The sequence below is a fragment of the Lipophrys pholis genome (assembly GCF_963383615.2).
Source record: "Lipophrys pholis genome assembly, chromosome: 15".
NCBI lineage: Eukaryota > Metazoa > Chordata > Actinopteri > Blenniiformes > Blenniidae > Lipophrys > Lipophrys pholis.
Window position 1 is genome coordinate 9,167,692 of NC_137642.1, and position 117,709 is coordinate 9,285,400.

General features: G+C 43.5%; 2 protein-coding genes across 8 annotated transcripts; one reads left to right on the forward strand and one right to left on the reverse strand.

Moving 5' to 3' along the window:
* The first annotated feature begins 9,845 nt into the window (after positions 1–9,845).
* Positions 9,846–30,381, forward strand: LOC308120901 (methylated-DNA--protein-cysteine methyltransferase-like). 2 transcript variants are annotated; one of them, XM_080481819.1, is made up of 5 exons: positions 9,846–9,941; positions 12,357–12,505; positions 21,552–21,712; positions 26,333–26,472; positions 29,496–30,381. In XM_080481819.1, exons 1-5 carry the CDS (start codon positions 9,930–9,932, stop codon positions 29,622–29,624), a joined length of 591 nt encoding a protein of 196 aa, XP_080337945.1. In that variant the 5' UTR covers positions 9,846–9,929; the 3' UTR covers positions 29,625–30,381. The 2 variants fall into 2 exon arrangements, with proteins under 2 accessions (XP_080337945.1, XP_080337946.1); XM_080481820.1 differs by having other exon boundaries at positions 9,851–9,941; positions 12,360–12,505; positions 29,496–30,379.
* A 9,264-nt stretch (positions 30,382–39,645) lies between these two features.
* Positions 39,646–108,455, reverse strand: LOC308120900 (transcription factor COE3). Of its 6 annotated transcripts, none has more exons than XM_080481817.1 (16): positions 108,032–108,455; positions 107,574–107,730; positions 107,139–107,202; positions 106,842–106,897; positions 104,820–104,893; positions 102,922–102,990; positions 67,385–67,466; positions 65,054–65,195; positions 59,917–60,050; positions 59,607–59,733; positions 48,575–48,663; positions 43,488–43,553; positions 43,065–43,236; positions 42,425–42,610; positions 41,900–41,989; positions 39,646–40,528 (listed from the first exon to the last, which is right to left on the reverse strand). In XM_080481817.1, the coding sequence occupies exons 1-16, from the start codon at positions 108,160–108,162 to the stop codon at positions 40,497–40,499; spliced, it is 1,671 nt and encodes a 556-aa protein (XP_080337943.1). In that variant the 5' UTR covers positions 108,163–108,455; the 3' UTR covers positions 39,646–40,496. The 6 variants fall into 6 exon arrangements, with proteins under 6 accessions (XP_080337943.1, XP_080337941.1, XP_080337944.1 ...); XM_080481815.1 differs by having other exon boundaries at positions 41,822–41,989; positions 59,917–60,047; positions 65,078–65,195; positions 108,032–108,452; XM_080481818.1 differs by having other exon boundaries at positions 65,078–65,195; positions 108,032–108,356.
* Positions 108,456–117,709: the final 9,254 nt, after the last annotated feature.

The window sequence follows — 117,709 nt, forward strand, 5'->3', positions numbered from 1 at the left end:
ATTTTGTTTGCGCGGAGGCCGGTTCCAGGCAGCGGGGGAAGTGGCCCCCGTGGTGCACGAATACGGCCTCGATGAGGGGATCATGCACGGACAGCTGGGCTTTGAACTTCTTACCCCGGCGCTCCTGGGGTCAACAGCTTGGTGGCCGCAAGGGTCATCCAGCAGTAAGAGGCCGTCTTCTAGTGAACTGCTGGACTTATTTTGACTGGGTCCCCGTGGCACGATTACCCCATTGTGACTGGAGGTGGTACTCTTCGGAGGGATCAGGTGAAGCAAAGTTTAGAAATAACATTTGGAGTGCGTGCGCGCCTTTTCTTTGTGAGTGTACGGGAACCAGGAATGCTACAAATGCCTTCTTAATTTGAAGTCTGTTCACTTTAAGACTTGAACAATTATAATAGAAAATAAAAAATAAATATGTGGGGTTTTGTCTGTACAAAACTTCAAACAAAATCATGGAGTTAAGCTCGCAAGAAGTACAGTAAATAACACTATAGATCTAAGATGGGACACAATAAAATGTGATTTGTTATGATCTTGGGAAATACATGGCTCAAAATCCAATCAAAGATATCACCAAAGTGTATTTGAGGAAGAATCATCCTTGTTGCGACTTGCTACAGACAATATTTACACACTCAAATCCCACGTCTAGTCAACGGATGCATAGTGGCTCGCTAAGATATATGGGTTACTTTATTCATAGCACTTCAATTACAAAATCATGTATTGGGGGAAGAATAAATTAATAATAAAACCCCCTATCTGAACTTCTAATATTTTGCTTGGCGAAGGGAAACGAATTACCCTTTTCAGAACTGATGATGTATTACTAGCGTTTGATCCTTGGAGGTTTCACCATGCTCACATTCATTACTTTCAAGTGCTGAGGTGTATCTGCAATTAGAAGCACCTTGCAGTGGATTTCTGACACTCCCGCAGACTTGAAACACCAGATCATAGAATCATCACAGCATTATACTGCAGGAGAGGGGACGGTGTCTCCTTCGAATGGAGGCAAGGATGGGCGGGTGGGGGTGGGGGGTGGGGAGGTGCTGCAGGTTCTTAATTTAACCATGTGCCCATAAGTGAAGAGAGCCGGTAAGCAAATGAGGACCTTTCATTAAATCAAAGGTGATTTTTGTTCTGCTAATGGGTGCCCCAAAAATCTAGTACAGCGGCAGAACATGTGATCATTCTCTGTGGAGCTCGCTATACTGCTACAGACCGGTCAGGGCTATTCTTATTACAGTATGCATAATGTAATGAGCATGCTTGTTTAATTTAATCACACTGAGTGGACTGTGTTAGTATTTCTTTGAAACGACAATGGCATACAAGCATGCGGTTTGATAAAAAAGGGAATAAATAATACAATCGCTCACCCAGCTTGCACAGTTAATGCACTTGCTATTTCACAAATGGCAGCCATTTACATGGTATAGTGAGTTCATGGTATGAAGAAGTCTCGTGGACCTCTGAGGTGTTGTTGTTTTTTCTTTTTTTTTTCCCACCATAAAGTTCAATTTGAAATTTGAACGCCGAATTCTCTAATGCATTTTGAATTAATGCCTTTAAGAATCGCTTTCATCCTCAAGTCCACCACTGATTGGTCCTGACAGGGGCCGAAACGGTCACTGTGGTGAAACACCTCAGAGATGCAAAGGAAGTTTAGCCAAAAAACACGCTGAGCCATTATGTTAAAGTAAACGACAGCACTTCCTAATGTCATTTGGCAGTGCTAGCACTCAGCAATTAGGGCCTCTCTTAATGCGACGCTGGGAGCATTTCTCCTCAAGGTTAGCGCCTCATTTCCCCACGATGGGTCTGCAGGGCCGCACCAGATGCATTGTGGGAGCTGGGGGGGCACGAGTTAGGACAGGTGTCCGCCACCTTGGATATCTCCCCTCGCAGCTGGCACCAGCTGGCACCCCCAGTGCCCCATCCGGACGGTCTGCTCGCTCTTCTCCACGGAGGAGGAGGAGGAGGAGGAGGAGGAGGAGGAGGAGACGGAGGAGGAGGAGTATGAGTTGGAGTGAGGCGGGGGAGGAGGGGGGGGGGGGGGGGGGGGGGGGCATGTCAAGGGCAGACCTGGTACAAGCTCACTCACAGGGCACCCATGCCATGACATGACCTGGCCACTAGGGGACCTGCCAGCAGTCAGGGGTAGGAGTAATGTGGTGCAGCCGTGCCCGTTTGGAGACCTGCTCCAGCATCCCTAATGGACCGGCAATGATGAGGCCCAGCAGTGCCAGAGGGTCAGAGGCAGCTTCTGTGGAGGACGCTGCTCTTCCCACTAGAGAGCGGAGGATGTCATGTCTGAAGGTGGTCTCTCTGGATGCACAGCAGCCATTTTGCCAGAAGGTAAATGGTAGAGGAGCCTTTAAAATGCTTAATTGCTCAGGAATATATATTAAGCATACATACATGTTTGAATTTTTTTTTTTTAATAAAATGATTATCTATATTGTAATTTTAAAATATGTTTATTATCAAATGCAACCTTTTTCTTATAATAATAATTCCTCACATGTTTGATACAGCATTATAGTTACATAATTCATTTGGGATAATAGTTTGTTTTGGAATGTTGTCAAAATAACAATATTGCATAAAAGGTCAGTTTTCTATGTAGAAATACATAATGTAAAAAAAAAAGTACTTTGACATACAGCAAACATGCAACATTTTTTAGATTTAAAAGCTCTCAAGAATAAGTCCTTCAAATAAAAACTAAAGTTCAAATATTGTGTATTCTTTCATAAATCTCTGAAAATTTTCAGAAAAAGGAAAAATTTCAAAATTATCAGCATTAATTTGTGTGTGAATGGTGGCGAGTTAAAGCAAATGACTATGAATGCAAACAGGCTGACTTGTCTCCAGTCAGGAGAAATCACTTCACATTATAAGCGCATTATGTTCCAGGCGATACCACACAGTGGTTTCCCATTCACGATGCAAGTTAATTCACTTAATATGTCTTTAATGGGGAGAGGCTTTTCTTAGTATAAAATGGTTTCCACACTGACCATTATCTGAAATCAAGCCTAATGATGGCTCTGGTTTATGATAATGACCATTATCACACAGACCACCGTCCTGTCTGCCAAATGATCAAATGATCTTGCATTTCTTACTTGCAGTCTGAATTTGTTAGTCATGTAAATTGAAGCCCTTGATGAAGCCTACCCCCATTTCTGCACACCCTCCTGTATAATATTAGACATCTGATGCTTGTGCTGCTGTTGTTCAGACCTTATACTGAACTAAGCCTGTTTGAAGTTCTTAACTGCATATAGCACATCATCTTTGCCCTCATCAACCCTTAATGGGCAGAAGGAAACACGCAGAGATCTCACAGTCTCCTTAGTTAACATAGTCATTGGCGTCAGTATATAAAGGTAACTGTGAGGCAATAATAATAATTTGTAATAACACACACTGGCTCTTGGTGTCTGATGCCACATGAATCCTTTGAAGTGCAGACTGTTGATTACTGTAAATGAGAGCTGTTTCAGGGTGGATTGTGGGTAATTATATGCAGTGCACCCCAGGGAGCAGTGCTAAGACCCAGGGGACAGCAGTTCCACAGGAGAGTGAAGCACAGACAGAGCAACACATGCTGGGCCACCGATTCCCAGCATGAAACAAGTCAACAGGCCTGTCTTTTATTTCTAATGTCTGTGATTTACATGAAAGAACCACTGTCACCCAACCGCAACAGTGTGTTGTATACTACAGTGTGATTGACAGGATTTCATATTTCACATGTCCCCCGCACCCCCCTCCCCTCCCCCTCCGTCAGCCACTCGATGATGATTGCAGCATCATAACATGAAGCATATTGCCAGTTTCGCTGCTGTGAAATTGAACTTATATGTGTTCACTAAGCAATGCAGATGGTTATTGAACTATGTTGAATATTAAATATAATGTATAAACTGTGAATTCTAACTACTAAAACGGGGAATTAAATATGAGATTTCTCTAACTGAACACTAATTAATTGAAGGGATGAATAGAAAGATAATTAACACAATAAAATGCAAAGACTTCATAAACACACACTATTATGTTGCTCTAAAGAGGAATCTTTAAAAACTGTAAATGCTAAATATAAGCCCTTTAAAAAACATATGCATTGCTATTCTTTATGTCCATTTTCATATTTTTCATTCCCACATTATAATAGTTTTTATTGACAGCAGTTGGGATCATTTTAAATACCTGGTGGTTTATGACATGCTGTAAAGTAGTTGTAGGTCTATATAAACATTTATTATTGTATATGTGACACATTTCTTTGGATGCCAGTCTATGGAAATAACAAGATAATACATGCCCGCAAAGAAATATAAAATGTGTTTCCACAAGTGAACTTAAAATTGTCAAGAACTATTAAAAGAAATGTTAAAAAAATTTTTTATGTCTGCTTACAACAACATTCATGTAACCGTGTGTTATAAGCCATCCATTAATGGTTCACATCGCGCTTACAAATGCTAAATAGGGGCAGTTAAAGTCACCAATTTTTCTAAGCACATATTTTCTAATTGTCCTTATCTATCAAATATACATTGAAAATTGAATTCAAATTAGGATGCAATGTGAGGCAAAGTTTCCAATCATGCTGGGAGCCCCGCAATCTCTTTCTCTTCACTTGAGCTCATTTCTCCACTAATGACTTTGCCCTCTGATGCAAGCCAAGGGATCATCAAAGGTCCTTGAAACAAAAAGGGAAATATAGCAATTACTGGGACTTTCATCGGCAAGAAAGAGATTAAAAACCTCGTGGTTGTATAAGCACCCCGAGAAGCAAACCGAGATCTGTTTTACTATTAAATGTATATTCAAGCACTTCACCGTGGACGTTATTCATCAACATGTTCTTCCTTTCACCACCTTCATTCTTTTTTCTCTTCTTTTTTTTCCCCTCTCTGCACATGTTAATAGAATCAAATGTATTATGTATTGCTAATCACATGATAAAAGCCTGTGGTGCTAGTAATGCATGTAGATTCCAAAATGCTGTGCATGTACAAGAAAAGTCATTGCCTTTTTAACAGTGGCCTGAGGGAATGGAGTTGTCCCTTAGCCTCCATAACCATTGACACAAAAGGTCCCCAAACAATTTCAAATTACTGCTTTATTTCTCTCTCTTATATAATCCACCCACATTATTAAATCTACCACCTTCTGGGACTTTAGTGATACAATAATATTACAGTGCTAAGATGTTTACATTCGAGACCGCCAGCTTTCCTTGTTATAAACATGTATGCCCTTAGGACTTCTGAAATACGTATGCATACTACTTGGCCTAAATGAGGCACAGGTCATTTTGTTTTTAAGAGGGGTCAATATTACCTCAAGCAAGGGGCCAAGGCCAACACCAGAACCTGACTGAGCAGAAAATGGCTCCTGATACTCACAGATGAGATCTATTATACATTAAACATGCTTGTAAATATTCACTAGTCAGACCATTCAAATGGAAAATATGGTTTAGGTCAAAGGTCTATGAAAATGTTGTCTCTAGAGGAAGTCCCCCTAGAATAGAGGCAATGATGATAACAGGGAGAAACACCCATAGGGGACTAGGGAGAACATTAAGAGTTGTTTTACATGTTTGACTGTGGTACAGGGATGATACCAGGGAGATAAATGATGGGCACTTATTAGACTGGACTGACCTAGAGTTATGTACCATGGCTAATGGAATGTAACACTCCCATCAATTATACACGGCCAGGCTGAATTACAATGAATTAATGTCCAATAAAGTTTTCTAAATAATTTTGTTCAAGCATTTTATTAGCATAAAAAATAAAAATTAGCAGACCACACACATAGACACAGCATTGCGAAGAAAAAAAAAAGAAAGAAAAAAAAAGCAGGTGTGGTATTTTGGACAGAAGAATGCTTATTGAAATCTATGAATAGGGAAGCGCGACAAGAGGTGGGGAATATTACGTGAACATCAGTTTTATTAGGGGTTTGTTTCACTGACAGGATCACATGGCTCGGAAATTATTTCATCATGTTCAAGTCCAACTGTGGGACTACAGCGTTATCTTCTATTTTTGTCTCTCTCAGCCATATATTTCAGAGGCCAGGAACAATGTAGTCTGACAGACATATTCTTTATGAGGGGCTCGTGGTCTCTCTAATTTGACACAGTTGTCAGAGATAAAGCTCCTTAGAGAGTGTGGCCATGCTCTGGGTAAGAATGGGGATTAAATTAACACCCCCACCTTCACATCCTCTGACCCCAATACTGGAGAATAAAACATACATGGTGACTCACTTCAACACCCCACATCTACCTTCCAACTTCATCTTGAATGTATTTTCATTATGTTGCTAAATTAAACAGAGATATGCTTCTCGGCTTCTTATTGCTCGGAACTTTTATTTTAATACGGCACTTTAAATTGACCAGCAATGTGAAATTGGTGTAATAAAAAAAATAAATCATTTGAGCCATAATATTCTAATATTATATGTAAAAAAAAAAAAAAAAGAAAAGAAAAGAAAGAAAGAAAGAAAAAAAAGTGTTGTTTATCAAGAAGCATATTTACAATAAATCTGGCTGAGAGGGGTTTCAGGAAACGCCTCACACACTGTAACAATACGCTCCCTCTCCTTGGTCGGTTCCTATCAAATGACCCGAGCACGTAAAATCAAATCAACACTGGAATGGATCATATCAAATTCTAATGAAAACATAATGTGCTCTTAAAATGTGTGTTGGCCCGGCAGCCAGTCATCCAGAGAGTCTCCCCCAGATGACGTGATGAATAGGGAACACCGATGGAATATGCATCAAAGTCGAGCTCATGATTTATGTAATAGCAGTCACTTGGACACTGATTAGCTGCTCTGTCAAGCGTGTAATACGAGAGGCACAACCCCTGGTTTATCAGTCATTTATCTGAAGTGCGTCCTGATATTATCACTGGATCCTAATGTCATCATTATGCCGCACAGCATGTGCGGGCCAGTGTGTCATGGTGCCGGCGACACTGCCTGTCAGGAGTTCAAGCCTCTTCATTTGCAAAATGCTCAGACATTCATAGCACTATGTCAACAGTAAAATAGAGAACCCACATCATATCAGAGATGGAGGGACAGAGGCACACAGGCACACTAAATAAGTGGGCACTGGAGGGTACAGAGAAATTTTGTCTCCTCTTTGTGGTGGTGGTCGAATTGCTTATATGATGATCAGGATTAATTCTTTTGAGAGGAGAGGAATAACAAAGTGTCAAAGTAGAAAGAACTAAATAACAGGTTGCTTTTTTTTTTTTTTTCCTGCTCCACGGTTTGATTTAGAGGAGCAGACATAACATGTACTGTACACTGGGTATACACAATGAGAACCCCCAGACCTCCTCAACGTGCAATGTGAGGCCCACAGAGCCGTTTCTCCTGATTAAAATGCACACTCACACACTCACACACACACACACACACACACACACACACACACACACACACACACACACACACACACACACACACACACACACACACACACACCACTGTGTGAGAGGATGGTGGTTGTTGAGACTGTCAGGACTTTTCCTGCTCTCCGAGAGAATATCTGATATCATAAATGACTTCAACTCCTCCCACGCCAACACGAGAGTGAGATTGTGAACACAGGAAAACGAGAGCGAGACACTGACAGGCCGTATGTGACTGAGCTGTGACAATCACGCATCAACCGGATGGACAAAACTGCTAATAAACAATTTCTGTCATTATGACAAAAGCAAAAAAGGTTAGAGTTGTTATTCTCACAAACATCTGGTGCCGTACACTAAAAGGAAGCGGTGCAACATATAAGTCCATCAACACCTCGCACAAACAAATATAGCGAGGGAAACTGTACAGGAAAAGGAGCTCTTTGAGTCCCAAACAAAAGATATCAGCCCGGCTGCCAACACAGACAGGGCACCACACCTTGGCAATGATAACGCTCACAATCAAAGGAACAGTCGTCATCAGTGGAGCCGTGTTTTTAAAGGATATCTTAAAAAGATTGAAAATATGTGTCATTATGGAAAACAATTGAGCCTGGAACCTTTAGTATACCGTGTTGTTAAGTCACTCACACGCACTTCAGGCTGTTTATTTCACCGGAGTGACTAAAACATTGCCTGTTTTCACAATAAATTATTCACGCCGTTCATGATAAATATATATGGCTTTACAAATAAAAATGATAAAGTGCAAAGCAACCTAAGTGTGCCAGGGGGTAATTAAAATGACCACACAATTAAAACTGCATCCCAAAAAAAGGGAAAATATCTCTTTGAAAAGATTTAAAATTGCATATTTGAGGATATTTTTATTCTTTAAATTAAGTGCAATGAAAACAACCGAAAATACCCAGCGTGACTGCCACATATGATAATTATCTGGCCATGGAATGCAGCATTAAAATGATTTCAAACAGTATGGCTCAGAAGATCCAGCAGAGGGGGCTGCTTACTGCAATCATATGCTGATTAATTGAGCTTGATTCTCCCCATGCTGCGAACATAAGTTGTTCCACACTGTAGGCTACATGTTGGTATGTGGGTAAAGGTTACAAGGCTTTATCGAAGTCACCTTTTACCACAGGTAGCCCTTCACATCATTTTTGATGAATATTAAGAAAACAGTGATTTTCTGATTATCCCTCATCAAGCCTATATCAAACTAGGCTATGTTCATTTTTATTAATTGTGCATGTTGCTCTCTAATTAGCTAATGAGAGACAAAAAGCAGGTTTAGAGCAGAAAAATGCAAATGACTCTTAGAAAATAGCACAAAAAAAGTAAATGGCAAGGCTGAGAATCATCCTTCATTGAAATGTCAGAGATAAATGGCTCAAATGTCACATCAATTAAAACGGGGGACAGTTAGTAGTTCATTAAAGAGAGAGCCATATTGCACCGTCGGGTACCGTTGCCAACCCTTACTATCTGGGGCAGACTGGCAGCGGGTCCAGATGGCACGGAAATCCTCACAGATTTCAAAATGGTCTCTGCAGGGGTGGCGTTTTCTCCCCCGCTCCCACCCTCACCGCTGAGATGGGGTGTGGGCCACAGGCCCAGGCCGGCCTACACATTCCAAACGGAGGCATGCAGAGAGCTGAAGGCTGCACAGAAATAAAAGTAAAGCTGCAGAGGACAACAGAAGACTTAAAAAGAAGAAGAAGAAGAGAAGAAAAAAAAAACATGACTGATGCCACACACTTGGTTGTAATGACTGAAATATATGCTTCAACTTAATCTGAGATTGCTCAAGGCAACATAAGGCAACTCCCTCTCCTTTAAAGTGCATAAAACTCTAATAAAAGGATTGAGTACTACCCCATGTGTTGTTCATAATAACATGCTGACTTTATTAGTTGGTAATGCCTAAGATGTTATTGGCTGCTGCAGCCACATAGGTGTCTTTTTTTATTTTTTTATTTTTTATCCACAAACATTATACCCGGGACCCCAAAGACCTCACTGAGAAGCTGTCACTGGAGATACAGAATTGGATAAATGTCTCAGATATAAGTGGAAAGATAACACTGTTTGGAATTAATGCTCAAAATATGCATTGCAATATTTTTTTTTCACGCTGTAAAGAATATCAAGCAAATCAAATATCTAAATCACTACTATTACTAGACTTCGGCGTGCAGGGGACCCCCTGAAGGACCCCAAATCCCACCTTGAGACCCAGGCTATTAGGGAAGCCGTCTCTGTCTGTCCCCGTTAGGGAGGCGGGGCATATACGATCCCCTGACCAATCAAAGGGCGGGAGCGGACTTTTACAGCCTGTGATTGGCCGCTCGGGCCACACTGCCTGGAGAAGCAGGAAGAGTCTGAAAGTGTGCCTTTCGTTCAGCAGCGGGACGAGGACTGAGCACCGTGCGGACGCAAATGTCACAAACTGTAAGATACGGGGCTAATTTACAATGTCAAACTGCCTCTATTTACCCTGACATCGTGTGCAGTTTTAGAAATCATCCGCGATCCTTTCATCAAGTTAGTGTAGGCCTTCACGTGCGAAACTCCGTTCGTCTTCTAGACGTTTTAAGTGCACGCACACAATTTAAAGTGTGCTTGTGCTCGATTGAAGAGACATTACCCATCCAACATGTGCGGCAGCCTCTCTCCTAGCGTCCGGCGCGCGTTTCATTAATCTAAAAAACCCGCACATGAAGACACATGTTGCATTTCCACACCTGCGCAGTCACGCTGCGCTCGCCTGCTCCATTAATCAGGCAGGTTTGACCAGGAACTAGTCTAATGAGAAACGAGTCGAATGATTGACGAGCGCGAGGACGCTGCCAGTGATTTTTAACAACACAAGCTGCTTATTGTTTGCTGTTCCTCACCGTGAAGAGAGCTGGGTAAACATCCACACGTTCAAGGCGAGCCACTAGTCTGCCGCGGCCAATAACCGGGCAGAACAAACATGATAGCATTATTTTTAATCAGCGCACACTATTAGCCAAGGCCATTATTGCCAAAGTCCATTATTCTATCTATGAGTCTATTACCAGCTTGCTAAATGGCAGACCGTGTGCGCAGCGCTTATCCAAAGTGCACTGTACCATTGTTTGGCTCAGAAAATTTCTCGCCTTTATTGTCAGTTCAGGCAAACCCCCGATGAATACAGTGAGAGCTGCAAGAGGAGAAACAAGAAAGTTGAAGCAGACGCATTTGTGATCACATACCATGACAGATGTGGTGGTGTTGGTGTGTGTGAACGGGGGTTAGGGAGGGGTTGGTGGTGAGTGTGTGAGAGGGGAGGGGGGGGTAATCTAAAAATAAAAGATATCCACTCTTAAATTAAAAGCGCCTTGTTCAATCTGCACTGAAGCATTAGTGTTTCTCATTGTTGGTGCTGCTGCAGCCTTGTGATTATTAATATTATTTTTAATATCGATGCAAAAAATGTCAGATGATTGTTTTAACAGCTTGTATTCTGTAAACCTGCATTTTTCTCTTTGTTTCCCCTTACTGCCGGGTAAGAAAAGAACAACATAATCAAACTGTACAAGATGGATTGAGTGTTTGTTTTTTGTTTTTTTGCAGAAAATGTTAATACATATTTTTTCCATCTCCTGCATGATAAAATAACTACCTTGAGAGACGGCGGGCAGTGAGAATTAAAAGTTAGTTTGTTTTTAAGAGGGAAAAAGAACACCTTTCTTTTTAGATTTGATGTGTCACTGTAACAGAAGAAATGTTCTTATTAGAAAATATATTAATCCTGCAATTATCAATCACATGTGGTATAATGGAAACTGTAACACACTGTCAATGACAAATTATGTGTTTGAGGTTCTTTTTCCCAGCAAGAACTCCAGTTATTCTCACATTGCAGCTTTTTAGATTTGACAGTTTGTAGCGGCTCCTCTTCTTTTTTTTTTGTTGTTGTTATATTTGTTTTGGAAACCTCACATCGGGACCATTTTGATGGACACTTGTCACTTTTGCATTATCTTCTGCTGTGAGCATTCTTTTTTCCCCCCCAGTCATCATGTTTGGCATGCACGCATTCAAATTGTAAACAATGATGCACTGTAACGACATAGATCACCACCACTGTACAAGCACAGCTTACTCCTGAATGCAAATGAAACATTTAATAAAAAGAAATTACAAAAAGAGAACGATATTGTGTTTGTACCCTTTACACTTTCTAGATCAAGGTTCCTGCAAAGGTTTCCTTGGTTGAAACTCTTACAATCAATGTGACCTTTATTTATTATAACCCCCATCTCTCAAAAACTCACATATAACATAGTCAATCATCTCTCCTTCCCTCAAAGTAAAAATAAAAAAGGAACTGCTGTCTGGTTATTGCCAGTATCCATCTCAGTCGTCAGAAAAGCTGCACGTTTTTGCTGTTGTTAAGGGCTGGAAACCAGAATCCCATCGGAGTTGCACCCTAAGGAACAAATTTAATGCTAGAAAAACATCCCGGCCATCAACCAAAAATGACGGATTGAAAATAATGTCGAGCTATCTTGGGAATCCCCCACCAGACAAGGGAACAGACTGCATTGTTTTTCTCATTTATGTGATATATAGAACAGAAAGAGGGGAAAAAATGGGCGATTTATTGGTTAGATAGGCGTATTCTTTTCCATGCACAAAAGAAATATTGGATAGTAATGTAGGGATCAAGTCACATCATGACATTGTTTGGAGGCTAGGTGTTCAAATATGTAAGTCATCTTTCGTTGGTGGCCCACTAGGTTTTCAATAGATCATTCAATGCAAATGTGTGTGGGAAATTGTGAAAGTTGCCACATGAATATGTCAATGAACGCCGCGTAATTTGTACTTCCGCAGCAGGGCAGCAAGATGAAGAAGCCGAGGGAGAGCCAGTGCACTCAGAAGACCATCTCATTGCTGAGCCCCCTGGGGACGATCCAAGTCAGTGGATGTGAGAATGGTGTGCACACCATCCAGATCCTAATGGATGTCGCACCTGCTGAAAGGTACTGTACAACAGCCGAGCCGGTGACGTGATAAACAAAGGTGTGAAATTTACAGGCAGACAGAATCCACTCCTGTGATGGAGTGCCACCATTCCTCATTGGAAGCAGGGCATTTTTGTAGATCCCACAAGAAATATCCTGGAGAAAGTTGGGCAAATATGAGCCGGCACTAGAAATATGAGGGGCACTAGAATACAGTTGGGCTTGAAATTAGATTTCTGATGGCATGTGGTTGTGATTCTTCCCGCAGTATATTTGAAATTTCAGAAAAATAACTTGTTTATTACCCACGGGGGAGTTGATTAGACCCGATGTCTGTAGGGTCAGCGAAGGCCACGGGGAGCACAGGACTGTTCGCTCTTGTTTATTTATGTTTCCTTCAAGTTGTATGCCGCGGTTTTGGGTGTCGACTGACACTCGGAAATGTAACGTGTGATTGCATTCCGTGGCCTCGCCATCCCTCAAAATTGTCAGAACGCTGACGGTCTTACTGAAGCGATTGAAACTGATTAAAGCCAGTGCTAATAAGTCCTTCTCCCTTATTTGTACAGGTCCACATCCTACAGCTCAGATTAGTTTTGATTAGATTGAAATTAAATATCCATGTATCGCAGATTCACATTTGATAAACTTGAATGGTTTGGGAAATTAAACCATTTCCAAATGCACCCAGATAGGAAGTTATCCTTTTGAAAATGTACGTTCAAATTCTAATTTATGGAAACCCATTAATGACCTTGTATATTATACCTCAACATGTGTTTCCTTCCTGACTGTCTGCCATTTCCTAAAATTCATCAAGCAGGAAAAACATTCCACTTGTTGTTAATGAGTTGAAGTCGGAAAATTAATAATATGGAATTTTGATTATGGAAGATGTCCTGTAACCATGCGCAAGCACCTTTCTCCCATCTCCTTGTGAACGGGGTTTAATTTGTGTGTTCAGGTTCAGTAGGAATATGCAAATGAATTTAATGATTCGCATCACTAGATCATTTCTCAGTTTAATATCATTTGCTATGTCGGTCATAAGCGACGCTTTGATTTCATCACTGTCTGTATGTTCTCGAAGGTGTGAGCAAGAAATCATCAGCGAGGATGTTTAGATTTTTATCAGGACCAGTTGAATATGTTGTTATTGTCACGGGGTGGGAGAACGAGAGCCGCCGCAGATATATGGAGTAACGCAATGTAAACAGGCATTAAGGGAGGCGAGATAAAGTGACAAAATACAAGCTTATCTTTGCAACCGGCTTTACATGTAGATCTCACAAAAGCCTGCCTGTAGCAGTAATAGTTCAGATCAGGCATTTCCATTGATTTATTTATGACATACTAAACAAGGCTCTTTTCAGCTTGGGATGTGGTGTGGCGGCGGCTTAGGAAGTCAGTGTGATAAATGATCTCTAAGAGTATATTTTGGATAAGGGAAATAGATAACGTCCATGCATAACCTAGAGAGAGAGAGACCTACAGCAGATATTTGTGAGTGTGCCAGAGCATCGGAGGCTTTATGTGGACCGCCTGTGCCCCCCCCGCCCCCCGCCCCCCCAGCCGCCCGTTTTTCACAATCACTATTGGTTGGTGTTGAACAGCTGGTGCAGCAACAAAAGCATTTGTGGCATTGATAGATAGTTATTGATAAATGCCATTATAGCTACATAAACGCCCTTGAAGTATTGCTTACCCACCATGACCGTCAGCTCTTTCTAATAGAAACGTCTCAAGCCCCTTTTGCTTCCTAACTGATCTTAGGAACATTTCCTGAAATCAACCTCCTCTGCCAGTCTAACGACAGCCCTGAAGGCACCATCAGATGAACAAATTCATTACATCTCAACAACCCCTGTTGGGGCCCAACGCACCAGCCTCCCTGTTAACCAGTTTTCCCCCCCTTTTTAGTTTTTTAGCATTGGCCCCGGCGTTCACAGAAAAATGATACACATTTTGTTTACAGGAGATTACTATTATCTGAAATATGATGCTTCTTGCCTCTTTCACACGGCGCACAGACACATAATACAGAGGAAATCATAGAGCACTTTTTTATTAGGGTGAAAAATGAAAAAAAAAAGGGCTGGACTCCTGCCCCGAGACATTTTGTGAGCATATTATTTTACAATGCTTTGATCAATTTGTCTGTCAAGCTGGCTGAGATGTGGGGGAGCAGGAAAAAAGCAATTTAGCTTGTGAGGTCCTCAATAGAAATGTACTACAGGAGCCTGTGCATGACATGTTGCATTAGAACCTGAGTAGCCTTTATTGCCTGATAATGTCGCAAGGCAATGCTGATATCAATCACCCTTTAACAGCCAGTGTGATGTGTTTTTATGAAGAGGAGGAAAAAAAAAAAGGAAAAAAGAATAATGCATGAAGCATTTCTTAGAAAATAATTGATTTAATTCGTAGCTGAGGGATTTCTACTTTTAACAACATAAAAATATTGTGTTGGGTGGGGGGGGGGGGGGGGGGGGGGTGAAGCACGCACAAAATGTGCTAGAAGCTAAAAATTGTTAAGAACAAGCTCTTTGCATACGCTCCTATAGAAAAGTGTAATTAATTTTACACGGATAAACATTCTGTCTCATTTGCATATAGATATAAACAATATATTTGTGCATCTGAATTCCCAGCACACTTGGGTCACGTGATCTGCCTAAAATCCTAAGTGGCTAAAACCAAAAATTATCATTACACTTCCCAGGCCATAAATCCCCCCTTTTTTTTTTTTTTTTTCTTTCTCTCTGACACAAAGCCTTATAAATCTGTGTCTGATTTTTCACATTGCACATTGTTTTTAGTTAATGATTTTCATCTGTTTGTTGTTGCTGTGATAGCGGGGAAATGTACCATATGCTCCGGCAAAAGACAAATGATTAGCAAATGAAATTCTGGACAGCTGTCTGACTGAAAGCGTTTGGTTGATAGCATTCTGCTACCATAATTAGCTTAAGCTTTGGGTTAATTAACTTTCTACCTGGATATGCATAATAATAGCATTCTGCGGAAAGCCAAGGAGCTTCCACTATATCAGCAGCAAAGGCTGGCGCTTTATTTTGTATTTCGGCTGCATATTTCAATTTCAAGAGGCGATTTAGCTCGGGAGCATCGTCAAATATTGTAGATTTTACTCCCCAAGCCAGATAATTCTGAAACAATAGGGGTGTATTATGTGGCAGAAATGCCATTTCTGAATGTAATTAAAGCGGATGAAAGCAATCACCGATTTTTAAACGCTTTTGTCTAGCACGAGGCCTACTTGTAAAAAAATACCCATCAAGAGGAGAAAAGAGGCAAGAGAACCCCCAAGTCCTTATATAAGAGGCCTTTGAGACTGAAGTGAAGTACAACAGTAATTAGTCTTTTGTATGAATTTGCCGGCCATGGTCATGATTAGTTAAGCATATGAGAGGACTGCAGGACTGTATTGCTCTTAAGGAGGAGGGTGTTAAAGTCTATTTATCACCAGTTATCCTCACAGCTTTCCATTATCACTGACAACACTGGATGGGGCCTGAGAACAGCCTAATTGTTCTGAGGTGGAGTGTTTTTGTGTCAAACCCGTCACCCCAGTCACATTGGCATTCATACGCAGCCAGACATTTTCCATCTATCTAGCCCTAATACCCAAGCTGTCACAACAGCTTTTACACACTACCAACGCTAGTGTGAAATATCTGAGGTGATGCATTTATCGTTTTTCTCACACTCGTGTAGTGTTGTGAATCAATGTCCTGGTTCACACTGAATAGCAGTATGGTAAAATGTGTTCCCGGTTTGGGGCCTGTTTACATGATGTGCTCACACACCGGGAACCATAACAGCAAGTTGTTGGGTTTTTTATTTTTTTGTTTTTGTTTTTTATTTTTTTTCTTCTTCTTTTTTTTCCCTTCCATTTGCCTACAATAATTTATCTGTTCTCCTCCTCTACCTTTCCTCTTCTGGCTCTGTCATATTTATTCCAACATGTAATTTTAGGCAAATGAAATTATCATTATGCTGCATGTGCATTGTTATATATAAACAGAAATTTGTGCAAAATAAACTGCTTACATTTGTAACTAAAATGCTTTGTCATACAAACAGTGCGATATTGAGTGAAATCATCAATAAAGCAACGGGGAGACTTTTGGACGCAGTCCCTTTAGAGATCATATGAATAATTCATTGGGTAATGATATTCAGATAATTTCTGTTCTATTTTTTACCGCAGCCTTAGAATATTGTTTTGCATGTTGTGAAGTGTAGTACTCAGCTGCGTATTCATTAAGGTGCTGCTCCCACTGGCCCCTGGACCCATCTGTGCTCTATGTTTATGCCTCCGCCTCCCGGGACCGTCCCAATCAGGCTGCATGTGCCATTTCCTGTGTAAACCAACACCTGTGTAACACGCTACCTGTAAACCGCCTCGCGCAGACGAGACGCCGACATTCACCGGGAGGGGGGAAATCTTGCGAATGTGGTGGTTTTTTTTTTTAAAGCAGAACCTCCGGGGTGAGGTCCGGGAGCCGAGCGAGAGTTACTGCTCACTGTAGAGATGCAGCTAAAAGCGGCTCCTCTGGTTTTGTTTTGTCCCTCTCCTCCTCCTCCTCCTCCTCCTCCACCCTTCTTCTCTGCCGTCGACTGGGAAGTTTTAAGTTTTTTCCGGCGCGCGGCTCGCACTAGTTTGTTTTCGAACTTGATTGGATTCTATATCTGCAACATGCAGAAGTGTACAGTGTGTGACATACTAAGGCAATATGCAGAGAGATGATTCCGCTCTGACATCTTGGAGAGGAGTACGAGTCAATTATGCCCAAGTGTTGTTCTTGCTTATCTTCCTGCGGCACCAAACAAGGATTTAGTCAAGGATTTAGGGGTGAGGGGGCGGTGGTGGGGATCATGGTAAGCGGTTCACAACAAAACACTCAAAACTCTTGGGAGAGGGCACTGATTTAAAAATAAATTACAGAAGACGAAGCGCTAACACTCAAGGGCCCTCAGCAGTGCTGGCGTACACAGGTGAAGATTAGCCTCCTCGCTAATCAGAGGAACAAGGCAGTAATTTGCTCTGAACACAGACAGTAATTAGGACTTGGTGACACTGGATTCCCATAATGCCTTTGTGCTTGACGTGGTCAAATTTTGACAGAGGCTATCCATGCAGGGTCACTGTCCCCCCAGTCTCTCGGCCCTCTTCAGTTGAGGCTCTAAAAGGTCCCTGCAGTTACAGGGGATCCCTAATGTACTTTGTGCCTCCCTCACTGGCTCCTTACCATTCGGGTAATTGGAATCTCTTACTGTGGCACTTGAGAATAGAGGCTAAAAACGCTATTTGAAACTGCTCAGTAGTCTGTTGTAGATAAACATTGCTGCGTTCGGGGTGTGGATACACTACATAATGGAGTAAGAGTTAAGGCTCTGGTAATACATGCCTCCACTGACTCCTGTGGCTAGCCAGTTGGGAGAAGACCTAATTGTTGTGTGCTTTGTTGCCTACGCCGCAGTATTTTACCACCACCTTTATGTATTGGATTGAGTGTTGCGGCCTCTTCGGTGGACATTCGCTAATAAGAGTTGCTGGATATCTAGAGAGCAGTTTATCCGGCCCAGTTGTTTTTATTTTTGAAACCGCGGCGCACAGAAACGTGCACCCCGCAACAGAATAGAAAGCGTTCCTCTGCAGCTTACCAGTCCAAAAGCTCCCGACTTTAGTGCTGCAGTAGCCAGATAGGCATCTGAATGATCTTCAAATGGTTGAACGAGCTGCATTGAGCAAGTGGCTTACAATTGTATCACAGCCTTTGGCTCGGAAACCATCAGGATCTTGACATTCATAGAGACATGCTGTATTTTTTTCCCCCTTTTTAGACAGTCATTTTAGGCTTTTTTCATGCTCTCTTGAGTCTTTGACGTCTCCGAGTTAAGTATCTGCAGCTATAAGGCTGAGGAAAATATTGGACTTCTCTTGGCCTTTTCTATTTCATCCTCTGACCCGCCATGTTACCCATGATCGGTGAAGGAGAACTCTGGCAGGCTGTGTCAAAAGTGACAGCCGATCGAGTCAGGATGAGCGCCATCACGCTTCACAGAATGGAGGCATGAGTTCTGAGTTTTTCCCCTTTTTGTGCAATATACCATTACACCCTTCGCCAGATCCCTTTCAATTAGATCTTGTGGTTAACCTGTTTCATTCTTGCGTCTGCGGCTGATAGAAAAAGTCCCACTGAAGTCTTGTGCAACTGGAGATACCGAATATGCCGAAGGAAATTGACAAATTTAATGCCGGCTACTCTTTTTCTTCCTTTGTCTCCTCTGATTGTTTCTCCCACCATGAATGAAATAACCTCCAACATTATATAAATGCTCAATTCATTCTTTATATTAGAGTTGGAAAATAGGTAGAACTCCAAATGACTCCCACTTTACGCAACAATGATTTATGGTAATTGGAAATTGATTGTGACAGGAGCACAATATTAGAAATTTTCTCAAATCACAATCTTCTATCAGGGGAAATATTCTTTTTAGTGCAGCAGATCCGTGGCTAGTTTGGAATTAGTTTCTTATTTCCTCACCTGTGATGAAATAGTAAATGGCTGAAGGACAGTGGAAAAATATGATTTATGTACTCCAAAGATAATAAGAGAACAATCCTGCCTTAACCTGATTTGAAATGTTTAGTCAAAGTTAAACACACTTGCTACACCCAGTTATTGAAAAAGGAAAAAAAAAAACCTCTTTAATATCACTACTAATTATAATTCTTGGTTTTTATACAGGGGATGGCAGTTACTTTAGGACAATATAAAGATTGTTCCTCCTTCGAGAGCGTCTTTGTAATTAGCCCGACATTTATTACACATCTCTAATCTCTCGTTTGAAGGGCACAGTTTCTAATGTGCCAGTCTGGACTCCATAAAGATCATATGATGCCGCTTGATTTCGGATTCACTGAAGCGACTGGAAATGTTGCCAGAGCAGGAGGTACATCTCCACTGCCCACATGCTCTTTAAAAACAATCCCCCACTGCACCTAGAGGTGACAGACTTCAGCCCGACTGATGTTGTTACCCCTTTTATTTATTTATTTTGCTGTTGTTTTCCAGCCATAACATGTACTGCATTGCATTAACTTTTACTACTGTCAGTGTTGTATCACTCCAACACCTTTAAAGCGGCGGGTGGGGGCGTGGGGGGGGGGGGCATCCATAAACTAAAGGGAGAGGAAAATTAGCCACGGTGACAAGTCTGAAGTGCAAGTTGGAGGTCAAAGGTGCCGAGCCTTAAGCAAAGGTGCACTAGCCTTTGTCCGGTAGATTGTAAGGGCCTGCGGGTCCAACAGGAACATTTCCACACACAATATCCCCGAGCTGTCAGTGTGCAGCGGCTGGAACATCCTCTCAGAGAGAAAGAGGGGGTGTGGAAGGGTAGAGGAGGCGGCAGTGGAGGTGGTGGGTGGATGCGTGTTGGATGGGGTGGGGGGGTGGGGGGGGTTGTAGAGAGGGAACAGTGGCCTGAAGATCCTTGCAGAGAGAAAGAGAGGTGGGGGGGAGGGGGGGGGGGGGGGGGTGTTGGGGTGTTGGTGGTGGGGAGCCAAAAGAGCTGGAGTGGGAGGATAGAGAAATAGAGAGGGGGGTGGGGGAGGAGGGTGAGGAGGGAGAGCTGTGGAGGTGGGGGGGGGGGGGGGGTAGAAAGGAGAGACAATGACAAGTAGGGGCTGGCTGGGCACTCACCCATGCCGACAGAGATTGCCATGAGCCATGGCCATTGTTTGAGCGGGTCTCAGCACAGAACCCGCTGGTGGGTTTCCGAGTTTTCAGCACTCAACTATAAACTGCTGTGCGGTTTATTTAGAAATGAGAGTATTTACACCTTTTACTGTATTTACACCCACTGTTAAACGGCACCCGGGAGATTTCCATCACACGGCCACAAACTAGCAGGCAGAGCAGTTCTCCGAAAACTGACCTGCTCAGTCATAACACTCCAGTAAACCTCAGCTTCACATGTCCAATATAAAACGTTGCTCAAACTGTGACCTGCAGAAGTGTAAAAACACTTTAGGGCCGTGTTGTTACAGCAGGCGGGAGAGAGATGGTCTGTGTGTTTAACAAAGTAAATGTCTATTATTAATACCATACAGGATAAGCCAATTTTGAAAAAAGGGGCACTTAAATGGTGATATTATTTATTTATAAGTCCTGTACACCAGTTAATGGAATTGGCGGCCTGCTTTAGATCCACAACACAGCTTGAGGTCCACTTTGGAGTAATGCACATGCTAAGAGAGGACCTTCCCAGTAGGGTCTTTAAGTGTCAAATATGGGTCAGTCTGCTTGCGTTGACCTAGGGGGTGGTCAGCAGCAGAGAGAAATTCAGCTGTTAAGTGATGCCAACTCAACCATCGGCAAATTCCTCCAAGCATCTACTCATGCTAAGATGCACGTCCAAGTGCAGTGCTTTGCTGGCCAGCGTTGCTCTGGCCAAAAAATCCATTTATTCTTGTCATGAACTATAAACTAGACCCAAGCAGAGTTGAAACTGTTGTTAACGCTGTGCTCTTAACTTTCTCTGACTACTTCTGAAAACTATTTTTTTTTCTTTTTTCCTTTTTTCCTTTTTTTTTTTTTTAGTAAGAGGCTTGTTTTGCTTCCCCCCCTAAGTTCTTTGAAATAAAGCATTAGTGCTGTTCCTCTTGACCTGACAGTGTTTTCTTTCATACTCCGTCATGCTGCACTCCATATAAACGTACATATATATACTGTAGCGAGCGTCCGGATTACAGTCTTTATGTTCTCCCCAACTTCCATTCAGTCTTTAACTACTCCGCGTGCCCGGGGTGTCGGGCTCGCCGGCTTAAATACATAAGTTTAAATTTTAAACACGTCTTTATTCACAACTTTACTTTCATTCTGCAAATTATGTCATCTTGCATCTGTGTCACTGGTGGCATGTTATTACACTCCCGTGACATATTTTAGCGCCGCTCAACCAAGAATTGGGTATTATGATTGCTCCTCTGATCCCCGCCTCACCTCCCCATCCTGCCTTATATCCCTCACAGGAGCGGCGAGGCCCCCCTGAGCTGTGTGGTCAACGATAGCCCGGCAGAAACGAGCCCCGAGTTGCAGCGCTGCGTTGAATGGCTCCAGGCGTACTTCAGTGAGCCGCAGACCACTGGGAGTCTCCCGCTCCCTGCCTTTCACCACCCCGCCCTGCAAGGAGGTCTGTCATGGATAAATATTTGCAGAGCCATGACTGGGATCAGGCTTTCACTCTTAATTGTCAGTTACATCACTTACACTCACTGGCTCACTGTGTTATAATGAAGTATTTTATGGCTGAGAGAGAGAGAGAGAGAGGGGAGAGAGAGAGAGAGAGAGAGAGAGAGAGAGAGAGAGAGAGAGGGCAAGCGAGCCAGAGCGGAGGAAAAGTGAGTGAGTGGGTGAGCGAAGGAGAGAGAACAGAACACAGAGCTGTAACTTGGTTCAGTAATCTGTGGCAGCTCTTACCACGCGTGTTAGTCTTGGCAAGCTTTTCCATGATTCTTGGCACATTCTTTGAAACTGATCGAATTCCACTCTTGACATTTTCAGACAGGAAGCTTTTTTTTTTTTTTTTTTTTTTTTTTTTAATGAGAACATGTGAATGGTGGTAAAGTTTGAATGAGCTTATTGTTGGCTTGACCAGTCACCTAGGGCGAGTAAAAATGAAAGCACCCCCAAAAAATGGACAATTAGTGCCCTTTCAACTGGTCGCTGTGGCTGCGGAGTGAATGATTGAGGGCACCGAGGAAAAGAAAAAAAAAAAAACGAGGAATTAATTATCCTTGGTGTTTTTGTTTCAAGGAAACAAACAACGCTGTAGCCTAACGGCTCCCCCCCTGCTGGTTTTTTTTAAATCATCAACATAAATTCCTGCCATTTTCAAAACAATTACAGACGATTTCTTTGTCACTCTGAGACGCACGTTGCATGTTAACTTAAAGATTTTTCAGAAGTGCTTATTTAGACCCAGAAGCACACCTACACAGGGATAAAGAAGAAGAAGAAAAAAAAAAAAAGTACCTCTAATATATGCATTTAACAATTGTGCCTCTCTTCCCCTGCAATCAGGCCTTAGTTGCTCTCTAATTTCATGCAGATCTGCAGTGCTTGAGTGATGGCATTTTCAATGAGCAGGTACTCCGTCGAGACCCTGTATACAGCTATGAGTCCCACGCTCCCGCAAAGGCAATGCAGAAATACATCAGGACCAATTACGATATCAACTTTCAGTGTGATTCCCTTCGCCACCAAGTGCTTGTGTACCAGCCCCGGGCTCTTTCAAATCGCATCTCATCTGAAGTCTTTGGGGTTTTAATTAAATTTCAGGATAGATGGAATTCTTCATTAGTACCTGATCTGAATAGGTGATTGTGCTGTGTTCCACCTCTCTCCCTCGCCTGTTGTTTTGGGGCTCAGTAAATACAGGGTTTAGGCTCGGATTGCTCTCAGTAGTCAGAACCATAGGCCATCCCAGTATAAAAATGTTAAATGTAGGCATCAAGAGTATTTGTCTTTTGAGGGAGAGAAGACGCAGGCTTTCTTTTTTTCTTCTTCTTCTTCTTTTTCTTGTTGATTCACAAATATTAAGAATTATTATTTCTTTTTGCCTTCCTGCCGTACAGAATCCTGCTCGATTCAGCCATGCAGCCTCTGCCTGTCTGTGGAAAGAAAGAGAAAAAAAAGAAAGAAAGAAAAATACAAGTTTAATCAGGTCATTACAATCTGTGACAACCAACTTTTGTTTGCACAGTTATCTTGTGGGAAAACCTGAACGCGACAGCGCTCTTGCAGCACTTGTCATGTAATATTGAGTTGTGACCTTCACTTGAAGTGTTGCCATGTTTATTTACACATTTCTGACAAAACAAGCCACTTTTCATATTAGCTGTCACGATATACCTGCGGAACAAGAGGTGACATGAAAGGAGATGCGAGGTGCAGCTTTCTATAGTGTCTTTTGACTGATTGTCACGCGCAACATCACACGCAAGTTTTTTTTTTTTTTGGTCGACAGGGGCGAGGGGATGGCGAGGGGATGGCGAGTGCGGCGCGCGCGTGTGTGTTCCGCTCCATTAGCGGGGCGCGTGTGTCGGTGCGCTCGTGCACTCTCGTTGGCTCCCTCGGAAAAAAACGCAGACGCCAACGTGGGTTCTTAAAACGATGCATATTCTTATCTCATTAATTATACATCCATATGTAACAGACGAGAGGATCTTAGTCTCGATAAGCGGCGCGGGGAATGTGCGGGGAGAGGGGGGGGGGGGCACGCGAGGCGGGGGAAGGGCGCTCTTCAAAGCCCCAATGACTGTGTTCCTGCAGGAGCTTGAACCTCCCCCTGTGCACAGCGCAGGGCGAGATGAGACACTCACCAGGACTCGCCCCTGTGATGTGGAGAGGAATTAGGGAAATGAACGTTTTCAGAATATCGAATAATCAGAGAATCATCAGCACCCCGTCAGCCTTCAAAAGTATGGATCCCTCAAGACTCAAGAGACACTTTGACTGGGAGTCAAAGTCTTTCCTCCCATTAGACACAAAGGATAATGAGGTAGCTGCATATCCACTATTGTCTTTTTATTCTCACAACCATGTACTGAGGTGACTGTCAGCTGGAAGTCCTCACCCCAAATCTATCATTAGCAGGACTGATGGAAATCAGTTTTATTTTCCTCCTGCACCCCCCCCCCCCCCCCCCCCCCCCCTATGAAATTGCTCTCATACACAAAATTATGAGCAAATCAATCACACATGTCAATATCCTCATAATCACTATATGCGATCGATTTCTCTCCGGCTCAATCTATCTCTGCCTCTGCAGTGGCCCTCTCACCTGGCCTCATGGTAGGTAATGACCTGTGACATAATTATGGGATGTCTGTAAACATGTAAGTGGTTCCTCTCAAGTTTTATTTAAACAATTGACACCACTGCACCCCGATCTAAAGAGGGTCCTGACCCCAGACACACCGTATTAGGCTCTTTATGAAGTATGGGGCTCGGGGACTGCTCTCCAAATCATTGCTGGTCGCCCCGAGTGACCCACATGAAGTCTCTGTCACTAACACTGATGAGGGCAAAGTTCTTTAACCTCTGCGCCGGCCAGATAAAAGCAAAGACACTTGTTTTTTTTGTCCAGAACTGCTGGAGACGCGACCGCTTCCAGGAGAAACAGCTGCTCAGGATTTGTAAAAGGTGTAAACAGCGCTGTGGCTTGTTGCGCTCGGTCTGTTTGTAGGCAAAAGTGCTCAGCGGCTCCTGCTGGTGCGACTACCGACTTTGGTTGTTTGTCAATAACGTGCGCATCAACCGGGATTTGTCCCAGCCACAGTCTGGGCAAGTTGTCACCGCACCCACCAGCGACAGAGCGATATCAATATGTATCGCGCACATCATGTGGCCAAATCCGCGCTTTATGAGGGGCGGTGGGGGGAGCGATGCATAAAAGAAATTCCTGGGGTGTATCTTATCTCCTCATAACATTAGGTCTGTCTGCGTAAGAGCCCGTCATCTCGTTGACAGCGTGATTATTACCTGAAAAATTATTAAACAGTACCTACGGGCCTTGTTCAAGACAAAGAACTCACATGGGTGCGCATCAATCAAATGTATCCCCTTTAGGTTTTACACTTATTCCCCCCAGTTTAGGCAAATTGCCTTGTTCGCGTGGCTTTGTGTAGCAGAGAGTGACTATAAGGTAGCGAGGGAGCCTGGGGAGCAAAGGATGTTCACTCTGTAGAAGAGAGACAGGGGTGTGACATGTTTTCACACAATGCCAATTTAGAGGGATTTCACATAGATCACTTGTCATGTGCTCTCTTAGACCATATAAATGAGAGAGAATGGGAGATCACTAATTGAATTTTCATGACTGAGTACATGTATATACTAGAAGAATTTCACCCCCTCTTGATAACGAGACTATTGTTCCCATTTTTGTTCTCCGTGCAAGAAAAGTGTTTTTTTCTCTCTCTCTCTCTCTCTCTCTCTCTCTCTCTTCTCTCTTTCTTTGCTACACAAGCTCAGTGCATCGGCGTCTTAAGGTTCCGAGATGCTTCAAATACTTTTCCTTAAGCAACCAGAAGCTCGACAAACATGCCTCTCACTCACTGCATGGTAATCCAGAAAAAAAGAAAAGAAAAGATAATGCTACTGCTAAAGTGCTAATGAAATCAAAGCCGTTAATGTGGTCGGTTAAGCTGTGGATGATTTGAAGAATTCCGCCATTTAAGTGAAGATGATATAATGAATCTACTCTGAATAGAAAGCAATTAAAAGGACAAATTGGTCTGATTAACCTCAAAGTCATCCCACTGCCACAAATGGTGTGCAACATTCAAATTATTATTATTAAAAATCTGGAGCAGATTTGCAGTCTTTTTGGCCTCTCTTAATCCTTTTAAATGAAGGAGCGAACTTTTTTAATTTTAGCTGTGACCTTTCAAAGCATAACCTAGATTTTTTTCCCCTGCCATAGGAATAATTTTCTCACGTCAGCTTCTGTAGCATGTTAATGTTAGTTCTAAGGTCAAATTGAGGGACTTCCATGTATTTAGTTGTTTAATGAGTATTGTAAGAAGAAGAAGAGAAAAAAAACGAGAGAGAGAGAGAGAGAGAGAGAGAGGATCACACAGAGCAGGATTATTCTGCACACACTGGTTTTCATGGTGAAACATGCTTTTTTCTTCCAAACTTGATCTTATTTCAAAACTCTCCTTCTGAAAGAGTACAATCCATGTTCAAAGTGTCATCAGACGGGGAACTCTCTCTGTTCTCCTCTTCCTCCCTGTCCCTCTCGCAGACGCGTTCACCAGCCACGTGCTGCAGGTACTTCTGAGGGACGTGAAGTTTGGAGACACCGTCTCGTACAGACGCCTCGCCGAGATGGCGGGAAACCCCAGAGCGGCGCGTGCGGTGGGAGGGGCCATGAGGAGGAACCCGGTGAGTGTGGCTGACATTGATTGACGGGCTTCTGTCTTACTTACTTGATGCAGTCACTCAGGGAAGGCGAGCGCTTTTGTCTCGGCGAAGACGAGGCTGGTCAAAAATTAATTATGGGTAATAGGTGGCGAGTTTCACGAATATTCCTGAAAACGCCACGACAGCAACAGTCGTATGTAGAGTTGTATTGATTTACTTATTGGGAAAACAAAACCTACATTGACTAATTAATTATCTGAATTGTTGTTTTGGGGGAAAAAAATATAAAAGTAAGGATTTGGACTTCTACTTGAAATGGAGCGATAAATGGTGTCTTCTAAATAATTTGTAAATCTGAAATGGTAAATGGATTTCACTTATATAGCGCTTTTCGACTGCTTAAGCGGTCCCAAAGCGCCTTACATCATTAATCACATTCACCCATTCACACACACACATTGACACACTGAACAAAAAAGAAAGTTTTTCATCATTTTAATTGTGAAATTAAATGATTTGATCAATGAATGCACAATATATCTGAATATAATATGTACGTTGTGTGGCTTTATATCATTGGGACATTTTTAAACGCGATAAAAGAGAATTATTTGATACTGAATATACGTTTAAAAAAAAAATAAAAAAATACACAGTGCTCATGTAGTAAATGATTTGTTCTGTTTCATTTTCTGGAGGACCTTGAAGAAGCAGCGCACACATGAAAAAACAATGTCCAGTAGTTCTTTTTTTTCTTCTTCTTTTTTATTATTATAAAGATAAATAAATTAAACCCACATTTAAAAAAAGTAAGTTCCCCTGACGCATGATATGTTATCTCGACTGTAGGTGTGTTCAGTGTTGGATGGTTGAAATGAACCCCCCCCCCCCCCCCCCCCCCCCCCCCCCCCCCGAGGAGCGCCGGTCTACCTACAGCAGGAGTTTTAAGCCCACACCTTTTGTTCCCGTCCTCTCAAGTCTTTGCTGTAGATGTTCACAGCAAATCTCCAATTCTTGTAGGAAACCTGGCCCGCATCATTTTGCCCATGAATCCGCTGTGTACAAAATGGAGGGCTAGAGGGCAAGTGGTGTGTCTTCTTTTGATCAAACCCTTTGATCAAAAGCCTGTTTAACTCTGCCCATGTAGTGCTGTGGGCACCACCGGTGTGTGCTCTGTGAGGCAGCGAGCACGTCTTGGTGTACAGCAAGTACAGCCAGCGAGACGCTCTCCACTCGCATGTGCGGTGAAACACTGTGCGTACATCCTCCTTTCCCACTTGTTTTCCACGCCGTATGTGGGGGAAAAGTGATTCATACGGGTCGTAATTGATTCGCAAAAACTGGGAAAATAATCGAGATAAATCACCGAAAATACTTTTTTTTTTTTTTCTTCAAATAAATGAGCACAACATCCTCCGTGTCGTTAAAATATCGCTTTAACCTATGGCGTCGCTGCTGGATGGCTGTAAAATACCTCTCAGTCTCGTGTTCTACAGACATTTCTTTGCGTTTGGTTGGCGAGGCTGGGAGCCCGAGCCCCCAGCCCCTGATACAGAGTCCGATTGTCAGTGTCAATTACTTGTCAGTAGCACTGCTCCACTCGGGCTTCAGCTGTGAAAAGCTCAGTGTGCTCAATCGATCCTCGCCTCTCTGTGGCACTTCTTCTTCACCAGGATTTGAGTATTGATAAGCCTGGTGTAGTGCTCTTCCCCCCCCCCCCCCCCCCCCCCCCCCCTCCCAAGTGAAGAAGCAGATCCGAAGGCCTTGAGGGTACCCTGCTCTCCCTCCAAACCCGGGGAACAGTATTGATCCGAATACTCGAGCAGTATTTCTCTGTCTGCAAGGTTAATCTGGGGCTCGGAAAGTTTTATTGCTGTTGATATGGGAGCGGGTTTAATGATGGATTTGAACCGAAACACGCCGCATGTCCAACTTTTCATATAAAAGGCTGGAGGCGCTGCCATCAAGTCGGGGGCAAGTCTTTCAAATTGGAGAAAATACAGTCGCAAACGCAGCTGTGATGCGTTCCCGTTTAGAATAAGCGGGAATAAAAAAACGAGGGCAACGTAAAAAAAAAAAAAAGAAAGAAAGAAATATTTGAAAAGGAATAATTGCTGTGATTCACTCCAACCGTTGCCACTCTTCTTGTTCTGAATTCACAATGATCGAAGTGTTTTAGGCTTGCTTGTTTAATCTTTCTCCAGCCATTTAGTTTACAAAGAACTCGGGACCCCCCTGGCAGTTGTCTGCAACAAGAGTAAACGCTCCACCGACTTCCTCTTTTTAATGATCACAGGGTTATCAGATCTTAATGTTGACACCCTCTCGATTGAATATTCATCCTGCTGGTGTTTTTGCCCATTAATTTTTGATTGCTTCTTTGCTTTTCACTATTAAAGAGTAAAAAACATTTATACCCAAAGACTGAAGCCATCACCCTGAATGTGGATTTGCGCAGGATCAAACCAGACACTTCTGGTGTGGCACTTTGTTTTCAAGCAGTGCACGAACAGGAAAAAATAAAAAAATAAATAATAAAAGTGCGACAAAAAGTGCAGTTCATATTTTCTGCACGTTTGTTCCTTTTAAGTCGCGCCGTTTAAGTGGTAAATCAGAGCTTCTTTCATACATAATACATATCTACTATCAACGCATTCCCAACTATTCTGTTGCTGTGACAGTAAATGTCGACCTGAGAATAAGAAAACAGCTGATTTTTTTTTTTTTTTTTTTTTAAAGCTCAAAACTGTACTTGTTTTACTCAAATATTAGTTGTTTTTTTTTCCTCTCGGGTTTTCGTGGGAATTTGAAATTTTAAAGTTTGAAAGTTGCACACTGAAAATCAGCTTTCGCACAGCACTCATACATGTGGAACATGTGTACGTGTTTGTTTGTTTTTTGTTGTTCTTTTTAAACGGACAACTTTGTGAAGCTTTAAAACGTGTGTTTGTGTGCACGAGGAGACGTTTGTGTAAGATTTGCAAAAAGAAGTGCAGATGTTTGTTTCCTCAGAAATTGAATTCTCCTCTACCCCCCCCCGCCAGGTTCCTCTCCTCATTCCCTGTCACCGAGTCATTTCGAGCTCTGGACAGAGCGGGCCGTACATGAGCGGCAAGGGCGACCACCTCAAACAATGGCTGCTCACCCATGAGAGGCAGAGAGGGGAAGGCTAAAGCATGACAGAGTCCAACTGTCCTTCATTCTGCGCGCACACGCACACACACACACACACACACACACACACACACACACACACACACACACACACACACACACCAACACACACACAAGGCCGTGATTTATTTATTTATTTTTTGGGGTGGGGAGGACATTTCTGAAGAACACAAAGCAGGGCCATAAAGTTTAGCGTGCTTGGCAAGACACTGTGGAACAACTGGAGTTACTTGTAAATATTCAATTTATACCCTTTTTTTTTTTTTTTTTTTTTTTTTTTTAAATCTAAGAATAGAGATGCTGCATAGTTAATGTGATACAGAGTTGTTGCAGAATTAGAATGTACAAAAATAACTTAAACAGAGAACAGTAGGAATTACAAACATATGCTCCCGTGGGTCTCCGTTGCGTTTGCCAGATAGTGCTGGAATGGTTTTTCTAAAGAATTATTATTCCCTTAAAAATATGTCTCTTGCATTGTTGTTGTTGTTGTTTTTTTCCTAAGCAGAATTAGTCTTTGTACCTCTCGTTGGTTTTTTAATTTCCTGCCAAGCGAATGCTTTGTTCAACATCCAGTGATAAAGGCTCTGAATTTTACGGCTACAAAGCTTTGTAGTGAAGCATTTGTTTTGTCTTCATTTAGATCTCATTGTTTGCTCTCGCCTTATAATCCACCTAGAGTGGAGATGTCTTATGTATTGTATACTGTACTTTTGTAGCATTCGACATGCCTAAATAAATACATCTCGAAATGACAAATCCTGGCTCTTCATCATTTTAATTGTATTTAATTTAGAAGCTGATTTTCCATGTTGCAGCCACTCAGTTCGGCTCACAATCAATTATGCTGTATGTCTCTTCCCTGCTTTGCAGCCCTGGATGTCAGAGCTCCTTCTTTTATTTCTGAGTGGTGTTTTCCATTAGAGGGCAGTACAGAACGGGAAACAAAAATCAACATTTCAACCTTGAATTCATCCTGCACATTTAATCTGTAATTTAAATGTTTATGCGTTGTTTTATTTTCATCACAGCCGCGTTTAGTCCCTTTGGGATAAATTATTATTCTTAAAAAGACCACATGAAGAGGGCAACAGGGGTGTGTTATTTATAAAATAAAAATAAAAATAAATAAAAAATCAGTTTTTGGTTTTTCCACATTTCTTTACAGTGATCTGTTGTAACAGTGACAGTTTAGTCTCCCCCTCTTAAATTCTTGATTCTCCTCACTGTCTAGTGCAGCTCCGGAGTGACCCTTACTTGCCCATAGTTATTCCTCTTCTGTTCAGCCCAGGTAGCTTAATAATCCACCCTCCAAAAATAACCCCGGCTCTAACCTTTTGCGGCAACCAATTCAAGTGGCCCACTCGCTGAATACATTTGAACTTTGCTACATTTTTGAATTTCTTATCCGGTCGGCTGTCTGCGCCGTGCTGCCGGACTCACTTACTCTGCCATTGGAGCCCCATCGCAGCGTAAATGTTGAGGCAGCAGACAGGCAGATGAAGAATGAGACTCAGTCTGTGGTTTCACAGAGGGCTAATGATGCCTGTGGTGACTACAGGCTACAGTCAGCCCCCTAACGAAGGGAGCTGTGACACAGCCACAAGGGGTCCCATTTAAGCCAGGCGTACTCTGAAGTGCACTGTAAGCACCCTCTTTTTTTTTTTTTTTCTTCTTTTTTTTTTTTTTGCTTGTGGCTAAGTAAATTCTATGGAATGCTACGAATTTAGCAACCAGAGATACTGATGTCTGTGGAGTTCTGCGGTTGATGTTAAAAAACAAGTCCGGCATCAAAGCCTTGAAGCCTTGCTGTGCCCTGTAATTGGCCCTGTAATCGTATGGTTACCTAAACAAGGACTAACCCTAAAATAAATTCACACCTCTTAAATTGAATTAAATTTGTCATTCTCTAATGTTGTTGAACTATTTACCAGCGTTCGTTACGTCTGTGTTATATCCTCGTTGTGTTTTCACTGTGCAGAGCACTTCCATATCATGCTGCCTCTGAGATAAAAAGGAATTAGATTAAAGAAGAAGAAAAAAAAAAAGAAAAAAAGGTTGAGACGATCTCATCATCCGCACTGTTAATCTCTGTGAAACCTTTAATTTTGGCCTAATATCAGCCTCCATTTCCGAGAGAGGGGAAGACTACGCGGGTGCACGTGCGCGCGTGTGCGCTTGAGCATGTGGCCATGCATGTTGGTGTGTGCACATGTGTATGTCCATATGTGTGTGGGTGAAGTGGATGATATTGAGTCTGACTTCATAAATCACCCAGACACTGATAAACTCCCCATGCACCCACACACCGCTAATGGGCAACCCTTAAGGAGTGTGAGTGTCTCGTGCGGCGTTTGATTCAACATTTATTAACCCCCTCACACTCACACACTTTCTCTCCCATACAACATACACACTCATTTGAGCCCCAGAATAAGCACGGATATAGTTGGTGGCATCGGTAGCTTTACAGCGGGGTTTTGACCCGGCCGGGCCATATTAATCATCGGGCGATAGTGGTAAGATACATTTTAGCTTATACAGCCGCAACAACAACAACAGCAGCCTCTGAATTTCCTAACATCAGTTTCCTTCTCATAACTTATATCCTGTCTCCAACTCCCTACTTCCCATCTCATATCCTGGCACCCCTCCTCATTATAGAACAATTTTCTGCCCCCACATCAAATACAAACACACTCTGTGCCTCCATCTCTCGCTCTTCATACATGTCGGCTCATAATTCTAATTTTATCACAACCTGCACCCCTTGGTACAAGTCTCAAGCTTAGTGGGGACCCTGCACGAGTTAATCCCGCAGCCACAGCCGCGATTCATAAATAGCTGCTTTTATTCTTCAGGAGAAGTTTGTAAACCCACCCCCCCCCCCAAAAAAAAAACAAGTGAGAGTCTTAACTTTTTGGAACGCATTAACTCGGCTGCAAGCGGCGCGCCGTTGCAGGGAAGCCAAAGGAGTATCCGGCATGCAGATAGGCAATGTCCAACAGTCAGTCAGACAGATAGACCCGGGGATAGATAGCTGGATAGGCAGACATTAGACTGGGGCTTGGCTGCGCTATCAGGTTTCCTCCCCCTCTGTCTGTCTGCCGGGACAGCCTGGCCTCCGAGGCCCTGACACCGAGGCACCACGCAGCCAGCCACGACAGCTGCCACAGCAGCATCTAATACCAACACACTCCATGCTATGCCACCACTACAAAGAGAAACATCATTTCAATCACGGCATACTTTGATGCTCTTGTAATGATCTTTGTGTTTTGAGAGACACAAAGCAGGAGGACTGAGGATTCGCGTGGTGCCTTTCTTTTCTTTCGTTTTTTTTTTTCTTTTTTTCTTCCCCCCCCCCTTATATTGTTTTTGTTTCTCTAGAACAAAGAGACTCCCTGTGACACCAACAAGTTTAGGACAGTGGTGATGAGACGGAGCAGGATTAAATGAGAAACTAAAAGAAACCCTTAGAGCTATCGGCATGTGTGTGTGTGTGTGTGTGTGTGTGTGTGTGTGTGTGTGTGTGTGTGTGTGTGTGTGTGTGTGTGTGTGTGTGTGTGTGTGTGTGTGTGTGTGTGTGTGTGTGTGTTTGTGTGTAACCTTGCGTCATTGTAACCCCGTGAACTCCAGCGCTGGTCCAGGGGTCTCTAATTAGGACCGGCTGATGAACGGCCATACATTACGTGAGAGCGGGGCGCCTGCGAGCGTGTATCCCTGCGTGTATCAATCTGTGACTGTGCAGCGCGCTTGTCAGCGTGGTAAGGAGAGCGTCTCGGCCCCGGAGAAAGTGCAGGTCTAGCCTTGGTCATGTTGACGGAGGGGCGGCACTTCAGAGGCTCCAGGACCCCATGGCACCAGTCTCCCCAGTCCCCCAGACAGACTGGGAGCATCTGGGCTCTGTCAGCGCCTCTGGCCCCTGCAGACTCCGATCTATATGTGATGGGGGAGAGGAGTGCATTGGATCAGGGAGAAGGAAAATATGAGCCAGATTCCTGAGCCCCCGTGCAAAATGCGGGCTCTGGCAGTTTGCATGTAACATGTGTACGTTCGCATTAAAGCCCGATAGCAGGTCATAGTGATTAATTTTGTATGATGTGAGATGGGAGTTATTGATTAGAGACTAATGCTGGAAAAGTCCTTTTTATTAACTGTCCAATTAAGTATTAATTAAAAGTGTGCTGCCGAAAATATGCAAAGCCTGTTCAGAGCAAAAACATCAAGATAAGACTGATAGATATCATTCCAGAGTTTCCTTATGAAAGTGAGCAATGATTTGATCAAGTGGATATAGCTCCTAAGCTCTGCCACATGGAAACTGATACACGCACTTGCCAAGACTAATTAATCCATACACTAAATTAGGAATATAAACTGTGGTCCCAATTTAACAAGGTCAGTTTTAACTTCTCCCTTTACACTTTATTTAACTGTGTAGGAAGAAGGAAGGAAAGGAAAAAAAAAAAAAAAAAAAGAAAGAATCCCTATCAATGTGCAACGCTTATTATGATTGACGATTGATGATTAAGTCCTCCAGCTGACACACACCACCAAAGCCGGTGAGTTGGAATTGGATGTGACACATACACAGTTCTGCGTGTTAGGTAATTCGTTGACGAGGGGCCAAATTCATTTATGGAACAGCGGTATTGGCAGGCATGGACACTCTCTGCAAAAACAACGATAATCACAGAGGTTTGGCGCGGCGTGACAAGGACTCTTCAGGGAAAGGCCCTTACACGCTGCTTTGTTGGCCGTTCCTCCCTAAGATGGAGGGAAACATCCGCCACTGTTCTTAAGATGAGAGTCGCTCCGAGCAGGAGAGAGAGGAGAGGGCTTTATGTAAGGTGCGGATGATGTTCGGAGGGCTTCATTAGCGTTTCCTTGCTTCTGTTTTATTGCCCGTTGCCTTATTACAAAAAAAAAAAGATCTCAATTCCGTTGAGTTTTCAAAATGCACATTTTTGTCATACTTTTCCTTTCCACGTTGATGCGGCGCGTTATTTCTTTTTCTCTCTTTGTTGAAATTGATGGAATAAGGGCTCTGATAAATCCTCTATAATGAAACATGAGGGGGGACCCAGTCTCAAGCCATTTAATCTCTTTTCGCATTCTCCATTTTTTCTGCTAATGAGCCTTATTGACAATCAAACAGAAGCTGTCATCCCCCAGGATGCAACACTCCCAGCCCCTGCGTGTTTGTCATAGTGTCCTGGCAATCAGAGCTGCCTGCAAGACCAGGCTGGCAGTTAGTGGTTCTCACAGCAGCGCTGCCTGAAAATGGCACACTTCCTGTAGAGTTGCAGCTGCCACCTCTGCTACTTCCATTACTTTCTATAGCATGCAGATGTTGTATCAACATTCCCTGCCAAGGGGACTGCAATAACTGTGAGATTCATGCCATGTTTCAGAGGCACGTCAATTTCTCAAGTGGCACAATTAAAGAGGGAAATACAGTACCAGGTTTTTCACAGGCGCTGAAATCGGAAAAGGGCTTTTTCACTTCTCCTTTTTTTTTTTTTTTTTTTTTTTCCCAAAGAGGGGGCCGTTTCATAAGGGTTCAGAAATCCACCCGATTTTTACTACCCTTTTCCTGAGTTGAGCTGTTCTGTGAGCCTTTGTGCGGCAGACCTGTTGTGACCCACAGCGGATATGGAAATGGGGCTAAGGTTTTATGGGCCAAACGGATTGGACACAGTCAAGCTCAGGGGGCATGAATATTGGATGTTATTTCTGCTCCCTTTTTATGTAATCCATTGCCAATACATTATTAATAGATGATATCATATCCAGAACTACTGGACAAAGCACTACAGAGGAGTTGTATGAAAGGAGCTCTATGTGGTGGAGACTGTGGCAGAAAATACAGTTGAAGTGATATTATTTGGTCACTGTGGACGAGGACAGCCTGACCAGGCAGTCTCCACAGTGTCATTTTTTTGGGGGGGCGAGGGGGGGGCAAAGTACAGCTCATAGTCGAAAGAAATATGGTGAACACGGTATTTTCTACCAGGAGCAAATCCTGCATTTGTGGGTTTCAAATGCACTGAAACATTGATGAAGTATCAAATGACACCCAAATACAAGTTTAATGGATTTTGAAGCACTGGGATACTTTGCTCATCCTTCTTGACTGCAGTGAGTGAAGTGGAAATCTTTTGCGAGGATCTGGAGTTTTCCTTGCAAAGCTGCCTCCCCAGTTTACAGTAGCAGGGGAGCAGTGTATCATCTGAGGTGCGGATCCACGGGCAAGGAGACGGCGCTAAATGTGGGACTGTTTAAAAAAATTTTTTAAAAAATGGAAGATTCCCCGTTTTGATTCAGACGTCGAATTCTTCCCCAAAAAAAAAAAAAAAAGGCCAGGGCTTCCAATTTTGATTCATTGTCATTTCAAAGTTCGGGGATCTCTGGCTGTGCAGTTTTTATGAGCCACAGAAGCGGTATCGTACTCGTGGTATAAACTTCACGAGAGTTGCAGCCACTTTTTTTTCTTCTCGAAAAAACACATCACTCAGCGGTTACACAAATCCTGCTTGTCCAAGAGCAAATCCTTAAAAAGTACTTCTCAGCACTGCCCATCGCGGAGAGGAGATAAACTATCGTCCACCTTTTAGTTTTTTACGGCCTGCCTTGATACTGTACATCAACCGGTGATAATGCCATTAAAAGTAAACGTATAAGCCTCTCAATAAGGCTTACATAGGGAGTGGACGCGTAAGGTAATATTCTCTTTTTAAGGTCAGTTTGAATTGTTTTTTCTCCTGGGAAACGGCAGATTGATAAAGAGCAAACAAAACCTCTTTTCTGAATGCTTGTCCTCCATGGCCTCAATGAAGGTTTCATTCCTTTATATCATCCAGCCCAATTCCCAGCATGCACGGCCATTGTGGCGCTTTCAACTGGAGCTCTCCATTGACTGGCTCATTGTCCGGCCACTCTTTTGTGCGCGCTATCACCGGAGCACAATCTTTCACCTGAACAGCACAGGAGCGGGGCCTGGATGTGGCCACGTTTAAAAGAGAGGAGCGAAGGAAAGAAAGAAAAAAAGAAAAGAAAAAAAAACACAGACGCCCGTGTAGATGCCAGGCTGCGCAATTAAGCCGCCTCTAATGAAGAAATATCCGGCACGTATATATATCAACTTTTAAAATTCTCCAGTGATGCTTGTTAATAACGCGGCCGTTAGTCATGGGCAGGCAGCCTGCGTCACACAGAGATGTTCAATATTAGCGCTCAGGCTTATATTATTGAGAGGAGGGTTGTTTTTTTTTTTTTCGTTTTTTTTCTTTCTGAAATATAACAATGCATGAGCAGATGTTTGAAGAGTGGCCCTCGGCAACACGAGGCTAGTTAAGATCGATATTGCTTTCAATATTTCTTTCCTTTGACAGATAACCAGTACTGAGGAAAGTCTTGATAAGAGTGGCAACATATGGATGTGGTGAGCCTCGCTCTCTTTTGATTGCGTGACCCCGTGACCTTTGCCTGTGTTTGAGAGGGAGGCAGCCACATGGTACGGTGGGGGTCTGTCAGGCTCTGGTTATAGGGCATTATTGACCCGGGATTTATAAATATTTAATGCACACATTAAGATCATGGTGGAGGGTGGCCATTAGAGTTCTCCAATAAAAGAGGCTCTCACGATGATTGAATGGTGTGGCAGAGCTCGTGGCTGATTGTTGGGTACAGAGAAACCTGCTGAGACAATATACTGCACCTCCAGCCTGCCCGCCAGGCTTCAGGGCTCTGAAAGCTGCCAACAACTGTGCAAACTTGTCTTTTTTGGGTGTTTTTTTTTATCCTCAGAAATGATCTTTCATTCTTGTTTCCCGCTCAGTTTGGGTTTGTTTTCAAAATTTTAATATTTACAGACTGTGCACCTTTTTTTGTTTTGTTTTGTTTTTATTGAGTGAAAAGAGACAGAACTGAACAAGGTGATAGACCCAAACCTGTGTATCTGAAACAGATAATGCAACGTCAGGAAGCAGATGCGTGGCTATTGTTATCAGACGCTCCTGGATTATCGAGGGAATGATTTGAGGCGCGGCGAGGCAGCTGAAAATTAAATGGCTCTTTTGAGTGTATCTGTCCTTTGCGCTATCAGCAGCTCCTGGACTATCACTGCACCGGGAGATCTTTGCATAGCCGCCTGACATAATAAGCTGTGATATGCTGATTGCCACTCAGGTTGCTGTCGTTTAATTGTGCATTAAAGGCTGAGGTGGCCTCTGACAATGTTGCCTTGATGAGAAATTGACATTTTGTGACCTGCACTCGGCTCCCACTCAGGATGCCAGATAAGATGCTCAGTTGTTTTTAAGGAGAACCACTATTCTTCCCTCAAACACTTCTATCCTTCTGTTTGACCCACTTGATGAGTATAGATTTCACCATGGCCCTCCTTTCAGCGCGCAAACTATAAGAGGTTCAAAACGATACCAGCCCTTATAGACAAAGGATAACCTTGCTCTTTCAATGTATCGATTCTTTATTAACTAGGAGGCTTAATGCAATGAAATGAGGGATTTGAATGAGCCCCATTTGGGGTGCTTTGAATAAAAAGCTTGCAGCTGTTTATGAATGACTACAATGAACCTTTGAAGCACCACATATGCAGAATATGCTGATACAAAGACCAGTAGGAATAATTCACAATGTCAAAGTGCTTTGCTGAAAGAATATGAGTTAAGAGCAGTTTTCATCTTTTTTTTTATAGCTGTTACACTTTTTCCACAGGTTTCAAACAATTATCTCTATAGCAATGTCTAAAACACTACATCTTACAGACGAATCACAGGTTTGTCCTCAGAGCTTTTCGACTGTCTTTTTCTTTTTTCTTTTTTTTCCTTTTTCCTTGCTCCTGATTGTCAGTTTGTCTGCCGGCCAAACTGTACTCAAAGCTGAAGAAGTCCACAGTTGAGGTGCTATTGTGTTTTTACTGAAAATTTTTAATAAAACATCACTTATTCATTTCTGTTTCCATTCCAAATGTTGACATTTTTAAATTTTCTTCCCTGTAAACACATGTAAGCTATGTGGCAGAGTCATAAGTGGTGAGTAAAAATGACTTCTATACAGTCTACAAAACAGAAAAAAATACAACCACAAATGGAGTGTTTTTTTTTATCTCCAAGGTTGTCCCTCATGCACATTAGTCTCTATTGGATCTTAACAACTATCATATGGGTCACAAACAATTTATTTGACAATACAACCAACAAAGTTTTTCTCCAAAATGGTCTGTATAGATAATTTAAAATCAATATAAAAATAAACAATGAAGTTTGACTTCCCCTTTAAAAAAAGAAAAAAAAAAAAAAAGAATGGACAGAGAGTCTTGACGGAGTAACACAAATTTTGGAGGATACACGTGAATTATATGCACATTGCATTTCATCAAATACAAAAAGAAAAACAAATGAAGGCAACAGTTCTTGGCTGAATTATCTGTGCTGCATCACTATATTAAGGGCATGACGATTAATACATACATAATGAAAAGCAATATACAAAATTTCAGAGATAAATACATTATTTATAGTTGATATGTTACAAAATTTCCCTCAGTGAGCGCAAGTGTGTGTTTGAACAGAAATATGAGGATGAACTACTATACTCCTACATTCTCAAATGGGTCTTTCATTTTGTTTTTTCAACATTTTCGTTGGTCTAAAAGAACATGAAAAAGACAGATGTATAAATATTTAGCACAAGTTTGGCAATATCACAATAGTCTACAATTTTTAACCACATATAAAACACATAAGGGAGTTTGGAGCTAGAAGGGGGAGACTGCTCCTCATCAACAAGAAACAGACTTCACAGTAGCCTAGGAATGCATTAATATACAGTGCTAGCAAAAAAGTTGAAAAACATGGCAAAACACACTTGCTTTAAAAGGAAGCTCTAGACATGGAAGTACATCATATTCATCAACAGAGCAGTGTTTTGTACACGTCAGTGTGCTTGTTGAATTAAAGAGGATTTTTTTTTTTTTTTGTTGTTTTGTTTTTTGTCGAACTTTTGAAGATGATTTCTAGCTACAATAAATTACAAAATTTAAGTTAAAATGCAGGAATGAAACATGACACAACCTTACCCCGCCCAGCCCCGCCCCGGTTTTTTTTTTAACTCGTATTTGTTGTACTTTGATGATCAATTTTTCTACATTATATATCTCATATATTTTTCCAGTTGAAATTCAAACTGTTCTTGGCCCCTGTGTATTTTTCTCACACATAAAAATACAAAAAAGTCACATTATAAAGACACACAACTGTTGTGAATCTATTAAAAGAGAGTTGAAACAGAAAAAACAATTTCTGAGGCAAACAAGTTCATTGGCAAATGTACTGTACATCAGTGTTTTTTACTTTACAACCAGATGGTGAGTCCACAGAGTCCCTTCCAGTATTGAATGTGTGGCTGATTGGACGTATCCGAGGCCGAAGCACAACCCGACAGGTATACAAAATAAACCCTTCATCATCCCGTGTCCTCTTCAAGGGTGATAAAATGGGGAAAAAATATACAGGAGGGGGGAAGAAGAAAAAAAAATAAAAATCCCACAGAAAAGAAATATTGTTCCTTGTGAAATCCTTGTCGTCTGCAGGTTTGTGAAAGTCATTAAAAAGAAAAAACCACGTCTTTCTTTTCTTTCTTTTTTTTTTTCCTTCTGTTTTGTCTTTAAAAACAGAACAAGCGGTTGACTATACATTACACCAGCATTTTTGCAGTGTGTTGAGGGGGGTTTGGGGGAGGGTGGGGGTAGGGTGGGTGGGTGGGTGGGGTGGGGTGGGGTTGGGTTGGGGGGGTCCTGTGAAGTGGTAGTGTGTAGACTGGTGCTTGAGAGGACGAAAGTGCATTTACATTGGAGGGACAACCAGGCCGGACATGGCTGAGGACGAAAAAAAAGGAGACAGAGACAAAACAGCGGTTATTTCATTAGGCCACAGCAGGTGTAGAAAAAAAATTTAAAAAGTAAAATGTTCTAAGTCATTGCATGCATGTTAGTGGATGTGCGTGCGTGTGTGCGTGTGCGTGAATGTGAACATGAATGTGTGTGGGAGTGCAGCCATCTGACGGGGCACGAGTGCGTGAATGTATGCCTTAATGGGCCTGTTTGCTTATGTGCTCGCGAGTGTTTGCCGTGTCGGCCAGCCTGCTGCCGCACGTCCTCCTCACGGGGCAGAGTTTGAAAACCTCCCTCCTGCTCTGACATTTCAGCCCCCAGCATGCCAGTCCTGCTATGTGTGATATTTCTCCTGGCGTTGGGGTAATGGCAAACAGTGGCCCAGACTCCCAGGAGATGCGGCCGTGGTGACGGCAGAGCAACAACACGGTCACTTCCCACAATGCCACGCCGCTACAGTACCAGACACTCCTCAGACTCCCCCTCAGATTCATTCCTCTCGCTTCCCTTTCCTCCACTTCGTCTCTTTATCCTTGACTCTCCAGCGCATGAACAGCGCATTAGTCCGACATTTCCACGTTCCCTAAGTTGCGCCTCTGCGTCATTATCCAAGAGAGATTAGGCAAGATCAAAGGTAGCTTCCGTTATTTTACCAACACCATCTGCTTAGGATATCATTAGCAACTGTACCTCACCCTGAGAGTTTATATATTCAGTATTTTCACACGTTTTAACAATTAGGCGACTAGTGAAGTGCTGGAATGATATATTATTATATTGCACTGAGTATATTTGTAGAGTCATGGTTGAAATGCTTTTAAGTTTGCCAGCGCAGATGATGGCAAGGCATTGCTCATTAATTTCTGCACAACATGTATTAATAAGTATGAACGTGTAGCAAGATGAACTTTAATTTCCCACTTCATTAAGCCCAATGTTATTAATCTTGGGGCACACACTACGGCTAAGCTTGTTTTCAAAGCAATCATGTTGGTCATGACACATGCACAAAACCTAATAAACATAATTACTAAAACAATTCTGGGAAGGTCTTTTCCTGCGACATCAGAGCGGATCATTTGTATGAAAGGGCAACAAGGATGTACTTTGTGTTTGCACAGACACCACAGCACTCGGCAACCCGACGGCAGTAATGCGTGTATGTATATGTGTGTGCGTGTGGGTGCGTGTGTGTGCGCGAGTGTGTATTTGAATGTGAAGTGAAAGGTGTAAATTGGCCTGTCAAAATGCATATATTTGTAATGATTAATCCCTCACCGAACCGGACAGAGGCCTGAGCAGCGGTATCTGACCAGTAGTCCGTGGGGAAGGGATGAGGGGGTGAGGGGGGCTCACCTTGCAGTCCGTTGCCGTTGGCGCTGGTGCAGGAGGGGGGTGGGGAGGCCTGGGGTCGGACCACAGGGGCGAAGGCGCTCTTTTGTTTAACTGCAGAGGCGATAGGAGAGAAGAGGGAAGGAGGGAGGGCGAGAGTGAGAACATGCTGTGAGTAGTGCTCGAGAGGGAGAGGGCAGTTAAGGTAAGGCTGGGATAGTATTACTGCCAGGGGGGATACATGATCAGTACTCACAGGCCCCTACCATCAACATCTTGTCCGGTTGAACAAACACAGGTGGCATATGGTTAAAAAAAAAATACACATAAAAATGGATACTTTGTTTAATTCCGGGCTACACGTGTGTCCTTAAAAGTGCCTCGGCGAAACAAGTACGTGCGAGTTGAAAAGCAATATATTATCACCGTCGATAATATTTTAACCCCCGTCAGAAATGATTCATTGGAGTGAAAACGAATGTGGGAGCTGGAATTAAATCAGCGGCGGCTTAGTGCTACTACAGCGTGCAATAGTGGCAAGCTACTCACTTCCATATGGGGAGTTGGCAGAGGATCCGTTGAGGAACCCAGGGGAGCTTGGCACTCCCAGGTTCATACCGGCATTGCCGTAGCCATTCATGCTGTTGCTGACGGTGTTGTAGCTCGACTGCTGTGGGGTGCTGCTGGAGATGTAGCCCCGGGGGGACACGCTGCTGGTGTTCCGGCTGTAGCCCACTGAATAGCACGGGTGGGAAATGGAAAAAGGATATTCATTCATTTCTTTCTTTTCTTCAGTGTTGTATTTACAAGGGGTGTTGGGAGAAAAAAAAAAAAAAAAAAGTCCATTGATTACAGTAAATGACACAGGAAAATTTACTGTTGCAATCAAGCACTTTTATACCAGCACACACTGCAGATGTCAGTTTAATAAGAGAAGAAGCTGGCACTTAATTGCCCCCCCCCCCCCCTTTAACTGCCTATGAGGACGTCGACAGCAAAATGTTCAAAAACATAATGTCTATCAATTTTCTCTTTTTTAATGAGTAAAAAAAAAAAAAAAGAGTGTGGAGTTTAACTATTTCTCATTTTGTTGCAACACCCCCGGAGTACCCTGAAGGACCCCTTGCAGGACCCTGCGCCATATGTTTGAGACGCCCCGAGTTATGGAGCCAGACCCTAAATCACATACCTTGGTCGTTCCCTTGTGACTCAGACACATTGACTGCTAGTTGGCTGCTGAAGGAGTTGACTCCCATCATGCCGTGGGAGGCTGTGTTAGCGAGAGAGGGGATCTGGTTGTGGTTGCGGGGAACGCTGTACAGGGCCTCGGCGATGTCAGCTGCCCTCTTCAGAATGATCTCCTGAGAAGCGCAGAGAAGGCAGAGGTTTTGTTATTTATGTTTTTTTTATTATTTTTTTTATATAGCAATGCTTTCTCTTTGATGCATGGTTCATGGCTATATGGTTAACTCAACAATACATGTAGCCTACATTGTTCCAGATATAGTGGTGGAAAATATACCCTTTGGTGATGCGATCAGTAAAATTTTCATTTGTTTTCCTCATTGAACGGAGCTATGCGCAACCTGAAAGCAGCTGCGCGAATGCTGACCTGATTGTTGTGGGGCATTCCATACAGGGCTTCGACGAGATCAGCCGCCCTCTTCAGTAGCACCTCCTGATGAGAAAAGCAGGGAGAGTAAATGTTAGGACCCGGAGAGGTTATGTCTGAGACCCCTGTCGTTCGTGCAGTAGCAAACAATATCTGCGGCAGCATTAACCAGCGGGAGGCTTTAGGGATGTTTACATATTCAGACGCCGAAATAAAAAGCCAACCTGATTTAAGAGGCACCAGAGCTGCGTTTATACGCCACTACCAGTTTGCTCATTCCTTCCATCCATGCAGAGCAGTGAATAATGTTTCCTATCTTAATTAAACTGGCATAGTCCTTTAAAAACAACACCTCACCCCTGATTCGAGGCTTCACGTTTGCTCCGGAGTTCAACGCTGAGTCCCCTCTCTTCAGAACAATAAAGTGAATTAGCTCTGGGTTAATCTAGTTCTGTTGTAATGACATTAAGGAATTTTTCAATTAACCTCTTTGACTGGCTGTTGCAAAGGACTTCACAAATGACTTCCCATCCAGCAAGAGCTGGGTGCTTGTGCCTTGGGGACACGGATGCTCAGGATGTGGTCTTATCCATGTCTGCATGCTTGCCCCCGCTTGACAATGCGGATTAGCTGTGTTGCTTTGGCTCTTAACACTGAAAATGAGTTGGCCCCAAATTCTGTTTCCCCCCCCACCCCACCCCACCCTGTTTCGGGCTTTCAGCTAGGTGGGGCTTGGCCCGTTTGTGTGTCTTTATCTGCTCTTTGAATTCAGCACTTACAATTAAATCCCTCTCAAGCAACCAGACTGCTCTCTTTGTTTTCTATAATACAGGAGGCAATATGCTCTATGAAAACCCTCTCCTCCTCTTAGAGTGCATTTAATCTGACAAAGGCAAGTTGCAGACATGGCGGTTGCGTGTGTTTTTTAAAATGCTCGCTTGTTGTCACCTGCTGTAGAGCAGAGATTTGTCGACTGCGCTGTTAGAACCCTGGTTAAAAGCAATGCAAATCTGTCACCAGAAACATCTCAGATGGCGCTTGTTTTCTTCCCACATTCGCTGTGTTTTCTTTTGCGGGCCTCGGTAATTTGTCTGAAGTGTTCCATCACTTGGCAATAGCAGTGTGGGATTAAGACGGCAGCTGCCGTAAATGAATGTAAACACAGCCTTCGCGCCTTCAAACAGCGGCCTCCAAGACTTGGCCTGCATTTCCAAGGCGCAGCGTATGTAGTGTGTACGGAGTGTGTGTATGGGCCCTTTCATCCTGAGGAGCATATCTACCACAGTCCTTGATTTATCAAGATGAATCACTGTAGAAGCCACTTCCAGCGTATGCCATGCTCTCTTATAGAAACATATCGCTTAATCCACCCCAAGTTACCGGATGGGTGGCTCTTAGAATGGGCATTTACCTCTGAAATTGGTGTGTATGCTCAACGTTGCATGCATCTAGTTTGCATACAAATAAAGAATTATGGTTGTCGTGAGGCAGGTAGACTAAATGAGAGGACCAGCTGTCTTGATGTGTTCTCATCAGGCAGAACAGATTTCTCTCTCTCTTGCTGAGTGAGATAAAGTGGTTTTCTTTCTTTTTGTCTGCAGTTAATAATTACCAATAATCTATTCTATCATATTTCAAGATCTCCTACATGGCTCTCAATTTTAAACAACAATTAAAGCAATTAAGACTGTCGCGCACGCAAGCCATGTTTCATTCTCTGTAAAACGTCCCCTCCCTCCTTGTCCATATGGTACTTTGCAGCAGTGACATAAGGACAGCTTGGAAAAAGGAGGAGAGAAAGCGATATTGCCTCTCATCCTTAATCTGTCGTTTACCGCGTGGTGTCTTAACTAACCAAGCTGACTCGCAGGGCTATGCTTAAGTGGCAACCTAGTCATATCCGCGGATGATGAGAAGTGCTGCACCCAATCAAGGCAGAAGTTTGTTTTCTTTCTGACGAGACGCTTTCATGCGTATCAGCTCACGCTGTGAATACGATTAACACGGAATAGTGTTCTGAGGGCATTTCCATGTAAATCTCAATACTGCTCCAGCATAAGTGTAATTGGCTTTCTTGTCATGGAGACATATCAGAACACACCATGTTAAATTGAAACAATTAAAGGCTTCAAATGATTTCTGTTGTTCTGTGACAAATGCGTGACAGATTCCCTTCCATTGTTTGCCGTGCTTTGCATAAAGGTCCCGTGTTCCGCAACTGTTTAAATGGAGCCGCTCACATGACAGATCACCTCAGATTTAGAGGCTGTTTTATGTTATTGCCACGAAGAAGAAAAAAAATAATAAGTGGGAAGTCATAACAAATGATGTGTTATAAAAAATATCTAACAATAAGGAGACGTGGTCCAGAAGAGCCCAAATGTGATTCTTCAAGCACTAGATTAACATGGATGTTGTATTTATATTATCACAGTTAATAAAAGAGGGCCTAGGTTATGTAGCTTGGAGTGCTAATGCCATTATAAAACTGTAAGGCAATTACTCTGTTAGCTCTAGCCTGAGGTAATGAATGCATTTAGAAGCATAGGGCCATTAGATGAAGGTACTTCAAAGAGCACAGGAAGAGAGATTCATTTAAATACATGGGTAATTGCTTGACATGAACACATTTGTAATATTTTCTCCTTGTGGATTACACAAAGAATTGGAAAAGAATGGGCTTATGCTCATTTTGGGAGGAAAGAAAAGAATCCAAAGCAATCAGCTTAATAATAAAACAATATTGAGTTTCCACTTTTAATTTCATAATGAATCTAATTTGTTACAGAAGAGAGAAATTGAGTGTGATATAATGTGATATCCAGTCTATTTGTCCATTACTGCCAGAGGGCACAAAATGGTATTATAAATTGTCTTTTTTATATTATGAATAGAAAATTGTTTTATAACAAGATCTTAAAAAGGAGGGTGAATTCCAAAGTCTCTCTTCACTTAACGCGATGCCCGCAAACCAATCTCCTTTCTCATCACTTGACTGCTCACACTTATTACTTTCATATTCACCCTGGACTTTGCATTGAATTTTTATATCTCCACTCCTCCCACAGGGTCAGACTGTCATCTACGATGTTGTCTTAGAATTACGAGGTAAACTTCAATCAGAGGCAGCTTCCCCCCTTTTTTTCTCTGTGTAGCAACAATATTAGCGTGCATCCCTTGCTATCCATGAGCACTCCCATATTGGCTTTCTGTCTCCTTACAATTACCACGTGTCTTACTGGTCCCAGGGAGAAGGCTGGTGGAAATCAATAGCGCAGTAATATTATCAACTGGAGGGTGAAGTCATGGGAGGGGGGGGGGGTGGAGGCGGTGAGTGAGCTTGGTGTCGATTTGCCTTTCTGCTAATGCACACCCCGCGTCCTCCAGCTTTATCTTCTTTTTATAGAGTCTCCCTACCTCACCTGCACCCTGTAATGGCTGTTCTCTATATGCCTTTTCTGTTCTCATTCCAAATGTACATGCCAGCTTCGGCCCGCCGCGGGCTGTTTTATTGGGAATGTGCTTTTGACCCCGAGAGCTGACCCTCAGATGGCAAGCTTAACAATGACGAATCACTTGGTGGGATCATTTACATGCCCCCTGAACCCCATATTTGGGTCCATTAGAGAGCAAATCAAATATTTATGTTGTTTATTGGAAGTGCAGGGTTTCATCTCACTGTGTGATTGTTTCATGCAAAGGCTGGGAGAGCGCGCTATATTAAGTATACACACACACCCAGGAAACTAATCTTAGGTTCAGTGTCAAAAATCTGTCTCCGAGCCAACGACGTTTTTGTATCCGAGGGGAGAAAAAAAGTGAGGTTTTTCTGTAATAAAGCCGGGTTTAACATTGTTGCTCTCTTTGTTTCGAGAGATGTGGTTTTCACAAAGACACTGCGTGACTTTATAAAATAGAAACAGTGGAGCTCGATTGACCGTTGATGCCTGCGGAGATGGAAGGAGTCATGTGGATATTAAAGGTAAAGTGTACTTTACCTTTTGGTCTACGTTTACAGTTGAAATTAGAGTAACATTTCATGTCTAGGTGTTGTTTCCTGTCTCCACAGGGACCGGGTCTAATTGAAACACTTCATATACTGAGCCAGGGACTAGCTGTGATGTTCTATTTCTCCACATCGCTTTGGTCAAACTTCTATAGCTACCACACGGTCTGTTCTTTATTAAATTGTCCGTTGGACATTAATGATATTGCTGTGTTGCATGCTGGGATTTAATAGATAAGGTCTTTAAAGGTTTTACAGTATTATTAAAACTCCGAGGTGGCCTCCACTTTACTACATGCCGAGGGGTTTTGAATGTACTAATCAGTCATATTATTACACTTGACACATCTGGAACGTCAGTCATCAAAATAGTTACTGGCAGGGTAGCAATTAGTGAAAACAGAGTGAGATTTTATCAATAGGAAAAAGAGTGAGGGAATCAAAGAGAGGGAAAGGAATAAAAGAATCAAAGAGATTTTTTTTTTTTTTTTTTTTTGGGAAATGTGTACAGGTTAGTTTTTCAGGCTCAGATCTTTCAATATGGCAGCCTATTTATGTGCCACAACAGTGTGTCTAAAACTGATGGGGCTTTCAACTCCTTCACCCGGGTTCAAAAGAAAACAATAAGAAAGCCAAAGCATAATAACATGCAGTCTTTGTCTATTAGCTGCAGTAAGACGAGGGGGTTTACGGCACAGGGTTCTGTAAACAAAAGATTAAACCAAATCGAGCTGCAGAAAATGAAAGGAAAACATGAGTGGGGTAATGAGGGTGCAGACGTCGTTTCTGACCAGATTACCATCTCCACAGACTACTGGAGAGGAAAACGCCTGATTGAGCTATTTTACCACACAGAGAGTTTACGCCTCTCTCCACACACAAAACCAATACCATTACCACACTGGTTAGTGGCTAAGCCACATATGCGAGGCGAAGCTGTTTAGGGTCACAGTGCTCTAAGTTGATGGTGATGTTGTTTTGTTTGTCACATTAAAGAGTATCAAGCCGTTTTTACCCCAAAACAGGACCGTGCCATCGCAGCTCAGAGTTTTCTAATGTGCAGCAGTGATGCCCGACTGACCTTTGGTAACCTCTCAGGATCACCGGGGTGTCTGGGGATGACCTTCTGCAGCCTCTGGAAACCATAGTCGATGGTTGGCTCATTGAGGGCTGCAAGAAAGAGAGGGAGGATAAAAAAAAAGGTTAAAAAAAAAAGGTTAATATTAAACAATTTCAGGGTTAATTTTGTCAAAGACGGAGGGAAACTAATTGAGAAATCTGTTAAGAGTTTACAGAACAAAAGTCATTTCGGAATGCCTAATTTTGTCAAAACCTCAGGGGTGAGACAATTTTTATGAAACATCAGTGGCTCTGGGGGGGCATGTGATGGAAAATGACACAGGTTCCTCTGACACTTGTGTCACCAAGTGCTATTCCATTAACAGCCGTGATGACCTACATCAGTGTGAGGATCCTTCACAGGAACCCTCCCCCTTTTTATCTGCCTGAGAATATTGACTACAGCAAACTACATAGCGAGGGTCTTTTAATCTAACAGAGCTTTAATAATCTGTGAAAGGCTGTCCACACATTGATCTAGTGTAAGTTGCTGTCATTTCAACCTTCTGCACCAACTGTACTGCAACACTGGGTCTGTGAAATACGGCAGCAGATCCCATGGAGCCATTAATCTCTCCCACCCCTCAAATAGTAATCTGGGGCATGAGGCATATTGGGCGATGAATCAGAGGCACAAAGTAAATGAATCATAACCCAGACTTTGGTGAGAGCAGGGCGTTTTATGTCTGACAGTCCTAATGGGTAATTGAAGGTTTCCTTACAGCTCCGCCTGATTCTAAACAATCATGTGTACACTCATAGGCAGGACAAGTGGAGGCTGGGAGGGCAGAGGAGAGAAGGAGGGGTGGAGGGGAAGGAAGGGGGTGAGCAGTGTAAAGGGGGAAGGAACGACTTAATAGAGAACATCACTTCTCAATGTAGATATCATTTTCAGGAGAGTAACTCCGCCGAGCAAGGCGCTTCATAAATCAATGGCTTTCTATGGAGACTAATAAGAGCTGCCTGCCTCTATTCATTGTTCACCCTGTAATTTGGCCCATCACTCATTACTCAGCATGTAATTTCAGCATTAACACCGCACAGCTCGCTGAACCTGCTGAACACCAGAGAATGTGAAAGCAAGCAAACGCTCCCCCTACCCCCCCAACACACACACACACACACACACACACACACTCGCGCAGGGAGGCAGGCAGGGCCACTGAAGCACGAGCCAAGGAGTCACGGCAGGGAAACGAACATTTATGTTTCTCATTCTTCCTTTTGTTTGCTCTCCTCTAAACAAGTCTTCACACACACACACACACAGTACCTGCTCATGCATACATACAGTAGTCATGTACTCTCACAGAAAACATACATACAATCGAACACATGCACCACTTGGGCCAAAACCTGAATACAGTAATTGCTAGTCCGACCGTGATCAGACGGAGCAATTATGTGTTCAAGCATGGACAATGCGGGGTGCTAATCGATAGCAGGGATCTAGCTTACAAATACACTGGTGTTCAACCCTATAGGCCAGATACACCTGAATAACCCCCACGCCACAGCAACATAAACTGCTGGAAATCTGATTTGACATGTCATCATGTATACCGAAACGACAAAGGCCTGTTTCGGAATGTGGTGGAAAGACATCTTCTCCTCAATAAAGGATTGATCTGCCGTATTGATCGCATATGACAAGGCTGGAGCCGGGAATTTGCCCCCTTTCTTTTGTTATTCCCACCCCCCTTCTTATCTATGCACTCTGGTAGTCCCACAGATGTGTATATGTGTTAAAACGAGTGTGAGTGTGAGTGCACGTGCCCGGCTGAGAGAGTGTATGCGCGGCAGCCCTTGCCAGACCCCGCTGCTCAGTGTGATGTAAATTGTGTATGTGTAAAAAGCACTCCATAATCAGGCCATCCATCATCAGAGGCTGTCAGTGGGCTCTCTCAGGGTGATACATCACGCTCTCCTGTCCTCTGCCTCAGCTGGGGCCTACACAACCCGCCAGGCATGCTGGGAACACAGCCGGAGAAACGTACAGTACAGGACGAGACCTGGGTTGGGAGAGGTTGTTCTGTTTGATGTGCCTTTCCAACGATAATGGCGCCCTACTGTAAATGCAGACCCAAGGATTACAATGAATGTGATTTGGAGGGTACGGTACCCCGAATTATTGCCTTATTCTACGACTGTGTCTATACAGAATATCATGGCTAGATACAGTTGAAGTTGCCTCCTCCGCCTTTTAAACACAGGCTCGCTGTTCTGCGGTGGCAGTCCGAGTGTCAGGCATGATCTCCACATGTCGACATGTCGCCATCTCATCTATCATGGAGATGATCTTTGTAACAACCCCAGCGTAATGAAATTGGTGACACAGACCGCCATCTGCTATTGATTTCATGCAAATGCTTTTGACAGCTGATGGAGACTTGCATTAGCACTAAACGGTGCTGTCAGTTGATGAGTTGACAGTTTTGTAGTCGTAGCATGTACACTGGTGCAGACAGACACAGACAATGTCAATAATCCTGTAAGAGCCGCTGATGATATATACTGAGCACTTATATTCAATCTCCACAATAAATGTGTTATGTGTGTAGTCATTGCGTTGCTCCGCACATTTTTCCTCCCGAGCAAAGATTTTCTTTCAGCTGCTGAGCTTTTACAAGACTCATCGGGACTCCTCTTCTTACTTTTTCTTATACCACACACATTGACGGCAGCCTTTCCCCCTGCTTTTGCCCCCACTTCTTTACCCCGTGTCTTTTTTTTTAATCCATGTAACGTCATTATGCTCCGACTTCACACTCTGTCATAAACTTAACTCTAATCTAAAGAGCAAATCTTGCTCCATTGGCGCTCCTGCGTGACTCCATGCGTGCCAAAATTTGTTGCGTCCTCTGTGTCCCTCCAACACAATAAGGTAAAAGAGAGGAGGTGGGGGGAGGAATGGGGGGGGGGGGGGGTAGTCGGCTGGAGCAATTGAGTGGGGGGTGTGGAGAAGCCATGCCATCCCTCCTTACCCCTCCTGTACAGCTTCTCAATCGCTGCAAGGAAACATGAAACCCTCCACACACATCCCATAAATCTTGCGCTGGGTGGGGAGTCTAGCCGAGGGGAGGAGGGACCAAGAAAGGTGGAGGGGTGGGGGCGACGCTGGGGGAGGTATGATAGGGGTGGGTGAGTGGTGGTGGAGAGGAGAGGGGGGGGGGGGGGGGGTCCCTGGCACGTTCCAGTCACGCCCGCTTCCCGGCCCGCGGCCAATCAATACCACTTTCCTGTTTTAGAGGCGGGTAATTATGAGGTGGAGAGATTGTGTGACCTCTCACCCCTGCTGCATTACTCGCCTGATATTAAGATAAATTGCCTGATTTTGGGTAAACATATGCTGCAATTCAAACTGTCAGCACTGGTTTGCTCAGGGATAATTTGTATTGATCTCCTGGCTTCTTCCCCATTTTGCTTACTGACCTCATGGATAATTAGAGAAAAAGAGACACGGGGAGGTAAGGCAGGGCTTGCATTTGAATACTTTTCAGGGGAGATGAAGAGCACATGGGGGTGGGGGGGAGACATTAGAGACTAATAGAATTTTCATTTTCTCTCATTTTCTGCTCAGATTTAGACAGCTTACTTGTATTGTTCAATTATATTGCTTACACCTTTTGCTTGTGTTACAAAAAGGAAGATGATTTAATTTCAGGCAGGATTCAGACGGTGCAAATATACTGAGACAAAATGACAACAAATATGTTCAAATTAAACAGCTGATAACTTAAAGAAATTATTGCCTCATGTGAGAAGAATTTGCATGATAAGTGGCAAAAAAAAAAATAGAAACAGACCTGCTGAAGAGTGTGCTTGTCCCTCATGAAGGTTTGGAGGAATATTTGTATGAATATTTTAGTGATTCTCTCTCCTGAGAGTGAATGATCATGTTTCAGAATATGAAGAAGTGGAATGCATGACTCGGTCTGCAGCTGTGACCATATCATTTCCAATTTTGAATACGGCGCATGCGCTCACGCGTCCGTGGCAGACCTTCAGTGGAATTCCTCTGCCTGGAATGTGCACTTCCCAATCTTATTTTGATCTGACGCCTTCATCTGCCGCCCCCCCTTTCATGCCACTAACACATTTTCTCTGAGAGCTCCTTCAGCCCGCCTCAGTCCAGCCACTTTACTTAAAATGTAGAGTGGATGGCGTGTACATGGCATCCGAGTGTGGTCTGCTGCTCCTTCCCCATGTTCCCAAGAAATGGGACATGAGTAACCGCTCTACAGGAACAGTGTAACATGGCCGATGCTGGCAGCCAGAAGTGCTTACATGGCAATACACCAGTGTGTGCCCTCGGTCTATATGAAAGTGGATTGAACACATGTATTGACTTACAGTATCGGGGTATAAACATGGGGAAATGTTTGAGGAAAGCAGTAAATTCAAGGGAAATTGTTCCTTGTTAAGTCTATGAGCCTGAATGGGAGCTTGTACAGAGTACTGGCATTCCTGCCAGCCATTACAGCTTATTACGATAACTCTATCTTTCCAGGAGATAAAAACCTAGCCTTGTTGCCATTTGCCAGCTATTACTTTCGCTAATTATACTTAACTGCTTCGAGCTTATCTCCACTCCTCCTACACCATTGAGCAGTTATTTTTTTCTTTCCCCTTAACACAAATTAGAGGTGGAGTGGGAGTTGGAAAGGGGGAGACAGATAAACAGCACAGGCAGAAGTTCATTCAAGTGTTATTGTATTTCTGACTTGTCAAACAGTCGACGTGAAGCCTTCTAGACACCAGCAGTCTGTTAGATGGATGCACTTCACAACAGCCTCGACAAACATAATGACCGCCTCTCGCTGCTGTTCGGCAGTTGACGAGAGAGCGAGAGAGAGAGACTAGAGAAAGAGTAAATCTCCTCTCTCTGTTACTGTAAGGAGTTAAAACCGAATAGGTGCATAGGAGGAAGGTGGAGTATTCAAAGTCATGCTGCCGCTGCACCGTGAATAAGATTGGTTCCAGTGTAAAGGGAACCGAAAACATGCATGCAGATGTAGACGCCATTGGAAAAAAAAAAGAAGATAAAAAAAAACTCAAACCAAGCCAAATTTGAGTTTTCACAGCAAACCCACGCAGAGCAAACCTCATCTGTTTCAACACTGACCATATCATCGCCATCCACTGCAGCCAGTTATCACTCAGTGATTCCATCTCCAGCAGTCTCAAGTTGAACAGGAAATTAAAATTTCAAAGATCTGCAGTTAAGATAAATCAATGGAGACAGATCAATGTTCATTGAAATTTCATGAACTTTGAGCCAATACAGATGGAAAAAAAAAGAAAAAAAACCTAGACAGTTACAGTCTCCTGCAGATATTGCTCCTGCAACAGATAAAATGTAATTAACACGGTTAAAAGGGAGCAATGTTACAGATTGCACATCCATAATTCCAGGCTCCCTTCATATCGGCTGTATTATTAGAAAGGGCCAAAGACACCTGTTCAATCCTCTTAGATGACATCTAAAGTATGTGTGCCACTTCTCTAAGGACGTCGGCGGACTTTCACACATTACCGGCCAGCAGAAATCAAATGGGTTCCCTTCACAGCTGATTGCAAGCGCAAATTAATATTGTAAAATGAAGATCAATACATGGACGGGGCACAGATCGATGACGGCTAAATTACGGCCGCATTTTCCCCCTCATTCAAGATGAGTTGTGTTTTCCTCTCAAAGTCAATACCGCGCTGCCTCCCTCATTCATTTCTCAATAAACTTGCCGATGAATTTCAATCAAAATGCGGCAGTGGAGGGGGCTTGAGGGGGCTGGAGTTCTTTTAAAGCCCGTTGGGTGTGGATCATACTGAAAATGGGGCAAGAAGAGGAGGAAGAGAAAAGAGGAGGAGGAGGGGAAAGATCCTCGTCTATCAAGAGCACCCCCCCCCCCCCCCGCCCCCCTTCCCTGCCTCCTCTGTCTCTCTTTCCTGTGGCAGAGGACTGATGCTGTGACTTAGTGAGGACAATCCATTTTAAGAGCCATTACAAAACAGACCTCTAACGATACAGTGGGACAAAAAGTGGGTCCAATTAAAATTAAATCAATGAATACTATCCTTACAGGGAGGGAAAAAACACACACCCATACTTTCATTTTTCTCTTGAAAGATAACCACAATACATTTCACGGAGAGATGTAATGGGGGGGAAATACATGCTCAACTGCAAGTACTTATTTCAATCAATTTCCCGGAGCTGGATTTCACAGGTCACTTGCTGATAACACGCTGTGGAATAATGCCACAGTGTGCTGCTCAAAGCCTACCTGACAAGCTGCCTGACAGTGGGGGAGTGCGAGCACGTGTCACGTCAGCCCTCTAATTGGACACAAGGACCTTCCTCCGTGGAACCTTGTCGCGCAGCACACAGGCTCACAAGGCCTTCAAACCAGGCCCATCTAACTTGGCAACGAGTGTCTGCTCCACTCCTGTGGAGCCGGTGCTAAATACCAGAGTTGTAATGAGACAGGCAGGTATGGGGATATGGCTAGTGGATAACATGCTTTGACACATGCTAAAACTGTTGTGCCAACTGGTTACAACCCACTTGACTGTGGCGCCGACATTTATGAAGGCCCGTGTCATCCCTTCTCGTTGTACTGTTTCGTACAGCAGCAAGATTTTCTTAATTAATTTTTTTCCAACGCGCTTTTTAAATGACTCTAAAATGATCTGTGAGGATGTTTTGAAGACTGTAAATATACATCCCCCATATGAAGTATTTGGTGCGTGCTTGCAATCCCTCCTCAAACGCTGATCTGTTTACATTCCTCCTTGAAGGTCTTTGATTAGAGCATATCTTTGCCGTTGGCCACACCCCGTCACTGACCAGCAACCAACCGAGTACCAAACCCAACCCTGCAGGACAGGAAATGAAAAGGGAAGCTCTCCATCTGATCAGCTTGTGAGCCTGAGACTTCAAAGTAACGGCAGGGTGGAGAGGAGACATAAGGATAGGCCCAATTCACAGGCTGGACAGCGCATGGCCCTATCTGATGTGCTCTGATAAAGACGTCTGTGTTTGTTTATTTAATGTCTTTTTTTTTTTTTTTTTTTGGTGGGGGAGGAGGGGACACGGTCCAAGACCACAAAACATTTTGTTCCTCTTTCGAAGAGTAGAACAGGATGTGAGTTTAATTTGGGACTTGAGGACAGGATAAAACTATTTCTATTTCTGGATTTCTCCACAGCAAGTTTGACTAAACATGTAAAACAAATATTCTTGCGGAAATTTGGATTATTATTTTTTTTTTTTTTAATTGACATGCATATGATAGGAAATAGTATTTGGAGTGTAGCTATAAAAGAGACCTTACTGCTGCACCATCAACACCTTCCTTTTCCATCCCTTACAGGGTTGACATTTCTTGATCTCCACCAGTATTGAGTGAAGCCCACATGACCCCTTTGTCCTTATGTTGATGAATGACTGCCTCATACCCATTTTGTCAGATTTTGGTGCAGTGGAGTCGATAGCGTCACCTTGACGAGGAAAGTTTGTGATCCATCAGCCCTCAAGGCTGTCTGGCCACAACTAAAGCCCGGCATGAGCAGCTCACTGTATGGGGCATCTGCTTCATCCAAAATCCTTCACCCAGTGTGCTGCAGCGTTGTGAGGTCGAGCGAAAGGCTCTTATTACTGCTGCTTTACAGTAAGGGGGGGGGGGGGGGGGGGGGGGGGGGGGGGGGAAAGAAAACCATGGAAAAAAAACACTTGACTTGTACTAATAGCTGAGAAGCCATGCTGGTCACCAAAGGTCTGAAGACGAAGCACCCTGTCAGTGCCCAGCTTGGGAAATTAGCAAATAATGTTCCCTTCCCCCTGACAAATGTGTGACAGCTCGCCTTCGCCAATCATTCTCTCCTAACGTTATGATGCATGTCCTGGATCCCCACTGGAGGATACAGGCGAAGTTTACTGACCCTCAATTTACCCATGACAAATGGGGTCCCGGTAAATGTGCGTTTTCTGGGGCGCGGAAGGGGTTCATTTTAAGCAATCCTGGTTATGTGGATGTCACTGATTAGGATAAATAGTGGCGGAGTGTGTTAGGACTGCTTGCAGAACCGTATTACCAAGGGCCTGCACCGTTGCCCCCGGAGGGGAGCGCTCACGGAAACTTGGCCAAGATAGAAAACCAAAAGCTCTGATGCAATTAGGAGCATAAATTGGATGAATTGTACGCTCGCGTTTTTATTTATGATTTACTCCTTCATAGACTCCTGTAACTACACAGTAAAAAGGTTAAGGTGCTGCAAATGAGGCTGAAAATGGAGACTTTTTGTTGAGAAATATCCCATCAAACCCAACTCGCACTGTCCTTAATAAAGTGTAAAGTATAATAAAGTATTGACTCGGGTACAGCCACGACTTTCTCCTTTTGATTTTCTACAACCTTGCTGACAGTTGGTTCTACCAGCCCTGTCCTGACCAATGGATAACCAATACATGGATTAGACAGAGGACAAGCTAGCAAGTTCCAAGGGAGGATGTTGTCCGAGAAGGTAAAAAGGTATAGACTGTAAAATAGAAAGAAATAGGCAGCATGTCATTTCTTTAAAAATGTGCCAATTAAAGAAGTTATAAGCTACTTGAAGCAGCCAGTAATCGACAGCATAGTAAAGTTTTATATAGCAGGGCATGTCTGTTTGTCTCATTAGTGTTTTAAACATTCGATAGTCAATGCCAACAGGATTATTTGACATATACTACAGGGTGCTCCCTTTCTGAGAATGGATTGTGAGTTTTGGACCGGTTCCAGGGTGCTAACCCGAGTGAGGACGTGTCCCTCTGCTGTTCGAGTCGACTGCAGTCTCCTCTGTGTTGACTCTTAGTAATTTGTGATAATTTCTTAAATTGAGCGAGTTAAATCTCCACAATTAGGGTGGTGGTGCAAGAAGAGTCAACATGAAAAAATGAAAAAAAAAAAAAAAAAAAGGGGGTCTAAAAAGGCCCTCCTCTCAAGCCGTGCTCTCAAGTCACGCTTGAAGCCATATGCTTTGATAACTAGACCTTTGATATGCACATGGTGCTCTCCAATATGACACCAGAACATTCAGTGCCTTTTAGACCGCGGTGTCACTGCATACCCTTTTCAGCCCATGTAATCCGCTATTGTAACTCTGGGTCATTTCAAATCTATTTGCTCATGTAGTCCCATTTGTTCAAGCGCCGTAGCACCGGCAGAGAAGATCTGCTTTGAAATGAGCTGTTTCATTCTTAAATACATGATCCACTCCCGTGCACTCGATGCATCAGCCAATTCACTTTTTAGTGCCGGAGAGAAGTAGCTAACATCCTTTCACCTAGCAATTACTGTACATATGAAATCAGCGGCACCTAATTCTAGCGTTATGCATTCTGCTCCCTTTAACGGTTTCATTCTTTAAAGCGTCAACCCTTGTACAATCAGGGTGAGCCACACAGGGAATAGCAGAGCGGAGGAGCCGGACTTGTCTATTGGTGACTTTCTCTTTTAATTCACCGCACTAATCAATTGTACCACCGTTGCCTCCAGGGGTAATTGTATCTTTATACTAACTGGAAGTGAGTAGGAACCCGGGGAAGACAGAGAGGAAGAATGGGGGGGGTGGGGGTGGGGGGATCAACAAAGATAGAGAGAAGGGGACACGTTTCCCCAGTAAAACCTGATGGTAATCATCCCAATCCGCTTAGCCTCTGTGACTAATGGGGTCTGTTCTTAAGGGACCTGGCACTTTCACTAGGGTGCTATAGAAGCCATTAATGTCTTAACTTATACACCTTCTCAGGGCTGTGCGGTAACACACACACACATACACACACGCACTACATCACTCACTCTCACACAAACAGACACACATACAGTTACGCAGCCACACTACACTCCTGTTTCATTATCCCGGTGCCTTGTTGGCCTCTGCTCTGCTCCTGCTAGGGAGGTTAAATGCAGGAGAGCTGGGCCAGACTGCACGGTTGGAAGAGAAGGGGACGGATGGCTGGGGGTGGTGGTGGTAGCGGTGGTGGTGCTAGAGGTTTGGGGGGCGAGAGAAAGGGGAGGGGGGGTTGATGAGAAACAGCTGCCCCAGGATGGAGGGGTCTGGATGGGGTTTCGGGGAGGTGGGGTTGTGTGTTGGGTGAGAGGTGGTGGGGGGGGGGGGGGGGGGGCAGCTCCAGCAGAGAGTGCTGGCCTTGCTCCGCTCAAGGCCAGGGCTGTGCTGAAGGCCTACGTGTGCTGGGGGAAGTGAGAGTGCTTGACGCACCCCCATTTTATTCTGCCCATCAGAGCTGGAACAGACAGAGGCTTCCAGGTCAGACAGGCTCTGACCCCCGCAACCTCTGTCTCCTCACCAATGATGACAGATAAGACCACCACTTCCTTCTGTTAGCCAAGATAATCAGATCCTTTACTTAGAGTGTGACACACACACACACACACACGCACACACACACACACACACACAGAGTCTCGCTAACACATAAGCACCTCCTTCATCTCGTAGTGCACTTTCTCTCCTATGAATTCATGTCGAGCACACGAGAATAACTTCAGACGTACTCATGCACTTAACCCAGATATTGCATTTCTAATCTGATTCATAAAAAAAAAAAAGTTAAGCCACATTTTGGCTTTCAGAATCAGCAAATTAGCAGAAAGCATTACCTGTATCACTAAAGGATAGACAGAGAGAACTGGCAGAATGACTTATCCTGACAGCTTGAGTTTAAGAGAGCTTGGCAACGCCCTCGTATGATGGCATGTCAGAGGGAGATGGAGTTGCACTTGTAGGAGCCCCTCTACGAGAACAACTTTTCACTAGCTTTCACGTTTAATATTCAGCGAACGGGGCCCTGGTTAGTTCATTATTAGTGCCTGGACTCAGGGCTGAGGGCTCCATCCAGAGAGAGAGGTGAGAAAGCGCAAGGTGGGTGGTTACAGCAGAAATCTGTAGAAAGAGAAACAGAGAAGGGAGAGAGTGAAAATGTTTTGACTCACCAGTATAGACGAATCTCCCAGGGGCACCTTTGCAGAACTGCTTGGACTTGTAGGACAGCGTGACTTCCACAACACCGGGGATGTGCCGAGGTGGAGTCTGGACGCGGATGGCGTGGGGAGTTATCAGCTGGGTTACAAAGGGGAAGCAAAGAAATAATGAGCCCTGTGCAATAACAAGCTACGGAGCGCGTATTGTTATGACCGCTGGCTGGACGCTTTCTCCAAACCGTTTTAAAGTTTCAAAATATTTCGAAGTGTACTATGTACATGTTAATTGAATTCTGGGCGTATCCGAAAATCTGCGTCATACCTCACTCCATACAAGCATGGTGCCGAACACAACTTGTAGGCCATCGAAGAAGTTGTCCCCAATGATGATGACAGTGGCTCCTCCAGTGGTCCATCCCTCACTTGGGCTGATAGCCTTGATGCATGGGGTGGCTGCTTATCCAACACAAAGAGAAGAGCAAATTCAGCACCTATGCTTCAACTCTCATGTCTCTTTCCACGCCGACACATAACTGCACCACCTCTACGTTCAGCTCTCCGTGTCTCGCTCACAAAGACATATCATGGAAATTGCCTCTGGAAAAAAAAAAAAAAAAAAAAAAAAAAAAAAATGATGGATTTGTCCTTTAAGGCATGAGAATCAAAATCATTTATCAGCGCGCTGGAGTGGTGTAGTTAAGCAGACCCTTCAAATGGTCCACTTCACAAAGGCTAAACGCCAGGCTCACCAGGAAAATGATTTGATGGAGCAAATTATGTGTCAGGGCAAATGTAGCTATCAGAATTGATTAAGCATGCACTCGCATGTACAGTAAGATTTCAAAGTTGAACACATCTTAAATGAGTCAAGAATACAGGCTGTTAAAGTGGAAATGACAAGCTAAAGCTTTGCTGGTTCATGTTATTTCATTACCTTTGTTCTGCATGTGCAGTACAGTGCCGGCACGCGGAGAGTAGTTTCAGGTTTCATAACGTGAAATGTACTCATGAATTATTCAGCTTGACTTTCTTTTTCTTTTTTTTTTCTTGCTTTTTGTGATCGATTCAATCCATTTCATATTGTTTATTACAATGCTTTTCATCTGGCATGACTTCTGCTACGTGGCTCTGCCATTCATCAACAGTCTGGGTTGTTATTATAATCTAATTTGAGTGATCTGGTGCCTTACATTCACTGTCATTTGATGCATTACCTTAATATGGTGTTCAGCACAACACCGTGTTTACAACAGAAATAGCATGACAGCTCGCCATAAAATAGCAATATCAAATTTAATCTATTTCCATCAATATCTTTTAATACTCTATGAATTGTGCATGTTTTCCTGTTCCTCAAAATGTGAGCAACTATTTCTGCAAGTTCCTTTCTTTCGTTTTACAAGCTCAGTTCTAAACCTCTATTATCCTTTCCATCCAGTAAGTAAATCACAGGCAGCCATTGTTGTATGGATCACCTCAGACAAGACATCTCCCTTTGTTTGCCTTGCTGTTGGGTCTGTTCAGGTCATGTTTGCTCTCTCTCCCTGCCCATAAAGTGCACACACACACATTGGTACTACAGGGAATCTGACTTTAACAGGCGCTGTTGACTTCATGCTAATCACCTCGTACAGATTTTCATTTGTGAGGCCTGGAGGAGTGACATTTGCTTTCCTTAATTGCGAAGCAGAGCGTCTGAAAGAGGACCAACCCTCCATGGGCATGCTGGGCCCCCTCTAAGGGCCTGACCTTCATCAGTGCGGACGATTACAGCAAATAATTCACCCTTCAAAATTACTGTAAACAAATTGACTTTGGGGATGAGAGAGAGGGGGGCAGAAAAGAGGAGGAGGAGGAGGAGGAGGAGGCAACAAGAGGGCCTGATGGTGACGGTGACTGTTGGGGGGCAGCTGCAGCTTGCAACCTACGAGAGGCATACACAATCACGCGTGCACGCTCAGTCTAACACACACAGACACACAAACACAGACGCACCACCTCGGAAATCCCAGTGCCCCCTCCCACATGCAGAAGGACCCATGGAGAGGCAGCGACCGAGGCCCTAAGCCGTCCACCCTTCTGCCTGGAAATTTGCATATGTCTCAATGCACAGACAGAGAGGGGAGCATGTGCTGAATGGGGACCGTGGCGAAGTGGATTACACAGTCAGCGCAGGCGATCTGATGACAGACACGCACAATGCCCCCTCAGCAGATGATAGGCATCACGAGGAGTGGACGGATGAGGATGCAAAGAGGCGGCCCGACTGTTGCATCACTAAGTCTTTGCAAACTTTGGATTACAGGAGAAGAAATTAACTTGATTTCAATTCACATGTCATGGCGTGTTTTCATTTTGGTTATTTTGTGTCTGAATTGTCGCCCTCCTCACTCTGTTGGTCTGCTTTAATTCACTTGGAGATCTCGCCCGCGCCGTGAATGGAACGCCTGCTGCCGATTTGTGATCTGTTTTAATCTTTCTCCACTCTAGTTAGGGTTAGCCGCGGAGGACGTCAAAACTGATCTGAGATCTGAGCAGAGGAGGTCTTAGCTCTAGTATTGTGACACTCAAACAGGTCTGATGTGGCCCCGTGAAGCTGTCCTTTGTTCTGCCTGCTGAAATGTGTTGTAATTGTGCTGTGGGATGTCCAGATGGTCGGTTGATAGTGCAGCTGATGGGATTATACCTTTTACCTCTCCCTGGGCCATCTGTTCCCTTTGACTCTCTCTCTCTCTCTCTCTCTCTCTCTCTCTCTCTCTCTCTATCTCTCTCTTTCCCTCTCTCTCTCTCCCTCTCTTACTCTCCTCTTCTCTTTCTCCTGTCCTCCTATCCTTCACCCCCCCCCCCCCCCCCCCCTTCTACTTTGCTCCTTCTCTTTCTTCCTCTTAGGCCCAGCAGTCTGGATTCACTTGTCTTTATTGCATAAACCCTAACAGCATTACAGCCACTTGGCATGCAAATGAGGCAGGCGCTGCAGGCTCTATGCTGAGTCTCCTATATTGTCTGGGGCTCTATAATGGTGGAACTGAGCTGAGGAACGTGTGTGTGTGTGTGTGTGTGTGTGTGTGTGTGTGTGTGTGTGTGTGTGTGTGTGTGTGTGTGTGTGTGTGTGTGTGTGTGTGTGTGTGTGTGTGTGTGTGTGTGTGTGTGTGTTAGTGTGTATGTGTGTGCGTGAGTGCGTGCGTGCGTGTGTGTGAATGAGAGATACATTCTGTTTGTCTGCATGTGAGTGGGGGGTGATGCTGTGTGTGTGAAAGACTCAGCTATTTGTGAGCGTGTTTATGCACCTTTGAGCCTGAATCTATACATGTTTGAGTGACAGGCAGCCACAAAGCACATCCGTGTCTGAATGCATAATATGCTTGTTGTGTGACAGTACACACAAGTGAACAAAAATGTCACACTGCGAGTTTCGGTCTGTCATCCTCCGGCTATGCCTCCCCTGCGCCAATAGGGGGCACCACTTCTTGATCAATGCCAGCCGGCACAAGTGCAGTGTGAGCTGTGAGAGGAAGGATGCCTCCGTGTTTCAGCCACACCGTCAGTCAGCCACATATATGAGGCTTCTCGCCCAGTGAACTCCTGAAGAAGAATGCGTTGCTAATTTAAAGCCCGCTGTCTGTCTGCCTGCGAGTTGTCAGAGCAGCGTGGAGGAGGACATGGCTGGAATTACATTTCATGACTGGGTCCCCTTTTCTCATGTGTCACATCTCTGTTTGTTAGAGGTGGGCCCAAACAAAGTGAGCGATCGCTGTTGATGCATGTTAAATTAGTTTGTTCTGGAGCTCGGGAAAAAAACAAAAAAACAATAGATCTTAAGTTGCGGGCACACACGCGGTTAAGCAGAGGGAAGCTGTATCAAAGTTATTAGACAAAGACATGTTCAACTGGGCGGTTGACAATAGCTTTTTTTTCTTGCTTTACGGGGCATCACCCTGCTGCTTTGAAGAGTGTGGTGAAGAGAGGAATAAAAGGATGGGTTGGGGTAACCTGTAAAGAACACAAGCGCGCGCGTCCACACACACACACACACACACACACACACACACACACACACACACACACACACACACACACACACACACACACACACACACACACACACACACACACACATACATGGATACACACAGAAAACACAGGGGATCCCAAGGGAGCGGGGGAACATGGAGGCAAGGGCTCAACCTCTTTAATTGCTCTCCTCATTAAGAAACTGGTTGCTAGGCGATCCACACCTATCGTGTCATAAACGTGAAACACACAAACAGAACGTCAGCGAACATAATGACTTTGGTGCTCCGGGCAGGACTTTAATTATTTGATTTTGTTCTCCAGTAGAGGAGTCATTAATAAAGACAAAAACAAATAGATTAGCTTTTCCCCCACTAGGACTGGAGAGCACTGAGATATATTAATTGTCTGCTTTTTTTTTTTTTTTGTATTAGTAGTTGTTGTATTAAACATTACATTTGCTTTTGGTGATAGAACCATTAATGCCCATTAATGTGTAGAGAAGCTGGTTTTAGTCAGTGGTGTATATAAACTGTTTGCCCAGCCATAATTGGCTCTTGAAATCTAAAGATAAGCAATTTGCACAATTGGCCTAAGTCGGTTCACTTTCTCTTTCTTTTCTTTTTTTTTTTTTTTTTTCTTACAATGTTTCAGCTGTGTGTGCTCCCATCTGCGAGTGGAGGCCATGAGGGTCAAAAGGTTATGTTTAGTGCGTTTTACTTTTTGGATTTCCCATGGTTTGGTGGTCCCTCTTTTCTTTCTTTTGGCTGAGAAGGCAATCAGTCTATCATATGGAATCAGTTGGAAGAAAAACAGTAAGTTCTGTTTTTCTCATAGGCAGACCCCCACTACCACCGCCCGGCCACACACACACACACACACACACACACACACACACACACACACACACACACACACACACACACACACACACACCAGTCACCACCCCCCTCCACTCCTCATTTCTGTCTTTCTCCTTCTTCCCCCTGTTTCAGCTCTCTCACAGTTAAATCTGCAGAACTCAATGGCAGGAAATTGACCTCACAGCCAAATTCTTCAGCAATTTGATCATGTTTCACATCGGCCTTTCAGGACAAATGTAGGTGCATGAGGAGACTGGAAGTAGTATAACATTTTAGAAAATCTTGAATCCGCTAATGTGTGATCATCATCAATAGTGATACTGAAATACTTAAACACACACAGAGTGGTGAACACTACTCCCAGTCAAGCCTTCAGCAGGAGGAATGAGAGAAGCAAAAAGCAACTGAAAAAGTTTTTTTTTTTTTTTTTTTTTTTTAAAATGAAGATGATGGAGGAACAAAAAATTTCAAAAGGAGCTAGAGGCAACTACGTTCGTGATCTGGAGGAAAAAAAATGGTAGGATGGCTGAAAGAACTAAGAGAAAAAAGAGCGGAGCAAATTATAAGATGTAAAAATGTGCCTACCATTCTCCAGATAAGGAGGCGTACCTTCTGAAGGGTCGAGTCTGCGAGCCCTTCGCCCATGCTTGGAATTGTTGTGTACGAACATGTTGTCAGAGACGGCCAAGACATGGCCATCCACATTGACGGTCGTCGATACGACAACCTGCAACAGGAGTAAAGTTAAAACATTTTAATACGCGGGCTGTAAGATCAAGGTTAATGCAGAGGAGGACAACATAGAGCTGAAGTGCTGATCTTACAAGAGATACATGAGTGCCTGATAATTCCTGTTGTGTCCCGGTTGGTCATTACTGTTAAACCTCTTGCAGCGGTTGTATTCTTTGGACATATCACATTACAATTACGCTCGCTTCTCGGCCATTTTGCTTTCGAGCGTTTATGTGCAGCTAATTGACTTTTCGATCACTAAAATACCATTTCCGTTTACCCACTCCGCCAACTGTCATCATAGCCGAAGCTGGGAATTATTGATCAGCTTGTCCATCTATTTGAGGATGGAAGGCCTCCCTTTTAAAATATTACTGGAGTCATTAGCAACTGAACCCGGACTCCCATCCCATCACTCAACAAACATTTTACTAGGATCAGATTCCAAGCCACACTCCATATTTCATAATGCTTATTTTTGTTGTTGTTTTTTGGCTACCACAGTCCAAACAGCGAGCCGCATGTGAATGGCCAAAGTGTTTCTGAGCCGGAAACAGAGAGCCCCTCTCAGGTTTGCTTCGCCGGTAAGTGACCTCGGTGTAGCAGTGGAATTTAGGGGGGGTGCTTTTTTTTTTTTTTTTCCGGGTTTGGTTTGGGAAGGGTGGGGAGGGGGTGTAAAAAAGGGGGGGGGGGGGGGGGGGGTAGAAAAGGGGGAGTGAAAGAGCTCCATTCTTGTGAGCAGGTTCAGAGCTGGGCCAAGCTGAGGATGATGGATTGGGCCCTTTCTGGCCTCCAGCTGGTTTTGGGGGGTAATAAGTAGAGTGGAAGGCATGCAGAATACACAACTTGGGCCAGAGAAACACCTATGGTAGAGCATCTGGAAATCTGCTTAGGGGGTAAAAATGGCAAACTGACTGTTGGATGATAATCTGCACTAATAGAAAAAAAATGAGAGATCTGTTTTTGCTTTTTTTTTTAGTTTCCCAAAAAGAGTGATGCAAAAAAAAACTTAGTTCTTGCATTCTTTTTGACACACAGAAGTGAGAGGTGAAAGCCCTTGGTGGCTGTCATGCATCAGTCCACATTCACCCTGAGGGAAGATTTGAGGAGGCAGGGGAGGTCTGATGGTGGTGACATCAGGAGGGGACACCCTGTCTCGTCTGTTTCATGTCGAGGGCTTCCTCCTGGAGGATGCTGGCTTCTGTGTCTGTCACAAAAGCAGCGCTGCCAGTTACGGACGCCCCCCTGCAGTTTGTCGTTACCGCGATCGGACAAATCACACTAAACACTGGCTGTCTCACCTTGACCTACTGGGCTGCTTGTGGTGAAAATGCCTGGACTGGACGGATGGATGGATGATAAATGGATCAGCAGGGGGTCAATAAATCTAAGCCTTGACTACTTTGACACATCAGATGTTAGTGGGTTAAAAAACAAACAAAAAAAAAAAAAAACAATAAAAGTCCTCTGTGGTCGTGTCCTGTTAGTGTAAATTGCTCAACTCTGTCAGCTTGCAGAAATGATGGTTTTCAGATGGCTCAAGGTGGTTTTCATTGGCTACATTAAGCAATGCATAAATGTGACATTAAATATATGCATTTGTGGGTAAGAAGGAGAGAGGGATGTAGAGAAAGCAAACATATGCTCTCTCAGTGTGTATGTTTATGCATCCATATGTGTGTGTGTGTGTGTGTGTGTGTGTGTGTGTGTGTGCGCGCGCCTCTCCGTGTCTGTGTGCGTGCTTGCGCATATGTGTGCACAAGAAGGTATGCGTTTCCGCTGCCAGACAGATCCTGAGTTAACACTGTTGTTACATGTGGTTGGATCGTCCTCCCCTCTGCGCCGGGGCTCAGAAAGCTGTCAGGAACACAATTGATGGCACTCTTAAATCCTGTATCCTTATTTGTGTCAGATGGTATTCTCTAATAAATATTCTGTCCAGAGCACACAGGACACAAAATCCTTCACTCTCTCTTTGCCTGGGTTTTGCCTCCTTCAGTGCCAATAATAAAAATGTATTCATATGTGAATCTGTGTCAGTGTGACTTAGTGCAACGCAGCAGCTGCAGCCGCCGCGTTTGCACACCTGTGTGTATGTATGTCTGGGGGAGGAAAAAAAAGCACGACAGTGAAAGACAGAGACAGAAATAGACAGAGCTCAAGTGCAAAATAGATTTCAGTCACCTGGAATCTGCGCATGTCTCGTGGATTCCCTGCATTCTTCAGACAGTTCTGATTGCACTTGAGGAAGAACTTTAGGAAGAATCTGAAAGAGAGCACAAAAGAACACACCGAAAACTATTATCACAGCTTTTAAAGGATGAGATGTTTACTTTCAAAGTGAGAGGACATTTCAACTGCATTCTGCAAACGCTGAAGTTCCACATTCACTCTTTCATCCACTCATTCATGGCGGCACTCAGCGGCCCGACGAGGCAGTTTGAGAAGTCGCTCCTGATTATTCTTTGAAAAATCAAGAGCATCAGTCTCTTTGTGATCTCATCCTCTCACCTGAGTTCATGGGTCTTTCCCAACACCCATCTGCCACTAACATACAGGAAGTCACTTGATATTCCACCCACCTCTTTAATCCCAGGACACCCCCTGTGCAATTAAAGTTCTCCTGTTCAATAGGGAAGCAAATGAGGCCCACCTGTGACCAGGTCTTGTTTGAAGAGCATCAGGGATAAAGGACCTAACAAGGTGAGAGCGCGCCACAAAACTTATAGTCCTGTCAGGCAATTAGGCGGACACTCCTGGGACCACCGTATGCCACACACACACACACACACACACAGACACACGCACATAACGCATACACACACACCCATGTACTTGTGGGTGGGTGAGGCAATTATGCCACAAATTACAACCTGGCTAATCGTCTCTGAACAAATGTCACGTCTGAGTGAGATCTGGGCTTGGTTAGTTTGTAAGCAGCCGTCTTCTCCGGCTTTCTCTCGGGGTCTTGCTGAATTTATTGATAAGGCCTCGTATTGAGAGCTGGATATCAGATGTGGCCTCCCAGACATATAACAGACGAAGTGAAGAAAATTAACAACAAGGCCAATAAGAAAAATTATCTCAGATATGGCCTATTGTGTGAACTCTTACATGACCACACAGAATAAACAATGAAATCGACTTGCTGTTTTTACAAATTCTCCCCACTGAATCGTGACTGATTGTGCCATCGCTTTCTCCAATTCATTATAAATACAGCGCTATGATATTTATTTTTCATCACATTGCACGAGCATTACTATATGCAATACCGTGGTTTCCATTGTAACACTAACTTGGCTCACGGAATCACAGCGGCTCATTGGATTACCATAGATTGCACCATAGATTTACCCTGCCATTTCATTCAGCTAAATACAGTGGCTTGTGTGGCCTGTGAGGACGCTTTCACAACACTTAAGACTTCTCGTTCGCCCAGTGGGATCCCGGCCAGGCCATAAATCAGAGTCTGAAATGACCCTCCTAACCCGGGCCACATTAACACATGCACTGGTCATTTAGAAGCGTTCTTCGATAGACTCCTATACCTTGTGCTTCACTGAGGGCCCGGGAGGGAGAGGAGAGGTGAGAAAATATTTTCACTCCACATCCAAGGAGCTTTGGCTCGGACATCAATAAAAGACGTTTTAACCCATGCCAGAATGCTGATTGCCTGTCGGTGTGTGGTGAGGCCATAAAAAACCTGACTTGTCATTAGTGCATTTCGCTTGATTGTGTTCACTGTGTTTTTGGGTTGCATCTGTTGGCTGATCATCAAAATGACCATTATGTACTCTAATTCCCTGACCCTGTTTTTATTTCCCCAAAGAGTCATAATGTAGAGCAGCAGACATCTGCGGAAAGCAGACCTGAAATACGACTTTTATTTGTCTGTCGCCTCTCATACAGATTGGGTAAGGCCAGTGGTGTTTGTTTGTGCACGCGTGTGTGCACATTTCCACACGTGGCTCTTTTTTTTTTTTTTCTGCGAGCGCGTACGCGTCCATGCCTCGCCCGTTGGTAGACAATTTATGTCAGCGCGAGAGATAGAATATATTTCCCCGGCAATGCACTGACTTCATAAAAGAAACACATTACTTTCAGAGTTAGTCTTGTCTCTTTTCTTGGATACTTTAATGCTTTTACATACTGTTTCTTCTGCAGCAAAACCAAAAGTTAAGAAACAATAAACACAAGATATTGAGTGCCCACGCTATCATAAAGTAGCTCCTTTATGTTTACTGTTATGAAGGCAATTAAGCACAATTTCTCTCCTAAAAAGATAAGCTTAATTTTCATAGTCCACAGCAGTGGCAGTGCTATAGCATCCATTACATTTGAGTTGGTTAAGATTCTCCATGAGCACAGTGCAAATTGGTCCTTGGTGAAAAGGAGAGCAATTAAGACAAGGCCCCTCTCTCTCTCTTTTACTTCTTAAATATCTACAGAAGTTTGTGCTGGTGTTTTGGCACGCACAGAGACAAAAGGAGGTTGTTTAATTGTTTTTTAATGGGATATCAAGTCGTCGCTGCCATTAGATGTTGGCAATGGAGGGCAAAGGGGGATAGAGAGAAAGAATGAACTGCAATTAGGTTTGATTAAAGCTATCCTTCTCAATAATCAGCTGTTCTGACAGGACAGGGGGACCCTGGTGGCCGCTGAGATGGAGGAAGGTGTTGAGTGATATTAAGGCCAATGAAGGGGATATTAACATGGCTAATTAAAGCTCTTCCAAAGCCGGGAGAGGAGGCTCTCAGTGGACCGCACTGGATGAAATAATCGGCCAAGGCAGCTATCAGTTGGAGGAGAGAGAGAGAGAGAGCGAGAGAGAGCGAGAGAGGGGTGGGGTGTAGTCCATCTGAGGGAAGGGGGGAGTAGAGGGAGGGAAAGTGGGAGGCGTAAAGGAAAACTATGAAGTGTGAAGAAAGACAAAGAGGAAGACATCGACAGGCATATAGAGAAAGACTTCCAGGGCAGCCGCAGAAGCTCATTTTGACATCAACCCTCTCTGTCTGCATGCCCGAAGTCTGCCAGTATAACTAAGACCTGACATCGGCTTTTATCTCCCGACAGCTCGTCATACAGGTCCACAAATCAACGTTAAAACAATCCCGCTCATGCCTTGGTCTGAGGCAATTAATACGATTCTCCTGTAGTACCTCCATGCTCGCCCACTGCCGAAGCTACTAATCATGCCATAATGATTTCTCTCCCTCTGGTCAAAGGGGAAATAGATTGTCTCTTTAGTAATGCAGCAGGCTCTGCGCCTTCCACTCCCTGGCTTCACAGACCCGGTAATTGAGGAGAAAAAGGCCGACTTTGGCACTTTGACTGATTTGAGGGCTGCTAGACCCTCTTATCTTTACTCTGATCATTTTAGGCTGACACTCAAAGGAAGACCCATCGCCCTAATTCTAGCTCACCCTCTCCTATCATCAAACAGAAGGGAAATAGAAGAAAAAAAAAGAAGCGAGTGGGGAAAAAAACAAACAGGCGAGGTGAGGAAGGCCTTCTCTCATTTAAATGGCCAACTTAATTGCCGGGTTGATGTCACTCATGCATAAATGTCCATCCCTTTGATTTGAGTGAAGAGGGCAAATAAGGATAATGTTGTATTATTAAGGAGGCACTATCGACAGTGGAGGCCAGCAGTCCTGTCAATTTCGCTCATTTTCTTTTTTTGTTCATTCTTTATTTAGATTTCTATTCTTTTTAATTATTTGTGAAAAATTCTAAGTTATGTCTGAGCTATTTGGAATTTATTTGACTCGCTGAATCACTTAAATTACTTACTCTGGAGTATTTTATTTTTCCCTCCAATAGTACACCTTGTTCTCATTGTTCAAAAGAGCTTTCCCGTATTTACTTCGGCCGTTACACAATACACTGACAGATGGCCGCAGTATCTGTAAGAGTCAGGTATTGACAACTCTAAGCTCCTGATTGGTGCCCCAGCACTAATGACTAGCATGCAGTGTCCACAGCCGGCAGCCATGACAGTGAGGTCATCCGTTGCGGGGCGGTGAGTATCGATCACCAACCAGCTCCAGCCCATCAGGCCCCAGCTGCCTCCCAGACTCAATGGGCCCCTGTTACAAGAGCCCTGTAAGAAACAGCTTCCAACACCAGACTACAATCTGCTGACACCAGATCTCTACGCTGAGATAGTAGTACACGGGTCAATAGCGTATCGGATTTCCAAAACGCCAGGGTCTTAATGTCAAGCCTCCTGCCTCCCCTACCTACTGCTCCAGTTATTAGGCACTTCAGTGAACTGCATTCAGATCCCTGTTGTGACAAGGCGGAGCAGGTAAAACGAGAAATAGAGACACTTATAGATCTTAATCTTCCCGAACACTTATTTATGCAACTGAGTGGGCTCGGATATATATGCCAGTTAAGTCCCTGGGAGGCCGAACTGAGCCGCCCGGCCATTTCCGCAGCGTTCTGGTTTGCCACTGTCTTCTCTCGTCAAGCGGAGCTGTTTTTCTCGCCTTAGCCGAAGTAAACCACAGCACATTAACAATATTTGCTCTACCCCTGTACAAGCGCCGAGGGACCAGACCCACAGATCCTATCACTTCTTTATCAGGGAACAAGTGCCTCGCTATCCAACCTTATTGGGTTTGGAAGATTAACCCCTTCCACTCGCAGGCTCTGCCCGTCTCCTCTGAGAGCAGCAAGGCAGATGTCACTGTGATTATTACGGTTCAACATCAAATATCCCAACTACACTTCACAGAGAATTTATTGAGTATTTCCGAGGCCTTTTTTGTTTTTATTTCTTTGTTTTTTTTTTCCAACTGCCATTGTGGGTTCATTTTGTTTGCTTCATATTTCATATTTTTGCTAGTGGTATACGTGTCGTGTGGGTGTCACAAATAATTTATGTGCTTCCTCTGCAACGTAAGATGTAACCGTGTCCCCCCATTCATCCCTCTTTACCCTCTCCTCCACCATCCCCCTTTCTCTCTAATGGGCAGAGTGGCATTGACATTATTTCACTTGAGGATCCCTCACTCTGTCAATCCCTCTTCATTTACTCCATGGCTACAGGACTCATTATGGTATCTCTTCCTCCTTCTCTCTCTCGCACTCTCACTCATTCTCCTCACCTCCTGTCTCGCCCGCTCCCCGGCCATCCCTCTCTCTCTGGACACTGTTAGTTTCTTACTTAAGAGAATCGCTCGTCTTCACAAATGGTTTCACGTCAAACCCACTCCTAGCTAGCCCCCACTGATTCCCTTCAGGCTTTGGCACAGGTTTACTGTAACAGATTAGACGAAGAATCGGAGCTCCTGCTAACTATCCATCACTTGCTAACAGTGGACTAAGGCTGTGTGCTTTATGCAGCTTTTAGCTCCAGCACGCCACATACTGCATGTTTAGCCCCAAGCTTTCTCTCTGCCTCTCCCTTCCCCTCACATCACGATACTGCTGAGGCTGTGTACTGTTGCACGCTGTTCTTTGTTTTACTCTGAATACAGCTTTTCTGTACCAGGACTTTGAACACAATATAATAAGACGCACAACATAAATAATTCCGCATTGTTTTGCGTTTCACGGTCCCGTTGTAAAAACCGAATCAAACACTGGTTGCCACGATAGAGACAACATCATCTACATTTGAAGCGGAATTCTTAAATATAACTGAATCATCACCCACACCATGAAAACCAGGTTATGAGGATGATTGCCGGTAATGACTCCTGTGACAGTCTGCCCGTTGTCGGTCAAAAGGTTGCTGACATTACAAGAAAATTCACACACGGTGACAAAGCAGCTCTCAGGAATATTTTATCGTTCCACCAGCTGGCCGCCATGGAGGTATCTCCAGGTTATTTTTGCGCAGAAGGAGGAATACAGTGCTTTGATTACTGGTCAGCGCTGCAGCTCAGGGCCTTGAGGAAATACCAGTCAGCACCTCCCTGCACTAGTGAGATGGAAGATAAGCATATGTTGGAGTGACTGGCCTGGGTGAATAGTAGTATTTAGGGTGTTGGACGTGGGGTTGTGGAAGGCCCCAGAGCTGGTTCACAATGAGAGCCATACAGCGCCGTCCCTCTCCAGTGTGCACCTTGGACTGATCAGACCCAGGCCAGGCTCACAGGAACACAGCTGTACAGGGAAGGTCGGCAGGGGGGCTTTGACCGTTTACAGACAGCGCTGCTGGACCCAGCAGGCCAGCGAGGCTGATTTGCATTTTGGTGTGTGTATCTGTGTGTGTGTGTGTTACATATAGGTCAGTGAGTCAGTGGTTTCTGTGCTGTCTGTCCATGCATGCTCAAATGTATGCTAGTGTATTTCTCCATCATATTATTACTTATGTATAATACATACATCCAAAGTGGCTGTCAGGAGTGGTCAGTCATCATGAAACATGAGGCAGCCACTCTGACAGCGTCACCACATTAACGTATTCTCTGAACAGTTAAAAAAAAAAAAAAAACACCCACTGTGGACTGTCATGTAGGTGGGGGGGATAGAACCAGAAAGACGAGAGCGGGTCGGTGCTTAAAGCTAACAGGTAACCTTTCTGTGCACCTAGGACAAAGGCAGGGGGAAAAAGAAAATGTCAAATTAAGAGAGGCCAGGCAGAGAGACGTGGCTGCCATATTTGTGTGAAAGCCCAGTGCTGTTGGCAGCAGAGATGGCTGCTTTCTGATTCATCTGGGGCCGTATGGCAAAGCTTTGTCAGTCTGTGCGAGGTATAAATAATTCAGGGTGAGAGATGGCAATTACAGGGCCCTGCACAACCAAAATGAATATTTTATAAGGACTAAAACTGCCCTGGAATGAATCACACACATGGAGTCACACACACATACACACTCGCACACACACATGCGCGCACACTCAGGAGTAAGTGAATGTGCGCACACGCATACATGAACCCAAACACAACACTCACACACACACACACACACACACACCCACACACACACACACACACACACACACACACACACACACACACACACACACACACACACACACACACACACACACACACACACACACACACACACACACACACACACACACAAAGGTAGCACATATGAACCTTTAGCATAGTTGTTGACAATAGTTGTTGACAATATAACTGTGATATAACTGTGATATTATATAAAGCTGTTCTTTGTTGGTTAATCATTTTTAATATCCTAGTGTGTTTGTATGATTTCTTGCTGTGTTTAGCCAACGGGTGTTGTAGTTTTTTTGTTTTTTTCTGTTTTCCTGTCCCACAAAAAAAACAAAGAACGTGTTCATCATCACAGAAGTATCAATTTATGATTTAATCAAATTGAATCAGCCGCTCATATGAAAAACATTCTAAGTACAGCATTATATCTGGAAAAGGGCTATAAATATATAGTAAAGATATAAACAAAAAGCGATCTCCAGGGAGTTTGAGTCTTTACTTTTGACCCTGTAAATATGGTCTTTGTGTGTGAGCAAGGGGAGGAGGGGGTGTATGGGGGGGGGGTGAAATGCTAATGGGAAAAGATTAAACCCAAAAGCCGCCTGAAGCATTTACCTCTAAAAGGTTTTGTCTGTCAGGTTTCCTGCAAAACTCTGTCTTTATAATTCTGAGACAAAAAATAACATTGTTCCCAAGTCCTGAGGAGCGCAGTGGCTTGGTTGAATGGCCATTGTGTGGGCCTAGCTAATGATACCTTAGCTTTTGTGAGAGGGAGGCCAGGTAGGTCTGTGACATCAGCGCCACACAAGTGCTTCTCTGTCCGGATGTTTAGGGAAGGATTTCGCCCATGGTGGGAAAAGGGTATAGAGAATAAACAGCTCCTGTTTTTGGTACCAGGATTTTGAACCCCACAGCTCAAGACAAGGGTATCAATGAAAAAAACAAAAAAAAAGCATTTAAATAAGTTCAATTTATTTGAAAATCCTTACTATTTTTTTTTTTTAATCCATATATGAAAAAGTATAAATATATGTGCAACGTTGTTTGTTTTTTTTGCAAAGACTGCTGCAGCAGTGAATGATGTAATTCCAGGAATGTCTTCTTCTTTTTTTTTTTCTTTTTTTTTTTATTTCTGTGTGAGTGTGGGCGTTTTGTCAGTCCAAAGGGAAGATGGCAACCCTCTGAGGGAGGAGAGACCCCAAGCATGAAGACACAGAACGCATGTGTTGGAAAAAGTGACAGCAAGGCAAATGCTAAGAGAAAGCTGCTTCCTAACCGAACCGCACACTGTTAGCGATACAGCTAGCTGTTGTGAAGGCAGCTGACAAACCCGTAGCGTGGCATGTCTCGCCCCGTTTGTGAATTTTCAAAGAGTGTGATTTGCAAATAACATGAGTCTCTGGGCATAGACTGGGCATGTAAGTACGGTGAATAAAGCCCCCCTGCTCTGCTGAGGGAAACCCTTACTTGTCAGCTCAGTTCTTTGTCAGGAACCTGACAGATAAATAGACAGTGTTTTGCCACTCACTCCTCCTGCCTTATGCACACAGAGGCGTGCGTCTGCTTCCACATACAGGTTGACTTGCTTTAGGGGAGGAATTTGTTGAAAGACACCCCACCGCTTCTCAGGGCAATGACTGAAAATATTGTGGGCCACTTCAGACAGCCTCAAACAACAAACAATGGGGGTTGATGTGTAACCAGATAAAAAGCAGATCGGATAGCGGGGTCTGAGCACCACTACAGGGCTTATTTTTCATGCAAATTACTACTAATGAGCTTCCTGAAATCTGACTAATTATATCAAAGTGATTTCTTTAATTAGTTTGTAATAATTCCTCACATAAACATCATAGTAAACAGATTAAGCTATATAAAAATATCAATTTGTCACACTTATATGAGATGCTGAGTAGTTGACGCTAATCTAGCTACTCCAAAACGCACACAGCAAACATCGATTAAAGAATTAAATATGTACTTAGAAAATGTTTGGTAACATTAAGGAAGCATATCGTTTGCATATTTATCATGTTTTCTGCACAATGATGACTCTTAACATACTATAAGGAAGGAAGGAAACTCCTGAAAGAGTAACATAATGGTGGGGGAAATGACTTTCACATACATCAATGGTGGGTAGAGTCTCCAGTTAATAATTTAGCACTATAACATAAAACACAATTTAAAATGTCTAATTAGAAGCCAGAAAATATTGTGCAAGTGTGTGGCTCAAATGGAGCCGGTGCTATTGTAATCCGACATCAGAGATTACACGTGTGAGTGACTGGAGATACGAGATGCCAAATCCAAATACCTATTTGAAAAATAACAGATGACTTCAAAAAAGATAAGAAATTGAATTTATCTTCCACTTTGCACTTCTTGTTAATCCAACAACACTCCTCAAAGCCCTAAAGAGTAAAAATATCTAATATACTACCCGTCACAAGAGAACTCCGACGACTACCGATCTTTCTGATACCCTCAATCTGCACTGAGATGGATTAAACATTCAATTTGTTACTCGCCAGACCACCACCTATAGGTTCACCACTTACCATACAAATGGAAAACACGCTAGTAATCTATTAGCCTGCCTGGCCTGACACTGTATTATGTTGTATTTGTATTATATTTACTTCAGGGAAATTACGATTCAAGTCATATTTATCTTCATGTGGAAATGTGTGTCTAAATGGAAATCACCTATAGTGCGAGGGTGGATGCAGAGCAATACTAATGTGATCCATGAACCGTGCGATTTAGTCACCCTCTATGGATGCACTATGGGCTGATTCTACATATCAAACATGCTCTCCCCCTGTTAAAGCCCGTACCCAGAGCCCCCGATGCTGTTTGATAATTATTACGCTTACATTACAACACAAGACCTTGCCTGTGGAGCTGGAAGAGTCACCCCCCCCCCCCCCCCCCCCCTCCCAACAAACACATGCACACACGTGCACATGCAGACGTGCACACACACTCTTTGTCATATACAGTAGTAAACAGCTTCCCAGTAAGCTGTTTGCACTTCACTGCCCGCTCTAGGAAATAAAAACAAAGAGCAAATTGGGGGTTTTGCGTCTCAGTGAATAAATAAGGTTGTTTTACTCACAGAATCCATTACCTTTTAAAACATGTGCCTAATGCGCTGAGCCTTTTCATTCTACAAACAAAGCCTAAATTAGGAATTAAATACATTCGTATTTAGATAACGGCATTAGCTTTATGACATCAATGTAAAAAAGTTGGACGCCATCCATATCATTCCCATGCTTCCATTGTTACGTTAAATTGCAATATTAATCCTGGCTCAAACCAAGGTACTGCGCCTTTTATGCAGTACACTTGAATTATGCTATTGAAGTAATTGATAGTGATTCAGTCATTGAAGGTACTAATCCCATGATTCAGTTCATCTCTCTCAGTGCCATTTACCTCCAGATGTTTAGAGTTTGGGGTAATCAATAAAGAGGGAATAAAGATTGGCATTCACAATACTCCCCTTGACAAGCTCCAGCCGAATGTTTGTCAAGCAAATTAAACACACTTAGACTTTTCACCTGCTCCTACAACGACACCACATATGGCCGTGAAGTTAAAAATAAGAAACTGTGCATACATTACCATGCATAATGCACAACTCCCTCCATTTAATATGCAAATTTTGTAAAATATTACTGAATACCTTCTGTTCGGAATGAATAAATTTGAATTGCAATTAGAATAATCTTGTATAATTAATGAAAACTGTCAATTTTGGTTCCGAAGTAATTTGATTAGCATGTTGATAGGACACTTATCAAGTTCAGTAAACTGTTAGATTAAGAAGATGAAAAAAAAAGATTCTAAGGATATTTTTCTCAACGGCTCTGACATTTTCCCTTGGCATTGTAAACAAAGACAGTAGCTGGCAAACTTCCTGAATCGAGGGGCGAGAAAGGGAGGGTGTAACAGAAAAAGAGAAATAGAGACGAGGACAGAGATAGAGAGCCTCTTGAGATAATCTGTGAATCTCAGTCCACAGATGAAAAGGAGTCTATCGTCAAGGCTCCTGAGTGAGCTACTCATCTCTGCCCTCTGCTCTCCAGCTAAACCCAAGTTTATGGGATTTATCTCGTGAACCATTTGTAGTTTTCACATCACATGATGAGTTAAAAACAGCATACAGCTTCTCTAAATGTTTTGAGGCTATAAATGTAGTGTTCTCAGCTAAAACCCACAGACAACTGATCCCAGCCTGCAATTCATCTGAGAGTAGCTATCTATTAGCGATCAACAAATTGATGTACGCCATTGTTGTATTGTATAAAACAGAACCATCTGTACTGTCTACAGATGAACAGAGCGAGTGACCTCCTTTTCCCCTCTCTTTCTCTGCTCATTAGCTATCCTGAACCTCTTTCTCTCCTGCCTTTAGTTTTCAAACCCCCAAATGAGACCTAAATCGCTTGCAATACAGGTTAGCTCGAGGAAGGGGGGGGGGCAAACATCTGTCGCGCTAGGTACCCGCATGCAGCTCGGGGTATCTCCTGCGAGGAACTTTGGGGATGTTTAATTCATAAACGCTGTCATCCATGTAAACCTCCTGATTTCATAATGACTAACTCTTGGTGGTTTAATTAATTTAATAATGCCTTTCAGAAGCCATAAATGAAAGGGTCTCTGAAGTGGTGCATTAATTAGCCAGAGCCGATGCTAGCCCTGTCAGACTGGTGGCTGTCAAAAGCAGGGCAGAGCGGAGGATGGGCACAGCTGACGTCCCAGGTTCAGAGGTCATGCCAATCACGCTCCTCACCACACTTAATGAGTCATAATTTGTCTCTAGTATACACATGTATTAGGGTCAACCTGTGGTCATGTCCATAATTCTCTCCCCTCGCTAGGGCTACATGAAAATAACTGGCGGGACGACAAGGTGGTTACAGTCCCGGTAATAAGCTGTGGCACGGCCACATTATGTTGCTACTTGTATTTACATGGAAACCACTTCGGAAAGAGCAATCCATCATGAGCTCTGCCTTTACCTTACATAAGGCTGCTGTCGTTAGACTCCGCATCTTTTGCTTTAATTACAGTGTTATGGCTTCTTGCTCGCAAGGTTACGGCAAAGAATAAATCAAACTTCATTAAAAGTCTCAGTAACTCAACGCATGAGCACACAAAATCATCACAGAACCAACCAGATTATATTCCAAACTAACTCCATGCATCTCATAAGGAGGTTGTTTTCCCTTTTCATATTTCATAAATATGAACCAGGGTGGTTTGTGTCTGTGCCTGTCCATTTATTACCATAAAAATCAGCTGACTGAAGTATCTCACTATCTGTGGAGGCAATTAACTGTTTTGAGAGAATGCGTAATACGGGACTTTGTAATGGTATCATTTGGAGTCAAGGCACAGATGCGCCGTGCGGAGCCATACTGTAATTAGAGAGAAACGCTGTACAGGTTTTCCACTAATTAGCAAATTATGCTGAAAATAGCATCAAGCTAATTAACAGTTATTATGGCATTTTTGAAAGTATGACTTTAATTAGCAAAGTCCTGACGCAGGCAATTTCAAACTCGTCTCTGCGAAGATGAGGAAGAAAAGAAAAAAAAAACATGGGGCATGATCAAGAAGATACCCAGATTATTATGATGCTGTCAAAAACTAAAGGAAGAGGAGAAAAAAAAAAACAGGAGGGGAAAAGAGACTGAGTGAGTGAGGGAGGGAAAGAAAGAAAGAAGGGAGGAGGAGGAGGAGGACCGGGGGGTGGGGGGGGGTAAAGCTTTTGTGTGTTGTGTCTGAATCTCCATCCAAATGAGGGGACATGTGTGCTGTGCCACGTTGCCAAGAGGAGCCCTGAGCCGTGTGCCCAGTGTCAGGTGGCAGCGGCTCACCCCTCAGCTACCAGGCGAAGACGAGAGTGAGCTCAGCTGGTGCCCACAGCCACTCACTTATTCTACTCCGCTGCACATTAAAGGAGCCCTCGAGTGGAGCCAAGCAACGCCAGCCAGCCAACCTGACAACAACACTCCACCTCCTCCTCATTTCCAACAGTTCCTCTTAGCTCGTCCAGGGACCCACCTTGGACCCAATGATGGCCGCTGACAGCAGTTGAACCTGGAGGACAGCTCATCCTTTTATTATAAGCAAGAAAACATCTTTGTCATTGCTGGACATGTCTCGTGGAATTACTTCTGTTTGGAGAAATATCAGTCATTAGCCACACAATTGTTGATACGAGGGGAGGTGTCGGGTGGTGAAAGTGTTTTCGGAGGCACCTGCGCAGCACCTTTTGATGGGAGGAAGTGTCAACAGCGAAAGTGGGGAAATGGGTAAAAGAGGAGTGGAAGAGATGGAGGAAGAGAGGAGTGAAGGAGAGGGGTGGACTGAAGGGTCTTTGAAGGCCCAGTGTGTGAGAGAGAACAGAAGTGTGCCTAGCCCCAGGCAGCCTACGGCTCAGGCCCATTAGCTAGACTGACCTTGCCCGCGCCTTTGTCTTTGTGCTCTCCTCCCGCTGCTTCCCCTTCTCAAGCATTCCCTTTTTGTTGTCTCCGAGCGAGATTGGGAAGGGGGCCATATCTTTCAGCTTTCTAAACCTCCCAACCCCCCAACTACCACTCCTCTACACCCCCCCCATCACAACTACCACCACCACACTCACACAGACACCCCCCCCCCTCTACACACACGCCTTGCCTGGAGCTCGTGCCCCAGAGGGCTGAGTACAGTGACACGCCTAGCCGGTGGCCACCTCTGCCCTGGCAAGAACTTGGCTGGAGTGGTCAGTGGCCCCCAAAGACCCCCAGAGAAAACGCTACATATCGGGAAGGGGAGGGGGCCTAAATCGTGGCGCTGCAGGCCCTCACATACATGCACCCACTCTGGGCAGCCTGCCTCTTTATTGCCTGCCTCTCATTTGAGAGGATGGAGACTGGCTGCCAAGTTTTGACACCGCCACATATGGCCTCCTCCATCAATCGGACTAATCAAGCATCAAGGGGAGGCAGGACCAGCTTAATTGCCAGCCAGATATAGCTGCTCTCACTTGACGTGCAACCTGAAATAGAAACAGGTCTAAGGAGACATGACAGAAGATAAATGAATACGGCCATTGTTCTAATAATTACATAAAAATAAATTTCTTTACACTTCAATTCCAAATTTCCGCCGCACACTAATAACAGCTAGTGCAAGAGCTGTGGCTATTGCAAGATGGCAAATCAACACTATTGCAAATATTGCCTTAATATAGCATCATCTACTCATTAAAATGTGGATTATGTTCACATTTGTAATGTTTGGTACCTCAGGTTAGAGAAGTGTACAGTAAGTTGTTAGGGAGTTTTTTTTCCCATGCAGGCTGCAGCGCTCTGCTCCTCCAGAGTCCTTGAGGCATTCTGTCTGCCTCTGCCTGCCTCTCTCAACTTCCTGTTTCCCTCCACCCCCCACTGGGGTAGCAGCCACGGAATAACTTAGCACATGGAATGAGGAGGAGAGATCAACAGCAGTGATCCATTCATCTTGAGTTTCTCCTGTCACTCTCTCTTTCCGTTTGTAAACACTGAGGGTCTGTGGTCAGAATGGCCTTTTGTCCACTGTGTTTTTCTGCATCCTCTCTTATTCACTTCAAAGGTAACAAGTGACAGATGTCTGTCTTCTCCGCGGTCTTAAACGCCGAAGCTCGGCGATAGCATCTGGGCTGAATGTCAAACTGTGAATCTACCCTAAGAAATGCACTGTGGTTATGCCAAGCTCATTGTTATTAATGTCAGGGACACTGCCTACAGAAGTATTTAAGATACTCCCTGTAGTTCACAGCAGGGTGCACGCAGGGGGCGGGAAGCGCGGGTGTGTATGAAGAAATGATGGACAAAGATTATTAGGAAAATATTAGAAAAGAGAAATTACAACAAAGGACAAAGTGAATGGATGAATAGCTCAATTACAGCTATATCAAGATTTCCTGGCGAGCGAGCGACTTCCCAAAGAGCCTGACTCTACGTGAATCAATTTAACCATGGGAGTTCATTTCAAGAAAAAACAAATACGGAGGGAAATGAAATATATGACATGGTAAAGCAGAAGTTTAGGTGGATTAACAAGTTCGGTGGAGTTGCAAGAACTATAAAAGTGGCAAAGGTGGTGATGTTCTGAGCTTGTAATCACGGCACGGTGCTGTGTTTATTTAACTTTCTTTTCTCCGTCGCTGCCTGCTTTCGGTATTTACATGTTTAATTGAGAAGTGTGCTGCCGGTTTCTTCTGCCCATCTGCCGAGTCCCTTCCTCTTATCAGGCTCATTCCTCAAACTGACAGCTCTCCCTTTCTGCATATCTCTCTTTCACTCCCGTGCCACTACACCACTAACTCCTCTCCCTCTCTCTCCCTCTCTCTCGCTCTCTCTCTCCTTTTCTCCCTGTCCCTCTTCAATCTGTCAAGGCCGGATATGAGTAATGACAATGCGTTTTCCCTCAAATCAAACCAATAAGTAGAAACATGCACAAGCAGACTCGCAAATTCTGTTCTGAGGGCATCGCATCGTAAAACTCTCTGTTGTGTGGATCAGGAGGTTTTTTTTTTTTTCCTTCCTTTTTTTTTCCAGCCCACGTCTAAATCACGCCTGTCAGACGCAACATGTGTGTCATTGTATCCCCATCAGCGTGTTTCATTGTACACACTACCACCTCTGAAGAGCTGCCTCTTATCAGTCGAGTGTCAGAAAGCCCCCAGCACCAGCACCACCTCCCCGCTGCCTTTCTAAATGCTTTTCTATTAAGAGCAGTGTTGTGTCCCTCTGATAGCAGCAGCTTCTCCACTTCATCATTCATAATCCCAATGGGCATCAATGGACTCCATAGCCTCGCCATCCACACCAAAGGCTTTGTCATTCATTGCAAATGAAAACAACCTAAATGAGAGTGATAATCTAAGGAATTCACTCTAAGAGGGGAAAAAAAAAAAAAGAAAAAAAAAAAAAAAAAGGAAATGGCCCAGTAGGCCAAAGCACTCCAAAAATCATGAATAGTCCACTCTATCGCGAGGAGCTGGTGATACCTCACATGTTCCAAGTGGGCTTTTTGTCTGCTTTTAGTCCGACTCGACGGCATATAACATATGGAGGACATTATATAAGTGTAAAATGGTACTACTTATGTGCGCTGTCTTTTAAATGCCGTTCTATTTTAGCTAACTGCAAGGTATGACAGAGAAAAAACAATAAATTCCCAGAGGTGGGCAAGTGCTGTGCAAATCAAGGAATGAGAGCCAGATGAGAAAACAAGGAGGGAATAATATCCAATACGCTACAATATAGTGACGGCGTAGGGCTAACTTTTTACCAGCTCAAAAAGTCTAAACTGATGTTCCCGCCCTTCGCAGCATGCAGAAGTCCCGCTGGGGGACTCAATGTGATCAGCAGCATCCCCACCACGTCTCCTCATTATTGAGTAAATAGGTTTGGGCATGTCCTCAGTAAACAAAGCCAAGACTGACAGTTAAGGGAGTGAGGGGAGTGGGAGGCAGCCTCGTTCCCAATTAGAGTCGCCTCAGGCAAAACTTTAAAGAGGAGATCAATCCTACAGATCGCTAAACTGATCCTGTCACAGGCTGGGGATATTTAAACCGTGGTGCAGAGCAGAGCGGTGCAGGGCAGTTCTCAGTACAGTTTGACTGTGTGTGCTAATGACTTGGGGGTAGGCTCTCTCACCAGGACACACACCCCACAGCGAGGCGGCCGTGATTGACGGGTGAAATCGGACCTCAGCTGCAGTTCTCGGCACAGTAGGGGCCAGATGGGGAAATAGTGATTTGCGTTTTTTAGTATGCAGCTCCTGCACTTACGGATATTCCCTAATTGTCTCCCTTACTTACCTGTGAGGCTGTTTCCCATCACAGATGCAGAGTACATTTCAAATTAACCCAGGATGTTTTGATTTTTTTTTTTTTTCCCCCTCACCCTACACCTTTGAAGCAGACTTATTAAAATGTGCCAGTGGGGCTCATCCCTGTCCGTCTACTGGAGGTAAAAAAGTTACTTCTGACTAATGTTGAGGCAAAAATAAAAGGGACTTACATGAGGTGAATGAAGCTGGCATGGTGGAGATGACACCCAAGTTTAATCACATCGTCAGTTCATGACAACCTGCTAGAGCAGCAGATATCCCGTGCCCCTGACTACAAGTGAGGAGCTGGCATACTCCAACTCCCAGGCACACATGGGTAACGTGTAATGAGCTACCAAGCTCTCTGCAACTGCAGAGGAACTGAACATTTAAATGAGCGAATGATGCATTATGTATATCACTGAGGTTCCTGTGCAGGAATTAATCATGATCATAAAAGCCGAAGACAAAACAACATACTCAGGCCATTGCTAAATTGTTCTGATCTAATGCAAAACAAATTCATTTTTCTTGCCATTAAAGATAAAGAAAATCTTAAAAGGTTTGGTTTTGCTTGTCTGCGTCGCTTATTGAGAGTCATTCACTTTCAACTTTATTTGCGGATTATTGCAAATCCCCGGTACAAATCATATCATGAAATCATGTAGCTGGGACATTGGATGTGTTCTGCTAATGCTCAAGGAAGATCCCCTGAGGGAGCCATTGAGTGGGGGAAAGGGAAAAGAGAGAGAGAAAGGATGGAGGGAGGCAGATAGAGGGAGGGAGAGGGGGAGAGAGAGAGAGAGAGAGAGAGGTGAAGAGTGAGTTACAGGACGGAGAAGAGAGAGAAGGGCGGGAAAGAAAGACAGAGAGGAGGGGAGGGCGGCAGCAGTCAAGCTGCACTTTATCCTGACAGATCTCCTTTACACACTAATTTCCTTGTTAAAGAAGAGAAAATGGCACTCAATCCGGAGAAATCCTTTTCTCCTGGAGCAGGCCTGTCAGCTGAGGGATGAGTGGATACAAGCAGAGCTTTCCTCCTCGGGCTAGCTCCCCCTGGCACACAGCAGCTAGGCTACCGCTCACAGCAGAGCTCTCTATCTATAGCCATAATTAATACACCATCGGAATATAATGAACCATACCATGATACATGAATTCCAGTCGAAGCTGTCGACAGCAGTCATTTAACCGCTCGCTGGAAATCAAATGTGAAGTCAATTGATTTTCTGATCATGTCATCTCCATCACAAATGGCAAACAAATTGTGTGCAAACATTTCATGCTCAGTTGCTGTTTATAAACATTCCCCATGACAAAATAGTAACCCACCCCACCCACCCCACCCCCTCCCCTGCGTTCACAGTTGCCAGCGAAGGCGATAAAATCCAGCAAGTGCACATCTTTCATCGGAAACATATTTATCACTGAATTTGTAATTCACCAAAGTGTATTAGCTCGGATTTGAAAAAAGGGAGAAAAGAAAAGCCTCTTTTATTTTAAGTCAGGGGTGTTAGCTGTTCACTCTGGATGTTCTCATCTCCCAAGATTACTATTCGAGGGGTGTGTGTCAAGACTACTTTTCAGAAATCTCGGTAACAATTCAGATGCGATCGATAAGGAGTGACAGTTTATTCTAAGGCTTAGCACAGGCCAAGAAAAGAACGACTGAAGCATCAACTTCAGAGGAATGAATTTGTTTTGTATTTGATTTTTCCATTAAATTTATCACCACTTTAACTCTCCCTTTTCCCCTCTCCCTCCTTCTCACTTTGTCCCTCTCACTTTCTCTCTCACTGTCACTCACATCAACAACCAGGCTGTAAACGGCTGTCAATTTCTCATCTGTGATTCCCATGTCTTCATTTTCATCCATTTTTGATTGCTTCACACCTTCTACCTATGATGCTTTTAGTGCTCATCGGTGACCTTGCGAGATGATGGGGAAAATTATAAAATACGTTTTCAGTGGCAGACCGACGCTGCCCTTTATAACACTTCATCATGTCTGCCGTAGACGGAAAATAGTTGAGAAACATTTCTTACAAAACTGCCTAATGCTGGTTTGGCACAAAATCATATGGTAAATCTATTACCACTTTGTCAAGAGAAACCACATGAGGTTTCCCACAGTGTAGCAGCAGGCAAAGTGGGAAATTGTAACCCTGAAACTGCTGTCCGATTTCTCTTATTAAAGTGTTTTGAAAATCCTCTCCCTTTTCGGATTTAAGGGTCATTGAGAAAGCCAATCAGAGGGACAGGCCAGTCAGAAAGCCAACGGCGTGAACAGGACAGGAACCAGCTGATGAAATTCATCCATACTTCTCACTTATGATGACATGATTGATTTTCCCTCAGAGTGCTCAAATGTAGGATTGTCTTCCTACCCCCATCTCCTCCTCCATCCCGCCTCAATCTGCCCACCCACCCGCCAAGCCAACAGCTAATGGATAAAGCCTCTGTCTGTCTCAGGCATGGCGGAGAGTTGACGAGTGGAAGAACAACTGCAACGAATGAAGGGTGAAATCTGAGAGTGCAATTTTCCGTCTGTCAATCTCCCTTCAAGAGAACAAGTTGACCACCAATCAGGGGAGTCGATTCAGGGCTGGCGGTTGATGGGCGCATTCTGAGTGACAGCGTCATGTCACTACATTAACACAGCAATGAGAGGCATAAAAGGGAATTTTTTTTGAAGGGCCCCGACCAGTTACTCGATTTCTGGATGTGATTTGGGGGTAGGGAGCATACTTTTCTGCCTTAACAAATGAACAAACTGACAGGTTAATGCAAAACCTATCACTCTATAATTCATTGTTCTGAATTTGGGAGACTCCTATCATCCACTAGGTGCTTCAAAATACAACCAATTAAACTTTACTTAATTATTAAAGGTAGAAAGTGAGGGAGAAACATGCCTTAAAAACTCTTGCTTGCAGTCAATTACGATAAAACTTTAATGAGCCTGGATAGAGAGCCATAAAAACTGATAGCCCCTCCGTCATGAATTATATATCCATATCGATTTTGTTTCTTTGCTATAAGAATTGCAGGTAATCGTATGTTACCACATGTAAAGTGCACTTCCCTAGCGAGGATAAATATTAACTATCAAATATATATGAGGTGTGTGTGCATTTATGACCAAGCTCATGTAGAAAATGAAGAGCAGAGATGTCGAGGCAAGGGCCATTGGGAATGGATGAAGGGTGCCATTTCTGACAGTAAGAGAGACCCTTAGCGGTGCTGGCTTGATATGTTACCTAGTTAGCGTCACAGAGAGAGGAATAAATAGTTCTTTATTATTTGTGGTTGCCATCATGTCTCTCCTAATAGACAGGCTATACTGAGTTTAAACCACATTATCCTCTGCGAGACCATCGCAATTACTCTTGAGAGCTAGGTCTGATGTGTGGATAAGGCAGGTCGCCCATGTCTTAATGAACACAAACAATGTGAAATGGAGGAAGGAGCAGTGGGGGGAAAGATAATGGCAGGGGTGGGCTTGTTTTAATAGAGACAGCACTAAGTTGTTTGCTATGATCTATGTGAAGTCTGAGAATGCTGAAAACCCCCAATGTTAGTTTGCAGAGATCTTTTTCATGATCCTATTACCCAATCAATCCACAGCCCTTTTCTCTGCATTTTGCCGACAAACACGGGGGCACAAATCCTGTTCAGCGGATCTCCAGTTGCAGCAGACTTGTGTGTCTTGCTCGTCATTGTCGCGCGGTCCTGCCTTGTAGGACAATTGCGGAGGTTAAAGGGCACCAAACTGGATCACTGTCACACCGGGTGTGAGCGTTATCCCCAGCACAAATGGCTCAGTGCTGGATTAATTGATAAACTGCCGCTCCACTTCATTAGTCAGACAGACCGGGCTTAACGAACGAACACAGAGAGAGTGTCACTCTGAATATGTTAATCATGACTAGCCATTATGGGGCTCTTCCCTCCACCTCCTTGTCTCAATCGCCGGTGAACTACAAAGACCACAGACAGACTGACTTCAAAGTCTGTATGCTTGTGTCGAGCAAGGCTATTTATCAGTGACAATGGAAAGAATAACGGGAGACAGACAGACACGAGAGTGGTCCTTGGTTGAATATAAATTTATAATAACCATGTAAAAAATGCATCATTTGGCCTTTTCACAAAGGCAGTTGTAATATAGCGGTAGGTGAGCACTGTACTTGACGTACACACTGGAGGTGAGGGTGTCAGGGGAGAGCTCGCTGGAGAGAGAGGAGGTTTTATTGTTGCCCAGCCCTTCCGCTTAAGTGCACATGGCTGGGAGGAAGCCGGGACCTCCAGCTCTGACCTCTGCGCATGTATATTTAATAGGCCATCAGTTGGCCGGGGCAGCGCTCTGATCAGGATTCAGAGAGGGGCTTTGAACACCCCTGTGTATTCCTGAGCGTGCAGCCTCAAGCTGCTCTCCCCAGCTGTGTCAATCCGACAGCACTGTTACAGGCACCCAGACAAGGCGCTGGGCACTCCACTGCTAGCGCCTAATGACTACAGAAAAAAAAAAAAAGCAAAACAAACACAAAAACAATAACATTTGGCATATGGAGCTCTGCTACCATCTAATGAGTGGTTTTAAAAACTGAAATATTACGCCAGCTGATGTACTGTAGGGTGTGTGGGATGCGTTTGGATTACATCAGCTATACGATACTATGCTGTGTTCACCTTAATAATAACAAAAAGGCAATCTCACGGTGACTGCACTACACACGCCGGTAACGATTGCAGAAACAAGACGGCAAACAGAGAAGTGCCACTCGTGTGTCTTTTCTTCTAACAAGGTATCACTACTCTTTGAATCAAATCGGCTTTGTGTGTGTGTGTGTGTGTGTGTGTGTGTGTGTGTGTGTGTGTGTGTGTGTGTGTGTGTGTGTGTGTGTGTGTGTGTGTGTGTGTGTGTGTGTGTGTGTGTGTGTGTGTGTGCGTATGAATGTCACAGTGCACGCACGTGGATGTGTGTGTGAGGGCAGCTTAACGAGGGTGGTTCATTTGACAGGCAATTAGTTTGCGGAGCTGCTATTGACAGCCCCTGTGCTTGTGTTTGTTCAACAGCTCTGGGTGAGTTCCACGCTCCCTGGGCTACGTGACAAAGCACCTCCGACAGGGAGCTCCTGATCTCCACCGAGGCTCGGAGGCTCGCACTGTGAGGGGGGTGGATATGTGACAGCCTTGCAGAGAGAAGAGAGGCAAGAGAAGGGGTGGGGGGGGATACAAAACCCACAAGGGTCTATTAGGGGGTTGTTGCAAGTTAATGTAGCTACAACACACTTTTTGTGTCGTATTTTGAAAGGCCTGAGCAATGATGTTGTCATTTGTTGTTTGATTGCGGGGATAGCGGAGGGTAATCTTAGGAGACACCAGGCTCTCACACTACTTGCACACACATAAAAATGCAGAAAGAGAAGAGACAAGGGGGTGGGGGGGGGGAGAAAAGCTAGAGGGAGATGGAGGAGAGGAAAAATATAACAAGATCCAAACACTCTTTTATCCTCGAAAATCCCATATTCTAATGCAAGGGCCCATCCCTCTTTTAGTTGCAACCGTTTCGTTTGTAGAGCCAAGCTCCAATCAATATCATTATTTTCACAGAGGATCGAAGTGCCTTCACCGAGTTAATGGGGGATTGAGGTGGTAAACGTTTACCCTCTCACTGTCAGCAGAGCAGTGGTCCATAGTGGGCCTAGATGACAGCACTGGCCCCGCTGTGGACACACTATGTGGAGATGTCCTGTGGGTAGACAGGCTGCATGGACTGTCAACCGCCTGCCATGCCCTAGATGGCCTAACATATCAGCCACTTGAGTTAGAGCAGCAGCATGGGCTTTGACTTCTGCTAGAGCTAACAGAAACAAAACGGCCAGCGCTGGCAGCAGCATTACTGCCCCGCTTGTTGTTGTTGGTACAAGGAAAAAAAGCTGGAAATAGTCTAGGGTTTTTTTTTTTTTCCGCCTGTAATAATTCAACAATATTATTTAACAATCGCACACAGACGTGACAAAATATTAAACGGCTCGATGCATTAACATTTACTAATTTGGTCAATGCTTAATGCTGTCTTGGGCTGTGGATCAGCTGTTCTGTCGGATTTTTGAGAAATTAAGACTAATCTGCAGCTGGCAACAGCAAAGCAAATTCTCTTGTATAGCAGCATATGCTAAATAGCTCTTCAAGCGCGCAGATGCATTGCTGTAAAATACTTCTCATGTCTGCGTATCTGCATCTCCCAGATGGGTCCCAAGCTGTGCCAAACTGCATCTCATCAACTGCTATGAACTATGGCATCACATGACCGCAGGAGATATGTGGAGTCCTATTCTGTCTCGCCTTGGCACAACATGGTCAAGCAATGCATCACCAGGAAGCTGACACTATCAAAATGGCGGAGGTGAGAGAGAAAGTGTGTTTGAAAGTTCTATTTGAAAAGAACACGACTTTCGCCGATGGGTTTCTTTCTCTTTTTTGGAGAAAAAAAGACTAATCAGCAAAGTTCAAGTTGATTTGGGTTTGCACGAGGGTGTGACAAAGCAGCGAGAGATTTCATGGGACGTTGCCCCATGATTCATTGAGTTATTGGTTTCCGCCCTGTTTTAATCGCCGGCGGGCCCGGGCCAAAAAATCTCGAAGGATTCCGGAGAGTTCTTTTCTCCACCATTCAGCAGAATGGAATTTGGTCTGCAAGTGCCTCACGTCATTCGAGGCGTCCTTCACAGTTTCGGGGGCCCTAATTCAAACCACATGGAGGCCAGCGTCCGGTTACGGACCTCTGCAGACGAAGTAGAAGAAAAAAAAAAAAAGAAGAAAAAAAAAAAAAAGGACACGTTCCCATTGGCTGCATCAGGACGGGAAATGGGGTGTCTTGATGGAAAAAGATAACAAACACATCTAAGTAGGAGTCACAACATCGCCAAAGCACACACACACATCCGTATACATAAATATACATACACATGTACATATGTGGAGACATATACAAATATACACGCATATACACAAACACACACATCGGCGGTGAAACATACACTTATGGGCCTGCAAAAGCTGTTTGCTTGACATGATGGAAGAATGAGCAGCGGGCTCTGTAATATTGCTCCTATTCTTCATTGACAAGCATATATATTTTTTTGCTGTTCCCAACTGACTTTGCAGCGCTGAACTCCATTTATGAATTATCTGACATATTTCCTGCTATTTTTTTGACAGCAGTACTCAGAGGAAATTTCAAGGCACCTTTCTCCTGACAAGTAGAAATATCAATATTTGAATAAATTGCAGATTTGGATCTCCTCACATGGATGCTCTCCAGCAAGAGTGTGTGTGTGTGTGTGTGTGTGTGTGTGTGTGTGTGTGTGTGTGTGTGTGTGTGTGTGTGTGTGTGTGTGTGTGTGTGTGTGTGTGTGTGTGTGTGTGTGTGTGTGTGTGTGTGTGTACAGCTGTATGAATGTGTGTTTGTGCGTGGATGTTTTTGCATGCGTGCGTTTCTGTGTGAGTGAAAGGAATGGGAAGGGGTTTGTTTCATTCTGTTACCACGGTCTTATCCCCCTGAGCCCGCAGGCAGAAATCTGTATGCAGCATTTCATTAGGAGGGAGCTCGACTGAGTGACATGTGAAGCACACCTCGCCGTCGACCTGATGAAGTTTACTTCTCTCAAACGACAAAAAGCCACTTTGTAGACTAGCCCTTTTTTCCGCAGAGGAAGAGAGGGGGTGATGGCTGAGCACCAATAAAAGAATCATGAATGTTGTTTCACAGAATGACAGGCCTATCTGTACACAAATATTTCTCTTCGAGAAAAATGTAAGCTTCAGAGCCTTTTTTTTTCCCCTCCTCCCTTTTTAAAGTAGAGTTGACTTGATAGAACTGACAGTGTTCAAAATATGATCACCTAAATTCTAAGCCCTGTAAAAAAAAAAAGAAAAAGAAACAGCTGACAAGTGGCACAAAAGACGGAATCGAAACAGATTGTTTTTATCTTGCAGAAGTGGAAGAGTTAGGGTGAGGAAAGCAACATTTCACCCAGTGAACTAAATAATTTACAAACAAATACACTATTGTCCTAGAACCTTGATAAATACACCATCTTGGTATAAGAGGTCAATGTCAAGCATCCATAACACTCAGCGCTGTCTTCTTAAAGCTCCTGGTGTTACGTATGAGAGACTTCTGCCTATCTGTCTCACTCTGTTTAGCTGCAGTAGCTGCCATGCTGTCCGCATGTCTCCCGCTGCCGCTGATAGATCACTCTTCTGCCCACCCCTTCAACCCAGCCCTCCTCCTCCCTGCACCCCACCATCATTTCAGGGAGCCTGAGAAATGGCTTAGCCATGTGAGGTTACTCAGGTACCAAAAAGGGCTGTGACCCCGTGACCCCGAGAGTCGACCTTCCTGACCCGAACGTCATACTTTCTCCCTCTCCAACAGAAAACAAAAACAAATCTTATCATTCGCCTCCGTGGCTCAAAGGGGGGAGAAAAAAAAGAAAAGAAAAGGAAACCCTTATATCAATGTGGAGCTTTGACAATCATCTATCCACATGACCTGTGATTTCTCCGACAGGGTCTGCTTGACACTTACAACAGAGAGGTGACGGCACGCAGGTTGTCCATCTCTCGCCTCGCCTGCCCTTATCTCCTTTCCTCTCCATCTCTTCCCCTCACTCCTCCTTGTGTGCACAACTTAATAAGCAAGCAAGGGGTAGATTCCCATTATGGAAACCCTGGAAAATAGCCTGGACATTTTCCCCCATATCTGGGATCTCCATCTGGAGAACGCACTCTCGCTCTCACTGCCCCCCTCGTCCAATCTCTGTGTGTGTTCTGGTGAGCCTATGCTGCAGAGATGGCTTTCACTCTCCACTGGCTACAATGAGATTGGCCCACCAGGTTGACTCTATTCGAATCGACAACCCATTTCAATAACGTAACAAAACAGAACAGAGTGGTGATGTTGAATAAAACATTTTTGAGGAGTGCCCAGGGGGCAAAGATGGGGGTCTTAAGTGATCTAAATCTGTGAGATTTTGGAACGCTTAAGCAGGAACATACATTTATCCAGACGTAATATAGAATAGTCTCTGACTGACTGATTTAATAAAAAGCATGAAATTTTGTTAGTTTCCCCTCTGTGTGACCACTCTCACATCAGGTTGTGCTGCTTCATAGCTAGACAATGTGGTTAACAGACTAATAAAGATTACACTGAGGTCAGCAAGTCACTAATCCCGAGCATTATTAGTAAAAATAAAGCCTACAGCTTTCCGCCATGCACCTCATCACATCTGAGTGCCTATGCACGTGTTTAAGGTCCGAACATAATATGGTGTGACTTAAACCATACAATGAGAAGAGAAAATAAATATGCTAAGAGCAGCAGGGGTGGACCGGGCCAGGCCTCTGCGGACCTATGTCATCACTCCCTCTGGTCTCGACTGCGCTCCCCACCCGACCAAAAGTCTCAATGATTACGGAGGCTCAGCTTCCCTCTAAGAAAGCAAACCGGAGCTGCAGTCCAAACAAGGCCGAGCCAGCAGTGAGGGAGCACTGCTGCACCAGGCAGCTCGGGTTTACCGTCGCCTCCGACCTGGCTGGCCCCCGGGCTTGCATTAGTCCCCCAGCCCTGCCTCTCTAGGACAAACAAACAACCGCCACTTACACAGTCAGGGACGAGCAGTGAGGCAGGGCGAGTCGGTGCCACCAGCGCTGTGTGGAGGGGAACCTGACCCAATTGGATTTGCTTTATCACCCCACATAATGACTCCCAGACTGGCCTGTTCCAGTGGTCGAAAATAAAAGATTATAAAAAATATCTGCCTGCCTGCCATTCTGAGTTTAGCCCAAAATGGGCAGCTCCCCCAAAACAGATGGGGAGGCATCTCAAAAATGTTCTCTGCCTCTGGGGACATGTGGTTTTCCCCATCATTATATAACTGTAAACTCCTGGATGTCAGAGATTGGGGATAATAACTTTCAGATGTTGGCAGCCCGGGCCAATGCTGGGACCTGCTGGATGGGAACAGTTATTTGGCAGAGGGGAGGAAGTCCGAGAGATTAGGACTAAGATGTGACAGGGAGGAGAGTGGATCTGGATGGAGCTCAATAGGTTGTCTTAGCCTGTTCCAGTGTGTTCAGCATTGTGCCGGGTCCTAATGATGAACGTGTGGGAGGCATAGGCCCGGCGTGTGTGTGCGTGTGTGTGTGTGTGGGACAGAAAAAAAAAAAAGACATGAATTAATATCAAAACCACAGGAAATCATGTCATCGTGTTAACACTCTGAAATCAAGCTAAAGTGATCCGCCACTTTCAGCATTCCATTTCAATTTTCTGATAGATTTGATTTGACAGCTTTAGCGCTCCCCACTGCAGTGCAGATGTGCCACTAATTCAGAAACAGACACACCTCCTTCAATAAATGAGTCCTTATAGAAATGTCATCCCGTTAAACCATTTTTATTGGTTAGTCTCACATGGCGGGTGAGGATCATTGTTCACTGCGGACGTGGTCTCTGGTCGCTGGTGTGGTCAAGGTTTGGTCACTTAAATCCACTCTCCTCGAAAGAAAATGAAACATTTCCTCACATTTATATATATATTCCAGCTGGTCACTGCGTAGTTAAAAAAAAAAAAAAAAAAAAAAAAAAAAGAGCACAGTCCTGTTTTTCTTCTTTTGAATTTTTTATTTTTTTTTACCCCCTTTGCTTTAAAAGTATCGATCGTGGTGCTGAACATGCAGAGGAGTGTTTTTTATTGTAAATCAATACTGATCGATCTGCAGCCTGGGTGTTGAATATGGATCAATATCACACCAGGCTGTGGAGGAGATCTGATTTCAATTGGCAAGAGAAGCCCGCAGCAGGTTTCCATCAAGCGGTAATTCAAGACATGGGAACATAAGTCAGATGGATTGATATAGACTAGCCAGGACCTTTCTTGCCACTGAACCAGCACAAGGAAATTTCTGTCATATATCATTAACGCAGTTGGGGCAGGCAGTAAAAAACAAGAGGGGGAGCCGAGTACCTCAGTGACCCTCGATGAAGCGCTTTGGTCAAACATTGAATAAATACTCCATTATTAGCGTGAATTTTATGTCTTTCTTTTTAATAAAACGACTCCAAAAACTGTAGACAAAAAAAAAAAAAAAGTTGCACTAACCGAGTGAAACAGTTTAAAAGCTGAGGCTCCTCTTGCTGTGCGCGCATACAACACACTGCGGTCATGTTCTGCTCAACTTCTGGTTCTGATTATGCCGAGGTCAACTTGAGATTCATACTGTAAGCTGTTATTAATTTACTGAACAAATGTCCTGGAGAAAAACTGTTGGACGGTGAAATATTTTTATTGCAGTAATCTTATGATCGATCTCCATTAAACGGGCACATATGTTTAATTTAGCACGGCAACAAACTGAAAAAAATAAAATAAAATATATATATATATATATATATATATGAAACAATGTTACAATTATAGAAGCGCATGTGCACATCATGCGTGCGTATAATCTAAGAAAAAAAGTCCATCACCTGGTTCATTCATCATTTGTTTGTGATTCCTAAACAGAGGGGCACTGTTCCAAATGACAGCGTTGTAAAACAATAAAAACTGAGCTATAGTTAGAAATAACTTGTCACTTTTAATAAATGACACTGGTTCAGGGCTCTTTCTCTGGGGCTTCTCCTCCGATACATCCCAGGCACCCCTGGGGCCAACAGAGCAGCCAGCAGACCAGCTCGTTTCCCCGAGGTAACTGATGACCCTCTCCCTGAATTCCCCCATCTTTGTCCTGTGACCTCACACCAGCGGGAGCAGGACCATGTCCGATGAAATCTTCAGACTGCTTCCCATCCTAATCTCGCCTGTGTCACACTACAAATTGCTACATTCAGAAAATGGAAATAGATTGAGGTGGAGGTGGCGGGAGGGACTGACAGAGGTAGGGAAAGAGGGAACGGATGGGCGGGGGGGGGGGGGGGGGGGGGGCGGAGGAGGGGGGCGGAGGAGTGTGCATCGACAAGCAGTCCCCTAAGAAAAATACTTGAGGAAAGAACGACTCGGGAGATCCCAACATGGAATCACATCTCAGCGAACATATTGATCTGATTTACAAAACCTCCACTCTAATGCGAAACAAATGGCGTGGGCGTGAACTGGTACTTAACCATAAAACCCCAGCATTACTCCGTCTCCGATGAAATACCACATATATCCCTCACCAGGGCCTAATGTGCTGTTTTACGGCCAGATACGACTGAGGTTGACCCAACAGTTTGTTTGACAATTAGGGGAAACCTAATAAGGATTGAATGGGAGTGAGAACATGCCAAGAGAAAGAAAGGAGACCCTTTAAAAAAAAAAAAAAAAAAAAACAACTACAAAAATAGGTTTGAGTGACCTAAATGTGATTCACAGAATCAGGAGCGGTTTGACAAAGCTCTTGCGTCATTAATGCTGTAAGAAACCAAACAACATCTTCAAAACAGCTACAAAGTTTAATTATAAAGGAGAGCTGCTAAATATTTGAGAAAGAAGTGGCATGTTTTATTTAACTCAGATTTAATTTCAATAATGTAACATTTTCACCGCCGTGGCTTATTTCAGCACGGCGCCAGGGAAAGTGAATAAATCTCAATAGATTGTTTTCCCTCATATTATCGGTACGTATACTTGCATTGCTCCGCGGCTGAGTTTAAAACGCGCAAGAGTGACACTTCAAACCTTCAAAGTCTGCGAGCGAACACAAGTGAGAACGGCAAGCAACATAAACAGACCAAAAAAACAACAACAAAAAAAAACAAATCTTTGATAACCTTTTCCTTTCTCCTTATCCAGCTTTCTGTGTGTGTGTGTGTGTGTGTGTGTGTGTGTGTGTGTGTGTGTGTGTGTGTGTGTGTGTGTGTGTGTGTGTGTGTGTGTGTGTGTGTGTGTGTGTGTGTGTGTGTGTGTACAAGGTCCAGTGTTGCTCTTGGCCCAGCATTCATCCCATCACCCCAGCTCTGGCCTTGTTTCTGTCAGCAGTGAACCAGGGGAGTAAAGAGTGGAAGAAGGGGTGGGGGGTGGGGGGGGGGGGGGAAGGAGAGGAGAGCAAGAGAAAGAGAGAGGAAGAGAAGGAAAGAGGGAAAGAGAAGGGGGGGTGGTGAAGGGGGCGGGGTGGGGGGTGGGTGGAGGGGGTTGTCTCCATGGACAGATGGACTGCTCTTTCTCAACACATGTGGAACCATGTTTCGTCTTTCACTGCCGTCAAGCTGGAGCCGAATCCGTCGCTCTGTTGGCCCGCGCCACTCTTTCGTATTGCACACCTCTCTTTAGCACAGCACACACACAAATGCAATGACACACACAGATGCAACAGTGCACACACACACACACACACACACACACACACACACACACACACACACACACACACACACACACACACACACACACACACACACACACACTTAAGCACACGCACACGCACACACTCACAAAAAAAAAAAAATAAAAAAAAAATGCATGCACACACACCACGCAAACATCTCCGTCTTTCTTTGCACACATGTTAAAGTCATCACCCCTGCTCAGCGCTAGTAAAACACAACACCCCCGGCTTCTCTGCTGTTGTCAAGTCTTGCCATTAGCTGATGCCACTGGGGAATCCTACCCTAGTGAGGTGGGTCTCCCACGGGAACGTCAGGCACCACGTTACATTCAGCCGCCACTCATGTGAACCCAAACATGTGAGCATAATTTGGAAAATATCATTTATACTGTGCGTCTTTGTACGTGTCTTGACATTTACAAACTGCGATAAAACCGACATGAGGGAGGAGGGAATAGAAAACAGGGCGAGAATAATTTGAGGTAATGTTTTGCTTAGTGAACAGTATTACCCAATCCTGGATGTTGGAGCACTGGGAAGGAGGTTCTGGCTCTGAGGCTGCAAAGAGGGTCTGGGTTTCATTTTTCGGCAAGTGCAAGCCAAAAGAGAGCTGCCAAGTACAGCTTTCGCTCTCAACACTTCCTGCTCTTCCTACTCTGGCTCGGGAGGAGACAGGCTTCACTCAAACACCACGTCGACTCGGGCCGGGGTGGCCAGTTTATTCTCCCATTTCTCAATGGGCGTCAGAAACTCACATCTGTGAAAATGAATTACGCCGAACACAGTCATAAATACAACACCGAGTTGGATATGCTATTGAGCCACAGATAATAACTTGTTTGCAGGTGTTTGCGTGTGTGTAACTGTAATAAAATTGCACTTCCTATACAAGTTAACAGTTTTTAAGTGACTCACTGTGAAACCCCCCCCCCCCCCCAAAAAAAGCTGGAGTGCCGGTCCCACAGCTCCGTGGAGGAAAAATAAAAAAGAAGAAAAAAAAAACAAAAACCCCACAAAGAACACCTGCAACAATCAGCTCTAAATCACATCAGCAGTGACCCCATCCACTGCGTCGTTTTCATTATGGATGGTGGAAGTGCGGCGTTAGATTAACACTACCTACAGAGTGCCATCTTAATTGCTCCTCCGCAGATGCAGTGAAAACATGTCATTTAGGTACTTCATAAACAGACTTCTCTTCGCAGGTTATCAAGACAGCCACTCAGTGGAAAACACACCCTCTTTTCCACTGCTGATGTGCAATTAAAATGGTTTTAGAAATCCTCTTTGACAGTCCGGGGCTTAGCCAAAAATGTAAATGACATTAAAGGAGACAATGAATTTAATTTTGTTTAATGTCCCCTTTCGCTGATTCTCATTTACATCACATTTCCACATAAAGGGCTGACCTTATAAATACTGGCATTTGTTCAGCTTTTGGAGGTAATCACGGTTTTGCAAAAACCAGATGGGAGCACACAAATTTTCTGATTTGTTTCTTAGAAGGCCGAGGGAACCACATGCGAGACCTTCTAAGGCTGCAGTCTTTTGTTTCCGGTAAACAACTTGACAACAAGTCAAGTGCACTCTGGGAAATGACCTCGTAGGTGTTCCACAAATGAACGATAACGCAAAGTCATTTAGAAAATACAGGCACACTAATGAGGGACATAACAGAAAGCTAAGCAAAATTTACATTAGGCCAAAATTTAATTCCATTAACACACGAACAGGTGCGGTGAGGCCTTTATAAATGAGCTAAATGAATAAAAGCCTCCCACAGCACAACCATGTGTGCTGACCAAAAAAAAAAAAAGAAAGAGACAAGGGGGAAAAATAAGGGGAAAAACAAGTCAATGTTATGAATTATTCAGTGGCTGGGCTGCACTCCAAAGGTCAGTGCTCTTTGACCTTTGTGACAGGAAGTGAAAGGGAGTGCCGTAGCCGCTGGAATAAACGGCGTTGACGTGTTTAGATCCGATGCACAATCTGTTTGTGAATGGCGATTTAAATTGACAGAGGACGCTAAACTGTATGAACATGCATTAAGCTCAAAATTCATCTGTGGGCTGAGATACACACTGATAACACATTTGCACCGTGTCGCTCTCTCGCCGCTGCTCGCATAAATTGCTCCAGCTTTTCCCAGAGTAAAACGTGACCTTTGAACCCTGACAGGCAGAATGAGTCATTTTCTCTCCTCTTTCAACAACATGCGCTTGTCTTATTACAAAATCCATGTGTAAGCCTGAACAATGTATCTAATCTTTCACACAAGAGAAGACAAAGTCAATATGCAAGAGTGGAGACAGATACCAGACCAGAGGAGTCACCGTGAATTGAGTTATGTTTGGCTCTACACTATGTGTACTGTAAATGGGAAAACCATCTAATCAGATATCGGGTACCTCATCACTATAATTCTAAAGACTCAAATTACCGACTAAATAAACCTACACCCCCACTTACTTTAAAGCACCATTAACTTATAAGTGTGACATCTGTAGCGCGGCTGGATTTATAATCGAGCGAGATGATTATTCCAAACTGCAAAGCGATGCGGCCAAAGCTACAACCACATAATTTGTCACTAGATGTATTTACAAATAATTTTTTTTCTTAACGTAAGCGCACGCTGACTTTAATTTTTTTATTTTTTTTTATTTTTTTCACCCCCATCCGGTCTGATGTTGGACGACAGAAAAAGCAATGCTCACAAAAAACGGCAGACTTTTGTGGAGCAAAGCTATTTAAACTTGAGTCACTGTACATACAAACCCGAGCAAACGCAAAAATAGGACCTTTCTTCATCCAAAACTGAATAATGAATAATGCAAGGGCATCAAATGTAAGTGCTGAAATATTTAAAGTCCAAGCAGTGCTGAAACTTTGTGACAGCTGTTGGGCCTATATCTAACCAACTTTTTTCTTTTTTCTTTTTTTTTTGTAAAGAGAATCCTTCCTCTTCAAAAATCTGAAAATCTGTATCAAAACTCTGAGAGAAAATAGGGTAAACAGATGTCTGGCTTGACCGCAGGAAAATAGGACACATTTGGAATGATAAGTTTCCCAAACTCCGTTGGATATGCCAGATCCATGGGAACGCCAGTTAATGTCTCGCTAGATGCCAGCTAGCTGTGTGCGCTTTCCCCTCTTACCATCTGGGAAAATGTTACAGAGAACGAACGCCATCAATGATTCACTCCAAATCTGTTTCTTAAGGTTCGGCCACGCTACTGTTTCTCCAGGAAATGTAGCAGCGCTAGCTGGTTCTCATACTGTAATTGTAGACAGATGAGACGTGCCTGATTCAACAATCAAACCTCTCCTCAAGGTTTATGTCACTCAACTATGTTCTACTCAATTGGAAATAATCAGTTTCTGCCAGCAGCGACCGCAGCACAGGTGCCTGTAATGATGTGCATGGGAAAATGACAGATGTAACACGGATGGCTGTAAAACACGGAAGCTTCAACTGAACGCTCACCCGTATGCACAGCGAGGACAGTCGAGTAATTGCCGTAAATAACCTGACGTGGGGAGAGAGCCTACAGTGTGCCCTGGTCGCGTCCGTAACTCTCGCTAAACCCTGCAACCTTTCACAGGCACCCCTCTCCTGCGAGCCTCCTTCAGTCACTGGGAACCTGTGTGGGTCTGTTAGGGTGAGCTGACGGGCTCATAGTTACGACATGGAGACAATGGGAGGGTCTAATGAGGAACATATGCTTTTGTGTTTCAACAGAGCTGCTCATTGTGCACGGAAAGGGATACTCTACTCCTATTCAGGCTCGTCACAATGAAAATCCGAGCCCTCCCTGAGCCAGTTGAGCTTACAATATCCATCCGCTCCTATTTTCCTCGTCCTTTTTTTTTTTCCCACCCCTTCTTCTTGACTTTAATTCTCCATGCATTCATTTTGCTTATTGTACTTAAGTTACATGTTTTTGTCCGGCAGATTGAAGAACAATGGCGTGCGAAACACTAAACAGTAAAAGGCAGCAGAGCAACACAAAGCGAACATGAAAGCAGCGGAAATCAGGCAAAGTAGACGTCTCAAGTTATATGTTAATGTCGGCATTATCATGCCGTCACTGGCAAATGCACCTGACTAATGAATTCAGAAGTCCATGTGGTCCCGGATACAGTGAAGACAAAAACTAAACCAACAAAAAAACAAAACTCTGCCCTTACAACATCCTAAACGCTACACTAGTTTTCTTGTGCATGCACCAGGACTGCCATGAAGATATAAAAAGTCAACCACAGTAACAGCATGAGCAAAATACAAGCAGCACACGTGCGCGCGTGTGTGTGCATGTGGAAGGTCTGTCAGTCTGTCTGTCTGTCTGTCTGCGTTTTGTGTCCTCGTCTGAGTGTGTATCTGCGTTTATCTACATGCGTGTCTGTGTGAGTTTGAGTTCAGACAGCAGTAGCTCTGGTAATCCATCCAGGCTCCCAGGGCAGCCAGCTCCTACTTCCTGATGCATGAGAAGCCGCTGGAGTGGAGTGGCAGCAACAACTGCTCAGCCCTATTTGATTACTAATAAGAGAGTTGTCCCCTCTGTCAGATACCAGGCATTCTCCACTAAGCAAACAGTGATTCCGGCTAGTCAAACATTAGCATTGCTGTCTCTCCCTGGTACGTGGCGAGAGTTACATTGAGATCGACGCTTTAACTACACCCCCTACCTCACCTCTATATCCACCACGCGCACGCACGCACACACACACACACACACACACACACACACACACACACACACACACACACACACACACACACACACACACACACACACACACACACACACACACACACACACATCAAATCACACACTCCTCATTCCGCCTACCTAAATATATTCACACCAACTGACCGGAGCCTATAGTCTCACACTGTGTGAAAAATGTCAGTGCGTGAACGAAGCCATTTATTTCCCCCTCTTTAGAGGGAGATGAAGGTAATATAAATGTGGCAGATGTAACTTCCCTGAAGGTGCAGAACAAAACAGCCGACATAAAATGTTTATCCCTCCTAAAACAAAACTTTAATGGCATCTCGCTCAGAGCTAACTTGAGAGAAGGAAACAGTCAATGAAAAACAACTATTGACAGTGTAAGCATCACTGTCATAAACAAAGAGAGGAAGCCAGCCAAAGAAATGTGAAGTTGCCTAAGCTAATTAGGTGTATTCCCAGCATGATCCTCTAGTGATTGAACCACCTGTGATTGAACAAACCCTATCCAGGTGGTGACCGCCCCTCAGTGCACAGGTACCTGGGAAAGACGCCCCTCAGCCACTCACACAGTGTCGCCCACAGTTCCCACACTGTGGGCTGGAAGATGCAAGTCAGCCCAACTGGGCCGTCTGGTGTACACCGGGAAGGGAACTAATTTGTTCACGAGCTCCATCCGTGTGCCTGCTCATCCGCTCAGTCGCTCATCCATTTAGTCAGTCAGACACTCACTCGTTCATTCACTTCACTCGTCCCCCTGCTCTCGAACACAGAGGAAGCAGCGCACCGGCCTACCTGTCAATGATCACCGGGTCTGATGGGGTCTCGTTCCTGTTTCCACAGCTTTTCTTGTCACAGCATCGGCTGCAGAAAACATAGAGAGGTGTGTGTTTAGGACAGGCCATGCTTTGCTGAATAAATAAAAAAAAAAAAAAATATTGCACAGAAAACCACATACATTTATTAAGTGCATCTGAGTGGTTTTGATATTGTGTATGTGTGTGGGAGTGAGTGTGTGAGTGTGTGTGTGTGTGTGTGTGTGGGGGGGGGGGGGGATGCCATGAGATTTCCTTCACTCAATCCATCCATTCCATTGATGCTGATGGCTGATAAAAATGGTGAAAACAACATGTTGTGTTGTTTGGCTTAGTGTTGGAGGGGAGGGGAGTGGGGATTGGGCCAGGAGGCAGGGGAGTCACTTTTCACAGCTTCAGCTTTTGTTTACCTCTAATTGCCAAGCTGCTATTTCTGAGGGAGATGCAAGGTGCCACCCTCAACCAATATTTCTGCGGGGCATTTATCAATTATGGCCTCAAAAGCACTAATCTATCTTCCACCACATGTTTCAACCATCTCCTCCCTAAGCCTATAGCTTGCTGCCTTTCACTACTTTGATTGGAACTTGAATCAAAACTGCAAAAATAAACAAATACATCATCCCAGCCTCCATTTGAAATGAAAACATATAAACATATGTGAATGAGATTGATTTATGCCATATGGTGCAGAAAGCAAAACAAAGATTTTGTGCAAAGCTACTGTCTGTCAACCACAGGCTATTTAAATATGCCTGATTTACATGACTTTCGAGGAGCAATAATAAGGATGTGTTTTATAGCCGCAAAGCACTAAAGCAAAAAATATAATTCAAAAAGTACTGTGTTACATGCCTAAAAAAAATAATGCATAATTAGATTATATATCTTATTATGCATCTCTTCTTATGTGATAATTGGCAGCAGTTGTAGTAGTTTTTTTTTTTTTTTAATTCAGAAGTAAAATACACTTCCTCATGACAAAAAAAAACATATATATATATATATTACCTCTAGAGCACGACCATATTCAACGTGTCACAAATAAGTGATGGATGCATGTATAAATTGAGCATGAGTGATGAGTTTATGCATGGAAAAAGACAAATCATTCTCAGCAGCTCTCTCTCTCTCTCTCTCTCTCACTCTCTCTTTCTCATGCTGCACTTGCTCTCAACCAGTAACTTGAACAATGCACCGGTGCAACAAAGGAGAGGTTAACCGACAGTATCCGAATTCAATGTTCACAAAGCTCATGCTGAGCTCAACAATAACAACAAAAGGCGTTTTTCCTTTTAGTATCAATGACACCGCTGAAAAGCAGCGCAATATGAGCAGTTGAGATTTATGTGGTTAAATGACACTAAAAGGCTTGCTGATCATTGTTGACAGGTGGGATCAACCGAGAACTGACTCAGTGCAAAGGAAGGGGGGGGGGTGTGGGGGGGGGTCGGAAATTACACATAGCATGCATCATTTAGGCATAACAGAAAAACCCGTTGTCTCCAGCAGACTTAAGTGCTGACAATTCTTATCATATTAGAAGGAGAAAAAAATAAAAAATGACTTGAAAATTTCAAAAGCAATGAAATTAACTTGTGCAGTTTGTCAATGGCTGTTTATTCTACGTTCAGCTTCCCTTCACTGGGAATGACAATCACTTCATTTTTACTGTCATATTCATATCAAAGTTGTATCACATCATATCAAAGTTAGAAATGACAGCAGCAGCTCTCTCGCTCTCTCTGTGGCTGCTGAAGGACCACGAGGACAGTCTGCATCGCTGCATCACATCATGAGTGTCAAAACTTATTGAAGGGGAGGGAATTACTTTTTGCCTGGATCTGCAAAATGGACAGAGCAAGAAATAATGCTTACCTGCACATAATTTCATGAGTAAGAAGAACTCTGCACATTTCTGGATTCTTGTCTTGACCCTCATAAACTATGGCCTTTGAAAGAAAATGAGATGGAAATAAAGTGAAAACACAGGCGTCTCTCAAGCACATATTAATTTGCATGAATTCACAAATAATTACACAAGCACATCTACTGTTTTTTGCACTTAATAAAATAAATCAGGGCATGAATACACATGACGTGAGGAGCACACAATATATTAGAGGAGTCCAAAGGCTGGGAGAAATATGGTTAAGTTAATCCCACCAATCCCCTGTGTCACAAATTATATTGATTCACATAAACGTCAGTTATATCTATGTAAATTAATAATTGCAAAGAAATAACTTTTTTCCTCATAATATTAACAGCAACAACTATATTTCAGTGGTAATAATAATTAAAAATGAAATTATTGCCAGTGGTATGTGTTATTATTTTTTTATTATTATTATGAACTGTATTTTTTTTTTTTTATATTAATCTCTATAATATCCTGTGGCTCAGACAGACAGACAGAGAAAGAGAGGGAGGGAGAGACTGAGAGATTTTCATAAGGAGAGATCCAATAGAAGTGTCATCAATATGCTTATAATCTGGGGATATTTGGGGGAAAGTGTTAATGGGCAATCTGTTGTTTATTTTGAGCCGCTAACAATGATCTTTCTGTGGATAAAAAGCGGTGTCTGGCGGTACGGTTGAGTAATTTTTGAGCATTGGCTGAAACAGATGGCGTGGAGCTATCAGTTCTGCCGCTCTTCTCTCCCTCCCTCGATCCCTCCCTCCTTCTTCCATTTCTAAGGATAGACACTTTACTCCCTCGTACTGAACCGGCACCAAGTGTAAATGTAAGCAAAGCAACACATTATTGACTAAATGATCTGCATCGACACAAATATAGGATAAATAAATAAAACTGATTTTATTTTATTTTTTTATTAATATATATATAATATTTCACACGTGCTACTACCTTTAATATGGTTGTTTTTTTGGGGGGGGTTTTTTTGGCACGCTTCAAGCCAACGTTAGGAAATGACTTTGAAAAAGTGACATATCTGAACCAGGTCGCATCACTCTCGCTTCTAAAAGCTGTCCTACTTGACCTGACGCTTATTTTTCCTCTTCCTCGCTCTCCTCTCCTTTTTTCTATTTTTTTTTTTTTTTCCCGAGGAACCGGGCGATTATCTATATTGGTTTGATTTATGTCGCTATTTGCAGCTGTAGAAACAGAAATCCATAAATTGCTTGTTCTGCGTCATTGACTCGGATCATTCGCGCAGGAATGTTGTCTGTGACCAGTGGCCCAGGCTGCACGGCTCTATTCAGGAGGCGAAAACCCTCTGTTTAATAACAAAACACGAGATGGAGAGCTGAAATGTGGACGCCTGATTTTATTGCTCTAATTATAATTGAGTTTGCAGAACTCTGCGCCGGATTTAAACGTGCACTTCATATTATTTTTCTTTGTGCGTGAATCCCCTTGGAGGGTTTTATTTTTTTTTCCTCTGCGAGGACGCACGTGAAATACACCTGGACACAAAACATACAAATTTGGATCTATGCATACAAACACTAGATGCAATTTTTCTTTTCTTTCTTTCTTTTTTTTAAAAATAAAAATAAAATGTTTAGAGCGTCACCTCTGACACTTTGCAGGTAGAGTCAAATCAGATCACATGCAAGCAAAGGTGCTGTTTAAATTTTAATGTTGGACAAACTGAGCCCAACTCTGGCGGAGTGAAATTGACTTTAGTGTCTTGCAATATGATATGCTCGAACGTAAACAGTCCGAATGGAAGCTGTCTCTTCTTATTACACCGGTAATTTGATTTTATTTTCTGCCACGACTGCATTTTGCACGCAGATTTTTTATTTTTTTTCAGTGTGTGTTGATCTCAGGGGTGACGATTTGCACGGTTTGTTTGGGGTTTTTTTTTTCTTCCCTTTTTTACACACATGTGAGCACTGTGCGGAGAAACAAGTGTAACAGCAGCTTACCTGCTTCGTCATGGAATCGATTAACCGTATGTAAAGATCCTGTTCTGTTCTGACGCCTGCATGGGGGGTGGAGAGGAAAAAAGAAAAAAAAAAAGAAAGAGGCGCACTTGGTGAATTTCGGAGGCAATGAATTAGGAAAAGGAAGAAAGTTCAGGAACATGTTATAAAAAAAATACAAAGAGTTCACACAAATGTTTGAGTAAAAATAAATACAACATACTTGCATTATCATTGTTATCATGAATATTATTATTAAACGTGATGCTTGCTTGCAGAACCAGTGACACTTTCACTCACCGTTGCTGTACAATAACTGTAGTTTGTAATGTATCCCATTGTTAGTTTTTTCACTGGTTGGTTCCTGCAGGAGACAACACAGTTTATGAAAATCAGAACCCCCCCCGAAAAAAAATAAATGAACTGTCACGAGCACATGTCTGTGTTTGGATAAGAAAGAATAAAAATAAATACGTCAGAGTTGCTGTGCAAAAGAAGAGAAACAGCTTTTAGGTGTAAAAATATAAAGAAACGACTCTCTGTCATCACCGAATTGAGTTCTTTTTTCTTTTTTTTTCTTTAGAAAATCAATATTACACGTGACTTTCCCCCCTTTAGTAACCCACTGCCATTTCAGAGAACATAATTTCGATATATGTGCTGATTATGTACAGGAGGGAGTTTTTTTTTTTTCTTGGTTTTTTTTTGCATGTATTTCTCAAATACACCGCTTACTTTTTCCTTCTCCACAAAGTCCACAAAAGCTGTCCTTTCGATCTCCACGGGCTGACCCTGTCTGTCATACAGCGCCAGGACGAAATGGAAAAAATTGGATTTTCTGAGGTTGGAAGGGGGCTGCTTTTCATAATGTGCCCGTGCCAAGCCGACACCGCTGCGGGGAGAAAACAAGAGACCATCTCGGTTAAGCACCGGACACCGGGGATACGAGATGATGGAGAAGCGTGATGGAAAACATTGGAGATGCAGAAGCACGCTTGAGTACAACGTGGGGAGAAGAGATTTCTTGATTTGTCACAATAATGGCTAATCTGATGTAATGAAAGAAGGGAAAGCCGAAGGGGGGGCATTTATTGGGAGACCGTAATTGATACAGAGTATTCAGGGGATTGAGGGGTCGATATGATGAGGAGGGAATGCGTGAGAAAAATCAGATGCTTTTTTGGCATGCGTACCTTTGGGCGGCTGTGTTTGCATCCACTACCCCAGCTGTGTGCATCCAGGAGCGGACCGAGTTCAGTCCACCCAGCGGTTCCTCCTTCATCGTCGTCCCACCCCGCGGTATAGTTTCCTGAATCCCAAACATTTAGGACAATTTGCGTGGAAAAAAAGGAGCCTCCTGCGAAATTAAAAAGGGGGTGAAATAAACGTCCAAAGCGTGGCGGTTATCCTTCAGGGTTTTTTCTCTTTCACGGGATAAAGTAGCGGGAGCCGATTCAGACTTGCGAGGGAAAACCCGGTCCACAGGTCTTGCCTCCCTCTTCAGTCCGTCCGATGTGAACAATTCTCAAAGTGCTGTACTTAGTTAGAGCGGTATCCACAGACTGGAAAAGTGAATTGTTCAATAGACAAGATTTTTTTTTTTTTTTTTTTTGTGTTGCTATTGTTCCTCTGGTTTTTTTTTTTCTTTTCTTTCTTTCTTCTTTTTTTTTTTTTGTGCTATTCACAGAAAAATCGATGGCAGTTGTTTGTGTTTGTGGGTGATGCTGCTCTCAAAGTGCCCACATCCCTGAAGCACCCGCATCCAAAACCTTCAGGACTTCTTGTTGAATAAAAAACCCCACTCCTGAAAAAGGTGCTGCTGCTTCTCCACAAGACAAACACAGGCAAAGGCTGATCACCAGTGGAGGTGTTCCTAGTACACAGGAGAGGTGGATAAGGGGCCCTTTCGCGTCGTGCAGGATGGATGGGAACATGCAAAACTAAGCCCTCTTTCCCCGAGGACTGAAATCTTTCCCGGGAGCCAAAACTCTAAACCCACGGGAGAGGCGCTGTCAGAGGATGACGCGCAGTGGGCGGGGCTTTGACCATATACGGCGCGCTGACGCTTCCTGTCAGGCAGCGGCGCTCCACTGTACGCGTACAGCCCCATAGTGCAGCAGCCTGAGAACACTCATTCGCTCCACTTTTCCTCTTGCTTAGGCCCTATATGTGGTGAGTTTGATTTTTTTAATGATATGGAAAGAATTCAACCGGGTGTAACCATCACACATAATGAGAATGATAATAGTGATAATAATAAAAATTCATAATAATAACTTCAACATTCATTGCTTATTATTTTTGGCTGGCCTAATGATTGCAGTTTCCGTGATTAGCTTTATTATAATGGATGGAAATAATAGTATCTGATATATTTATTCGATTAAGTCTGTTAGCATTATTACAAATTGACTTGATGATTGTTTGTTCACTGATGTGTCGAAAAGCACCCCAATAGTTGTGAGAATACAAGACCATAAATCATATTTCAATGATAGCTGATCATGTTTCTTCATAAAAGTGCAAGATCTTTTCTTTTCTTTTTTTTTTTTATTGTGCATTTTAACCCACGGCTGCTGCTTATGTTACCGTAATTAAAATGTAATTAACATAACGCTGATTTCTGAGAATCAGACAAGATTATAAATCTGTTCATTTGCATTAACTTTTCATTGAGAATTTTTAACGGGAGATAATTGACATTCAATTGGGCTGTGTGTGTGTCGTAGAGATAATTTCTGGAGTGGTTCCGCTAAAAAAAAAAAAAAAGAATGAGGAAAAAAAAGTGTTTGAACCATTTATATTGATATTAATAAAAAAAAAATCTGGCATGTGGCTGTTTCTTCTACACATAAAGTCAGATCATTTGACCTTTTGTATGGACTTAAAAGACGAGTCACAGTGTCTCATGACATTAAACAAACTTCAGGAAATCCATGGGTCTTGTGTCTCCCTTATTTCATGCACGTCCAGTAAGATCAGTAATAATCAGAAACATCTTAATCATTTTTAAAGAGCCAACTGTCTACATGTCCGACTCTGTCCGAGAGGGACAAGCAAGCAATTCGGTTCATTAGTGGTGAAAAGGGGGAGAGGATGGAGGAAGAGAGGGGAGGGTGCGAGGAAGAGAGATGTGTGCTATATCCTGAGCAATCTATCTAGCTGGTGCTGAGGGTTAATAGCTGCTGCCAAAGATAAGTGAATTATAAGCTGTTGCTTTCACCTCCACACAATCTATTGCCAAATTGCCCAGTCACAAAATGAGGTGTAGATTTTTCTGTAACTTTTCTTTATTATTATTTAAGAGAAATTCATGTTCCAATCTGTATAAAAGGAGGGAAATGAGGGAGAAACTCAGAGGGAGCTCTTTGTTAATTGTATTTTTTTTTCTAACTCTCTCTTTAGATGAAACAAACCGAGACGCATGTTGAAAATGTTTTTTTTTTGTCTGTTCAACTGAGATTGCAAATATCTTCTTTCTTTTTTCTTTTTTTTTTGCACACAACTCTCTATGCTTTTATTTTTTATTTTTTTCTTGCACAGTTTCAAGTCGCTTATTAGAACTTAACCCCTGATTACACGCACCAAGGCGATTTAAATCTGATTATCAAATTAGGAGACTTTGAGACAAATCCTCTTAGATCTGATACTGTTGACTGGAGAGGGAAAATGGATCTCCACACCCGTCACGTAGGTAACGATGCTGTCCTGAAAGGGAGTTTTAAACCGTATTTGACAACAAATGCAGCTGCCCCGCTATTTCAGAAGATATTAAAGGAAAATGAATGCAAATCTGTGTGCAGGAGCCATCTGGACGTGGAAGAGGGAGTCAGCTGCTGCACACGCTGAGGCGCGGAGCCTGAATCCGTCTCAGCTCATTCTGTGGGATCATCTGCGTGGTGGGCTTACACCGTGGAAAATGCGCTCTTCATCATTAGGTGAAATGTTAGCGTCGAAATAAAAGAAATGTTGATCCCCTGTTTGTCTTAGTGGTTTGCATGCATGAAAACTTTAGGAATTAGAGGATATTAGTCACATTTGATCTATTTTTTATTATTATTATTCTCTTGTTTATAAATTTTTTTTTTAAATTTTTTAAAAAATCCAGCCTGCACGCTGGAGGTAAGTGATGGGAGAAACAAGAAGGGGGAAACAAGTGCGAAGTATTTCGTGACCTCAGCATCTTGGCCGCTTTTGCGCCACGCTGCATGGTCTCGTTCAAATGAGCGGCTGATGACACAGGGGCCTGTTATCTATACCTTCTTCTATTCACTGACCACAATGAATGAACCCCCAAAAGATTTGAGCACAGACTCACTGATAGAAACCTAAACTCCTCGGGACAATAAAAAAAAAAAAAAAAAAAATGTACAGGGGTGACTTTTGGAAAGACCTCCCGTCTCGACGGGAACGAGCCTCCTCCGTATTGAGGGTGACGTCTTCTTCTTTTTTTTTTTTTTTTTTCTTTTTTTTTCTGTGTGAATTTACGGGGCGAGGCCCTCATGATCTCCTTAAATTTGCATGTAAATGGCGACATCAGCCTCCACGCGTGCCAGGGGCCAGCGGGCCTCCCAGATGTCAAGGCAAAGTCAATCAGCCGGCCGCTGCCCAGCTGTCCATCGATGCACTTTATTGGGACAACACTTTCATTATGCTCACCTGCATTGTTTCCTTAATGGATTGATTGGCAAAATGAGGAGGAAAAAAAAAAAAAAAAAAAGGAAATCTTATTAGCACCCACCAAGCAACTTCGCTCTCGGCTTTATCGCTGGGGTTGTTTTAAAGTGATCCTTCTTTTTTTTTTTTTTTTTCCCCGATTAAATATTAATCAAGTACGCCTACAGTTACGCATCATTTCAAATAGGCAGTCAGCCCACTTATTGTTTACAGCAACTCGAATCATTCCTTTTGTTTAGACCTGCAATATTCTTTTTTTTTGTTGTTGTTGCTTGAACTTGAAATGTTTTAATTTGTTTAATTATTTGCATGTGATATGTGCAAGTTAACATGCAAAGGAAAATAAAACATACAGTCACCGAGGTATATAAATTCATTTGTTTGTTGCTTTGTATTTTCTGTCACTTGTAGCTGCATTGTAATCGATCACTTCCATGCCTTACATATGCACTGATATTAATTGAGTGTGGAAGAATTTAACTTTTGTTTTTAACAAATGATTTTTTTTTTCTTTTTGAATCAATTATCTAAAATGTTTGATTTCATATCGTGCCAAAAGCGTAATTACAAAAGTTTCAGGTCTTAAAGGGCTTTGTTATCATTTATGATAGGGGTGATAAATGCACAGCCGAAATTCGATCTGGCATATTTAAATATTATGTTAAAATACAGTTTACACGTTATTTTTAATTATAGCAATAAAACACAAATGGCCAAGAGTGACGATATCAATCATGTAGCCTATCCATGTCAAGTAGTTATAGCTGATAGACGGACAGCGCCCCTCGTTGGTTACACTTGAGATCATTGTGTCGATATGAGGCAGCTGTGTTCCTCAGTGACAAGATTGCTAAATCTCAACTTAGATTTATCAAAGAGCACCCTCCGCGGTCCTCCCGGGTCAAACAAAATGTTTACAATCGGGACAAATGATTTTAGGCAGAGAAAAAAAAAACATCAGAACAATACGTTTCAAGTAAATTAAAAAGTCGCTTTCCAAAAGGGGGGGTAATAGGAAATTCATTTTTTGAAAATAAACGTTTGACGAGTGGCGAGCGTGTTATTAAATTTATTCTTATTATTGTATAATAATAATAATTATTATTGATATTATTATTGTGCGATGTCCACTTGTGTGCCATTTCAGACGCGTTTTTTACGCGCAGCATTTGAACTAAACATCGATACTTTTTCTTTTCCTGACAGACTGCTGTTGTGACCTCACATTTCGTCACTAACTTCTGTCAGAGTGCTCATGTTAATTGTGTGCAGTGGTGAGTTCTGTCAAGGGCATTGCCCGTGCGCACAATTTGCATTTCCATTCTGCTGTGGAAATGATGAGAGAGTTTCTGCGCGGTTTAGAGCCTCGCGGCGCAGTCTGTGGGCGAATTACATTTAAAGAAGGCGAGAGAAATTAAATAAGAAACCGAGACCACTTCAGGGCTATTAACATCTAAAATATCCCCTGGAAATTTAGACCAAAATACACATGACCAAATACCCAGGGTACCTTCGCTCTTATACTGCTCCGTCTTGATTGTGTCCATCACTGTTTTGTTGGCCCATCTAAAAATGTTATTTAAAGGGGGGAAAAAGTCATCACGCTGCCTCACGTTTGTCGGCGGCGTTGACAGGAATGAGGAGAATTTGATTATTCAGCTATTAATCGGAACATATTAACTTACAATGCGTGCGCCTCCCTCGCTAAATAGACTGTGGCACCGAGAAAAAGGCTTGTAAAAGTCTGACTTTGGAGGTCATTCAAGGGGTGGAAAAAAATCTCATCAGTAAGTATGATATGGGCACATGTTGCACCGAGCGTCGTGGCCTCCAAAACGGGAGGTATCAGCTTTAACCTTGCGCGTTTTCTGTCTTTCTTTTTTTTTTTCTTTTTTTTTTTTTTTTAAGTGAGCCTGTGCGTGCATGACCAAACAGGCTGCGGCCTTTGCCTCAAAACACTCAGGAGAACTTTAATTTGCCTGTTGACCCCTGTGATGGAGGTGTTGCCAACTTTCAGAGACACTGCCCCACCTGCAGGACTCAAAAAGTTCTCAGGTTCCTCCACTCATAACGTATATTTTCAACATGTTGCATCAGTGCCTTGTTAATTCTGTATGCATGGATTACCATCATTAAGGTGGCTGCTTGATGGCGGCTGGTGGCTGAGGTGTCTCATACAGGAGCGATGCAGCAACGTTCATTATACCACTGAACAAGTGGCTTCTGATTTCAGCCAGAGATCCTTATTAATATTGAACTGTGTTACTATTAACAGAAATGTTAATTATGATGTCAAGACAGAGGGAGTCAAGGTGAAAGCTGCACAGCAATAGCTAAAAATAAGCCATGCCAACTAGAGTACAGTATGATCCTGCAGAGGAGTGTTACTGGCAAGGGACCTTTTTGCTGCAACAAAGAGGTGGAAAAGAGGAAGTAAATGAATTAGAGTACAAGCCAGATTTTGCCTTTGTTTCATCTGCACTTGTCCTGTCCCTACTTTCCAACCTCTCCCGCTTCCTTGCTATTGGAAGTGCTGCAAATTGTATAATGCTGGTCTTTGTTCTACAGAGTCAAGCCACATGAATAGCCATCCTGAGCACACACAAAAACACACTGACAAACTGATCATCTTAAAAAAGCAACGCCCTGGTGCTCACTTGGCCTACTTTCCACGGCAGCACTGGGACGTGGGAAGAGGAATAGAATTCAGGGGAGGATGTTCTTGCACTCTGGGAAACATTCAGTATAGCAAGTGTGATGCACATAAACATAGCCTTTGCATTGTCAACCTTAGACCGCATTTGCCCCAGATAACTAGTCCCCATGTGCTAGACTATTCTCTTTGACTTTGCAATTGAAATCCTGAGAAGATTATGCCAAAGCTAAAAGAGGCAAACTCCAGGGTGGGATTTCAATTGTCAATTCCTGTTGGATTTTATAGCATTATGACATATAGTACACCATCTGTTACGCTTCCTGCGACGAGGTCTACATCTGCACAAGCGGAGCCCACTGATGTGAACATCAGTACAACTAAGACCTACGGACAGCCAATTTCAAACAACGCCCTCCCCCCCTGCCCCTCCCTCCGATTTTTATGTATTTTTTAAAATTTTTCAAACACACAGTTTAACACAGATGTATGACAAAGCACACACGGGGTCTCTGAGTTACTCAGCACCAAATGAAGAAAGGTGCAGGAAAGTAACCACTCCTAACTTTAGCTAAACAGACTTCCTGGAGCGCTAGATAATCTGGGGCTTCTATGTACACCGCCTAACCAAATGTCGACATCTGTGAGGGTGTGCATAAAGAAAAGCTCCTCAGAGAAACGGGGGATAATAATCTTAGTTCCCCTCACCTTCAGCTTGCCCATAGGGGTTTTCGAAAGGAGATGAAGAAATCCTATGTAAACATGCCAAGTCAAATTTTCACTTGAAATGTGACATACAGGCAAAGGGCAGCCTTGGCGCATCTCTAATGTGCTTCCACGCATGAGGTTTCACTGCCCCTAGATGTAAACAATTGATGTATTCAGTCCGTGGTTTGAACAGCGACTGGCTGCATACACTCAGTGTGCCTGAGCATCTTTTTCATCCGTGACTTTACGTTTAGTGCATAAGGTGAGGAGCCCTCGCAAGTCAACACGACGCTTGTACACAATCAGAATCTCGGCGCTCAATAGCGCCATGAAAGTGAGTTTTGCTCTCCTGAGAAACATACAAAGTTTGAGCATCTGTTCCATCATGTAGTCTTTGTTGAGAAATTAAATATTGAACTGATCTAGTGTACCATGAATGTTTCACTCACATAGTGATTAGACAGACTGGAGAGGCAAGACATCGCGGCACTTTACAACCCCACTTTAATACACCGTATTTGTTGGTCTTGCGTTTAAGTGTTTTTTCCACACCAGATTGGAGGGTTGTTGCAGAAAATGATTTTTAATGTCGCGTCAATTATACTTAACATGCAAGTGTAACCCGGCAACACAGGCAACTGTAAGAGCCTGTCATATACATGTACGTGTACAAACACACCGAGTGTGGTGTGGCTCAGAGTAAAAGTGATGAGAATTTGCAAATAAACATGTGTGACACTTTTGCTTTCTTGTTTTTGTGTGTCGGTAATCAACCTGGCAGCACCTGTTTTACACTCCTATGTTAACGTACACGTAGTGAAAGCAACTGATTTAAATTGTCTTTCTTGTTGCATCCCAGAATAAAAAATGTCGTCTTTCTAACTTCCATCACCTCTTCCTCCTTTCTCTACAACTGTCTCCGGGGATCATGCCTAATGATTTTTTTTTTCTTTTTTTTTCCCCCCCTCTCCTTCTCCAACATAAGATTTTTTGCATTAAAATGAGCCCGGCCACAGTAACATACGAACAGGAGAAGGAAACGGTATCATCACAGAGATCATAAAATGGTGTCGTGAGTAGTCTTTTGTCCAGGACCATAGGAGAGTTCTGTTGCTAAAGGGAAGGACAAAAGCAGAAGGCGCCACGGGTATAAGGTTCCCCTGAGCAACAATGCTGAAAGTTTCAACTTGCAGCGGCATGGGTGTAACTTTAACTGGAATACTGTGGATCAAAGACTTACAAACAAAGTGGGTGGAAATGCTGGAGGAGTGTCTGTGCTCCAAGTGAAGGACAGGTTCACTGGAGAGAAAGCGGGAGCGACAATTTATGAAACACAGACCAGGCAATCAAGGCTAATTACTGAGGCTGTGTTTTGTGAACTCAAAGGGCAGCGCGATTCAATTAACAAAATTGATGTGTATTATAATTCCCGAAAAAGTAGAATCACCCTCACACACACACACACACACACACACACACACAAAACAAACCCAAACAAGCTTATCAGACATAAAACAAGGGGCGAGATTAAATTAAATTTACCGGAGACTTAGAAATGTCACTCGTTCATGCAGATTCGATGGAGAGGCGTATACACAGTAGATTTTCCACTGAATCTCAAACATTCATTCCACATTCCCGTCTGCGCCTGTCATCTTTTAGAGAGTGGGAGAATTATTCAGTTCTGCTTCTTTAAATAAGAAACAGAGCCTTGAAATTTGTGGGGCTTAAGGCAATTCATCAGGTTAGATCAGTACAATGTGGATGTGTAACCTTTACACTGCACTGGAACCTGCACATACAAGTGTTATGAAAGGTCCCCGTGGCACTCTGCTCCTCTGACATGGATTTGAAGACTTGCCACTTTATTAGCTGCTAAGCCCCCACTACTTGTTCTATATAGTAGAGGCCTATGTTATGAGCTGGGATCTCATTGTCTCGCGTTATTAGAAGACGAGTCGGCAGCACTCGCTTGTCTCCCCAGGAGGATAGCCTGACTGTTTGAAGGGAAGCTACAAGTGCAATTTAACCCATCTTATTTACAATATGATCTGTTACAAGGACATCATCGCGGCAAGGATTCACATCTAATATGTCCGCTCCATGTGATTGTGTTCTGTTTTCATTGATTCGGGAGAGTAGGTGTTGTTTGATGTTCAATTAAGCTTCTTCTTTTTTTTTTTTTTTTAAAAAACAACAAAAAAAAACTTTCCTCAATCTGTCAACTTAGAGCAGACTCGAGAGGTCGATGCAAAATAAAACAAAAAACTTTGGATCCGGAGTGGTCCACTTCAGCTTTTTCATAACGTATTTCATATGAAACTTGTGCTGTGGAAATCAAAACAATGGCTTTGTGCTTAAAGGTCAAACAGTTAATTAATAAATACAAGGAGATATGGAGTTCTTTATGATGCTATCAACATCAGCTCAGGGAAAACAAGCTGTTTGTGATCATCACTTGTGTCAGCAACACACACACACACACTCACACACACACACTTATGCTCCAAAATGGAAATCATCTCCTGGCATTGAATAATAAGTGCCATAGTGCCATCTAGTGCACAAATTTGCACACTGAAGAAGGACAGTACCCTGCACGTTAAACTGCACAACGCTCACTGTCGTTTAGAGATGATGGCTTTAGAGGTGCGAGACATGAAAACACAGTAAAAAGAAAAAAAAAAAGAAAAGTAAACAATGTGGAGCTGTTTACACAGATCGCTTGTGTGCTTCGGCGTGAGCGCCGACACGCACTAAATGACCACGCTGAAAATGTCCACTCATGGGGGAAATAAACACGGAGACAAAGGTTTGTCTTTCCGAGCCAGGC

Coding starts and splice junctions, on each gene's coding strand:
- LOC308120901 (XM_080481819.1), top strand. Junction 12,506..21,551: donor GATGTCGCACCTGCTGAAAG/GTACTGTACAAC, acceptor TATCCCTCACAG/GAGCGGCGAGGCCCCCCTGA. Junction 26,473..29,495: donor GGGCCATGAGGAGGAACCCG/GTGAGTGTGGCT, acceptor CCCCCCCGCCAG/GTTCCTCTCCTCATTCCCTG.
- LOC308120900 (XM_080481813.1), bottom strand. CDS start 108,162: ATGTTTGGGATTCAGGAAACTATACCGCGGGGTGGGACGACGATGAAG. Junction 107,731..108,031: donor GCAAACACAGCCGCCCAAAG/GTACGCATGCCA, acceptor TTCTCCCCGCAG/CGGTGTCGGCTTGGCACGGG. Junction 60,051..65,053: donor GCCTCCTTATCTGGAGAATG/GTAGGCACATTT, acceptor GTGTTGGATAAG/CAGCCACCCCATGCATCAAG.